The following is a 108,856-nucleotide window of genomic DNA, read 5'->3' as shown; positions in this document are numbered from 1 at the left end:
CAACTAAAGCCTAAAATGTAGATTTTCACTCGTATGTACTGTTAATGTTAATCACATTATTATAACGAGTTATAACAAGTTTAATTTGGCCCACAAATTAGGAAAAGTCGCTTAGTTTGAATTATGAATTTGGAATATCATGCATTTCGATGTATATAACATTACAATAATATTATATATATCACTGTATATGTTATGACACAGTTTGTGTGGCCATTGGATATGAGACTGAAATTATAGATAACTTCCATCATTATGGATTTTTTTTATGAGATATCTTAGTCCTAAACAAAATCCTGTGTATCATGTTTTAGGATGTGGAAAGTGCAAAGAGGAACTTAATAAGGAACTTAATAAACATAATTGTATGTTTGTATATTTAGACATTTATTATTAGAATTATTATTATTGAAGTTGCAGTTCGTATAGAAATAAAAACATTTATTTATTTATTTATTTATTTATTTATTTATTTATTTATTTATTTATTTATGCATGGATTTATTACACAACACCAACCAGATGGCCTCGCCTATCCTAAGAGTCTTAACATCCTCTTTTGTCTTCATTATGATTCCGGTGACTGATGGAATGGTACGGGACAGTATTCGGTGTTATACGGTAAACTTCTACACCCCCACGTGCGCTTCCACATATTTGACATTACCGAATTCCACACTGGTCTGGTCTGGTCCACCGTGGACTTCGCAGCGACGGAATGACATGCTTTCTGTTACGAGCACTTAGGGACTAACGTGTTAATAAGCAAGATTGACTGAATCCGAGGTAAGCAGACGAGTTTTGTTCAAAATATTAACGCCGTGATGTGATTTTCCGAAGGGCTCTGATAGACCGTTTCGCAAAGTTTGAAGCTGAAGAAAAGCGCGAGCCGGCTGACTCTCTGATGGGAAAGGGAAGTCTTGAATAGAATGAAAAACGAAACGAAACCTAAACGAAACTTAGTTCGTTTAGGAGCTTGTTTAATTTACTTTTACCTTTGTCTGCTTTGACAGCAGTGTTTCACTAGTGAATTCTTCAATTGTTAGGTTATGTGCATCCTGAATAGCCTTCTTTTTATGCAGGAAAAAATCATTCGTAATCATTATTAACGCTGCTTTATCAAAATTCAATGACTGGATAAACAGAGGCTTTTATAACATAGTTATTCGCCATTGTGATTATGTCCACTGCAAAATTCTGGAATTCGAACCCGATTCGATTCATTATAAACTTTTTTTATCAACACTTTTTTTTGTATCAACATATTGCATTCATATGGCTTTACCTATATAAACTTTGGGAAATGACACGTCAATTCCCAGCAACAAGTTGTTTGCTTAAGCGTCACACGAATAATTTCGTAATGGCTGGATTGTTAAGTTACATCACTGAAATGAGCTTGACGTATGTTGTCTATTGTATAGATAAAATTCAGTTTCGTTCTCCTCACTATCAAAATAACATACACTTGTCTTCAGAGAAGCGTTCTAATAGGAAACTGTGAACTTGCATTGTAGAAAAGCGTTCTTTTGAATCGAATCGTTTAAATGATTCAATTGAACCGGTTCACAAAAATGATTCGTTCTTTAATGGGACTGGATCAGTCCGTGCGGTTCTTTATAAAAACTCACTAACTTACTGAACCCAAGAAACTATATAGAGCGTATACAGTACGCTCTATATACATTAGCGTGTTTGAATTATACTGAGGATTTGACTTGTGGGACGAAAGTTACTTTAATAAGAGATATGTTTGATATGTGTACAATACAAACACACTCACACAGATATATAAGATTTGTATTACAAGTAACACGTATTGGAATTGTTTACAGATTAATTGTATCACCGTTTTTCAACACACAGGCGAAGCAGAAGCCTCACGTGATGACAGAATTATGTCACGACCGAAAGACTCATTGAATCTTTTTATTGAATCGAATCTTAACGATTTGGACTTTCTATGGGAGCATTTAAATGTTGTTTCCTGTTTTCTTTCAGGATGATAGTGTTAAAATGTATATAAAGAATACAGACGCTAACAAAATATGATTAAGGAAAACACATTCAGCTGGTGTCGCGGATCATTTCGTGGACCGGATCTTTTAGCCAGAGGGAACCCGATCCCAAATACATGACGTCACATGACATTCCAGAGCGAATCTTGAGGTGCAGAAAGCAGACTTGTACACTTCAGAGACTTCAACCTTTGCATCAAGCAAATCATGATTTCTCCCCTTTAAGTCACCGTTGTAATATTCATAGAGTTGGAAAGAGTTGGAAAGTGGAAAATGTTCTGTAATTTTAAAGTTTAATCAGCTGTGCAAAACATCTCTTTTAGTATGTCATACACAGGGTTTTGCAGATTAATATTGTATGCACTTAAGTTTTCTTGTAAGTGATGCTTTAAATGATGTCCTGTGGAAGAAATGCACATTTCTGTGGTGGTAACCTGACCACAGGGTCAGCACTGATTTATCAGCATCTCACACCCCCATTAAAACATACAGGCATACCCTGACCCCTCCCAGTCCTACAGCCCTTTGGCCCCTAACTCAAACGTTAAAAGAATGTGGTGCTTGTGGGTATTTTCTAGAGTCCCATTCCATTCTTTGGCTGAGTCTCCAGTTCTTGTGATAACGCCAGGCTATATTTAGCTGTTTATACACTCTCCTTAACATTTAATGCAAATGGACACTGTAGATAAGTTTTTACAGATTGCCCACTTTTTTCCACCACGCATTCTCATGCTGTACCGTCATCTGTTGTATACCTGGTTTGCTCTGTGGGTTCTCCACTGTCCACCACCTCCCTTTGATGGGTGTTTGTGCTTAGTGCATTTAAAAATCAGATGTTTTGATCTGCCTCCATCATTTCCTGAGAGAGATTGTAATGATCTGTTGAGCAGTTATTGTTGTCATTATTATTATTACTGTTGTTACCCTGAGGGTAGTAGAGATGATCTTATGTGAAACTCATGGTACATTTGTGAAACATTTAGGCAAGTCTTTTAGCACTGGGAAGGGTGGTGGTAGTGGTTAAAGATCTTGTTTAGGAATGGGTGATTCGTGGAGAATTACTGTGAACCCTGATCACCATCATACCATTGAGCTAAAAACCCACGTTTCCCTCCTTCAGTGTTGTTCTGTCCCCACTGTTTTCGGTTATGGTTAAGGATTCAAACAAACCCATTAGTATGAGCAAGTAGTTCCAGTTCTCGAATTTGATTGGTCTAGCAGTGTTCAAAAAGTGATGTTGTAGGGCTGTGCAAAAAATCAAATGCGATTTTCATCTGTATCTCGTCAGTAAAGGCAGATCTGTGATTAGAAGTACATCTCCAGCACGTGCGTTCAGATCAGGATTGCCAGGTTTTCAAAACAAATCCTGCCCACTTGCTTCTCAAAACTAGCCCAATCGCGTTTCCAGGAGGTTCCCCGTTAAAAATTGTGTATCGGAGTTAAAATACACGTATTTTGGCAGGGTTGCCTTGTAGGGCTGGGACAACGCGTCGAGGTCATCGATGACGTCGATGCAAAAAATACGTCGACGCAAAATATGCGCATCGATTCGTCGACCTGTTTTTATTTCTCTAAAAAACGTTTGCAAAACGTTTACCTTATGTGCACTGAATATACGCGATGGCCGGATCAACATTCTGTCCAACGTTATATAACCAATCCAGGGGTTTTTCTGCATTGATCTTTTTTTTTGGCGGGTGTCAAAGCCTTATTTGATCGGTGAGTGACAGTGACAGAGCGCGTACGAGAGAGAGCCCCGGCTGCGCGCGCACTCACAGTCTTCAAACAACACAAGCGCTTCTTGCTCTCTCTCTCTCCCTTGTGCAAAATCAAAATCATTAAACACGATAGAAAAATGGCGAAACACCAAAGTTTCACGCGCAGTTTCACTCACAGTCTTCAAACTACACGAGCGCTCTCTCTCTCTCTCTTCCCCCACCCCTTGTGAATATTAACCAAAATCATTAGACACGATAGAAAAAGGGCGGAACGCCAAAGTTTCACGTGGAGCAATCGGAGATTTTTTTTTCTCCATGACAGGCTGCTGGCTCCCACTGTTAAATTTTTTATTTTTATTTTGGAAAAGCACTCTCTGTATTAGCTTAAAGCCCTAAAGTTTACATTGGTTACTGTATTCTTTCAATTGCTCTAAACAAGTATATTGGGTGAACTTTTTTATTGAATGCTAGACATCAAGTTGTTGTTATTTTCATCTGAAAGAAGAACTTTTTTTCAGTAAGCTAGGCCCTATGTGTTCAGTAAGCTTGTTTCAGTAAGCTATGTGTTTTCAAGGCTTCAAGGTTTTATTGAATGCTATGCTCTATACAATTGCAAAGTAATGCATTCTTAGTCAGTCTTTTATTTTGTAATTTTAAGAGCAATAAACATATATTGCAATGTTAAGGAATTCATGTTTTTTTCATTCAGATATGTAAATCAACATGTATAAATTGTTAGTAGTCAATTAATGGGGAGATAATCGAAATCGAATCGGCCCGAAAAAATTAATCGTTAGATTAATCGATGCATCGAAAAAAACAATCGCTAGATTAATCGTTTAAAAAATAATCGTTTATCCCAGCCCTATTGCCTTGGAAAAATGTACATTTTAGGGGCTAAGCATCACGTTATTGGTATTGGGATCGCTTCAACCCACGGCCATAAAAAACAACCGCGGACTTGGCAACATTGGTTCAGGTGGAGTGGCATTTACTACACCGGGCCATAGTCCACCGACAAGCTACACAAAATCGCTTTCAAAATCGACAAAGAATCGCCTCCGATTTTGAAATCAATTTTGTGTGGATTTTCTGTGACCTACGGCTCTGTGTAGTAAAGGCCAACCATTGTTGCCAAGTCTGCGCTTGTTTTTCATGTCCGCGGGTCGAAGCGACCCCAATATAAATAACGTGTGAGTCATTCATTCAACCGATTTGTTCAAAATCACTTATTCTTTCTGGAATAAAGAGAACTGACTGTCTTTGAGAATGAGTCATTGAATCAATTATGCAACTGATTTAGGCCATTCTTTAAATATTTTGGTTTGCAGTAACAGTAAAAAATTTTTTAAAAAGGGTCGGTAGGTAGGTCTTTATATTTTTTTTTCAAGTTTCAATGTAAAAAAAAAAAGTAAAATTTTGGTGATTGTGATTACGTAGATATGAATTTAAACAAATTAAAATATTGTGACGTCACTGACTGGGTCTTCAAACTGTGCCTTCGGGCGAATCATTGCAAACCTCATTTTGATGCAGGCTATATAGACCACAAAGAAATTGAAATCTTTGTCAAAAACATGTTTATTGCATGAATTTCAGGTGAGAAGAAAAAAAATGAGGTACTGTTATACTGTTTTACTTGCATCACCCGTTAGGTGTCAATGCAACCTACAAATGAGAGAACATTTACTTTGCTTTCTTGGGTTGTCACTTTGAAAAAAATCCTGTTTGATTTGAGTGACAAGTGTTCATTGAATCGATTGTAAAATTGATTTTGCATGTCTAAATGCATTTTATACAGCCAATAACACCAAATATAGGTAAATCCACGGACAACAGGCAGGACCTTAAAGATAAAGATTCAATATATTGGTAAAGACCAATATTTCTGATGATTTATTGGCGTGAAGTTACGTGGACAATGACAAACAGGAGTGCAAAATTCTCGAAAACCAATAAGCAGAGTGGACTGCCATAACAATGCAAAACATTTACTGCAGGCTTCAACATGGCTGTGTTTACGATTAGAAATGTCAACAACAACAAAAAATTGCATAGGCGATTCTAGCCCGAATCTGCATCTGTATGCATGAGACTGTCTGAATACCGTCAAAATTCACATTTCGGTTGTAAAAAGAGAAACACTGTGCAGAAGTATTATTTGCTGTTGTGCGTGTGTGTCCAAAGCTGCAGTTGCTGTGTGACGTGTGTTCCAAAAAATAAAAAAATAAAGAAAAGAAAACTGGACGCGCTCTGAGAGAAGGCCGTTAAAATCAATTTTGTGTTGGTTGGTCAAATCAATTCGTGCAAAAGATTTTCGAAGTTTTAGACTAGACGGGAGAAGGGATGGGAAAAGATCTGGGCACAGTTTTTCCAGAACTTCATGCCAAGTTAAAGCAGTGTCGATCTGGCCATAGTGTGACATCCGTGTAAACATAGATGACGTCACAGGTTTTTTTTAAAGAAAGAACGTTGTCTTTGTTTGAATGTAGGCCTAGGCAATTTATATATGTACAATACTTACTAAAATATAATCAATATTATTTTATTGCTTTTGTATTAGTTGTTTGAAGAGTAAAAAGATAAATAATTGGTCGGTCTTAACGCAAATGTACAACCGGCAAGTCGGTCGGACTAAAAGCAAAAAAAAATACAAAATTGAGTCGGTCCTAATTGACAGGGTCGGTCAGGTTACGGCAAATAAGAATATTTTTAAGGATGGCCTTATTGTACTGACTTTTGCTATTTGTAAAAACATTCGTTTTCTTCTTAGGGAAATTAAAGAAAACATAAGAGCAAACCAAATGTGAGCTATGAGATTTTTTAATTCTAATGTATGCTTTTATTGAAGCCATCAAGACACATTATTTTGAACTTGTTTTTGAAAGAATTGTTTTTTAATTCCTGGTTTTGCATGGGCAAGAAATCTCCACCAGTTAAAATAAACATCTAAATGATGTTTTATAGTTATCCCTTGTTAATTTGATTGTCAATCGCAATTAATGCTGCATAGTTCTGTCCTCATTTAAGGTGTTAAGTACACACTCTTGTACTTTTGTGTTTTTGTCTGATTCTATAATACAGTTTTTGCTTCAGAACAAAGTTTGTAATGAAGCAATTCACCTTGTAGCTCGTTTGTCTGGTTGATCACTGGTCAATAAGACAAAAAAAAAATCCCAATTTGAAAACTGAAAGGGAAGATACTTTCAGAACCATGTGACATATTAATATGGTAGAAACTGTAAAATTAGTGTGTGGCTCCAAATTTAGCATATCTTTAAAAGTGAGTCATTGAGCCATTCATTCAGTTAATTTGTTCAAAAACACTGATTCTGTATCACCACTACTGAATATAGGCCAAAAAAATTCAATGGTTAATTATATTTTTACTTTGTTAGGATTTTTTTTTTTTTTTTTTGTGAAGCAAAAATGGAGTTGAGGAATTTTTCCACTCAGACGCTGTGCATGGTTTATCTCCGAGCTGGTACATAATTTTGTTTTTCCTTCCTTCCTGATCCTGACCTGTTTGAGCATAGGTGCAACAGAATGCACATGAATGGATAGTTAAGTGCTGAGACCAAACTTTTCCCACACTTTTATCTCTTCAGCCATCAATTGCTAAAGACAGGATTGAGGAGTGGGCATTGGTCCTGCTCTCTTCTGCTGAGCATCACAGCGATGTTTGATCATAAGAACCAGATCTAGCAATGCTTTGCATCAGATGTTTCATGACTTGGGTGATCTACCTCCTACTAATCATAACATGTTTGGTACAGATGTCCGAAACCCCGAATGTAAACCTACCTAGCTTGCCTGTTTGTAGCTGAAGCCCAAATAAAGATAAGGTATGTGATCTATTGACCTTTAGAAGAAGAGGGAGGGAAAGTGGCTATGGTGAAGAGCGCTGCCTGTTCATTCTATACATACATGAACATGTTTATTCCAACACTTGCCTGTTCAGAGGTCTATAGATTGAGATTTTTGAAATATGGTTAAGTCTAAATTGGCTGACTAGCTGTAATATTAAAACATCAGTATGGATGTTATGACAAGAACATGAGGCTCATTGACTTGATGGAAATGTTTATGAAGGTTAGGTGAGAATTTCAGTGATAAATCGATTTAAAATGATTCTACTATGACTAAAACTATGTATCTTTAAACAACTCATTGTTATGATAACTAGACAGTGATGACTCTGATTTAACTAACTGGTTTGATTCATTTATTTGTGATTCAGATTAGACTTTTCATGTTTTATGTTTTGATTCTCTAAAAAGAACTAGTTCAAAAGAGTTGTTTGTTTGGGATTAAACTATATTGTTATATATGATTCGTTAAAAAAGAACCTGTTCATAAGAGTCATTCTTTTATGATTCAAACCACCATTTTCCTGATGTATGTTTTGATTCACTGAAAGAAGCAGCTCTGTAGAGTCATTTGTCCAGGACTACACTGTTTGCACTGTTGATTCACAAAAAAAAAAAAAAGAACTGGCAATTAAGAATCGTTCAGATATTAATACCGAGCTATTTCACTTCATAGATAGACTATAACTTCCTTTCTCAATCTGTATTCCATTTTTAGCTCCATTTTTATTCCGTCCCTGTACAATTAGGATGTTAAGGGTGTGAGACTGTTTAATTTTCTCTGATGTGACCCTGCGCAACTGGAGAATATGATTCACTCAGCCTGACCCAGTTAAGATGCTACCCTGCTCCTTCTCAGCGCTCAGAGGCTGGATCAGGTTTCATATTGGGGTTACGCAACATTGAATTTGGATCCTGGGAATCACTTTTCTGTCTTCTTTCTCTGCACTGTCCCTGATTTTTTTGTCCCCTCGCTCCTAGTGTCTTTCACTGTAAGTTCTGTAAGGTGAGAGTGGATGAAGTTTCAGTACGGGCAGAAACAGGGTCAGCTTTTTGAGCTCAGCTGGGTGTGTAACTGCATTATTGTGCCTTCAGGGAGGAACCAGATCGTGCTCTGGAGCCTGTGGTGTCAGTATTGCGTAACACCTTTATCTGTTAAACAGGACAGAGGAACTGAGATGGGTCCTGATGCTATTATATAGACCAAAGGAAGAAAAAAAAGTATCATGACAAATTCTTTTCTTATATGGAAATGAGATTTATTGGAGAACATATTTTGCTCTTGAGAAACAGACTTTAGTAATCTCTCGAGTTTCAGAAATGATCTCAACGATCAGATTTTGCAAGATACTATAAAGTCTGAAATTAAATGTAAAAGATCAAAATTATCTGGGCTGTGCTATCCTCGTTTATTTTAGAGCTCTATGCTCATACTGTTTTTAAACTAATCTGAAACACATCTGAGAACTCAATTTAAGGAGTAGTTCACCCAAAAATAAAACTTCATCAGTCATCGTTTACTCATCCTCATTGTTGTTTCAGATTTGCATGATTTTTGGTCTTACGTGATTAGTGGCTTCTACTATAATATCATAACTGTTGTTTTAATGATGTGCGAGCGGACATGATCAAATATGCCACTGTTAGTATGTCGCAATTTTTTTCTCATAACTTTATTTATGCAATTTTAATTGCAGTGTCAATGCTTGCATGCCACCTCTAATCAAGAGCATTAATCAAAATATCTAAATGCCACTTTAGATGCCGCATCTGTGCCACATCTGCAATGCAAATATGGATTTTTTTATACTGATTTCAGTTGATTAGTAGCACCTTTTTTAATCTAATTCAGTTTATTAATTAAATGTAAGAGTTTGCCATTAAAGATGATACATACATCTAATAAGGTTAGAAAAATGCCACTGGAAATCACTTTAAAGGAGCAAATATTACTCCTTAATTGAACTGTAAAAATATTGTCTAATCATCACTATTGATGATATCCCAAAAATGTGGAAATATTATTTTTATAATTTTTTTTTGTCGTTAATGCCCCCTCTACATATGATACATTTTGAACAGATTGAAATGTATGATGCTGTTCATTAATAATATGAATATGTGCATAAACAAATGAGATTTCAGTTTTCAGGCTTGTGTGGTTAATTTAGACCTAAGGGCTGTTAACACCAAGGACGATAACCAAAAATGTAATAATATTAGCATTGACACCAACAAATGGTAACATTCTGTTTATTATAAGTGTCTTCTGCCACATTACATGCACAGTCCTTTCAAAGTAGTGTGGATTCTGAACAATATGAATGTTTTATTGTTCATCAGAAAGTGATTCCAATGATATTGTTGCTCTGTGACATTATCTTCATAGCTGTGGTGTGTAAATTTGTCAAAACTTTATTAATTGTTGTTAATGGGCCTTTACACTTTAACTTTGTAGCACTAGCCTGATAGGCAAGCAAGATTTTAGGCCAGAAACCTCATATACTAGACCAGACGCAAATAAAGGCCAGTCATTATTCTGCCACACTCCTGTAATGTGTCCTTGATTTCCTGCCTGTTCCTTGTCTGGACTGTTATCGCTTCAGTTCCATTGTGGCCGAGGTTGTTGAGATATTTTTAAAGAGGTGATGTCATCTGGCTGTAAATGCTGATCAGAGTCACAGACGTGAGTCAACGTCGGGGAGATGGAAATCCTGAGCTCTCCGAGGTGAGAGGGAGTTACTTTGCAGGCAAAAAATGTGACATTTAGATTGTTTCTCATTCTCTGGGAATGTGTGTGTGCAAGCCTGAGCATGTGTTTTGTGTATATGTGTGTGTGTGTTTCAGCTGATCAGGGCTGAGGGAAGGGATGGAATGAGAGAATAAAGAAATAAGGGGGAGATGGAGAGGAAAAAGTGATGGTTTTCTTGGTTTCCCAGCTTCCTCAGTGTTATTATGTGCCATTAGCTTGATTATAGGCCCATGCCAGACTGGGTCCACATCTGGAACTGCCAGATGCAAGAACAGATTTCTAAAAATAATTAAATCTATCTTATGGTGGTGTGTGTGGCAGGTTGCTGTTTTTAGTGCTTGTTTGCTGTTGTGAAGCAGATCTTTAAAGCTGAAGTGTGTACTTTTTTCTAAAGTATGTGTAGTTAAGGTTGATTCCTTGTAAACACTGTGGGGCTATCAAAACATTGTCTTGTTGATTTGAGCGTCCTGACTGGCCTTTACACAGCAACATTGGTGTGAATTTGAGGTGGGACTATCTGTTGTATCAACTAATGGTTAATTAGTATTAAGGAAACCTGTTTGAATATAATCATTATGTTTTCAAAAATGACACCTTTCACTTTTAAATTTTACTGCGAATTTGCATTGTTGCAATGCTTCTGCTGCCAAATGTTACTGTACATAGTAGATGTGTCTTTTTAATGTGTTTAGGGAGGTTTAAGAAAGTTGAGTATGTAAAAATCTTGTGGTTTAAATGTCATCTATGTTCGAATTAGGTTAAGTTGAAGTCCCTAGTTCCCTAGATCATATCCCATAGTTATCTGTAAATTCATACCAAAGTTGAATTGTCTTTTTTTTAATGCTTATAGCGGCACAAAATAAAAAATTCGATAAAATTTTGTGTGTGTACATGTGTGTCTGTGTGTGTATTAGTACTGTCAAAGGTTTAATCGTGATCCAAAAATCGCATCCAAAAAAAATCCAAAAGTTTTTGTTTGCATAATATATGTGTGTGTACTGTTTATATTTATCATTTTTTTTCTCAGATATTTTGTGTCATTTAAGATCTCTGAAACTCCAGAGGACAAATATTGGTGTGTATTTTAGATCTAATAGTTTCTTTCTTCCGTGTTTGGCGAAACACAACATACCTGTCCAGTTGCACTCTGATCCATGTTCTCTGTGATCATCAAACATCCAGGTCCCGAGGAGGATCTGAGATGATGTCATCAAGGAAATGATTGTTTCACTGGTGTTGTTTTGGTTGTATGAAAGGCGTGCTGTTTGACTGTGTGAAGGGGTGTGAGGGCGACGGGGAAGTGGTCTAGGGAATACCCCACATCGCTAGAACATAAACCATGCCATGAAAGGACTCTCTGTGACGTGGTCACAACAACATGACCCGTGAAGGTAGGGGGTCCAGCTTCTTTGTATGACACCCCCCTCTCCGCTCCCCTCGTCTCTGACATCGTATGAATCTTCTCAACTTTTCTCTCAGGGGATTTAGCCCTTAAATGCCCCCCTCAACCCTACAGACGTTCAGACTCCAGCCATCCTCAGGAATGAGGGGAATGAGGAGAGCAGAAAGAAAAGAAAGAATGGATTGAGAGCCTGAGGGCTCAAGAGAGAGGAGGGGGAACAGGAGAAGAGAGAAGGTTTTTGGACCCCGGAGGCTTTGGCGTGTTAAGCTGTAGTGTTAATGATTTTATTTGGTCAGTAATTACAGGCTGTGGTGTAAAGCATAGAGAAAAGGAAAACAAGCATGCTCAGAATCAGAAAGATTGCAGGATACTTCAGCAGCACATGAAGTGAGGTTAATGTAGAGCTTCTGTCAATTTGACAGTTGATTTTTTTTAATTAGTTTCGTTTATTTCGTTTATTTTAAATTATTTTATTTTAATTTTTTTAATTATTAAAATTGTATCAAATATTTAATGTAATGAGTTGTTCCACCTATTTTGTTTTTTCTAAATTGGAATATTGATGCATGTTAGTAAAAAAAAATAATGGTCTGAAATTTTGTTTGTGTGTCTGTTTTTTTGTTTGTTTGTTTTTTTGTTTTTGTTAAATTGTTTAGTTTTTTAATTTATTTTTTGTTGGATTTTTGTGTATGTGTGTTTTGTTTTTGTATTTCATTTTATTTATTTATTTATTTATTTATTTATTTTAGTTTAGTTTCTTGGTTCTGTTTTTTTGTTGTTGTTTTTTTATTAAAAAATGTAGTTGTTCCGCCTTTCTTTACAGCTGATATCACAGAGACTTCTTATTTTTCAGTCTCATTTCATTCTTATTTTTCAGTCTCTAGTCCTCTAGAGAACTCGTAAAGTAACTGTACCAAGTGAAGTTAATATACTGTTTAATCTGAATACACTGTATATATGTCACATTGTGGAGATTGTGGGCTGTGAATCATTTCATGTTAACTTTCAAGAAACAGGTTGGCTGTGGGTGGTGTTTGTGTTTAGCAGTGGAAGTGAAGGCATTTATGAGCCAATAAAAAGCCCCCGACCTCTATTCTCGCGTCTTCCTCTCTCCTGGAGATCAGAGGACATATGTACACGGTAGGTTGATTTTTGTGGTTTTTAACAACCGACTGAAATTATTCTAACAAAAAAGAACCACAAAATGCCACAACATTTTATGAACATCCTGCCATAGTTAAGAAACAATGTATGGACCTGAAGGTACAACCACAGTACTTTTTTGTAGCTTAAGGCTTCTGTCTGTAATCTCTGTAGCTGTTGTTTTTTCTGCACTATTTCAGAGCATCAGATGAATGGTTTTGTTGCTCTTGGTTTGACCCCTGGGGGTGACGTTTGTGTTTGGAGTTAAATTGGACAGGTTATTGCTTTTGCAGAGGAAAATGGCACCAGTCAGCTGAGAAGACATTATCATTGCTGTGCTGATCTTTCCCCCCCACCTGAACTTTGGCTGTTTTTATAGAGTTTTAAGAGTGTCATGTGAAGCAATTCTGTGAGGTGTTCATCCAGTGTGACAAGCAATATTGTGTTTGTATTGAAGACAGAAGTGCAATCTTTCTACATCAATCTAAATGATACAGTAATGACTTGTGTTGACTTCTGTGCTGGTCTGTTGTGCAAGTGTTTTATGCTTTAAAGGCTGCAGTCTACACCCTTGTTTTCTGTATTACGCAAAAGTCGAATTAGTTCATTTCAAATCATAATATGTTGAAAATAGTGCACTTGGAAGTTGGAACAGAAGGAGTTTGTGTTGTTTTTTCAACACAAAGTGGAAACTGCCACATTGATTTTTAAATGTGCCAATCTAAATGTAAAAAATTTGTTTTACAAATGCAGTGAACATGCTAATTGTACATTTGAATTGAAAACTGTCATTCACATTTATATTGCTGTAATTGTTTTCAAGTTATATGGTCAATAAATGGCAGTAAATAAAATTCAGTGTTTATTACATATTAAATATATTTAAGAATTGTAATACGTGTTAAATGTTATCTAATAAAACAAAAAACACTCAAATTAATCCTTTTAATAATTCTTTTGTGAATTTAAAAATCACAATGTTATCATTTACAGTACGGAATATGGATAACGATTCATTTAGAAATCTGCTGAAGACAAAATCAGTTTCACCTGATTTAATTGAGCCTTTATTGTAGTAAATGACTCTTCTGGAAATAGTTCTTGTGGTTCAACTAAGAAAGACATATGTACATTTTCAGCAAAAAGTGCAAATGATTATCTATGCATTAAATATATATATATTTTATAGGCACAGGTTTGCTGCAAGGCAAAATTTCCTGTTTTTTTTCTCCCTTTTTTAGATGCACACATTTGCTGCAAGACAAAGATTCTTGTTTTGTTGTTTTTTCCTTTTTTTTTCTCTCTCTCAGTCTGGTCTCCTTGCTGTGGTGGAGAGACTGTCGCCCTATAACTGCATTTTATATACAGATTACATCATCATATAAACATTGGTGACATCATAATGATTTCATCCCGTTCTATAACCCACCAGTAGCCATTCAGTGTGTATTTGCATTGTGTGTGTGTGTGTGTTTGTGTGTCTGAATGGGGTAGCAGATGAGGATCTGCTTTAGTCTTCATCATTAGCTGATTTCAAATTAGGCTAATTGCTCATTTAAGAGCGGCCTGGCTTTTAGGCCTGGCTTTTTACTGTGTAATTAGGTATTATTTTAACAAATTGTCTCTCTCTCTCTCTCTCTCTCTCTCTCTTTCTCTCAAGCTGTTGTAGGGAGGGCTCCATGAATGTTCGTCACCATGATGATGATGGACCAAATGCTGGACCTCCCGCCTCCATTGAGCAACGAGGTTCCCATGATGCACCACGTGATCAATGGCGATGCACCACAGCAGGTGAGTTTGTAAAGTCAGACCTCATTTATTGACAGCAACAGTCTCAACAGCCTCTCATATTAAAAGCCAGAAATATTCTACAGCAACTCTTTAGCTAAGACTAAAGACCTAGAATTGTTCCCTTGTTCGACAAAATGAACATCTGCTCTTGTTTTACAGGTGATCCTGGTCCAGGTGAACCCAGGTGAGACGTTCACCATCCGCACGGAAGACGGGGCTTTGCAATGCATCCAAGGTTTGTCCAATGAAGATCTTCATATTGCTTTTGCTAAATGTTACTGTTCAAATCTGTGAGTGAATCAGACCCGTTTGGAAAGGAATCAAGGGGTTTTCTCTACAGTTTATGATGCCAATTTAAGTCTATTTTACATTTAGTTTGTTTGTTTGGTATGAAGACATGAAGGTGTTTGTTTGGCATGTTTTCTGAAGACTGTTTCTGAACTCAAGCACACTAAGAAACATAGCCTGGAGTATGATTTGCATTGTTGGCAATTGGTATGAATCCAGAAATCTGCATTCTGGCATAACATGTTAAGTATAATTAATCTTTTATTGCATTATTTTTGCTCGTCTTTGCTGATATTCTCCGCTATTTGCAAATTCGCATCTCTAGAAATCTAGAAATGTGCATACATTTTGCAACTGTTCTAAAACAAATAAAACCAACATTTACTATATATATATATATATTTTTTTTTTTATCTAGTTACAATTTTAATAATAATATTTTGTAGTTATATTAGGTTACACTTGATTTTAAGGTGAACATGTAATTATGTATTTAAGTAATGAGTAACATTTATTAACAACATACTTGGGTTAATAAAGGGTTCGGATTAGCAATAGGCTTCAGAGTTAGTAGTAGTTAGTATTACAGTAAGGGCATGTAACAAGTAAGCTAGACAAATACTTATGGAATAATTTTGGTGTTCTCCTAACAAGAACAGTGTAATGATAAAACCTTTCATATTCATCCGGAAGAAGGAGGCGGGAACCGGCGGACAATCAAACAACATTTTAATAAAGCAAAATAAACACAAAACAGCGCACCAGCCCCTCACGGACGACTGGTGCGCGCAAAATAAAACCAAAACACAACTAAAAGCCCAGGCCTGGTCCTCTCTCGTTCTTCACTGTCGTCGCTCCAGTTTTATATCCTTCCATCTCCTCCGTGGGCCTCGAGACCGGTGGGTCGAACAGGTGTAGCTCATCTCCAATCACTCCACCAGCCTCGCTCCCATGTCCCTCGGCCCCGCCCCACTCGTCACAAACAGCAAACCAGAAGATTCTTTTTAACCCCATTTTAAATCACAATTTCAATTTCTAGCTGACAAGTCACAAGGAATTTTTTTCCCTCGACATTTTGCAACCCTAAAATGTTCTACATAATAACTATTTGTAAACCTCTAAGGAATCTAGGTCATGTGACGGTGCTACAAAACCATTTCTTACCCACTTGTGTGTTTGGCCAGTGGAAAGGCGTTCGGTCACTGAATCCCTACACTAAATTACATCTGACCTCATAATGTCTTTTTAACTTCATAAAGGCCACCGAATTCCCTCAGTAAAAGTTTTGCAAGTATATGTAAGAGATTTGAAGTGGACAGTCACAGTAGCCTAGACCACAGGATACTGGATCTGACTGTCTGGGTGCTCACATCACTGTTTACACAGCTAAGAGGAGCTGCGATGACTGTTTAATTCAATTTGTCCAATGAGAATAGCATAGCAGAATCAGCAGCGGAGGGCTGTTTAGTTTATGCTAGAGACACAGCTGGCAGCTGTAGACCGAGAAAGAGAGTCTGTACCTCACAGGTGTGGAGAAGATGCAGCTGAAGGTCACAGTAATGTTCCGGGCATGTTCGGGATAAGAACTTTGTTTAATTTTCTAACGTTTAACTTTGTACGATCTTTGGCAGCTGCACTGGATAAGCTAAGTCCCCTGTTATTCTCTGATGTTGACTTTGCATTTGAATTGCAAACAATTTGCTGATAAATGTTTTCCCAGGGCTGGGCAGTGTACCGTTGGCTTATCTTTATTAAAACAGTCCTGTAAAGAGGTGCTACAGTACATACTATGTCTGTAATTCAGAGCCCCTTTAGCATTTGAGAGTGTCTAAAAGTGCTAAATGAAGCTCTGTGGACATTCTTCGAGCAGGATCTGTTTCTGTAAATCACAGTAATTGCCTTATATTTTTTTGGTGTGACATTTTCAGACTGCTTACTGTTGCTAGCTGTTAGGTTGTCTGAATGACAAGTCGACAAATTGGACTTAAGAAAGCTCTGCGTACTGTAATTAGGCCAGATTTAAAGGAACAGTTCACCAAAAGAAATGACAACTGTCCTTATTTTCTCACATTTATGTACGGAAACTTTTTTCCGCCACTGAATAAAAAAAAAAAAAAAAGGTAATTGTGGCTTATTTCAAAAATCTGAGTTTTTCTCTCAGAATTGCGTTTTAGTGTCTCACAATTCGGACTTTTCTCGCAATTGTGAGTTTATATACCGCAATTATGAATTATAACTTGCAATTCTGACTTTATCACTCTTAACTGCGAGGTTATATCTCACATTTCTGAGAAAAAATATCAGAATTGTGTAATATCTTTAAACATGTTATTTATTCATTCTAATATGCTGATTTGATGCGTTTAAAAGTAGCATGAAAATACAATATTTATAAGTATAATAATTGTATTTTAGTGGCCAATTACACAAAGTGTCTGGAGAGTCAGTGTCGACTGTGGTGATTAAAATATGAGTAATCCAGTTTTATGAGATCTAGCTTTTATGTTGTTTCTTTGCGAAGCTGTTTGTGTGGTAAGAACCCGAGTTTTTCGGTGGAAATGTACAGGCATTTGGGGTTTGCTTTCCAGTCCTGCTGAGGTTTATGAAGCAGAAAAACATCTGAATTCTACTTCCTCCTCCTCTGAAACACCTTTCCTGCCAGACGCAGGGCTTCTGATGGATGTCTGCAGGATTGACTCTGATGCAATCCTTCCGAGCGACGGTCAATAGAATTGTGCGGTGTTATAAAAATATGTTCTGGTGCGTCACTGTGCATTAGTCCGTATTCTAACAGACATACTGTCGACTCACTCTCATCAGGAGGCCTGTAAAATACACACACACACACACACACACACACATGCATGCATGCATTCCAGACTAATGAACCTTTAGATATTATTTATTGGCATTTTGAGTAAGTTCACCTGCTTTTCTTTGTAAAATGCTCTCTGTGTCCCTATATTCCAGCGCTATCTCTTCCTTTCACTCCTTTTCTCTGGACTGAGTTAAATATGTTTCCTGTTGATGTGGCTCGGAGGCCCCCCCCCAGTGGCCCCCCAATCCCTCACCCCTTTCCTCCAGCTCCGAGAATCAGAACTCCAAAAGGCAGATGTCTAATATTAGTGGCCACGGTTTGAAAAGCTGTGTGTAAAAAAATGTGTCTCCCTTCTGACAGTTGAGAGTGCAAGAGGCCTTGGGCAGACGTTTAGAAGTGAAGGAAAACTTCTAAAAGAATGTGTACATGTGGAGATCAGGCACCGCTAACACATCACACCTGGCCCAGCACTCTTTCCAGGTTAACCCTGTGCAGACAGCAGTCGCCTGTGGCCTCAAGGGAGACAAAATCTGGCGCAGTCATGGGGGGCGCGAGTTGTGCTGAGCTTTTGATCTCGCTGTGGGACATGCTGGTCTTGATGAACGTCGCATTGCTTGCTTATGTTAAAGCATCATAAAACACTGTGTCTGGCTCATCTCTGTTTTGGAGTTTTGGAATATCCAGAGTTCCCTTCATGTAACGAATGACCAAACTGTGGAACGTCTTTTATTAAACTGATCAAAAGTGACAGTAAAGACATTTATAATATTTCAAATGATGTTTCAAATAAATGCTGTTCTTTTCAACTTTATATTCATCAAAGAGCCCTGAAGCAAAAGTAGCATGGTTTTCCACAAAATAGAAATCGGCACAACTGTTTTCAACATTGGTAATAAGAAATGTTTCTTGAGCAGCAAATCAGCATATTAAAATGATTTCTGAATGATCATATTACATTGGTTACTGGAGTAATTGCTGCTGAAAATTAAGCTTTGCCACAAAAATAAAATGGTTTTACCATGGTACCATGTCAAAGAAGTTGGATAAACTTCTACAGCGGCAAACGGAAATTACAACAAATGTAATTTTGATTTCTCATTGGCTCTAATAGCAACAACAACAACAACAAAAAATCCATGGTAGTGTTTTTGACTTTCCAAAAGAGGAAAAAATGTTGAGAGATTGATTATATTGGTCATGCTAGAGAAAGTTGTCGTTTTAGAAACACTTATGCAGCAGCGTGAACTTGTTTTTTGTCATTTAAGTTTTTTTTTTTTTAAATATAAAAACTTTGATAGTTTTACAATGTTCATCATAGTCTGTGAAAAGGTCCATTATAATAGTATCATAATAGTAGTAATAATAATGTCAATAATCAGAGCAACAGAATACTCACAATTTTCTACACTTGCACTCCAACCGAGAGTCACACACACAGATTGAGTTCTATACGAGCAGAGATGCATATACATGCTAACAGAGGTTGACGCCTCCCACAGAAGCCTGAGCAACTACAAACAGTAAAGAGCAGGAGTTCCTGGAACAGATGGTGGTTAGTTTTATAAAATAAAATAAAAATATAGTTTATTTCAAACTCACTAACTCAAGTTCAGGTTATTTGCTGCTTCTCCTTCTTGCTCTTTGTTGTTCCTGTTTTCCTTTTTATGGCATTTTGGTGTTTTTTTCTTTCCCTCGTTTAGTGTGTGACTGTTCTCATCCAGTCTGCACTCTTTCCTGGTGGAGGAAACCCCCTCTGCCGCACAGATGATCATAGCAGAGCTTCAATTCCATTCCTCTGACTCACTCCGCTGAGGAACAGTAGATTTTTGTGTGCATCATGGAACAGGCAGAGAGAGCGGTCTGAGGAAAAAGGCAGCGTTGTGTCTCAGTCACGTCCTTTTGGTGGTGTGCTCTCCGTGCTTGTGTCCATGAATGTGCCAATCTTTTCTAAATCTATTGGCACCCTTGATCATTTTTTTGAAAAACCTTTTTGAACGAAAGCTCTGAGGAAAAATTATTCCTCAGAGGTTGCTCTTTCATAGCTTGGGAGACATAAAGTCAGTGTGGAAATAAAATTGATCCTGTATATTTTTCTTATAAATGTCTTTTTGTGCATGAATCGTTAGTGCATGTTATTTCAAAGGAAAAAATCTTTGTAACCTTTCTTCAAAACATCCTCTGCTTCTGACATCATCAAGCCCTCTTATATTTATAACCCGATCATGACCGATCAGTTCCTGATGGATAAAAAATCAAGTCCCACCCTACATTTTCTTCCTGATTAAATATCCTGTTTAATTCAGAAATGAGTCACATTATTAAATTAGAATGGTTTGCGAAATTCTCTTTTGAAGTTTAAGCTTATGGATATTTCACTTTAAATTACTTAGTATGCAAATAGAAACAAACAAGGATTTTAATAGATTAGGAAGGCTGTGATTCATTTGAATAATTATATGCACTGCAGGTTTTAGAGTGAAGCATGATATTGTGTTCAGTTGTACGCGTACAGCTCATGATTCAGTGTTTCAGCATCTCAGTGCATTCATTGAACTCATTTATTGAAACCCACAGCACATATTTTGAAAAAAAAAAAAATAATAACATTTGTAGGGATGTAACAATGCACCCCGAGCCGGTTGAAAATAGATACAAATATGTTGTGACTCAAATCGGTTGAGATGTTAAACAAATTGCGATACAGTTGAGGGTGAGAGTTTTTGTGAATGTATCTCTGAGGAGAACTGACTGGCCGTCCTTAGAAAAGTTGAGATGGTATTTTCTTTTCATCTTGCCTCTGTATAACGCATATTAAAGCGTTGTTTGAGCACAGCACTTCTTTGTTTACCACGGTAGCAAAGGAAATGCTATATTTACTGCTTTTCCATAAATACCACCTAACTGTCAGAGAGTGAATTAAGAGTGAATTTATTACTTTTACATAAGTCTTGATTCACACTCCTTTTAGTCTTTAAGTTGGTATATTGGACAAACTATTGAGCTAATAAAAAGGAGATCTCAATTGTGCTTCTGCTGCTTGTTTTGTTTAAAAAAAATTGTATCCTAATTCCCTGGTTTTCAACCTACTGCCGCCACTTTCTCCAGAACATTTTACAGTGGAACATTCCACCAGTTTTTTTTCTCTTCCTCCTCTCTCTCTTTCTCATTTCTCTGGCTCTTTCTCCGTTCTTTTTTGCTGACCTACTATTTTCAGCTACCGCTGTGTCCTGCAGCAGATTTCTGCCTGCCTTCATGGGGCAGTGGTTTGGTAATCGTAGTCTCAAATTTCAGGATAACAAGGGCACGCATAAAAACAAACCCGGCAGATTGACACCTTCGCTCCCTGCCAGCTCTCTGGCACAGTTTGCAGTTCCCGGCCTGAACAGAATGAGTGTGCACTTCATGAGAGTGAACTCCATAACCCTCCTCTGGTTTACTAACCTGTGCAAACCCACATCACAGATTTAATCTGAGTGTTCTTAAAGAGACAGTTCATCCAAAAATGAAAGTTCTGTTATTATTTACTCACCCTCATGACTAAAACAAAAAAGGAACATTTTTGAAAAAAAAAATTCTTCAAAAGCTTTCAAAAACTTTGCATAAGTCATAGATCACTTTAATGATACTTATACAGTGCTTTTGTGTACTTTTTGAAGCTTGACCACACCAGTCTCCAGTTACTTTCATTATATTGCAAACAGTGGGCAGAGCATTTCCAGAAATTACATTTTTGTGCTCCACAGAAGAAAGAAACTCAAACAGTTTTGGAATTACATCTTCTAATTTTTGGGTAGACTGGCCCTTTAAATGCAACTCTTTGTGTCGGTTTGTATCAGCTAAATTTGATCCTGGGATATATTTAAATTAAGGAGCCACGCTGAGTCTGATCTCCATCTGAAGTAATGTCAGCACAGTTTGGACTTTTTAAGGAATTTTTAAGATAGACAATGGCACCATTTATGAACGTGACAGGCTTCATCGAGACAGGGCTGATCCAAGAGTCTTTCTCTCCCTCTGTCTGTCTTCCTCAGTTGCCCTCTCAATCTCTGTTGAGTCTGAACTGTAGATCATGTCAGAGCAAAGGAAACTCCTTTCTGAGCACAGAGCATGTCAGAGCAGGTCTGCCATGGTAGTCTGCCCTTTTACCTCTTTTTTTCCCCTCTTGCTCTACAGTATTTTTTCTGAACCTTTATATATGTGTATACCTAGTGTGTAATCAACATGACGTCAAACTTAAAGCACATTCCTGGTCATCAGTGCACAATCTTCCAAAGAACATGAACTAAAACTTTTTTTTTGTTTTTGTTATTTAATTTAAATGAAGCTGAAATAAAATTATAAATATTAGATGAGATGTGTTCATGTAGCTCAAGTGGTAGAGCATTGCATTATCAAGCGCAATGTTGGGTATAAAAAATAACAAAAGCACATGATTTAAATAAAATTAACTTAAATAGAAATAGATTAAATTAAATAAATCTTAAAGAAAGTAAACTTTTTCTATCAGTTCTGATTTTCATTTATTTCCATTGAAGCTGAAGTACTAAAATTACTGAAATTAAAAGAAGAAAAGAGAGCTAAATAAAAAAAACTAATATAAATAACAAAGCACATGACTGACATAAAATTAAACTTAAAAATTTAAATAAATAAATTAAAATAAAATTCTTGAACTTAAAGGGTTAGTTCACAAAAAAAAGAAAGTGATGTCATTAATAACTCACCATAACTCATGTCGTTCCAAACCCGTAAGACCTCCGTTTATCTTCGGAACACAGTTTAAGATATTTTAGATTTAGTCCGAGAGCTCTCAGTCCCTCCATTGAAGCTGTGTGTACGGTATACTGTCCATGTCCAGAAAGGTAAGAAAAACATCATCAAAGTAGTCCATGTGATATCAGAGGGTCAGTTAGAATTTGTTGAAGCATGGAAAATACATTTTGGTCCAAAAATAACAAAAACTACGACTTTATTCATCATTGTCTTCTCTTCCGTGTCTGTTGTGAGAGAGAGTTCAAAACATAGCAGTTTGTCATATCCGGTTCGCAAACGAATCATTCGATGTAACCGGATCTTTATGAACCAGTTCACCAAATTGAACTGAATTGTTTAAAATGGTTCACGTCTCCAATACGCATTAATCCACAAATGACTTAAGCTGTTAACTTGTTTAATGTGGCTGACACTCTGAGTTCAAACAAACCAATATCCGGAGTAATTCATTTACTCTAACAGTACACTGACTGAACTGCTGTGAAGAGAGAACTGAAGATGAACACCGAGCCGAGCCAGATAACGAACGAACGAGTGACTCGTTCACGAGTCAAGAACCGGTTCCATTGGTTTTTGGATATGTAAATAGTAATAATAATAATAATAATAAAATAACACTGTCAAAGACAAAAACACTATTTTTAATTATAAATGAATGTTGTTTACTAATTGAATTTACATCTTAGATTACTCACTAGTATGTACCCGAGTCAACTAACTTTAGCATCAAACGGTACCAGAAGCTCTAATGTTAAAATTCACTGAGAAACCCCCATGTTGAGAATGGCAGAGCTGCGGCATTCACTGATCCGGCGTGCAGGGCTGGAGAGGAGCTGGAGGTCAGGTCTGCCTCCTACATAATTTTTCTTTCCCATTCACAAGGAAATCACCCTACACAAGAGTCCCTTCAGCCCCAGCGAGGTCAAAGCAGGTCTCTGAGCCAGCTACTGAAACCATTGGCCAATAGCTATAAATCAGAGGCACGTCTTTATCATTGTGTGATTCACTCAAATGTCTGTTGCTTTTGGGTTTTTTCACGGATGTTGGGTGGGGAGAGGGTAAAGTTCTCACCCTGTTAACTCAGGATGGGAAGTATGGAAATGAAAACAATGCCTTGAAACACCAGAGATGGCCTGGCATGATAGTGACACCCTGGTCTAATTCTCTGAATGGGCTTTTATCAGTGACACTGGGAGTAATTGAGGTCATTCCTCGGACTAATCAGCTGCAGAGTGGGGGAGCGTCTGGAGGGTAGCCGTGAAGTAGTCTTGTTTTCCTGGAGGGCTGTTTGCGTAACGCTCTCCACGCAAGAGCTGAATGAGTCCACGGACGATTTTTATTGCACATCCTGAAAGCCCATACCCTCCCACCCCAAACATGCTGGGAATTCACAACCAAGCGCTACATATCCACAGACCTCACCGCTCTTAAGGCAGGGTGGATCTCTAGACAGACTGTTTGGAATATTGCCGTTTTTGGGCCATTTTGTTTTAGCTTTGAAAGGTGGGCTTTGTCTTAGGTTCAGTTGAATCGTCATCTCGCAGCCAAATCCCATACTCCATTCCTCTGTGGCCAGTATCGTTTAATGGCTTTCATCTGCTTTCTACATCTTTTCTTGCATCTTTTAAGTCTTTTCTTATTATCTAATATTTGAAAATATGTAAAAAAAAATAATAATAATTCTTTCATTCTTTCTAGCACTTGCATTTCAGTAAAACATTAGTAAACAATTTTTTATCATGTAAATTTAAAAAAAAAGTATAAAAAATATAATAAAATATAAAATATATTGTCAATTTTGAATTTATTTTATTTATTTATTTTTTTCTAGCACTTGCTTTTCAGTAAAACATTTGAAATGATTTATGTGGAAAAAATATATATTTTATCTTATTTCCTGCCAGCAGTTACATTTTTTCAGTTTTTTATCTTTTAAAAGATATTATGGCAATTTTGAATTAATTTATTTGTTCTATTTCTTTCTATTTGTTTATTGTCAGCACTCAGTATGCCGTTTGAAATCAACCATGTTTTTATGTATAAAATATGTTATATTTTATTATTTATTTATTATTATTATTATTTTTAACTGTTTAACAAGCAAAATATGACAGTTTGCCTTTTGCCGAATAGCAGAATGACTCAGCAAATTAATTAGTCTGACTTTTACCAATGTAAAGACTAATTGCTTCAGATCACAGTAATTGCTTCAATAATTGCTTCAGATCACACATAATATTTTTATTTTTATTTAGTTTTATGAACATTCAGTCAGTTATGCAGTTCAGATTTGTACAGGTGAAATCCGTTTTACATCAGATGATCTGGAGCACCATAAGTTCAAAATGAATACCAAGATAGAGTTGAGTGTGTGAGCTTGAAACAAATATTTAAGAACGTACAGATTTCTCTATTTGTGTGAATAAATTGTATTAATTAAGTGTGAAAGGGATTTCACAGGTCTGAACCAGCATTTCTGACTGAGATCTTTACTTGTGGGACTCGTATTTGGACCTTTCAATAAAGTGTGTTTGTCCACCTGTCCGAAAGAGTGTGTCTCAAGGCAGTCCGCCAAGAATACTGCCATAACTTTCATTAATGCGAATACAAACATCTTATAGTAAATATTTGAGCCTGGTATACATCTCCCCCTATGATTTGAGCCTGTGTAAATGCAGAGAGGAAAGCATAGCTCTACTGTCTAATATTTAACAGTGTTTGGAGTTCACCAGAGGGGAGTTATAACTAAATGACCTTTGCATTATATTTTGTTATGATTATGCCTCAAGATGCCTTTTTTTGTATCAGAGTTTAGCTGAGGGACTATATAATGGTCCCTGAATTAGGATAGATTGTGTGTAGGGAAATAATTGAATGCCTCCAGGGTCTGCGAAACACAAATACGTCCCCTTGATCAGCGGGTCTGTTGGATAAACACTTCGGCTCCCTGGGCTGCAAATTTTCCTCGTTAGATGGAGAGAAACAGATAGTGTTTACAGCAAGAACAATGGGCCGTGCAATCACAGAAACATGAAAACACACACTCACACACACTATGTACTGAGAGACACAGAAAATTACCATCTCCTATATACATAATCAGATCGACTGCAGGTCTGGAAATCTGCTGTTTAATCTGGTTGAAAGGAAACAGAAGGAATTCTGAAGAATGGGTCACATAATAGTGTGTCTTTCAACGTTTGTCCAACCTTTGGATGTTTTTCTCTCATTTCTGAAGATGAATTGGTACAGTTGGTGCAGCTGAATGCTGTGTTCTTCATATCGGTTGTTTTTTTTGTGCTTGAATGTTGCTCAACAGCTAAGGAGATCTCTGTTGGTATTATTTTTGGGTTTGGAATTTGTTCTGAAGCACCTTTTAGAAGCTTTTAAACTAGGAATTTTTGTCCTGTAGTGGTGGAGGGAAAAAACTTGCCAGAAAAACTACTAGATTTATATTGAGGGAAGGACTAGAATATCATAAAGACTGTCCTTTACTGTCCCTCATGTCATTCCAATCTCTGTGATGATTAGATGTTATGAGAATGTTACCAAACCGTTGTGGTTCCCATTGACTTCCATTGATTTTTTTATTTTCAATAAGAACCAAAACCAACTTTCTTCAAAATATCTACTTTTGTTGTCTGCAGAATAAATGAAGTCATGCAAGTTGACAATCGCATGAGAATGAGTAAATAATGATAGATTCATTTTTTGGGTGGACTGTCACTTTAAAGTCAGGCTCTTTTGTCTTAGAGCCACAACCCTAGCAACAGCCTAGCAACCATCTAAAACACCCAAGTTTTGCGCTGGCCTTACACATATTCACCGCACAAAAATAAATGAGTTGAAATGTCAATGTTTTCTCCCTTGCTTCACAACTTGTTTGTGTAATTCTTGACTACAGAGATATTATTATTATTCAACTTTTATTTAGATTTTTTTTTCTATTTTATTATTTATTAATAATTGTATTAATTGATAGTTGTTTAATTAGTTAACTTTTTTTTGTTCATTATTTAATTTGTAAAAATGTATTGTGTATTCACATTTGTTATTAATATCTTTTTTTTAGGATTTAACAAAGTGCAGCTGCAGAACTATTAAAATAAACATGGAGAGCATAAAATAATTATTTTGAATTTTTGATTTTTTAATGCATGTTTTGTCTTGTTTTCATTTTTTTACTGCTGCCTTTAAAGTTTTCATTTTACTTTGTTTGATTATTTATTAATTGTATTTATTAATATTTATTAAGAACTGAATACAGTTATTTTAGTTAATTATTTTAAATGTGATTTTTATTATTTTATTTATTTATATTTGTAATACATATTATCTTAATTTTGAAACTTTTCTCTTTTTTATTTTCAGTTTTTATAAAAGTTTGAATTTTGAAGTTTGAAAGTTATTTGTTGTATTTTCTTAAAAAATATCTTTGTTAATCTTATAAAATAATTTTATAAAGTTAAAATAAAGTTTATTTAGTTGCAAAAGCAACATTTCTCTCTTTTTTTTTATAAAAATTTACATTTAAAGTTGACGTTTTTCATCCAATATTTATATTTTATTTTATTTCAGCATTATTTTAATTAACAAAACTGTATTATATAGTTTTTTAATGTAATTTTTCTTTTACTTTATTTGATTATTTATTGCAGCTTTTATTAATATTTGTACATTATTATTTTACATTTACATTGTTTTAATTATTTGAATTTAATTATTTCATGTCTTCATATTTAGTATTAATTTTCTTTTTTTTTGCTATTTTTTCTTTTCTTTTTTATAGTGTTTTTATAGACTTTTTTTGACAAAGGTCAGAACTCCTGTTATGATGTAGGTTTTTGAGGTGCACTCTTGCCATAAATTAATCTGTTACTTTTCCTACATATTTTTTTTAACAAAAATGATTGGTAAAATATCTATTTAGGAGTCTTAGACCTTTCCAACGGTATATAGTTTGTCATGATTAGATTAGGAATTAATTTTAATATAGTGTAGTAAACTCGGACGTCCCACCGAGGGGATGGGTGACAGTTAAAATCTCTACTGAGGAACAGCAGGCTGTTTTCTCAGATTGAGGAGTATAAGACCTCATTAAAAGACTCCATCTGCTATCCATGTATTTTTATTGTTGTCTAGGAGAAACATAGATGTTAAAGTGATCTCAACTGTGATTTTTCTCTCCTACAGTGTCCTTCACGCGCACACACACACCCTCCCAAACTCTCTCGCTTGCTCAAAAACACAGATCAGATTTGCAACCCATTGCAGAAAAAGCATTTCTTTTCTTTGCCCAGTTGCCCTCAGATTGATGCAAGACATTCTTTCCAGAAACATCCCTTTCTCTCGCTCTTTTCTGCTTGTCGTCTCCCTGTCTGGCCAAGCTAGCCCTCTGAAGTGAATCAGTGGATCTTGCTCAGGAACTGACAGCTTGCGGAAGTTTGTTCCTCTGCAACACTGTCACTCACAGCTTCTCTTAAAAGTACGAAACTGAAAATGCTACTTGGCAGGTTTTCCTCAATAGTGGAGTAAAAGCAAAAAAAATCCGCATGCATGAGGACGTGCACTCGCACACACTTTGGTGGTGTGTCAGCGGCCCCCAGCAGGACTGAGTGGACTTTATGAAGTACCCAGCAGGCCCTGCAGTGGGGGAGAGAGCTTCTCTCTGAAGCACAAAGAGGGGTTTGTTCTGCTGAAGAGGCTCTGTGCCTCGACAGCCTCCTCAGACGCTTGGCAATCCAGCAGTTTTACCCCCGTTTCCTACATCCACCTCTTTCTATCTTCAGACATTGCTCATTGCTTCTGCTTAGCGGATGATAAATGGACAAAAAATTATTTTAGACCAGAGACTTTAGGTTGTACTCTTTTTACTTAAAGCCATTAAGCTTCCATGCTTAATGTGGCATTATAGCACTCTCTCATGACACTCCAGCACAGGGGTGCCCAATCCTGCTCCTGGAGGGCCAATTGCTCCAACCCCAATTAAACACTCCTGAGGCAGCTAATTAAGGTCTTGCTAGGTAAACTAGAAACATCCAAGTAGGTGTGTTGAGGCAAGTTGGAGCTGAACGCTTTAGGATGGTGGCCCTCAAGGACCGAGATTGGAAACCCCTGAGTTTGCATCAATCACATATTTTCTTCAGATAATTAGAAATGAGGTCTGTCATTTTATGAGGTCATAATTTATTGTAAATATAAATGGGCGATGTGGGAACATTGTAATTATTTTCCCAATATATTTTTATCCTAACACCCTAAGCACAGACAGGCTCTGTTGGTAAATGAACTGCTTAGGACTGTAGCCCAGTTACTGTATGTACAGTGATATGGAGATAAAACAAACAATATATGTATCTGCATATATTTGCATGACTTTTCAATGCTCTACAAGTCCACCCCAATTATTTAATGTCTTTGAATTAACCTCATTTGGGGAATTTTGTCATCAAAATTAATCTGTTATTACCGTTATTTTACTAATAAAAATAATAAAAGTTTTTTGAATTTTTATTTTAGTTTCACTTTTAGTGATTTGTAGTATTTAAAAAAAATCTTTATATTTAGCTCATAATATATATATATAAATGAAGTTTTTATTTGAGTTAGTCGCCAAGGTGAAATTTCTTATTTTATTTGAGCTTTTTTATTTTTATTTCAGATTTATTTTATTTTAGCTTTATTTGTATTTATTTTTATAGATTTAGTTAATTTGAACAACACTAATCTTATGTTAACTTTCATTGCATTCTTTGAAATTTTTATAGCTATATTAAAAATCCTTTTATCCTTTCTTTGTTTTTAAAACCTGTTTTTCTTTTCATTAGCCTTCACGCCATCCATTCCTTCAACCCCTTTAATCGAGGTAGAGGAATGTTTGTGTTGAGTTCTCTCTCTCTTCTTTCTATCCTTTTCTCTCATGCTCTCTCTCTCTCTCTCTCTTTGTGGGTCAAGGATGAAAGGGCCCTTCATATTACGAGGCTGTGATACAATCCTGTCACTCAGTCATCTCAAAGCTCCCCCCAAACCTCAAACTCAGCTCCTCAACTTTCACAGGAGCGAGAGAGAGGGGGGCGAGAGAGCCCCGCATACCGGCGCGAGACCCTTTCCAAACACACGGGACAATCTCAATGGATTTTGTTGTGCTCTGTACACGTCGCTCTGTGAAAAGGGTATTTTAAGCTGCCATGCGTATACACTCACGTCCCGGTGAAACGACCCACACACATCGCTGTGTACACACACCCCTCCCCTGTCCCCGCCACTCAAAAAACTCCTGTGAAGCCCCTTCAATACAAGAACAAACAGGGTCTTATTCAAACCCAGCAACGGCTAGCTGGAGATACTGACCCTGGTATTGACTGATGGGGGAGAAAGCGAGGAGGAACTGTAAAATTCATCAGGGTGATTTGTTGATTTACTGCACCGGAGGCTGTCACGCCACGGTTCCTGCAGGGTCTGGAGGAGACGCCGATGTCTAAAACAGCTGGTGGCCCTCAGCTACACGAGCCCGGGATGAGGGTCCTCATTTGAGATGCATCTCTGAGCTTTATGTTCTGACAACAAGCCGTTGGTGTGCTGGGTGGAGGGGTTTCATTCACCAGCGTCTCATGAGAGCCATAACAGAGAGGGTCTGTGTGCTGGCGGTGGCCCTTTCTTCCTGCAGTGCACCAGTTGGACCTGATGGCTCTATTTCTACCGCGTTGACTGCGGTGAAGCCATAAGCAATGCCTTAAATTGTTTGTTTAACCCAGTGTCACGGTACAAAATATAGGCCTGCGGGATGGTGGGTCAAAAATCAAGTCAAGCTGCTTTTATTTGTATAGTGCATTTCACAGTACACATTGTTTAAAACGTGTTTTTAAATGTTTTAAAAAGCTCTACAGCTACAGAAATCGTACTGACAGTGTTTATAATATCTTATCTTACATTTTAAATGTAAAATCTAATACAGTGTTCTACCTACATGCGACTACATGCCACGACATGCAATGAAAGGTATCTTTTCCATGTTAATTGGAGTTTTCGTCCTAACTACATGTGAATGTGACACGTAAAATGTCTGTTTTAGAAACAGTTTCTATTTCCGCAATGTCAAAAAAACTGGAACAGCAACATACAAACTAGATGACCGTAGATAATTCTCAGCTGATTATGTGCATTATTCAAAGTTAAACATGTCAAATGTAAGTTTAAATATCATATTGTGTGGCCTTATAGCCATACCAAAAGCAACAACAGATACTTCAGATCTTGAAAATAAATCAAAGCAAAGATGTACGTTAAAACAATGCAAACCAACATGCGTAAAGATGGTATCAGTCACTCAGTATGTACATTTAATCATGTTAAAAAGGTTTAAAATTCCAGAGAGACTTCGCCCACACATGCTTCTGATTGGCTGTGATATTTGATTGATTCCTTCGCAGCATCGCGTAGCGTCTAGTGTGGACACTCAAACTACTTGTCGCAGAAATCTTGTCATGTCGTGTGTAGTTAGGACACGGTGTAACAGTCATTTTCTGCTGAGTTACCGAAAAAAAAATTTGTTTTGTGACTTTAAAATATACTGACAACTAGGGATGGCGAAAACTAAAAAATTTCTTGACCGACCACCGAGCCTCATTAGCCGGTTGAAACCGGTTAACCGATTAGTTTAAAATATGGTACGCTATTTGAAATAACAGCCATTTCGAGCCGCGCCTGCAATTTCGCAACTCTGTCGCATCTCTCTGCCGCTCTGCCTCCCGCACACACACACACAGCCACTCACGTCACTTTTTTAAAATCCCCTACAGCGCGAAACATGAGTCCCGCAAACGCGGCGCCGAAGAGCTTGTTGTATGTAATCGTAGGACAAATGGCTCCTTAGTTTCAAATGGTTTGGGTACAAGGTGATCGCTTTGAAAATAAAGGCGTTTGTCTAAGCTCTAGAAAGCCCTCACCGCTTACAAAGTCAAGGAGCAGCATGTCTTTTTCAACCATTCCGCATATCTTTTGGGTAATAGTCTCTGAGCGCTGTTTGTCACATTTCCTACCTGCTAGCATAGATGACACGGTAGGTTGGCTTTGGCTACCTTTCTCACCCGAAGAGGCTTGCGGTGTCGCGTTTTCAGGTGATACATCATAGATGATGTGCTGCTACTATATTTAAGCACTGTATCACACAAGTTGCAACTTACATCTGTCTCATTCTTTTTGGTGAAATGGTCCCACACACTACTTTTCTTTTGCACGCTTCATCCTGTCGTCTGCCCTGGCTCTAACTTTGAGTGTTTTAGCCTGTTGCCTTTACTTTTCGCAAACCTTGTGATCGCGCGAACCCAAACGCTGTGACCTCGCGCCAAATGTTTTTATTGGTTTATTAAGTACAAACAGGCGAGTTATGAAAAATTGAGTGTGAGGGATAATTTGTTCACTTAACACAAAAATATGAGGAATGAGATGGCTAACTGTAGTAGCGTATAGTCCACTGTCTATAATAGCCTAATTTAGATATCACTTTTTTTTTTAACCGACTACCGAAAACTTTGACTGGTTAACGTTGATAACGTTAAACGGTCATCGGTTAACATCCCTACTGACAACCAGTACACTGATGGAAAAAAGTAAGCCACATGATGATTCAAAGGTAACCACAAGTAGCTTTTCCACAAACTGAGGTAAATACTAATATGTAGAAGGTGCACAGTGTCATGCGCACAAATGCAAAACACCACTGTAGTACCACTCAGCTCGCATTAAAACAAACAAATGAACATGTTTTAAACAAAACGAGCTGCGACAAAACCCCAGTATACATAACTAATAACAAACATTATTAGGAAGCTCAATTATTTAACAAAATACCATAAAATCTGAGCTTTCAAATGGAATTATTTTCACTGTAAATTGCAATGAGATGAATTGTTGATGGTTTTCACGTCCACAGACTGTACATTGAACAGGATTTTAGTGTAAAATTACATCAAATGTAAGGTTAGATCTATTTGTTTTTCCTTGTGTATAGTAAGAAAATTTATATATATATATATATATATATATATATATATAGCTTTAAGTGAGAGTACTGTATATACCCGGATAAAGATGGATGTACTATATCCGATAATATACGATATATGATGTAAACAATTGCGCAGTTAAGATTAGCTATGTATATAGTATATATCGTTTGAATAGAATGCAATGAAGAAAATGCAATTGGTAGCTTTGCGATTAACTAGTGCAATTCCATCTCGTATGCATATACGTGTCTTATTACCAATGCATTCCTGTTTTTCTGCTGCTTTCTTGTAGCCCCTGGAATTTTCTTTGCTTAGGCTTGCATTACGTGATGGAATGAGGGGGCGGAGTCAGCATTGTGTTACTGTTTGATTGACAGCTTTTTTTTCTGCTTCAGGGCCTGCTGAAGTTCCCATGATGTCACTGAATGGTTCCATTCCACCAATCCACGTTCCTCCTGGCTACGTCTCCCAGGTAACCAGCAGGAATGGGTCAGGGCCATGTGTCAGGGTGGCCAAACCCCTCTCACACAATGAGGATGTGATTTCACCCCTCATAGGCGAATATCCCTTTCTTGGATACACGTTTACAAAGTGTGATTCTAGTATGCAGCAGCCAAACAAACAACAGAAGAACAGGCATAAGTTGTTCATTTTTACAGAACGATGTCAGGCCAGAGTTTGCTAAAGGTCGACGGCAGTGACATTTCAGAAGAAAGGTCAAAAACTCTTGCAGAGAGGGCAGGAAAAAGGGTCTGAGTTGTGGGTGTAATAAATCAGTGGGAGGGTTATAATGGCACAAAGGTCACTCGTGTAAATATGATTCATTAGCGCATTCCACCCGAATGTGAAGGGCAGGACCCGCTCACCACTTTCCCTCTTTGAACTTCCCAAAAAGATGGAAGCTTTTTAGCTCAAGTGCATCAAAATGAAGTGATAATAATGCTCATTATGTGTGTAATTGTTGCTCTGCTGCCTCAGAAAATTATGGGAAATGCCGTTTTATTGCACAAGCATGGGGCCTCGTAAATGGCAGTTTTTAATATCCATATAAAATCCATATGAACTATATGTACAGTGAACATACAATATCATTCAAAAGTTTGTGGTCAGTAAGTTTTTTTTAAAGATTAATTTATGCTAATTAAAAACATCTTCTATTCTCTCCCAGGCTTCATTTATTTCATTAAAATGACAGTAAAAACGTTAATATAGTAAAATATTATTTACAAATTAAAAATTATTAACTATTTAAGTTATTGTAAGTGTCTTTACTGTCACTTTTGATTAATTGAATGCATCTATATACTGCATAAATGTATTATTTACTTAAAAATAAATAAATAAATAAAAACCACATTTTTAAATTGTATTTAAGCATATTACATAATAAATAATAATGTGCCATACCTTGATACAATTTTTATCATGCTTGAGTTGTATAGAATCATATTTTCACCGTCTTGACTTTACAATTTAATATTTATATTTAATGTTAGTGAATAAATCCAGAAATTGAGTTTGTAGACCTCTAAGATTAATGAAAAAAAAATATTTGATAAAAATACTACTTAATACTAAAATGAACATATTAACAATTTCACATCAACAGTTAGAACTGAAGTTGATACAATTATTTAAAAAATTTGTTGATGTGAGCAATTGTTGGTTCTCCTGTAATCACTGTAATGTTCTTTTTTTTTTTTTTGGCTTAATTTATGAGCACAAATAAACATTTGACATAATCTGTCTTTGCATGTGCCAGAATATGCAAACTCTAACATAAATCTATGCTTGTTTTCCCCACATGTCAGCATTTATCTCTAGACAAAGGTTTCTGTCCGTTTAAAATGGAAAAGCTCATTGGTATTGGCCATCATATTTAATTATAAATATGAAGTGAACACAGTTTTGTGTACTGTTTGCCAGAAAACAACCCTCATCACTGTATCTTCAATCACTTACATGCACATTACATCAGTTACGAACTAGAAAATAAGGTACATGCTGTATAAGTGTTTTAATAGCTCTCTGCATGAATCAAGAACATTCTTGTTTTTCTGCAGTAAAAGCATTTTTGGTAACGAACAGTTTTCTGCTGTCGTCAGTAACCTCCCCCTTTAACCTTGGGTGACCAAGCTGGTCAGCATGGGACAGTGAGTTGATTCTCCCATGTGAACTGTTCCAGCAGATCTGTGATTCCTGTAAGCATCTTCCATGCATGCATTCCTCCAGTGGAATGTACTTGTAGCTGTTCCATTAGAAGGCCTTGTTTACTTTTGCATTCCTGCCCTTTGTTTAAAGTGGCACTGAACATCTGTGGTTGCCTCGTAACTGCTGGCATGTTAGATCCGGTGTTGTTTGTCGGGTGGGGCACTAATAGCTGACATCAGAGGGCCTGTGAGGTTGGGGATTGTTTGGCTTGACGTCTGTGGATGTTGTTTTTTCAGGTTCTGGAAGACAACACAGGCTTGCGGAGGGTTGTGGTCACGCCTCATTCTGAATGTTATCCTCCAAGTTACTCTCCGGCTCTGTCCCCAAGCCACCACATTCACCCGCAGTACCTGACGCACCCACACTTTATTCCAGCTTCACATACGTCATATTATCCCCCAGTCAGGCCCAGTGACGTGCCCCCACACCAGTTCTATCAGCACCGTCTGCCACCCTTCTATTCGGAAGGTAAGCTTCATAGTCCACTGTAGACTAAAGGTCCTGGATTTTTCACTTATTTAAACACATACCTCAGTGAGGATGGGCAACCGTCTCTTTGTACTGAATCATAACACTGTCCTAACCAAGCTCAACTTGAAAGCGAAATACCACACAAAGCTATGAAAACACAACACAACCAATCTGAGCATTCATTAACAGTGAAAAGATGGGACATGCTTGACTGAATATTTCTTTGTGGTTTTAAGGAACTATTTTCTTATTCTTGAATGATTGAAATCATTTTTGTAGAATAATATATATTTTAAACTAAATATGAAATTTTATATATATATATATATATATATATATATATATATATATATATATATACACACACATATGTAGAGAGAGAGAGAGTTTTTTTTGTAAAATATTTTAAAGTACTGTATAAGATATGCATTTCTTTAATAAACATAATTTTATTAAACTTATACTATAATTGTGTTTTTGTTGTGTTTAAGTTTCTTTTGGTCATGTGTATACAATGGAACACAACATTTGTTTTGTAGAATAGAAATAAATATATAATCTGTGAATTGCGTTTAGTTTTCATTTATTTTTATTTGTGTGGTCACATACAGTTCTGAATAAAATAACTTTTGTGGACAAATATAAATTGTATGTTGAATATAAAAAATTTAGTAATATTAGATATATACTGTATTTTAAAATGTTATTTATGTAAATGTAATTTGATTTATTTGACATGTTTGTCGTCATGTGTATACTGAATATGAACTGAATTTTAAATATATAATTAAATTAAATGATTCTTAATATATGGATTTCTTTGCTGTACTAAAGGTTTAAATCATATGCATGCACATTGCTGCACAAAATTAGATTTGTAGACAAATAAAAAATGTTTGGTGAATATAAAAATATGCTAAATTTTATATATTATAACATTTAAGATTTTTTTACATATTACATATTTTTTATATATATATTATAACATTTAAGACTTTTACTTATTGCATATTTTTATATATTTTAACATTTTTATTTTTTTCAATATCTAAAAATATTTTAAGAGTTTTTTTTTAAAACATTAAGAAAGCTTAGCTTAATTTCAAGAAAATTAAGCTAAACTATTTTTAATAATATAATAAGAGTTTAAAGAGGATTTATTTAACATTATTGTGCTTATGTATACACAACGCTGCTTAAACACTTGTAGACTAGAATATAAATTGTGTATATTGAATTTTGTAAACAAAATTTGAAAATAAATACAATACAAAGTATACCAGTAATTATGTTTTACATAAATATTATGTTGCTTTATTTAACATTTTTGTGTATGCAACACATTTGCTTTCTACTTTCCATAGTGTAATTGCAATCTTTGTCTTATCTCAGAGATCATCCCGCTGTATAACATCTCCACTTTCATGGGTCATGAGGAGTACTGTAAACCTCCACCCAAGAAGCTCAAACAGCCGGTGGAGCGTACAAGTCTAAGGCAGGTGACCAGCCCGCTGTCCAACAGCTACAAGAACACCACGGCCTGCACCACCACCACTAACGGCTACGGCAAGAGCCACAGCAGCCCTGGAGGAGGAGGAGGAGGAAGCCCTGGCAACAAGAGGCCAGATCGAAGAGCCAGAGGAAGCCCCAAACACTCAGACACCGAGCCACAGGGTGAGCCAAGTCAAATTTATAAAACACCTCTAATTTAAGAGACATCTTGCTGATTTTGTTCATACATGTGGCAACAGCTGAGAGCAAAAACAAAGAATACTTCCAGTGTCAGCTGGTCTCTGTTGAGATGAGTCAACAAAATTGTTCACTTATGTTGACTTTAAAGTCTCATTTCCATGAAGCTTTATGGGTCCTTATCTCAAGCCTTTATTTTTGAGCTGTTATATCAGTGTCAGCACTTACTCTAAGTGTGACACACATACACATTTGATAAACAGTTTACAGTGTGAGTGTGAATGTAGAAGAGTGCCCTCTATTGGTGCAATACAGTCAGTCGCTTGAATGAAATGAGCTGGGAAAAATCATTGGAGAACTATTACTGCTGCTTTTGAACTAATCAATGATTCATCAATGAATCCTGCAAAAAAAAAAAAAAATCGGTTTCCACAAAAATATTAAGAAGCACAACTGTTCCCAACAATGATAATAATAAAAAAAAAGTTACTTGAGCACCAAATCATAATATAAGAATTATTTTACCATATGCGTTTCTCAAAAAAATATTATTTCTCCTTATTTAATTATTTAAATAATTATTTACAGAACTTAATTTATCAACAATAATTAATAAAAATAATGATTTATTTCCAAAATGGGTCATTTCATGTATATTTTTTTCTATTTTGGTCAAATATTGAAATGAAATGTATTTGAAAAATGGGTGTTGGATTTAATCGATACCTCAGAGCTTTTTGATTTAGAGCTGGAAGAACCAGAACTTGATGAGGCAAGCTTGAGCATATCTAATGACCGAGCAAAGCTGCAGAAAGATGATGCCACATTGGCAGAATGCTTTGGAAAAGTCTGTAAAGAAACTGCTGTTGTTTTATTGTGTGATGAGATGTTTTTTATAAAGCGAGGTCTCCTTTACAGGCAGTCGAAACAAGACGGTACACAGTTGGTGGTACTAAAGCTTTATCGCAAACAAGTGGTAGAACTTGGTCATTCAATACCCACACACTAAATTCACCTCCACTGGAATTTCCTGTCAGCGTGGTCTTATTATGCCTCCGATCGCAAGTGCAATCTCTAACAGATTCCAATAAAGGATGTAGCTATACTGGGATCAGATGGTGGATGAATGTGGAACACATGTTGCATGAGATCTAGTAGATTTCATAATTCTCTGTATCATCCTTTCCTTTTCTTTCATCATTCCTTTGAAAAGGGCTCACTCTGTCTCGCTGTTTTCCTCTTTGTTCTTTAATGTCTTATCTTTAATGGTCTTTGTTCTTGTGAACCTTCGGTTCCCATGCCTCTGTGTCTGTGTGTGGTAAAGAGACAGAGAGAGAGAGAGTGTGTGTCTGAGGCGAAAGCACGGTGCATAATGAGACACAGATCTCTTCCTGTCTGAAGTGACGGCACAAGTCTGGTCCCTGTTAAAATGCACAGGGAAAAGGCACGGCAAATTAAATCAAGAGACGAGAAGACGAGCTGTTCCTGTGGAGAATGTCTGAGAAGATGCTCAGATCTGGGTGAAATGCATGACATCAGACGTTTAGTCTTGGTCTTCAGTCTTCAGGACTTTGCTGTAGCTCGTCAACAAACTACTCAAGATTTAAAACCAGTGAAGGCAAGTCCAGCTATTCTTTAGAAACGTTAGCTAGTTACACTACAGGGCAAAATTTTTTTGTTGTCTGTGAGATATTTGTTTTATATGAGAAGTCTCTTATGCTCAATGAGGCTGCATTTATTTGATTAAAAATACAGTAAAAACAGTATTACTGTGAAATATTATTCAAATTTAACATAACTATTTTTCTATTTTAATATATTTAAAATCTAATTGAATTATGTGATGGCAAAGCTGAATTTTCAGCATAATTGTGCAAAATAGGATTCCTTGATTAATGAATACATTTATTTGAATAATTGCAACATTATATAGATGCTCACTGTCAGTTTTTATTAGTTTAAAGCATGCCTGCTTAATAAATTATTTTCTTTCTGAATTATTTTAAGGAGTCTGTTTACATTTCATACCACTGATGAAACAATATAACACTGTAATTTATTGCATTTCGCAAAAATATTTGTAATAAATATTGAGAATATATCATTACAATTTAAAAGGAAAAACATGCTTTTTTTTTGTTAAATATTCAATAAAATAATCAATTTTGAAATAATTCCAATTATGAGAAAAGGTTAGCAGAATTACTTTTTTATTTTTGTATTTGTTTTAACAGGCTTCCACTGGTAAACGTGAAGTACTGTATTACAAAAAAAAAATAAAAAATAGCGATGTTTTTCAGTTTTCTGATGAAATGTAGTTTGTAAGATCAATTTACTTCTCAAAATTGTTTTTTCAACACTGGTGGGACTCCTTTGAATCCAACGAGTAATTCAAGATCACTTAAACTGTTTTTAATCCATACATGGAGTGGAATCTCTAATTTTTCCCACTCTTTTCCCTCTTCCTCTAATAAAATAAAGAACCCACTGAAAACATCTTCAATCTCTCAATCCCAACAACATCTTATTAGGGGAAAACCATGGAGGTCAGTGTGGGGTGATGTTGCCATGACTTCATCGCAGTGATGACTCATTGCAGGAGCCCCTCGGGCCCCATAAGAGCCAGACCTATGAACCTCACTCCCCGACAGACATTTTCCGACCCAGCACAGGCCCAATCCGACAGCCCCATCAGTCAGGACGTCTCTATTGCCTCAGATCTGTGTCTCTGTCTGGAGATACTCAATTTATGTTCTCTGTATTTCTTTCTCTATGCAAACAAGCATGAAGATGTTACAGACACACACACACTCTGATTTATGACTGATAGGAGACGGATGGCTACATTTAATGTGTTTTTTGTGCAGATCACGATGTGGACACGAGGCGAGTTCAGGCTGTGCCATCAGGAATGGACAAGCCGCAGGTGAGTGATTTTAAATCATGCCATTTCACAAATCTCCTTTCCACAGACAGTTCACAGAATCAAGAACCACCAATGTTGCCAGTTTTTGTTTTATTTGTCCTGCAGGACTATTGCTCCACTATTAATAATCTAGAATTTTTCGAAAGCATTATATTACTCTTTTTTTCTTTTTTCTTTTTTTGCATAAGGGATATAAACAAACACCAAACGCTAAGTTTGAAACTATTTTAAACCTTGTTTGATTGACACCTCAAATCCCGCAGGCTTGTTAAGGAGAGTTATTATTTCCTCTCTAAACAGATGTGTGATTTTTATTTTTTTTTTGCATGGTGGACGATAAAATTGGTTAGGGAAATCATATAAACTTGAGTCTAGGGATCAGATTATCGTAGAGTAGGTCGACCATACATTCTTTTTTCATATTTGTGAAAGACAATGACTGGAAAGTAGTTTGACCAATAGCGTGCAGGTATTATACATAATCGACCAATCGTGGATTGGGAAGAGAAAGTGGGATCTACAGCGAATGATCAAAGCAATGCAAATGCACACACATAAAGTATAATGTATGAGTAGTGTAGAATTTAATTTAATTTTTCTTCCAAGATATGGCCTGGAAAAAAAGGGTGCATTATCATAGATGATTTGGCAACCCTCTAGCAACCATCTAGAACACCCTAGAAACCTCGTAATAATGTGTTAAACCCACTCTGCGCATAGCAACCACGTAAGGACACGTAAGGATTGTTATTGTTTAGAGATGATCAGAATGAAGCATTTCCGTTTTCGTTCACGAGGGGGCAGCATCTGTTAATGAATTGCTTAATGGTTCATTGATTGGTCACATCAATATGTTTTTCTCATCTCTGCTGCCGATTTCATAATCTTTGTCTCTTGCTTTGAATGGGAATGCATATTATATATGCATTTAAGGTTTAAAATGTGATATTAATATACAGGAGACCAAAAAAAAAGAATGCATTGATTATAAAAAAAAAATAATAATTGAAATATCTTATCATTAGATTGCTTTAGATGTGGTATTTAATTAAAGCACACAAAAAGAAGGCTTTGTTCAATTTCAAATTGTTAAACAATACATGCACCATACGTGCAGTTAATTCTGATATAAGGTCTGACATCATTGGTGTAGATGCCATGTGAGTTAATGTTCTGCTACCCGGTACATTTTCGTTTATATATTTTAACTCCCTTTTTGTGTAAAGATAATAGTTACGATTGCCTTTAATTGTCATGTTCCTCTGACCTAATCAGATACCAGCAACAGCACTTTGAACTTTTAACCCTCTGTTCTATCACAAAGTAGGCACACACTGGTTCTTCAGTATAGTAATGTTGTTTCTTTTCAAGGTCAATTCGACCCTGGCAGAAATGCACTGTAGAAAATATAATAAAGCAAACTGAAGTAAACAACAGTCAGAAGTGTGCCACTACAATGAGTACAGCAGAGAATGTAATGTTAAAAAGAAAATGTTTTATATTTGAGGTCTCCGAGAGCCAAATGTAAGTAATGTTTTTCATGAAGAATGTTTGATATAAAGTTTTTTTTTATATATCTTTTATGAGAATTATTATATTATATTTTATATTATATTATATTATATTATATTATATAGTAATATTACAGAACATTTTTTATTATTTTTGTATATTTTTGAGATAATAAATTATAAAAAAAAATTAGATATGTGTTTATTTTAATCTATTTGAAACATTTTATATTATATATTTTGTGTAGATTGAGTAACTGGACATAAACTTTTTCTTTCACACCCTTTTTTGTGTGTATTATCAAGATGATAACCAGTTTTCCTGCTTTGTTGTGCTTCTTTCTGTTATCTCACCCTAGAAAACTAATTTATATTCTACACAAGAAGCTGTTTCTGCTTTCCCGATTGGTGCTGTGGCATTACAGTTTTATAAATAAAGCATTTTTCAGTGTCTTTCGTCATGATCAGTTCCTTTAACATTTACTAATGCAGCCGACATTTAGATGTTTGTGAAAATACTCCTTATAGCTCTTGCTTTCATTCTTTACTAATACAAAATCACTTGGTTTGAATGCAAAACAGCAAGTGTCGGAGAAATAGTGTGGTTTGCTGTGGCCGAAGCCAATTCAGACACAGATGTTTTTGTTTTGTGAATGAGCAGTCGCTCTCCGCTTTGAGCAACTGTGGAGGACGTCAGCTGCAGGGTGCTCGGACTGATGCTTCACTCACTAAAGGCGAGCCTGCAGTAGCCTTGACACCCGAATTAAGTGCTATTTACAGCTGCCTAGATTTATTGATGTACCAGACATCATAAATAACTGGGAATTGCAATTCAAATGGGCCTGGCTTTCAGGCGTTTTCCTTTTTTTGAACTTTTAGTCTTCTCCCAGACTCTTCTCTGTAATTTGTTTTGGATTGTCATTCTTGTTGTACAGCCTTTTATATATTTACATTTATGCATTTAGCAGACACTTTTATCCAAAGCGACTTACAGTGCATTCAGGCTAACAGTTTTTACCTAACATGTGTTCCCTGGGAATCGAACCCACAACCTTTTGCGCTGCAAACGCAATTCTCTACCACTGAGCACAGGAACACTATATATATTATATATATGCTAATTGAAAATAAATAAATTTATAAATTAAATACAATTAGCAAAAAATATATTGCATAATATATGATGTGTTTTATATTTATATATAATGTTTTATTTATTTATTATTATTTTTTTTTTAAGAGGTCAAATTTCAGGCTGTTATGTTTTATGATAAAGCTTAAATCTGTCTGTATTTTGGCCCTTAGGTGTCTAACGTACAGTCCCGCTCCGCGCTTGTGTCATGGACATCTGTTTCTGTATCGGGATCATCTGGACGGGTCACTTCCTGTGGTTACGAGCTCCAGCTCAAGGACAAGGGCAGAGACGGGAAATACAAGGTTGTGTATAGGTAAGGCCCACTGTTTAGATGCATAATTTTATTGATGCATGTGTTCTGAATCACTAAAGCTATTTTTTTTTATTCGTTAGTATAGTTATATAACATTCTTCCCCATGCGGTTAGGAAAAAATCCTCATGTAGGTCTGCAGCTTTGCCTTTTATTAATTTTTTTGGTCCCTGGAGCAAAGCATACAGGCTATTATGAATTGATTGGAAAGCTGAAGGAGGTTTTAAAGAATGCTTCACCCATCTACTCCCACAAACAGACTTTCACTCTCAGTCCGTCTCTGTTTCAGTGGTGAGGAGCTCCAGTGCACCCTCACTGACCTCAGACCGGCCACAGACTATCACGTCAGGTAAGAGCAGTTTCACATTTGCATTTATTCATTTAGCGCACACTTTTAACCAAAGCGACTCACAAATGAGGTGAAGCGCTCCATTAGCTGACCACTTTGAATTTCATTTGAGTGCTGAAAAGAGATGAATGCCCTGAAATACTATTAAAGATGATATATGCTAAAAAACGGATTTGTACTCAAATTTTCTGCATCTGAACACTTACATTAAACAGCACAGTACTGACACAGAGTGTTCTTCTTATAACTACAGGGGATACAGCATTCAAATACATTGTAATTGAGAAATTCTCACCATGTGTGTTTTACAGAGTAAACACAGTGTGTAACTCAGTAAAGGGTCCCAGTTCGGATGCGAGGGCCTTCACTACCCACAGCGCCCCTCCTGATACCCCTCTACCCCCCAGACTGTCCCATCGCACCAAGAGCTCCCTCACATTACAGTGGAAGGTATGTATGACTTAATTGCATTTAATTTTCTATTATTGTGCAGAGTTTCTACAACCATTTATATATCTTAGGGTCAAACTGTATTAGTAAAATTAGTTTATGGTGATTTGCTAATTATTAATGCTATTATTATTTGAACATTCTGCATTTCTTCATGCCAAGAAAAAACCCTTAACTGTAGTAAAATCATTGTAATGCATCACCTCCTGGCAGTAGTCACACATTGTATAATAATTAATTATAAAAAATATTTATTTTGTTTAGTGTCCTTAGTAATGAGGGATTTACGTTTTATATGAGGGATTTAAACAAATATATTAATTTATTTATTGAGCAAGGAAGCATACAATTTTTTTTAAATATATTAAAATGCAAAACAGATTTTTTAAATTGTAACACTATTTCACAGTATTACTGTTTATAGTGTTCCTGTGCTCAGTGGTAGAGAATTGCGTTTGCAGCGCAAGGTTGTGGGTTCGATTCCCAGGGAACACATGTTAGGTAAAAACTGTTAGCCTGCATGCACTGTAAGTCGCTTTGGATAAAAGCGTCTGCTAAATGCATAAATTTAATTACATTTTATACTATAATAAATAAATGTAGCACTGGTGAGCACAAAAGTCTTCTTTCAAAAACATAAAAAACCTTCATGGCAACAAACTTTTGATTGGAAGTGTATATATTAATGTATATATTTTTCAATTTCTCATTTTAATTTCAGCCCCCTGGGGACAATGGCTCAAAAATCACCAGTTATGTTCTAGAATGGGATGAGGTATGTATCACCTCTCTAAATAAATGTGGTTATGTGTTATGTGTGTGCCATCTACTCGTACTATTCAGTTGATTTTTCTTTCTCTCTCATTTCCTCTCTATTATTTGCCTTCTTTCTTTGGCTGTGGTGTTTTTTCCCCGTCTCCATGGCATGAGATGTTGGTCCTGTGGTGACTGAGGCTTTAACTCACTGTTCCGCTTTACGCCATAGTGTGTCTGCTTCAGTTATTTTCATTTACCCAAAGCTTTTCTGACTCATTAAGAGTTCATTAAAACTCCTCATCTGTGGCTATGCGGCTCCAGAAGTGTCAGAAGATGCTGGCATCCGTTCTTCCCCACCAAATCCATTCAGAATACCTCTGCATTTAACCTTAATTAAATACTGTTTCCTGTTGTTGTGACAATTAGCACAGCTTCCAGCAGCAATTTTATTCTTATTGTTGTTGTTCTTTTCATTTAAAAACTGAGTGTTCTATCCTGCCACAGCGTGACTGTCGATGTCCTTTTCTCCTTGTTTTTGGATGTTTGTGTTGTTCTTGTCATCCTATTTGTCATTGACTGTGTCGCTTTATTCTTGTTTCTTTTTCAGGGGAAGAAAAACAGCATTTTCCGTGAATATTATGTTGGACACCAGCGACACTGCAAACTAATGAGGTTGTGCCCTGCTGTTGGCTACACGTTTCGAGTGGCAGCACTAAATGATATTGGCACCAGGTTAGTTTATTTGTCTGTTTCCTACAAAATGTTAAATTAAATTATAACCAGTAATACCCAGTGCTGGGAAAGTTACTTTGGAAATGTAATAGGTTACTGATTACAAGTTACCCTATTTAAAATGTAATAAGCAGTGTAACTGTTACTTTATTAATGTAACTGATTACTTTTTGGTTACTTTTCTACATGTCGTCTGGATGTTTTCAGCTGTAAATCAGTTAATCAATTCTCAGACAGCTTGTGTTCGAAGGTTTTCAGCAGCAATGTGGATTGATGTAATAGGCAGATTCAATCAAGAGAACCAAACAAGAGCATCAGAATAGCATCGCTTTACTAAGAAGTCTTTAAATTGCAGGAGGCATCATGCACATAAAAATCAAAGCAACAGATTAATATTCTTCATCTAATCCTAGATTTTTACAGAAAACATTCAGATGTGACCCCTTTTAATCATACATAAGTAACTGTCATTACACAATTTTTTTCTCAATAACTGTTAATGGATTACAGTTACATTTATTTTGTATTACAATTTAAAGCCGTTACATGTATGTAGTTACTTCCCAACACTGATAATACCATATGTTAATTTAATTTTTATTTAATTTAATTTTATTTTATTTTGCTATTTATTTTATTTTATTTCATTATTTCATTTTTTTTATTATTATTATTATTTTTATTTTTCTTTTATTAATTTTATTTTATTTAATTATTTATTTGAACTCTTTGTTTTATGGTGAAATAGTTACATGTGTTTACTATAATAATAACTGTAAAGTATGCATAATTACAAGCAACTAACCCTAAAACCAAACCCAGACCCTAACCCTACAGAAAATACATGTGGTTAATTAATATTACAAAGTACTTATTTGTGCTATTGCAGTGTAACAGTTTCAACTTCAAAAAATGTAACCTATTACTTTATTTTATTTATTTTATTACCTATACATAATTCTGTTATTTTGGAACCTTGGTACCTTGGATTACCATCAAAACATCATAGGAAATAAAAATGATATTTATTTTAGTTATACCATTTTAAGATACCAAGATAAGTTAACCATTTCAAGATACGGCATATTTTTGAGGTGTTGGTGAAATAATTCTGTTTTAAATTGTTTTATGATTTACTGCAAAAAAGTCAATATTTATAAATATAACCCAGCAGCCTATGTGCTTTTAGTTGTTTGCAATTTAATAGAATTTTGACCCTGTGGTGTCTTAGTGTTTAATGGTGCGGTAAATGAGAAAATTCTCCTCACTGCTCACTGTGAGTGCTGGGGGAGAAAGTCCAAACAATTTATAAGTTTGTGCTTCTCACACGCTTTGATGATACACAGATATGTCGTATAATCCATATAGAATGGGAAAGGATGAGATTTATTAGTGTTAATGAATATAATGTTTTTTTCTGCAGTGGATTCAGCACAGAAGTCCTCTTCTACACCACAGGAAGTCTCCCGCAGACGTCCTTACCTCCACGGCTGGTACAGGCAGGTCCGTCCTGGCTTACACTGGAGTGGACGCGACCAAACAGCTGCAGCACCGAGGAGGTCGTCACATACACCCTGGAGATGCAGGATGAGACCAAGGTGTTGAATTCTCTCCTATTGCTCCATCCCATAATTCCCCTGAGCCCTTGTGCAGGGGTTATTATGGCTTTCTGTTGTCATAATATCTATCAAAACTAGATGTTCTCAGTGTTGAACACTGGATGTCATGTCTCTTAGCTGTTTTCTCTGGTTTTTAGTTAATTGCCCTTGCCCACAGTTGTCAGAGTAAATGGGCTCTTCTGGATCCATTACTAATGCCTGTGTGTTTCACACCTCAGGCTGATGCGCCATCCAAATATATTGAAGATATTTCATCCACATCATTTTTCATCTTGCTCATTGAGTAATTGTATGTGTGTGTACATACAGTATATATGTGCATGTTTATATACATACGTGTATACATGTGTGTGTGTGTGTCTGTGTGTGTGTATATATATATATATATATATATATATATATATATATATATATATATATATATATATATATATATATTTATATATAGACCAAAAGTTGGGAAACATTACTATTTTGAATGTTTTTGAAAGAAGTTTCTTCTGCTCATCAAGCCTGCATTTATTTGATCAAAAATACAGAAAAAACAGTAATATTGTGAAATATTATTACAACTTAAAATAATAGTTTTCTATTTGAATATACTTTAAAAAAATAATTTATTCCTGTGATGCAAAGCTGAATTTTCAGCAACATTACTCCAGCCTTCAGTGTCACATGTAACATCCAGTCTATCACATGATCATTTAGAAATCATTCTAATATTCTGATTTATTATGAGTGTTGGAAACAGTTCTGCTGTCTAATATATTGGATAAATAAAATGTTAAAAAGAACTGCATTTATTCAAAATAAAAAAACATTTCTAATAATATTTTTTCTTTACTATCTCTTTTTATCAATTTAACACATCCTTGCTAAATAAAAGTATTGATTTTATTAAAAAAAAGAAAGAAAAAAAATTACTGACCCCAAATTACTGACCAGTAGTGTATATTGTTATTACAAAATATTTATATTTTAAAAACATAGCTTCTTCTTTTCTTTTTTTTTTACTTTTTATTCATCAAAGTATGAGTTAAAAAGTAAAAAAATCATTTTATTAGAATGATTTCTAAAGGATCATGTGTTATATAGCAGATTTTTGTTATTATGTCATATAATATAATTTTTATACATTTTCCCACTTTAAAATCATGCAACATTGTCAACTTTCTATTTTGCATCTGCAATAGGGCACATTACTGAGTGTAAAATGGTATTAATAAGAAAAATTAGGACTCTTAATCATTAATCTTAAACGTAATTGTATTCATCTGCAAATGGTTGGATCATTAAAAACAGTGTTAATTGCCAGATTGTAGCAAAAGTATTGAAAAATAAAAGGCTTTGCTGATGTCAACCAACAAAAAAAGTTGTTTCAGAGGTGGAGCAAATTCAAGTTTAGGACTGGACTAGCATTTGTCCAAACAATTGCGTATTATTCTTTTTGATTTTCGCTTGTGGCACAGAACTGACACAATTCCTCACTTAGATCCATTTGTCAGCCTCAGTGAAGTATTTACAAGTGCAAGACAATGATGTAGACAGCCTCTAAAGCAAAACTGGGAGGGAGTAAATATTCCATCCTCCATTTCCTGACACCTAATGGACGATGTGTTTTTGGCAGGGACTGGACTTCCAGGCAGTTTACAGCGGTTTGGAGCTGAACCGTAAGGTGGAGTCCCTAAGAAGGAACACACAGTACAAATTCAGGGTGAGTGAAGCTCAGATTCAGAATGTTAATGGTCTGACAGCTCATAGCCAAAAAGCCTAAGGATTTTATTTATTATATTTATGTATTGCATTATTTTGGTTCACAGTTGCTGCTTTCTTTCATTCTCATACACAAACAAACCATCCGTACTAGTGTTTAACTAGAGCTCTAGAAAAGCACATGTTCCCAAAGCACCTTTGCTTTTTTCATTTCCTTCTTCACTAATTAGGCAATTAGTGATAATCTAATGAACTTCAGTTTCTCTGCCAACCTGAAGCTGTTTCTCAGATCCAGCAGTTGTTGGGGGAAGGTGACTTGATTTCCCGTGGTGGTGTGTGTTAAAGGCTTTTAGTCTAATCTCTGAGTAGGCCGGGAACACTGCGTTAGCATTATCAGGGGAGAAAGATGCTTCTGAGAAGATTTGAATGTCACTCTCTGTGATGCTGCAGGTGATTGGGACGCAAAAGTCATCATGAGACAAAAAAAAAATTTTTTTTTTTACTTCTAGTTTAATTAATCACACTGGAAAAGGAAAAAGAAAGAAAAGCATTTGATTGTAGGATACAGTATTGCATGCAGTAATATTTTTGTTTTGTTTTTAAAGAAAATTATAAGTATATGGGTACAATACTGCAGAAGTAGTTGCATGGTAGAATGGTCTTCTAACATCTCTCTTAACTGTCGCCTCCTACAGCTCATCACCTGTAGTGGCGAGTGTTGCAGTGCTCCAAGCTCTTTGTTCCTGTGTAAGACGACCCCAGACAGACCCGGACCCCCTGTGAATCCTGCAGTAAACACTGTCACATATCACAGCTTCTGTGTGACGTGGGGTAGGAAAATCTTTAAGTCAGCATTTTACATTTCAAAAAGTCCATCATATTCTAATCTTTACTGTTTTTTTTTTTTTACAACTAAATCAGAACCTCCACAGGATGATGGTGGATCCGGAGACTTGACGTATGTCTTGGAGATATCAGAAGGGGATTCGGAAGGTGTTTATTTGCCTTTATTTGATTACAAATGGGTAAATCTGACTAGAACAAGTCCAGATCAGATTTCACCCCGAAAAGTAAATAAGTGGTGGGGGAAAGTATTTTGTAGAACTATTCTAGGACCATTATTATTTATTTTATTTTTTTATAATTTAGGACCGTTATTATTTATCATAATTTTTTTTTTGTTTGTTGGGACATACCAAAACAAAACATAACTATGTATAAATATAGACTTTTATATATTTTATTTTCCATTTTAATGTTTTCTTTTCTTTATGGTTATGACAAAATTAGGGGGAAATGTGCTTAATTATAATGAAAATAATGCATAAATTATCAACATTATGTAAGAATCTCTTATGCTCAAAAGGCTGCATTTATTTAATAAAAAACACATTCAAAAATAGTAATATTGTGAAATATTATTACAGTTTAAAATATCTATTTTCTATTTTAATGTTGGAAAATGTCATTTATTCATGTGATGGCAAAACTGAATTTTCTGCATCCATTACTAGTCTGTAGTGTCACATGATCTGATATACTGATTTTCTGCTCAAGAAGCATATATTTTTCATTTTAAAATCCGTTATACTGCTTAATATTTTTGTGGAAACTGGTAGAAAGCCAAAAAACAGTATTTGTTTGAATTAGAATTTTATGTGGCAATATAGATGTCTTTAATGTCAGTTAATCTGTGTCTGTAATCAGAGAGGAAGTGGACAACTCTCTATAGAGGACCAGAGAGGAAACATCTGTGTGAGGATCGAAAACCAGCAACAAGCTACTCCCTGAGACTCAGCTGTGTGAATGTGGGCGGCCAAAGCCAGGTAGAAGAACTTTCCATGTTCATTTCCTGATTCTCAAGCTGATTCATGTAATGAAGTCTCAGTGTACTTATTGTGTTTACTCAATGCAGTGCTCAGATGACTTGACGGTGTGCACTCATATCCCGCCCCCTGGCCGCTGTCAACCCCCAAGAACCGTGGGTAATGTCAAACACAAAGAGATGACCTTGCAGTGGGGTGAGGCTGTTATTTTTCTTTATACCCTTTTATTCTCTTTTGTCTCTTAGAGAGAACTGTATGTCTAAAAATGGTTTTGCATTTGTGGCACAAGATTTTTGATTTATTTATCGACTGACTATGACCTTTCTATTCAACAAATCACTCAATTCGAAGTGCAGTTCAAAGGAAGCTGAAAGACACTTGTCTGCTTTTAGATTATTTATGTTTGGTACCAGCTCAACAGGTGAAGTATTCAAAGGATTTATAGTTATGGAACTCTACTGAAGTCTAAAGTTCAGTTTACCCAGAATGCACCTGGACCAACTAAAAGCTTTGCACATAAATTTTTTTGAGCCGTCAATGCATTACATCACCCTGTTTAGTGTGTGGGTTTGTTGTGTGCATGTGTTTGAGGGAACCAGAGGTAAAATGCACTTGTTTGTTAACGATTATACTCCTGACTCAATGTTTTTGAGTGAAGGTGGGCTCATTTAAGAGGCTGAATCCGGTCTATAAATAACTGTGAAATAGCAGTGCTGATTTCAGCCGTCCACGCTTTACTCTCAGAGGTTTGTGCCGCTCGGACAGCAGGCGTGAGCTTCCCTGCATGTTCTCCATCACTGCAATTGATCGGTTCCTTCCTGTAGCCAGTTAGTCGCAGGGTTGTAGAGAGGACTGAGAATGTGTTTTGGTTTGGAGAGGTTGGTGGCAGATGGATGTCTTCTGAGGTCATCGTAAAGTCTTTGTCTGGGGAGCAAGAGCGTGACTGCGACAGGAGAAGTGCATTGTGGGTTCACACCGACAGTGCTGTTGTGACAAAAAGTGGCTCTGTTTTGCTAAATAGGCTTCTTGGAAATAATTAATAAAATGCTTCTTTTCAGCTCACATCCCTTGTCAAATTTTTTTTTAAGTATTATTATGAGCCATTTTTATATTCATATATAATTGAACTGTTATACAATTTAAATAATAATAATTATTATTATTGCAAAATACAGTTTTAGCAATTAATCATAATAATAAATTGTTAAATTATTATAATCCTTTGGCTAACTCACCTCCTAGATCACAACTGTTTGAATGAAGAGAAATAATAATTATCGTTAATATTACACTTACCCCTCTCTTAACTCACCTCCCTATGGAACCATGTTTCTCACATTTTAGACTTTTCATCTCAGAATTGCATGCTTATATCTCTCAACTCCAAATTTACATCTCACAAATGTAAAAAAAAATTACATTTGAATTACAATTACAGTTGAAATTACATTTGTTCTGAGGTGGAAACAAGCACCAGAATTGCGAGATGTAAACTCAGAATTCATAGGAAGAAAGTTACAATTGCCACTCAGGATGTGTGAAACGGTTCTTATTGTGTGATCGTGTATACTGGACTGGAGTGATGGATTATGCTTTGACTTTTTCACTTTTAAATGATTGCTTATTGTTCCATCTCCGTCTCTGTTTCTCCCATTTACCCATCATTCTTTGTTTCTCCAGATGGTCCTTTGTGTGGTGAAGAGAGTGAAAATGTGGAGTTTAGCTTGGAAATGTGTGCAATGGAGGAGGGTTCGGAGCCAGCAGAGGTATACCGTGGATGCAAAGCAGAGTGCACTGCGGGTAATTTGCTCCCTGGCACCACCTACATGTTCCAAGTTCGTGCAGCCAACAGTGCTGGGGTAAGTAATCCTGCATGCATGATCCAGCTATTTATACATGTTCTGGCTCTTTAATATATGAAACAGAGAACAAACTACTTGAAATCCAATTAATAAAAAATTTTTTTTTAATAAAATCTCAAGCCAAAATTATGTTCTTTGGATTGCATTTAAACATGTATTGTTTTTGATTTTAGTTATTTCCTGTTCATGCTACAACAAACTAAGCGACAGATTAGTGTCATTATCAGTAACAAAATCTATTAAAATTGTTAATGGCTATAATAAAAAATAAAATAAACATTTAAAATTTTCCTTTAAAAAAAAAAAAAAAAGTAAATACTTGGCAACTAAATGAAATAAAATAAGTGTATGTTATTCAATTACTAAAACTGAAATAAAAATAGTTTTATGGAAATATAAAAAAAAATAAAATGACAGAAGCACATAACTAAAAATAAAAGCTAATGTGGAATATTTATAAATTAGTTCTATCAAACGATTAGTCGAGATTAATCGCATCCAAAGTGTATATTTATTATGTATATATAAATACACACTCATACTGTCACGATCGGTGTTACAGAAAACACAGGAGAGGGAACCAATCGCAGGTAAGTCATTTATTAAAGGGTAATCCAAAAAGGGTAAACAGTCCAGGCAGGGTCAAAACTAGAATATCCAAATCCAAACATAAACAAAACACGAAGACAAGGCAAGGCAAGGCAAGGCAAGATGACGGACATGAATTAACATTAACATTAAACAAGGACTCCGTAACACAGACTCAGACAGACCGGGTATAAAAACACAGAAGGATAATGAGGGAACAGGAGACAGGTGGGGAACAATCAATTACTCAAGGAGGAAGGTGACCAAATAAGGGAACAGGAAGTGATAAGGTGACAGACACCGTGAGAAAGGGGGACATCTAGTGGAAACCCAGGGACATAACCCAGACACTGTGACAGTACCCCCCCTGTACGGAGCGGCTCCCAGACGCTCCACGACAGACACAAAACAGAGACCAGGAGGGAGGCAGACAGGTGGAGGCTCAGGGGGAGGGACGGAGGGCCAGAAAAGAAAAACATGGGGAACAGACACGGGAAGTGTGAACACCAAACAGGGAGACCAGGAGGGAGGAGGACCGGAGGAGGTTCAGGGGGAGGGACGGAGGGCCAGACTGACAGAGAGGAACAGGGACAGGAGTGAACACAAGAACAAAAAACAACATGAAGCCCCCCAGGGCGGAGCAGAAGACCACCACGTCCTTGTGGTCGAGGCCAGAGTCCTCCAGGGCGGGGCAGAAGACCACCACAACCGTGTAGTCAGGGCGAGAGCCCCCCAGGGCGGAGCAGAAGACCACCACGTCCTTGTGGTCGAAGCCAAAGTCCTCCAGGGCGGAGCGGAAGACCACCACAACCGTGTGGTCAGGGCGGAAGGCCCCCAGGGCGGAGCAGAAGACCACCACAGCCATGTGGTCAGGACCAGAGCCCCCAAGGCGGAGCAGTCCTCCGTGCGGCTGGACCAACAGGACGACGAAACTCTGCTAATACCATGTTGTCCTTACTGGACTCCAGAAGATTGGTGCTGGCCTGACACTGCTCATGAAGATCAATGGTGACTTGCCTTTGTTCATGAAGATCAGAGGTGACTTGCCTTTGTTCATGAAGATCAGAGGTGACTTGACTCAGTCCATGAAGATCAGAGGTGACTTGACTCAGTCCATGAAGATCAGAGGTGACTTGACACCTGACTCGACTCTGGAGAGTTCACTGGCACCTGACTCGACTCCACTGGCACCTGACTCGACTCCACTGGCACCTGACTCGACTCCACTGGCACCTGACTCGACTCTGGAGGGTCAACTGGAACCTGACTCGACTCTGGAGGGTCAACTGGAACCTGACTCGACTCCGGAGGGTCAGCTGAGACTCTCATCCTGTGCAGCGGCGCTGGGCAAACAGCCATCTTGGGCCATGACTCTGGACAGGTGGCCATCTTGTACTGTGGTGCTGGGCTGGCGGCCATCTTGTACTGTGGTGCTGGGTTGGCGGCCATCTGGGGTTGTGGTGCTGGACTGGTGGCCATCTTGTACTGTGGCGCTGGACCGGTGGCCAATTTGGGCATTGGCGCTGGGCTGGCGGCCATCTTGTACTGTGGCGCTGGACCGGTGGCCAATCTGGGCATTGGCGCTGGGTTAGCGGCCATCTTGTGCTGTGGCGCTGGACTGACGGCCATCTTGTGCTGTGGCGCTAGGCTGACGGCCATCTTGGGCTGTGGCGCTGAACCGGTGGCCAATTTGGGCATTGGTGCTGGGCTGGCGGCCATCTTGGGCTGTGGCGCTGGAACGGTGGCCAATTTGGGCATTGGCGATGGGTTAGCGGCCATCTTGTGCTGTGGCGCTTGGCTGGTAGCCATCCTGGGCAGTGGTGCTGGACTGGCGGCCATCTTGGGTTGTGGCGCTTGGCTGGTAGCCATCCTGGGCAGTGGTGCTGGACTGGCGGCCATCTTGGGTTGTGGCGCTTGGCTGGTTGCCATCCTGGGCAGTGGTGCTGGGCTGACGACCACCCCGCCGGAAGAGACAGAAGTGGCTGGGGCATCCCACCGAAGCCGATGCTGCAGGTAGCGCACGAATTCCCAGAATTCCAGTGTCTCTAACTGCGCCATCTCCTCCTCTTGGCAGAGGGCGATCAACCGAAGGTATTTGATTCGCCGCTCCGCCATCTTGGCTGGGGAACGGAAAAATGACATACCGCTGGTTCCTACTGTGACGGAGTCCTTCTGTCACGATCGGTGTTACAGAAAACACAGGAGAGGGAACCAATCGCAGGTAAGTCATTTATTAAAGGGTAATCCAAAAAGGGTAAACAGTCCAGGCAGGGTCAAAACCAGAATATCCAAATCCAAACATAAACAAAACATGAAGGCAAGGCAAGGCAAGGCAAGGCAAGGCAAGCCAAGGCAAGCCAAGGCAAGGCAAGGCAAGGCAAGGCAAGGCAAGGCAAGGCAAGGCAAGGCAAGCCAAGCCAAGGCAAGATGACGGACATTAATTAACATTAACATTAAACAAGGACTCCGTAACACAGACTCAGACAGACCGGGTATAAAAACACAGAAGGATAATGAGGGAACAGGAGACAGGTGGGGAACAATCAATTACTCAAGGAGGAAGGTGACCAAATAAGGGAACAGGAAGTGATAAGGTGACAGACACCGTGAGAAAGGGGGACATCTAGTGGAAACCCAGGGACACAACCCAGACACTGTGACACATACAGTATATATTTAGAAAAATGCACATGTATTTACATGTATATATTTATATAATTTATATTATATATAAATATATTTAATATAAAAAAGTAACATATTTTTCTTAAATATATACATGCATGTGTGTGTATTTATATATACATAATAAATATACACAGTAAACTATATTATGTGTACAAAAACTTATTTTGGATGCGATTGATCGCAATTAATCATTTGACAGCACTATTATAAATATTATAGTATAAAGATAATAATACAATTACAGAAAAGGTTTAATTTTTGCTTTTGAAATCATACAAAATACTGTTTCATTGCCCTTAGGAAATATTTTAGATTTTAAATTTTAAATTTTTTGTTTTAAGTGTACTCTAAATTAAATGCTAATTCATTACACCAATCCAAAAGCAAAAAAAAAAACATTAAGACAGGTGGTTAATTTTCACCAATTAATATTTTGTGTTCAATATAAATTGTATATATTTTAGTGAAGGGAACTAGGCAAGTATTTTAGACATTTTGGCTTTTATTCCCTTTCATAAGCAATGAGTCTGTGTTTAAAACAGCTATAATATTGTCCCCCTCAGATAGAAATACAGCACTACAGTTGTTTTTCCCACTCTTACATGAAATCCACGTTTTCTAACAAACCCTCAACATTGCTTCAGGGCTATAAAGAGACCTGCTGTCTGCCTCGGCAAGGATATTAAGAAGCTAATTCAGCCATCTCCAGAGATGGAACACAGTGTAGCACTTTGGGTTTACCTGCCACAGAAATAACAGATTTCCCTCCTGATGGTCAAACCCTGGCCGTTCATTACCTTTGAGACAGCTCAGAAAGCCGGTTTCTCTCTCTCCTGTTTTCCAGTATGGACCATTCTCCGAATCAGTGGAAATAAGCACTGCCGCCGGCCCCCCAGGACAATGCAGTCCACCTGCCATCAATGTGACGTCACACACCTGTGCAGATGTGACCTGGGAGGTGAGTCTGCGAGAGGCATTCACACAGTATACAGGCAGTAAATTATGAATCATGCGGTTATCTGATGAAATTGTCAGCGATTTTCTGCTGCATTGGGAGAGTAGTCAATTTGCAGAAGCAAACCCTGGCTTTGGGACTCATAGAAAGACACAATTACTAGAATAGACTCTCAACACAGCTACAGAAACTCCATTAATGAAAATACAGCATATTTCTTTCATCGATCATCCAGAAAATGCCAAAGACCCATTCTCTGCAGTGAAGGTGGCAGATTGTGTCCACGCAAAACCTTTTCTTCTCCAATTGCTCCTTCAGTCTCTTCTTCTCAATAGGTGACAAATGGCCTCCTGTGTTTTATCCACAATGTGATTTTAATCCTTGATGTCTCCTGAATGTCAAATATCAAGATTTCAATGATTTGCATTCTGTTTTGAGAGGTTGTTTCATTTATTAGCAGTGCGTATGATGTGTTAGCTCTCTTGTGTTTGTCCTGATGAAACCGTGTCAGGCAGGTAATTGGTCACGTACTGCTGGGAATATGCGTTTTGTGCTCTTGTTTCCTGGAGCTTAACACTTTCTCTGATCTCAATCCCCAGAACAAAGAGAGCTCTGGGATAGACATTTCTGAGTACCGGCTGGACTGGGGACATGATTTGGACTCTCTTGAACTGGTCTACAGTGGAACGGAAACCTACTTCCAAATCTGCAACCTGGAGGCATCTACGGACTACTGCTGCAGGCTACAGGTAATTCATGATGTGTCCAACATCACACACTTCTTCAAATATAATACACTGTTATAAATGAGTTATACATTTATTTTATGTCATTTATTGTTTTTTTTACAAATTGATATTTTACCAAGACAAAAGCCTAGTTTGTTTAGTTCATTTTCATTTTAACTTTATCCATTTTTTTCAGATGAAAAATTTGTAAGTCTTTGTTGAATTATTATCCACTTCAAGATATTTAATGCTATGGAACAGAGCTATTAAATAAGCTTTGTCTTGTAGCTATAATTATAGTGCTTGACTATTTTTTTTTTATTATGTGAATTTAAATTAAATGATCATATTCATTTTAAAGGATTATAATAAAATAATAATTGCAGTGTGTTAATTGTATATATTTAATGTTAACGTGCAGTATTCACAAAATTGCTGAATTTAAATGAATTGCTAAATTATTTCGTAAAAAAAAAACATTTCATTTACCCCCCCCCCCCCAAAGTATGAATTAGTTTTAGTATTTGATGAATTAGTAATTTATAGTAAAATTAGTTAAATTATATATGAGAATAAATTATCATTCTAATTTCCAAGTTAAGAAAACACATTATTCCAATAGTTGCTGAAAATAATTTAGCTCACATAATTGCTTTGAGCATAATCACATTGAAATGCATGCATTACCGGTAGCTTGCGTTTTAATTAAACAAAAAGAGTGTAAAACCTTAATCACACAGTGTGTGATTTACAATGAATTTATAAGAATGAAGTATTATATGAAACACAGCCTTGCATGCATTGGTATGCATATTATCATTGTCTTTTTGCAAACTGGTTTTAATGCACCAAAAATAAACCTGCAGATTGTGCAGAGCAGACATTATAAGCATTAATATAGTTCAAGCATTAGATTGTAGCAGCAACATGTATGGAAATGTTCTGATCTTTGGAAGCTCCTCTTCACATTTAAGTGGCTTTGATTCGCTGTGTCTGTTATGAACTAAAGGCAAAACAATATCAGCAGCCGAATGAAGAGAAGTCATTTCTCTTTGTACTCTCCAAAATGCTCAGTGTGAAGCATCAACTTATTATTAGAGGGATAGGTGACCTGAAAGTGAAAAATCTGTCATCACCTTTTGAGCACAAAAAAGATATCCTGAAGAATGTTGGTAACCAAACAGATGACAGAAGCCGCTGAATTCCACAACATGAAGACAATACTGTGGAAGTCAATGGCTACCATCAAGTTTGTATTTATTTATTTACTGTATGTATTTTAACAGTGACATGTTTATTCTTTTGTTTGTATCCGGTTCACAGGCAGTGAACCAGGCAGGGGCGGGCCCCTACAGTGATCTGGTGACGTGTCGGACCCCTGCGGCGGCCCCTGATGTTGTATCCGGATTTCGCCTTGTTGACCACCCTCTGAACCCAACAGAAAGTGACCCCTTCTCCCACTCCACCTGTCTGGCCCTCACCTGGGACGAGCCTCGCTGTAATGGGGCAGAAATTACCTCCTACAGCATCTCAATGGGCGACAGCATCATCACCGCGGGAAATGTAACCTGTCATATTATCAGGGACCTGCTGCCGGACAGCGAGTACAGGTGAGTCGAGATGTTTTTTAACACTCTATATCTCTTTTTCTACCCCCGTGCATCATCAGCTCTTCGGTTGAGGTCAATGTTTGTGCATTAGTGATGACCGGGGACTTATTTTCCCATGGTCCCTGTAATATACAGATGAGTGCTGGTGAATCTCGAGCAGGGCCCTGAGTGAGTGTGTCAGTGCTATTAGCTCTGCAAATGGACTCCACTTACATCTGGCTCAAGATGTTTTTAGCAAAATGGTGCTTTCTGGGTAGATTCAAGAGTATTTATGTAACTTTGCTGTTAGCGGGGTATTTTTTTTAAAACAAGGTATACTTTTGCAGGGTTTCTATGAGTAGGGCTGTCAAACGATTAATCGTCACTGATCGGATCTATTATGTGTTTACATAATATATGTGTGTACTGTGTATATTTATGTATATATAAATACAAAAACACATGCATGTATATATTTAAAAAAAAAAAATTTGTACACACAAACTTATTTTGGATGCAATTAATCGCGGTTAATCGTTTGACACGCATATTGTGTAAATACAAACTTTTATTTTGGATGGAATTAGTAGCTCACAATTAATCATTTGACAGCCCTATCTGTGAATCTTAAAAATATCTCAAGTCTTAATTCCTAGTTATGAAATTATGGCCTTCAAAATTATTATTTTTTAATGTTCATAAAATTGTCTTAAAAGTCTTAAACTTATCCTCATAAAACTGTAATAACCTACAAAACACTTATAACTGTAGAAGGTCATGTTCATATTTACATATTGTACTAAAGTGCAATTCCCCTTAAGTAAATATGGATTTATATTAAAAGGAGGAGCTTATTAGAACATTTGCATGAGGGAGGGACTCTTTTATTTGGTCTGCCTGCTGGGTTTCCAGAAACAAGTCTGTTAAATGTTATGAAAAAGTGAAATGAAAATGTTATATTATAAAAGACTGTAATTTGTGATGAATAACAACATTAAATGGATCTCTCCATTGAGGTAATGGACAATAAAACACATCTACAATTAAGATGCCAAATGCACTCATAATTATCATAAGAACGCATAATGTCTCTAATGGAACTAGAGGTTTCAATATCTTTCTTGAGCTGTCCAAAAAATAACAGGTTCCAGCTCACCTTAGTGACCCAATGTTACCAAAATCTATCTGCACACCTTAATTATGTGAATATTAAAGCGTTGAGTTGAACTAAATATCAAGCCTCTGAAAATGAATTATGCTCAACCTTTTTTTTAATTTAATTTTTAATTTTTTTGTTACAAGTGTCAAGGTGATTTTTAATGGATGCATGAATTCATTTGTCCTCAAGTTCTCACACTGTGTCCTAGCAGTATCACATTAGTTATAAACATAATCACTAATGTTTGACAAGCACAAAGTGTTCTAATAATTTTGCCTTTGTAAACAGTCTATCTATATCTATTTATTTGTAATTATAAATACTAACAAACTTCTTTTTGTGGAATGTTTTTTTTATTTTATTTTTAAGTGAGGCTTAGGCTCTATTTCTTTAAAGAAAAATGCTGTGCTGTTCACCTTTCTTTTTATAAAAAATAATTCAAAATTTTAGATTAAATCCAGCCTTAGTGAACATAAGAGACACCATCTTACCTCTCTATTTCCCCTTGATTTTTAAGGGTTGTGTAGCATTCAGATACTTCTGTGTTCCTCCATGTTTTTCTAAATTCATTCAGTGTTTCCAGAGAACCATGCCCTTAAAAATATTTGTTCCCAAACTTTTATTTTAGTCATTAAATGCTTTAAAACATGAGTTTTAAACATTGTGCAAGACTTTTTAATAGAAACAAAAAAAACTTCAACTTTTTGTAAATAAGCTTTAACAGAAATTCCATTGAGACCACAAGTAGTCCTCATGGTCTCATGAGCTTATGTACAAATCTGCACACAAGATCTGCTGCTTCCATTAGTCCCAGAATGTAGTATGTTAGGATGAACTCATGCAAAACAACTTTTTTAGGGATAATTTACTCAAAAAAGACATTCATGTTTTTTTATCTTCGGGCAAAGCTGCAGGAACTAGTTTGATCATTCTGCTTCAGCTGTTGTCTCATGATGTTGATGGATGGAGCTTCATTTTTTTGTGTGAACATTTCCCTTGAAGAGTGCAAAAATTAATTACTAACAACGATTTTCCTTAGAATAGTTTGTAGAAACATTCAGGTGAAGAGAGATCATTTGAAAAGAATCAAGAAATTGAAGTTACTAAGGACTGAACAAGACTGACAGTTTGTTTAAACACTCTATTTCCTCTTTTTCTCAGCCTGCAGATTAGAGCAGAAAATGAAATGGGCCCCGGGCCCTTCAGTCAGACTCTGACGGTGAGGACCAGACCTCTTCCTCCATCTCCTCCACGTCTGGAGTGTGCAGCGGTCGGACCTCAGAGTCTCAAACTACGCTGGGGTTTCAGCAGCCGAAGTCAACTCACAGACGACACGAACTACGTCCTGCAGATGGAGGACAGGAACCAGAGGTTAGCACTGATAGAGAGATAGTTGAGAGGTTGTCTGAATGACTCATTTTTTTTTTTTTTTGGAAAGATGTTTTATATAGTTAGGCTAATTTAGAGGCATTTAAGTTTTTAAAACAAATGTTTATTTTCAAATAAAAATTGCATTGGATCAATGTTTCCAATGAAATTGCTATGTACTCACCATCAAACCATAATTTTATTCGTAGTGAAGCGTCTGTGTGTGTGTGTGTGTGTGTGTGTGTGTGTGTGTGTGTGTGTGTGTGTGTGTGTGTGTGTGTGTGTGCATGTGTGTGTGTGTGTGTGTGTGTGTGTATGCATGCACTTTCCTCACTTTAATTTTTTCCCTCAGGCACCCATAGGGCAAGTTCTTCTCTCTGATGTAAGCAGATAATCTGAAAAGCACATTTTGTGTTTGTGGTCCATTAAGGTGGAGTCGACTAATGAAAAGGCTTGATCTCAAAGCGCTGTTGGGAATTAGATTAGGAGACTCAGGGTTATCAAGACCACCTGCCTTAATGCTTTCTCAGAGTCGCTCGTCACTGACCCACCAATGGCTCATTTAGAAGCAAATGAAGGCCTGTGTTCTCCCCGGTTTAGAGCTTTCAGCCTCAGTTCCACTTCTGAAAAATTCAAACCATATAAACAGTAAAGTCTGGACTCTTGAATGGAGTTAATGAAGGCCTGCTTCTGCCTCGCATTCTTTCCAGTCTTCATGCTATTTAATAAAATTGCGTGAAGGGAACAATGATCTCAAGCAATCATCCAATTTTTATTTCCTTTGCACTCAAGTTCTTAAAGAAATACTAGGCTGTAAAATAAATTAATAATTAATAAATTATACTTAATTAATTTGTGTGTATGTTTGTAACAAGCTTTCACCATCTTCTTAGGTTTGTGGTGGTTTACCGAGGTCCAAGCCACACTTTTAAGCTGCAGAGACTGAGCGAATCAAGCCGGTACCGTTTCCGGATCCAGGCAGTGAGCGAAGCAGGCGAGGGGCCGTTTTCTGAGACGTACACCTTCTGCACCACCAAATCTCTGCCACAGACACTGAAAGGTACCACATTTATTTATACTCACACTTGTACAGGAACAAAAATTTGGGATCACTATGATTCCTTTTTCCTTCTGTTCTTTTTTGGAAAAAGAAAGTATATTTTTATTCTACAAGGATGGAATAATTGGATCAGAAGTACTAGTAAAGGCATTTATAATGTTAAGAAGTATCCATATTTTAAATAAATTAATCAAAAAATATTTAAACAAGTATCATGATGTCATGAAAAATACAAAGCAGCAAACATTGATAATAAGAAATGGTTCTTGAGCAGCAGATTAGAATGATTTCTGAAAGATCATGTGACACTGAAGACTGGAGTAATGATGCTGAAAATTCAGTGTTGCCATGAAAAGAATATATAACATTTTAAAATATATTAAACCATTATTTTATATTTTAATACTGTTTTTATTGTATTTTTTGAAATCAATAAATGCAAAATGATCTAGTATAAAAAGTATGAAAAAAAAGAACTTTTTTTTGTGTATGTTCTCAGCCCCAAGAGTTATTCAGCTAGAGGGAAATGCCTGTGAGGTCACATGGGAGAGTATTCCACCAATGAGAGGAGACAGAATCAGCTATGTGCTACAGATGCTTGGAGGCAGAGATGCTGATTATAAACAGGTAAAATCCCAATTCCTCATTATACCTCCTTTGACTTTTACTTTGAGTTTAAAACGACTGTTCCACTCAAATTGTTTCCAAGAACTTTGGCTTGTTGGAGCTGTTTAAGAATATGATGTGGTTTTTTTACTTCGTTTCACAGAAGAAATACCATGTTAGATTCACACATGGCCAGAGTCACAGCAGAAGTGCTGCTGATGAATAGAATTCATTCTGAACAGGAAATGGAAAACGGGCTTAAAGCTATTTGCAACATTTGCTCTCCGTTCCATTTTAACTCGTCACAATCAGCATTTGAATGAAATTGAGTGCTTCCGAACACACAGTCCCACGGGATTCATTAAATTGTAATGTGGGGTTGGAAAGAGACACAGAAAGTGATTATCATGATTAGGGTCCATTCAGGTGTGCAGTAGCTTATTGTTTTGAAATCATTTCTGGTACACCACTTCCATGGTGCGATAAATTGAATGGAAGTTCCCAAAATTTGAAATTATGTGTGAATTTGTTTATTCATCAAAATGAGAAAACGCTCCTTTCCCCATCACATCAGCCATCCCTTTTTTCATGAATATCATTTGATGACTCTCACAAAGAAACATAAAAAAGTTATATTCCACCCCAAAATCAAAAGAAAAATGAAAAGTTATGTATTTTGAAGTATTTTTTAAGTATTTTGTGATAATTGTGATTATTTAAGGGCAATTTGTCACAAAATAAACACCCATAAATAATAATGTAAAAAAAAAAGACGTAAACATAATATTTCTGTTTCAATCACTAGGTTTTTTTCTTGATTTCTACAGTATTTATGTGTTTACACACTGGCTAGCTCCGCCCATCATAAAATCTCATTGGTCCAAATCCTCGCTCTATTTAACTGTGCATGAAATATTAAATACATTAAATATTAAACATTTCTTTTAATTCACCTTTACAGTCATTAATTTATTCTACTTAATTCAACCTCACTAATTCCTTGCTGGTGCTATATTAATTGAAAAACAAAAACAGAAATCCCTGTTAATGAAGGAGTGGAGTTCCCCATGGCTCTATATTAGCCTAATTAACAATTTTACTGTGCAGCCATTTCCCTGTTCATGCAAATTCCACTAGAAGGTGATTAGAATTAACTTCCATTATTTATTCTTTTTTTCTGTTATTAGTGCTTGAGTAGCAGTATTCAAGATTATGTCAATATTTTAATTGAATTTAAATGGAATTAGTACAAAAACTAATTAAACACACATAATTGGTCTGTCATGGCAATAATATCAAGACTTCACCAAAATTGAGCCACTGGTGGTTGAGAGGCTTAAAAACCTCTTGTGTTGCCATGGAGACATAAACTGTGGTCCTTTTGAGAGCTGCATGTGACAGGTGGAACAAAGTCGCCTCAATATGTTTATCTTCAACAATGTTTACTGGTTATAAAAGCCCATATAAACAAGCTGTTTTTATTTTTCATTTGCTCAGGGGTCTTTTTTTTTGTGCATGTTCCCAAAAATGGCTTATGCTTTTAGGTCAACTGCCATTGTCATATTTACTTAGTTTTGGCAGTTAAAGACAAAATAATTTGTTTCGGTTGATTTGTGAAGCACTGGCCATTACTGCAGTGAATTGATGATATAAATAATCTTTTCTGTGTTGAATTTGTGGCACATAGGCTACTAAATATTAGGTCATGTTTTTATGGTTATTAATGCAGTTTCCTGTTTCGTGCAGACATCCTTGCGAAAGGCACACTAATTCCCAAAGGTTTTTTTTTTTTTCTAATCTTCCAGCTTCTTTCATTTTTCACTTCATTTTTCTTGAGCTTGAAAGAGTCTGCCATAATGTGTTTTTTTTTTTTTTTATACACTACAGAGAAAACAGGTTTGTATTTCAAGCGAGTAAGAACATTTATGTAACTCTGTCATCATCAGTGTTTTATGAGCAAACAGAAGTACAGCCTACAGTGGCATTCTTTTATTATATTATATTGATCCTGGCGGTGTTGCAACACTCCAGATGAAAGGATTACGGTGACTTGCTGGGATTCTCTTTGAGGAGACTGAAGTCCTTTATTAGTCAAGCTCTGAAGATTCGTCTTTTGTAATATGTGGGTCAGAGATGGAGTGCAAAAGATTGTTTGGCCTTCTTTTTGGCATCTTGGATGTTTTTGCTTTGATGACCAGTGAATCTAAAATCTAGCAGTGTCCTGTGGTTAATTTTTTTATTTTTATTATTTGTTCATTTGCAGTACTGTAGCTACCTTAATCAGTATATTTATTGTTATTTGTTTTCATCATTAGGGAAAGAATATAATTTTGCGTTATTGACAGAGCTCCTTTCTTATTCTTTCATTCCTTCCTTTTTTTGTAATTAATAAATTTATTTGTTTATTTAGAATGGATTTTATTATTTGCATCTGTACATTAGCATTTATTTTGTAATACTTAATATTTATGCATAAATAATAATAATAATAATAATAATATAAAGATTATTTTCTATATTCCATCTCAGTCATGCTGTTGTTATATCAATAATGATAATAATATGCATAGTGACTGTGATGAAATATAAAAAATTTATGTGTACAAAATATAAATGTAGTTATTGTTATCATTTTTGTTGTTGTTGTTATATAAAATGCTAATATATAATAAATATCCAAATATAATACAACCAAACCAAAATTTATTCAGACACCTTTAACATTTCTCACAGTTTATTAGCTATAGTTTAGAAAATGGTAATAAAATATGACAAGAACTCAGAGTTAAACTGTGTCAGAACAAATTCATCTTGATATCAGATATTCATCTTTGATATTCAAGATATTTCTCTTTCATGTCAGATAGCTTTGAAAGAAAGGTATGTAATGAATTCGGTTAAATAGCTGGCAGCCGTTAAATTTAAGAACACAATTAGATAATACCATATTTATATATTTATATAGTTTAAGTAATTAAACACTTAAGCAAAACATGGTCAGGTCAAAGTATCTGAATAATTTTTGGACCCAAATTCTTTTCAGTTCTACTGTTAGTCCACTGTATGAAAACTTTTTGGGTATAATATATCACAGTTCACTTTATTTTTCTATCCTTACTTATGTAAATGAATTATAGTATCCTGCACCCACTAATAAAAACAATATCAAAAATTATATCTGGTTTCTGAATAATTTTTGGTTTGACTCTATATACAAAATTTATTACAAATAAACTGTAAATGCATACATATAATAAATAATACAATATACTGCTACTGCTTTACATCTACTACTACAGCTCAATTGGTAGAGCATTACACTATGAAACGCAAGGTTGGGGGTTCAATTCCCCGGGAACACATGATAGGTAAAAATTGATAGCCAGAATGCACTGTAAGTCACTTTGGATAAAAGCGTCTGCTAAATGCATAAATTAATTAATTAATTTATTTACTATTACTAGTTAATATGGATGTAACGATTCACTCAACTCTCGATTCGATGCACGATTTCGATTTCACGATTCGATTCGATTCCCAATTTATTTATTTTTTGCAAAATGAGATTTAAGACAAATTATAAATTAAATGTGTCCTTTTATTATCGCTTGTACAAAATGCTGTACGTTTCTTTGTGAAACAGAAATATAACACTATTATAATATACTAATATAGCACTCGCATATTATTGCTCTTTTGTTGGTTTTGATTGCTTCTATTTGGATAAAAGTGACTGCTAAATAACAAAATTTGAAAATAATGTGAATGTAAATACCAAACTAAATTGAATTTTTAAAACAAGCTCCAAATCAAATAAGTACCACAAATAAATATCTTCACTGCATTTTAATCATGATCCAAATAAAGATGCTGCATAGTGTAACGACTGGGTGAAGGAGTGGCAGGAAGCAAGTGCGAGATTAATGAGATTTAATGAAGACAATGAGACAATACAAAACTGAGAGACAAATAACGCTGGGAGGAATGCACAGTCCAAGATGGTGGTGAGGAATGACGAATCCGGAAGGCGGAGGTGAGTTGGCAGCAGGAGAGGGTGACACAGGAACTGCGGTGAAGCGAGCCGAAGGTAAGTGGTGTTGCTTGGTGGTGGGTTGCGTAGAGTGGACGGGGTTCCGGGGAGACACGGACATCTAACGCAGAAACACACTAGAAAGCAAGGCATAGGTTACAAACATGAAACAACGCTCTCACGAACACAAGACGCTAGACAAGCCAATATATAGGGATGAGTAATGAGTGACAGCTGTTGCTGATGACAATTAGCGGAGACGCCCACAAACTAATCAGTGCTGACGCATAACACACAGACTTCACCCACAAAGTGCAAAACCCAGAAATCACGGTTTACCAACCATGACAGTACCCCCCCTCTAAGAACACCTCCTGGAGTTCCCAGAAGGGCCTACCTGCTGATTTTAATCATCAATAAGGGAGTGATCCAGTATGTCCCTAGCAGGTACCCAACTCCTCTCCTCCGGACCGTAACCTTCCCAGTCCACCAAGTACTGGAATCCTCGTCCCCTCCGTCTCGAGTCCAGAATACAATTAACCGAATAGGTCGGTTCCCCATCTACGAGACGCGGCGGAGGGGGAACCGGGGGAAGGCGGATTAATACGTGAATAAAACACGGGTTTAATTTTGGACACATGGAAGGCGGGATGTATCCTCCTGTACGCTAGAGGTAGTTTGAGGCGGACTGTCACCGGACTAATGATCTTGGTGATGGTAAACGGGCTAATGAATTTGGGAGCTAATTTGTTAGAAAGGGAACGGAGAGGAATATTGTTCATAGAAAGCCACACCTTTTGACCCACGACGTAAAGGGGAGGCTTTGACCGGTGGCGATCGGCCTTGGCCTTAGTGCGCTCCCTCATCCGGAGCAGAGTCTCACAGGCTCTGGTCCAGGTGCGGTGGCACCTCTGGACAAATGCGTGAGCGGAGGGGACCGCGACTTCAGATTCCAGACTAGGAAAAGCTGGTGGCTGGTAACCTAAGCAGCACTGAAACGGAGAGAGGCCCGTGGCTGACATTGGTAACGAATTGTGAGCGTACTCCACCATAGAGAGTTGTTGGCTCCAGGAAGAAGGATTCTTGGAGACCAAACATCGCAACGTTCTCTCTAAATCTTGGTTGGCTCGCTCAGACTGCCCGTTACTCTGGGGATGATAACCCGAAGACAGGCTAACCGTCGCTCCTAGCAACTTACAAAATTCTTTCCAAAATTTGGATATGAATTGGGATCCCCTGTCAGAAACCACGTCTACCGGGAGGCCATGTAACCGAAAGACGTGATCTAGGACAGTGACCGCTGTCTCCTTGGCTGTTGGTAATTTGGGCAAGGGAATGAAATGTTCCGCCTTCGAGAACCGGTCCACTACGGTCAAAACGACCGTCATGCCATTAGAGGGCGGGAGGGCGGTAACAAAATCTAGTGCGATATGTGACCAGGGTCTCAAAGGGACAGACAGCAGTTGAAGAAGCCCATTAGGAGGCCGGTTAGACGACTTACCACTGGCGCAAACTGAGCGAGCCAAAACAAAATTGTGGACGTCACGAGCCATAAGTGGCCACCAGAATCGTTGTTTAACTAACCCCTTGGTTCGGCTTATCCTTGGATGACAAGCAACGTTAGAGCAGTGACCCCACTGAATAACTTCGGACCATTACTCTTCCGGCACAAATAAACGATTCAGTGGGCAACCGGGCGGAGGCGTTACCCTTTCTAAGGCCATCTTGACCTTCAATTCGACCTCCCATACGAGTGCTGAGATGACTATTTTCTCAGGTAAAATACACTCGGGAGTCACCGGGCGGGCGGAGGGATCAAAAAGACGTGACAAAGAATCGGGTTTGACATTTTTGGAACCCGGGCGGTACGACAGAGTAAAATCAAAACGATTGAAAAAACGTGCCCATCGAGCCTGCCTGGAATTGAGTCTTTTGACAGTTCTAATGTACTCTAAATTCTTGTGATCGGTCCAAACAATGAAAGGTACCCCTGAACCTTCCAACCAGTGACGCCACTCCTCTAAAGCTAATTTGACGGCCAACAATTCTCTGTTACCAATGTCATAATTGCGTTCAGCAGGAGATAACCGATGAGAGAAAAACGCGCAGGGATGCATCTTATCGTCCGAGGCAGCACGTTGGGAAAGAACTGCTCCTACCCCCACCTCTGATGTGTCGACCTCCACCACGAACTGCCGTGTGGGATCAGGGGCTACAAGGATGGGAGCCGAAACAAAGCGGCTCTTGAGGTTGGTAAATGCAGTTTCGGCTGCATCCGACCACCTGAACGGAGTACTGGGGGAGGTCAAGGTCGTCAGAGGTGAGACTAGTTGGCTGAAATTATGAATGAAACTTCGATAGAAATTGGCGAACCCCAGAAACCGCTGTAGGGCCTTACGGGAATCTGGAGATGGCCAATCTATCACAGCCTTAACTTTGTCAGGATCCATACGTATTCCCTCGGACGAGACGATATACCCTAGGAAGGGAACAGACTGTGCATGGAATACGCATTTCTCCGCCTTGACAAAAAGCCCATTCTCGAGTAATCTCTGGAGCACTCGTCTGATGTGTTGAACATGTTCCTGGAGAGATGAAGAAAAAATCAGTATGTCATCCAGGTAAACATATATAAACTGATCTACCATATCTGGCGAGTTGGAGAGCCCGAACGGCATCACCAAATATTCAAACTGCCCTCTAGGGGTGTTAAAGGCGGTTTTCCATTCATCCCCCTTCCTGATGCGGACTAAATGATAAGCGTTACGTAAATCCAATTTTGTGAAAACGGATGCTCCCTGTAACCTCTCGAAAGCTGAAGACATCAACGGTAACGGATAGGTGTTCTTTATTGTGATGTTGTTCAGCTCTTGGTAGTCAATACAGGGTTGCAGAGAACCATCCTTCTTACCCACAAAAAAGAATCCCGCCCCCACTGGAGAAGAGAAAGGGCAGATGAACCTCGATGCCAAGGAATCAGAAATGTATTTCTCCATGGCCTCCCTCTCCGGAATAGAAAGAGAGTAAAGTTTGCCTTTAGGCGGAGACTTACCTGGCACTAAATCTATAGCACAGTCGTAGGGACGATGCGGAGGAAGAGAAGCAGCACGGGACTTACTGAACACCTCCTTCAGGTCCAAGTACTCTGTGGGCACGTTTGATAACACCATGGTCTCTTTCTGAAAGACAGAAACAGGCACAACAGGACAAGCAGAAACCAGACAAGACTCATGACAACTTTCACTCCACAAGGTGACAGTGTTGAAACCCCAATCCACTCGTGGATTATGTTTGATTAACCAGGGGTGACCTAAAACAATGGGAGCTACAGGGGAGTCCATGAGGTAAAAGGATATGGTTTCACTGTGGTTGCCTGAGGTGAGCAGAGTGATGGGTTCAGTGTAGTGGGTGGCGTGTGGCAGTTCCTGGCCATTGAGTGCGGTGACATGGATGGGATGAGACACAGGAAGGACAGGAAGGTTCAAGTGACGTGCAAGAAGAGAGTCAATGAAATTACCTTCGGCCCCAGAGTCCAGAAGGGCGTGACAGTTGTGAGTGTGGTTCTCCCACCGCAGTTTCACCGGAAGGAGAGTCGATGATGTGGTTGAGGACTTCCCGGCGGAGATTCCACCCGATAGTAGCCTCAAACTTACTACCGGGCTGGCTCTTTTACCGGGCATGAATGGATGGAATGCTCCGAGCCACCGCAATATAAACACAGTCCTTGGGACCTCCGCCGCTCTCTCCCTCCGGGAAAGCCGAGCTCTACCCACCTGCATGGGTTCGTGATCGTAGACAGGACCGACCATGTTCTCTCGACTCGAGCGGCCCCTTTCCGGTGAGACGTAATGGCATGTAGGACTGACTTGTCTACCCAGGCGGTTAATCCAAACGTCCACCCGAAGGGCCAGGTCGATTAGGCCGTTGAGCGTTGGGGGCAGCTCGAGGAGGTAGATCTCCTTCTGAACACGGTCGGCCAGCCCATGCAGGAATCAATCCCACTGGCACGCGGCCGCCAGGGTGCGGAACTGAATGGAATAGTCCGCCACTGATGATTTTCCTTGTTTCAGGTCCGAGAGCTGGTGAGCGGCCTCCCTGCCGGCCGCGGCTCAATCGAAGACCCGTTTTATCTCTTCGGAGAGGGAGTGGAACGAGGCGCAACACAGATGTTGATTCTCCCACACCGCCGTCCCCCATAAGGTGGCCCTGCCAGAGAGTAGGGTAAGAGCAAATGCAACCTTGGACTCCTCTGTCGCGAAGGTGCGGGGCTGCAATGCAAAATGCATGGAACATTTGTTAAGGAAATTCTTGCAAAAGTTTGGCTCACCGGAGTAACTCTCTGGCGCCGGAAGTCGCGGCTCTGGCCGGAAGTGGTCCTGGGAGGTCTCCCGGGGGACGGGCGACACAGGCGGTGCGGTGGGCGCAGTTGGAGAGGTGAGTTGATGAATCTGCTGGGTGAGCTCGGACACCTGCGTCCCCAGCGCTTGTTGATCACGCGTCCGGTGTTCACGATGCTCTCCTGCTGCTGATCCATGCGGTTGACGCTGTGGTGAATGAATTCAGACAGTGAAGTGGTGCTCGCTGCTTCCATGGTTGGTGAGAGCGTTCTGTAACGACTGGGTGAAGGAGTGGCAGCAAGCAAGTGCGAGATTAATGAGATTTAATGAAGACAATGAGACAATACAAAACTGAGACACAAATAACGCTGGGAGGAATGCACAGTCCAAGATGGTGGTGAGGAATGACGAATCCGGAAGGCGGAGGTGAGTTGGCAGCAGGAGAGGGTGACACAGGAACTGCGGTGAAGCAAGCCGAAGGTAAGTGGTGTTGCTTGGTGGTGGGTTGCGTAGAGTGGACGGGGTTCCGGGGAGACACGAACATCCAATGCAGAAACACACAAGAAAGCAAGGCATAGGTTACAAACATGAAACAATGCTCTCACGAACACAAGACGTTAGACAAGCCAATATATAGGGATGAGTAATGAGTGACAGCTGTTGCTGATGACAATTAGTGGAGACGCCCACAAACTAATCAGTGCTGATGCGTAACACGCAGACTTCACCCACAAAGTGCAAAACCCAGAGACACATAGATGCAACATGAACCATTTTAAATCTAAATTATATTGTATAATTTCGAAATTTGAAGCAAAAACATAATGGTTTGACTTCAGTTTTGTGAAGCTATGCATAAAAAATATCTGCATGAAACAGAAACAGCAGACGAGCTGAACGAGATGCAGATTCCCTCTTTGCCAGCAGGTGGCGCCTAAAGCGTTTCCTTGCTTTTGCTGTAAACAAAGCAGCGTTGCACTTATGCACTTTAATGTGCATTATACAGAGATAAGATGAAAATTTTAAAATACCATCTAAACTTTTCTAAAGACAGTAAGTTTCCCTCAGACATACATTCATATTAACTCCAACCCCAATTGAATCACGATTTGTTTAGCATCTCAACTGATTTGAATTTTGAATTTTTTTATATTTGAATCATTTCAAATATTAATTTGAATCATTTGAATTTTCAACCGGCTTGTGGTTAATCTTTACATCACTACTTGTGAATTTATTTCTTTATGTATATATATTTTTGTACAAATTATTTATATGTAGGTTAAATTTTATATTTATATAATATTTTCTATATAAATTTTTTATTCCATCCCAGTCCCCATGTATAGTATAATTTATTATTATTATTATTATTATCATTGTTTTATATTTTCATAATATATACATTATTATTATTATTATATAATTTATTGTTTATATTATTATTATATTGTTATAAATATATATAATAATAACAATTATTATTATTATTATTATTAACAATACATTTATAATTGATCAAAAGTACGCACAGTGAAGGAGAAACTTTAACTGTCTGGGCTAATGCATTACTTTCTGTCCTTCAGGTGTATAAGGGACATGAGACGTCCTTCCAGCTCTCCGGGCTGCAGTGGAACACAGACTACCGCGTGCGAGTGTTTGCATGCAGGCGCTGCACAGACACCCTCCAGGAGCTGTGCGGGTCCTTCAGCCCATCCGCCCACTTCAACCTGCGGCGGACTGATGCCACACTGGCTGTGGAAGCGGACATAACCAGGGTGCCCATGGGCAACACCCTCACCGATGAACAGTTTGCCGGCCTCATGGTATTCGGGGTGGCCTCTCTCTCTGTCCTAATGGCATTTCTGCTTCAGCTTCTGATTTAGAGCCATTCTCGTCTGTCCCTTCAGTTTTTAAACTACAACTCGCAAAACAATTAATGCAAGTACTGTTCGGTCATTGACCAAATTACACCTTTTACACTTAAAATTTCATGTATTTTTTTACAGGTTTTTCTATAAGATGAGTTACAGCTTTAACAAATCAGTAATGATGAAATGTACTGTTTGGGCACCTGTGCCTGTTTTTTTTTTAGGTTGATAATGCTGTGCATATTTTTATATTTAGTATTTAGGAGATTTTAACACTAAAGTAATAAGTGGCCTTCCAGATCTCAAGTTGGACTCTCAGATGAATATCTGAGGTGGGGTTGTTTTAATGGTTTTTCCTATTTATCTTTAAATCAGTGTCTAGACAGCTAAGCGGCATCAGTACTCTCGCTCCCATATCTGTGCCCCAGGAAAGTCTGTCTAAAAGCTTCTTAAAAGCTTTATTCATTCTCTCCTCTTTCATTTGTCTTAAAAAAAAAGAACAAGAAAAATCAAAAGACACCTGCATCTGTCTGGCCAAAGAGAGTCAAATGACAGTTTTTGCAATCAATCATCAATGTACAGTGTTGTGAAGTCTGGAGTGTTTGTACCTCAGGGACTTGGGAGGGCCTTGAAATCCACAGATCCAAACTTTCATGACAAATCATTTCAGATCTGCTGCTTACAGTATTTCATTAACACTTTACCCTGGTCATATTCTACAGCACATGATCGTGTTTACTAGCACAATAAGCCCTTAACCAAAGTTAGTCAGCATTCAAGATATAACCGTTTTGTTAGATTTATTTATGCTATATTCTTGTACTTTATAATGCAAATCACAGTGCAATCTACATTTATTTATTACAAGATTCAGAACTGTCATATTCAATATTTCCTTCATGTAGCATGTCTTTTTATAAGGGGGTTATGAAAAATCTTTATTATTTTTTTCAAATATAGAACATCATGTTAACATCATTAACCTGTCTTATTAAAGATATAATAGTATTGTTTATATTCTGTTTTTAATGGCTTTTTTTATTTTAATTCAGATTTTTTTAATGGCTTTAGTTCAGAAAATGTTGATGTCTTATACATTTTTTGATTTTACCACAAATATTTTATCTTTTTTATATATATATATATATGTTTTTCTTTCTACTTCTTTTAATCATCTACTCTTCATTTAGTAGAATATATATGTATTGTTGAAGTTTTTAGACAAACATTCCATTGCTTTCTGATTGAAAGAAGTTGAAATGACTTGACACTAGAAAACTTGAAGTGGAAACACTTGAAGAAATCATTTTAAGAACTTCAGACCCTGAATATTTTTAAGTGGAAAACCGAAATACTTTTTTTGTTTGTTTTGAATTTTTTTAGTTGCATTTAGCTGGATATCAGGTAATAAGTGGCCTGGACGTAGATTTCCATTCTTGCATATCGTATCATGAAAATCAATCCATATTACCATTTTTTTAAACGGAACTGTCACATTTATTGATGTAAATTATAATCGTAGACAATATATTTAAAAAAAAACTACCATATCAATTGAAATGTATAGATATTGAAAATACTACCCTTTGTATTTAAGATGATTATGTATCTGTAGTATATATGTAATATATTTATACACAATAAATTTTTAAACATTTCTGAAATGAGGTGTTTGCATTTCATTTACATACTGTATATATATATATATATATATATATATATATATGTTGAAGGCAAATAGACACAATATATCAAATATATTTCATAAATGTTAAAACATTTCTTCACTCAAATATTCTCAATTTTTTACAAGTATCTCAAGAATTAGTTTTACATTTTAATTAGACTGTCATTGGCGACAAGCAACACAGGCTGTATTCAAACACAAAGCTTACACAAAACTTTCACAAACCTGCAGTAAGTGCACTTTTTATGGCTGCTACACATTTATGTAACATAATCTGATAACACAAGCTTGGTGAGAGCTTTTTATGGCATGAAATTTTATCATTCAGCACCATTGTATTTCTCCCATATAGGGTACAATGTTAGAGTGCTTACATCTACAGTGCTCTGTCGTCCAGTACTTCACACAGTTTAAGGCATTTTTGGGTTAGTGTGCATATGTACAGTTTGCATGAATACCAGTGTAAAGGGAATCATTACACTGCTGGTGTCTTGCTGCTGATGGCAATACATCTGCGTAAACATTTTCATAAAATACAATAATATTTGGTGTATGCACTAGGTATGTTGTGCCTAAAATGCAACCATCCAAAAAAATAATAAAGGAAAAATATATATATATATATTATATTATTTTAATACCAAAAAGTTTCAGTCTGCATTAGATTACTTTACTGTAGGCCTATCATTTAATAGTGTAATTTTCAGGGCTCTGCAGATTGACAAAGTTATTTTACTGCTATATACAGGCTAAACTGAAAATATGCAATATCTTTTATGATGTTTGAAATTAAAAAATGATGTGAAGATATTTTTAGTCTGTTAAAAAGTGCACATTTATTAATCTAGGCGTTTCCTCTGTCACGTGCTCCAGCTGTATTCGTTCCACACCGAAAAGCTCTCAGCGTTCTTCACGATGCTCTGCACCGATCGTCCGGGAGCGCGCTTCACTCCGAACAGTTTGCACGCCGCGCTCCTGTACTTCTTTGACATGAGGTTGTAGAGGATGGGGTTGATCGCGGCGCTGAGGTAAAACAGCACGAATGAGACCAGGTTGCAGTATTCGCTGATTTGGGAGATGAGAGGAGATTTGGCCTCGGATGACTTGGAGAAGAGATAACGACCCACGTGGAACGGCAACCAGCAGAGAACAAACGCTAGAACCACCACAGCTGACACACAGAGAGAAAGAGAGTTCATTTCTGTAATATTTTAAACAGGATTAAAGTTTTATTATATCATTTAGAAGTAGGCCTATATTTAATACGACATTCTTGCAAAAAGTGCGTTTAGGAAAATGAATTGTAACTCAGTAACAATTATTTCGAGTAGGACAGTTTGAGAAAGAAAGTGAATCCGAATCAGTAACGGATGTGACTGAAGTGTTTCTGATTCACTTAACCACAACCGACTCATAAGATTCAATCGTTCGGGAATTACGATTCACTTGTCCCCGTATGGTTTTGAATCCATAGAATCACTCAAAAGAACCGTCTAATAAGACTGACTCGTTCGGGAAACTGGAAAATGGTCACTAAATAAAGGTAGAACATTCGTTCTAAAATGATTCTAAACACTGTATGTCTTCTTTAAATAATTATATTTAACTTTAAAAATTTTAATTTTATAAATGAAAGTAGGCTAGAAGTTGCATTTCTAGTAAAGTAGGCTAGAAGTTGCATATATAATCCATAAAGCTAGGCTATTATGTCGAATTTCCGAAAAGCATTATTTATGCATAGTAGAATGTATTTTATTTTAAGTTTAGACCATAAAAATAATGATGAAGACTTATAGTCCCCGCTATTTATGACTGGATGATCCGAGTTTGAAACGTTGAAGTTGCTGCGTTCCTTAGCAACTGTAAACAGTCAACGGCTAATTGAACGAAACGTTCATTTTGATTAGTGTCCATAAACATTTAAAAAAAAAAATCTGACAATAATTTCTTATTATTATATATATATTTAACTCATTTTATTTTGCACATTGGAGTTTAATTAGCAGGTGTGTCCTGTTAAATGTAAATAAATGTTTTTGAATAATTAAGCTATACAAAAATAGGCTATACAAATGTTTATTAAACAGTTGTGCGATTTTCCGTACAGACTAACTACCCGCTGTAAAGTTAATGATTCTGAAATATAAAAAATAAATATATATTTTTGACTTTTCAGGGCATCGTTGAGCTCACCCAGCATTTTGACCGTTTGTTTATTGTTCTTTTCCCGACTAGAAATGGGTCCGACAGGATTCTCCTTTCTTCTCCACAGTCTTCTGCCTATGAGGCTGTATAACACTGTCAAACAGAGCACCGGGAGGAAGAAGAACACGCTGGAGACCCACACCATCATAGTAAGCAGTCCGGAGCGGATGGCGTATTCGGTGGCTTTACACTCATTGGTCTCCCAGGGGTTCGTGCCGTTCTCGTGCTCGACCCCAACCAGAATGAATATGGGTCCCGCGCTGCACAGAGCCACAGTCCAGAGGAGGAAAATCACCCCTTTTACCCGACCCCGCGTGACGACGACTTTTGCCCTGAAGGGAAAACAGATGGCGAAGTATCTCTCCACGCTGAGGGCGGTGATGTTGAGGATGGAGGAGTACGTGCAGCTTTCGCTCACGAACTGAAAGAGTTTGCAGAGCTCGTCGCCAAAGTTCCACGGTCGGTACCGCCAGACCCGGTACAGGTCGAGGGGCATGCAGAGGAAAATCAGCAGGTCTGAGAGTGCCATGCTGCAGAGGTAAAGGTTGGTGGTGGTTCGCATGTCTTTGTATTTGGTGACCACCAGGATGGTCAACAGGTTCCCGGCAATTCCGAGGAGGAACAGGAAAGAGCATGTCACTGTGATGCCAGTCAGGATAGGGACTGGGAAGAGATGGACCGGGTACTCAAAGTCCTCAGCAGTTGAATTGCTATCCATAATGTCCTCAGCGCATAAAGTGATGCTGAACGGGCAGTTGGACACGTTTGTCCAATTAGTCATTGTGATGAGATTTTAGAAGGTTTGCATGGACTTAATGGCACCTCGTGATTTCCACCCAGCTGTTGTTTTCATGCACATCTTACAGGTGTTCAATGCACAGTATAAGAATTGTGCGCGAGTAACCTGTCAATGGTGCGTCCAGAGCTGCGCGCAGCGGGTACACGATCTACTCCACGCATGCGCACTGGATGCCTGGACTAATTGTACTGTTAAATGCGGATTTGTTTCAAAGGTTTCTTTATTTGCGATGTTTGTGTGCTTGCAACTTTTCTTATCGTTTAGAGCATTACTAACAAATAAGAGAGAAAAAAACGCTCTTACAGCGACTGAAAGTTGCTTTACAAGGTGAAGGGAATTTTTGTTCTTTTTATGCCACCTGGCGGTATGACCACACCAACTTGTACAAAAGAAAATGGAAGTGAAAAAAATACTTTCTCGTGCTTTTCTCGAGTAAACAGTGAGCTGCTGCTGTCCAGGGTTCTGAAAGCTGTTTGACGACTGCTGTTTGTTTGGCCATATTTTTATTTTTTATTTTTTTACGTAAAAAGCTATCCCCTGACTTTATATTACATTAACCATTTTTAATACTTTTGCCATTCATAACTGTTTTTACATAAATGGAAGAAGCACACTGTAACTCTAAACTCATTTGTGTATTTTAGATGCTTTCATACCCAACAACATCACCTAAATAAAACTTTTTATGTAAAACCGAGTGAAAAAGGTAATTTATAACAGCATAAGGCCCTATAAAGATATTTTAATGGAATCTTATTAAAAAAAAAAAAAAACTTAGCACCAAAAAGTATTTTCTTTCAAGCCAAAGAACTCTAATTTGGCACTGTTTAGAACCTTTCTTCTTAAGAGTGTAAGACAGATTTTACAAAGGTTTTATTTGTTTTAAGAAATTCAAAAGTGAAATTTCAAAAGTGTTTGTTTTAAATATAGGAATATTATTATTATTATTTTTAAATAAATCAGATCATTTTCATTTTATTTATTTTTTTATCATAAAATATATTAGGTTAAATGTATTACGTCTTCTATAATTGTTTAAGTGGATAAGGATTTTGACCACATGATGGCAGCATTGCCTCTTAGAAGACATCAGTTTTGGCGTCTGCATCTATCCCAAATTGCTAGCACAAAATATGTCAAATTGTTGAAAACGTTTTATTTATTTATTATTATTATTTAGAACCTTAAGTACATAATTAATTGTACCAGTTTAGAGAACAACGCTGTGTTTCATTGTGAATATATATTCAATTTTAAAGCCCCTTTCCTGCATTTCCATCATACTGGGTTTCAATGTGAAGACTGTAAGAACAGCCCTGACAAACCTTTAGGGTTTATTCATGCACACACACAATCTTCAAATGCCTGAAACATGATTTAACAATTATCATTCTTGAAGCCAGACATTTAGGGTACTAAAAAAGAAAGAAAAAAATACCTCTAAAGAATGACCATACTCATAATAAATAAAGAATTGTTTTTAAATAAAAAAAATGTTGTAATGAAAGCTAACACATTGAGTAAAATGGGATCATTTGAAGCATGTTTTTATTTATTTTTATTTAGATACATTTTATTTATTCTGTTTTTAATTGTTAGGATAAATTGTCTGTCTCATTTAGATCTGTCAATTTTCTGTAATGCCTAAACTTTAGTACATAAAGTGTACATTGTACTAAAAGTCTGACCTTTATATCGTCCCAGTGGTAGCTATCTCTCTCTCTCTGATAGTGTGTTCCAAGATATGTTAAAAATATCTCTCCCTGCTATGTAGCCTATAAGAGGCTTCTTCTGTCCATTAGATGTCTCAGAAACTTTTAATTGTTTAAATGCAAAAGATTATATATATATATATTTATTTATTTATTTATTTATTTATTTTTATTTTTTAATACTTCATGTGTGATTAAAAAAAGTGATATACTGTCATTGTATGAATGTTTGGCTTTTCATTTGTGAAGGGGCCTTAGGTCAGTGACTATCATTTCTGGATAAGAAGCCTGTGATGCAAGCTGTAAAGAGATAAACGTCGAAACTGTTTGAACTGATACCCATAATTAAAAGCATTATCAGAAAATCCTAAAAGGAGTGCAGAGGAGAACCTCTACATTTCTGTGAAGTAAATTAACTTTGTTTATTGATGGTAACACAAATATTTGGATTAAAGCCTAATTATCTACAGAGCAATTTGTATTTGTTATCAGGGCGTGTGTGTGGACGCAGGATGGGCACCTCACAGGGCTTTGAGACAGCCGGAGGTTTCAGCTGCTCCTGCAGTCGGTCTGGATATTAGCGCTTACAGGGTCTTTCGCAGGCTGATTCTGTCTTAAAAGCATTGATTTCACATTGTATTTGGACTGACAAATGTAACTGAGGAATAGTTTGATGATAAGCTAGTAGTGAGTGATTCAGATCACACGCATACACTACACAAATGTGCGCATAACTTTGCTCTTCTAAATGAGGATGTTTTTAGACCCATATCAAGATAAATTAGTTATACTGATTAACCCTTGCCAAGCCCCTTAGCCTATGCCTAAAAATGAAATAATTTATGGAGTGTTTAGCAGTGGTTATTCTTAAGTTGTAACATTTTCATTATGTATGATTGAAGAATGTATTTTTCAGACAAAAATGGACTAGTTTGTTTTTTTCTAAAAAGGGTTGTGGCTAGAAGGGATACAGCTAAAACCGGAAACTAACAATTAATTAAAATTTGTACATATTACATTGTGTTTTATTTACCTCTACACCTACCCCAATCCTAAACCTACCCCTTACAATAACGCAAAAAATATAATGTTAAACATAAACATTTGTTAACACTTTATCAACAAACATTTATCAAGGCTTCTTGGCAAATGAAATTTGGGTGGCCTATCTTTAGGCTACACCTAGACCCATAAACGGTTGAATAAAAATACAGTGTAAGTTTTACTTCCTTAATATATTTCAAAACCAGATTAATAACAAATATAAGCATGTGAACATTCTTAGTGATATTTTTAAGAATGTTAATAACGTCTCTGGGGGAGTGGACGTCCATGCATAAATTTAAATGGGCGGGTCCGACAGTGCCGATCGCAGAAGAGGAAGCGCGAGCCAGATTACCGCGTTCGCTTCTAGCGTTGACTTTATACTTGAGGAACGTTAGCAGATTCACAACAGCGCGGACCTGCCTTCAGTTCTTTAGCAGGTATGTTAACGTTACTTTATATGACTGGGTGGAAATTATCTGAGTAAGTTTAATTAAACACGCGGAGAAGTAATGACATCTTGGCTGAGTACAAGGCTAGATGTACTGTAGATTGACAGCTGTAAAACACATGGCTACAGAATGTTGCAGCCTTATATTGCATCTGGACTGCATCACATCAGATTAATGTACAAAAGAAACGCATTGGGATTTAATGTGTGTAGATTAGCTACAGTAAGAACTTGAGTGTGAAATAATGCAGTTATGTTTCGATTGCCAACACCCACTGATTTTGCAAGGCAAACAATCAGCTGTACCTGCAGGGTAACTTCGGAGACTAGAACTGACTCTTAGTTACAATAGCTGCTACAATTGACTGACAGGTTTAAGAGAAATGCTAATAGACGGAGGAGATGAAGCTGTGTGTGCTTCATTGTACTTTAATATTTTCTTGGAACCCAATTTCCAAGGACCTTCATCCTTTGGACCTTTTCTCAATAAGAACAATTGAACAGTTTGTACAATTGAAAGGTTCCATGGATGCTAAACGTTCTTTATTGAACTACATTGGTGCCAATATAGAATGCTTTTTGTTTATGTGTGTGTGTATATATATATATAATATTGGAGATGTGAATTATTTATTTTATAGAAGTCGTGGCCTAATCGGGGCCTAATGGTTAGAGAGTCGGACTCCCAATTGAAAGGTTGTGAGTTCGAGTCCCGGGCCGGCAGGAATTGTGGGTGGGGGGAGTGCATGTACAGTTCTCTCTCCACCTTCAATACCACGACCTAGGTGCCCTTGAGCAAGGCATTGAACCCCCAACTGCTCCCCGGGCGCCGCAGCATAAATGGCTGCCCACTGCTCCGGGTGTGTGTGTGTGTGTGTGTGTGTGTGTGTTCACTGCTCTGTGTGTGTGCATTTCGGATGGGTTAAATGCAGAGCACAAATTCTGAGTATGGGTCACCATACTTGGCTGAATGTCACTTCTTTGTTTTTTTTTTTTGTTTTTTTTTATTTCTTTTTCCCATTTGATTTGGCTGTGGATTGTGGTCTGGACAATTTCTGGCTGATTTTGTGAGATTTAGCCAAAAATGTGTGATGAGTATACTTAATTTCCCAGATTAATGTCTGCTACAAAATCTAGTTTAGGATTGGTAAATTAACTTTTACATAGACATGGATTTCATTATAATCATTTTGTATTGCATACTCCTGTAAAGTGTGTGTGTGTGTGTGTTGTCCATATTGTTTCTTGTCATATCAGTAGGATCCCCTCAAGGATCTCGGAACAGAAAGGGAGTGTCTGGTTGACTTAGTGGGAAGGTGTTTGATGTGTGTTTCACATTGTATTTTACCCTTTGTACCCTAATGAGGCTAACTCCCACTTCTGACAACGACACGCTTACAAATTAGATTGTGTGTATGTATTGGGTAGAGACCATAATTATGTACTAGTGCACATTCCTTGGCCCGCGGGTGTGGTTTCTGAGTACTACAGCCGGGGATCATGAGATATGACAGGTCCAGTGATTACAGCAGAGCTGTCAGATGAGTGTGCTGCAGGAGGTGACGCCTTATCTACATGTCACATCTGCTCTACGTTACATCGATAAAAGTGTTGCAAAGCTACAAGAGTTGCTTAACTGCCTTTTCCCCTGTAGCAACATCACCCTTTCTCCTCTTTTATTAAACACAGGGGGCTGTACGAGATAACCACTTTTGCATGTTGTCTACATGAGCAAGTTCAGAGAAAACGGTCTTTTGGTGGCACTAGTGGTGTCGTGCTCTCATTGTGGTTCATTTGCATCATCATGCTTTGGATCCTCTTTGCAGTGCACATGAAACCATTAGGCCCCTAGTTGTATATCTGTTAACCTTTTTTTCTGGTCAATCCTTAGAGAGGATTTTTTTTGTTTTAACTCTTACTATTATTATTATTTTTTTTATGAGTAAAATATTGTTATGACCAGGCATGTGCATTTGGCTTGAGGAAAGAGGAAATTGAGCTTGTGGTCTATGTGTAATTGTATTATTATTATTTTTTTCTCGAGGGACAGGAAGTTGAGTTCAAGTGAGCAATAAATCCTTAGACACACCATGTTTTGTTTAATTTAGAATTGTTATTAAGAATAAAATATACAACATATGGATGGGGATGTGGTGATTCAGTGTACTGACTGTACAGAGCTTAAGAGCTCATGAGGTTTTGTTAGTTTTGTAGTTGTACCCAAGTGTTTGTTAATATGCATTTGTGAGCCACTTTCAATAAGACAGGAATGACTGCCAGTTTAATGAAAGTCCTGTGACCAGATGCACACTCAGTCGCTCTGTCTTCAGTTTAGCTTAATAAACCGATGCTGTCGTGCATCACGAGTAAACCAGAATAGTCGTTTAAAGGAATAGTTTACCCAAAAATTAAGATTTGCTGAATATTTACTTGCCCTCAAACCATCCAGTCAAGATGTTGATCGGAACAGATTTTGGAGAAATTTAGCATTACATCCTTTGATCACCACTGGATCCTCTGCAGTGAATGGGTGCCGTCAGAATGAGAGTCTAAACAGCTGATGAAAACAACAACACAATGATTCCACATGACTATAATCCATCCAAACTGTGTTTGTATAATAATATATTAACTGATGGACTGGAGTTGTGTGGATTACTTGTGGATTATTGTTATGTTTTTATCAGCTGTTTGGACTGTCATTCTGGTGGCACCCATTCACTTCAGAGAATCCATTGGTGAGCATGTGATGTAATGATACAGTTCTCTAAACCTTTTTTTTTCCCTTAAAGGAGAAGTTTAGTTTGCACAACAGCAACAGCCAACAGATACTGAGCAGCGTAGCAGTGTTTATTAAGAATGACAGAATTGTAGTTAGCAGAACTGGTGTTAAATTAAATCACTAGCAGTGTTTAATCAAATCACTCTTAGTTTAACAATATTAAAGTCCCTTGCCTTTAGGCTGAGGAAATAAAAAATGCAATACATGTCAGTGACAACTAGAGGGCGCATATTCCAAAGATTTACGTTTGATCATGTCTGCAGTGTTTTGTAATGCAGGGTAGCAATGGTTCTGTGTGGATTCAGTGCTTGTTTGCGGATGTGCTCAGCAGTGTCAGTCTGCACTCTGAGCATTAGCTGCTAACATGCCTTCATTATGCATTGATGTTCAATAAAAATGTAAATGAATAAGTAATGAAATTCCTTAGCCTTCCTCTGTAACTCTTTATATAAAATTATATAAATTATATATTTATTATTATAAATTATATATTATATATTTTCCATTAGAAAAACTGTAGGCAGGATGCCTTCTATTGGACATGCAGTTAATGTATCACCAGCAAACAGTGCCCGGATAGCAACATGGTTATGAATCCATCTAATGTTGTTCAAGGGCGCGAATGACTAATTTTTGAGTTGAACTATGCCTTTAATAATCAAAACATATAAAAAATTTAATTAATGACAGTAACTGTCAAATTAACACATTAAACTCACAGCAATGTACATTATCATTCAAACATTTGGACAGTAATATATTTATTTTTTAATTATTTAAATTCATTATTTTTTTGCATATATTATGTCAGAAATACAATAAAAAGTGACATTCTTAAATATTTTTACAATTTACAACAATATGTTTTAATGTTTTATAATGTCATTTATTCCTGTGATGGGAAGTTGTATTACTGCAACAGAAAAAATTGAACAATTTCAGTATGTTGATTTCATATTCAAGTAGCATTTCTTATTATTATCAATGCTTATCAATGTTTTCATGAAAACTGGAATACATTATTTTTTAAAGATTATTTCATGAATAGAAAAAAACACTTATTTGAAACAGAAATCATGTCAAATAAAAAATATATTTCGGCTCTAAACATTGAATAATAGTGTATCTATATTATTCAATTTGAATGCTTGTTTACTTTTTTGCAATGTAGGCATCGCACATCACAAAAAGCTTGTAAATACAATAATACGGTTCTAGACGATTATTATTATTAGGTCAGGATCAAAATGCAACAATATTTTACAACAATTTTAATAACATTTATAAATTGTACAACATTTTACACAACATATAACTACATATCCCTTAAATATGGTTTTGAAAAAAAAAAAGTTAAAGACCCTTTATTTAGGGGTTGTTGATGACTAAATATGACACTTGGTTAGGGATGTAAATAAGGCTTGTGTTGTCTCATCCAATGTAATATGAGTTGCTCAACAGCTACTGGTTATGTTTGTGTAAAGAAACATCACAGTTATGTCCTTTATCACAGTTAACCATCTATGGCGGCTGTTTTTGTTACTTTACAGTATCTCAGGTTTCCATCACCACTGAAAGAACCTCAAGTGTTGCGTTTCAAACACGTGCGGCACACTCTCTTTCTGTGTGAATGTGCAGCGTGTGGGTGTGTATGGACTGTCATCTCATCTGCCATGCAGTCCTTCCAGGAGATGAGCATTTAATAACAACTTTCTCCAGGAGAACAACAAGCACTGTGGCCTCAAACGCTGCTTTGCTGCTTTGTTTTTTTGTTTTAGGAGCTGGTGTGCATCCATTAGATTGATGGGTTTAAAAATAAATGAAGGCGCTGATGAATATGATGTTTGTGTATAGACTCGATCCACTTAGCGATAAGAAAGGGAGATAAGTGTAATATAAGATGATGGCACTGAATCATCTGGCAAATATTAACTTAAATGGCACTTTTGAGCATGAAATGTCAAAGAGATACAAAAAGCACATCCCACACAAAACATACGACATAAGAAGCATGTTGGTGCATCTCTTGTAAGGCTGCTAAGGCTCCTCCCCATCTTGGCATGTGACTCCTGTGTCAGACCTCATTATTCTTGAACATATACTCGGACACACTGCTGTTTGCCTGTGAGCGCCGTATCAGTGTTTGACTGTATTACACGCTTCTATTTAGTTTGACTTTTCTGGAGAGAAGAAGAAGCTGAGGATAAAAGAAACGATGGGGGCATCTCTGCCTGTGTGTGGGCAGGTTAGTGAACATTCTTTAACATCAATCAGATTTGCTGTCATACCAGATTAAATGGACATTTAATGCTCTTTATGAATGGTCAAAATTATATTTTCTGATCTCCCGTGCTGTCTTTTGAAAGAGAGAGATGCATTTCAAGCAGGCAGAAATAAGGAAGGAACTCTTCTGCTCTGGGTCACTTGTGTGTTTTACTACATGTGTGACTGCTAGTCTAAAAATGTGTGTAATGTGTGCACACTGAAGCATCAGAAATATCTGCGTTTGCACAGAGGGTGTGATTTTTGAGATGTTTGCACACGTATGTGAGAGAGCGTGAGTCACTGCGGTATGTCACGGTGTTATATAGGCAGACTTTATATTTATTAAAAAATATTTTTATTTAATATAAATTAAAGCGGCTCTCTTTATAGAGAGCAGCGTATTCCTCCTACTGTGCATGATGTCCACCTACCTGATTTGTGTCTGATGGCTTATGTTTCACACCAATGGCTTATGCAATATAGCTACATGGAAAAAAATGGCTTGTATTTGCATTTCGTTAGAATGTGGCTTGATGGAGCATTTTTTTTTCTGTGCAGAACACTGAATGTGTGATGTAACTTCTGGATTAGATCAACTAGATAAACAGTTTTCAGTTTGCTTTATTTTGACACTTGAAGCAGCATGAGGTTGGGCGTTGAGAGCTTGAGGGTGTTTCTATTGTAGTGGTGAGAAGGTGCCTTTGAAGTTGCTCTGCGCTCCAGCTCCTTTATTTTAAGGAGTAGTTTATTGAACGATCTATCACTGTCCGCCTTCACAGATACAGGTGCATCAGTAAAAAAAACACAGGAGGTTTCCAAACCTGTTGGAATGTGTGTTTGAGCTCCTCATCTTATCAGAAAGCTGAAATTTTCTTAGTAGAAGTGAGTGGCAGTACGAGAAGCGTGAATTAGTGTTTTGCTGATTATTGAAGCTGTCCTTTGTTCCTCAAACGTGAGAAATGTATATATGTGCACTGGAACTCGAGGTTATTTGACTGTCTGATTTACATAAACGAGGAATATTTGAATAAAGTCTTTGACCTCCACATATCCGCGTGTCTGCGGCTTTTACGAGGATTTTTAGGGAAAACTTTGTCTAATGTTTGTCATCTTACTGCTTTAGAACATTATTCATGGTGCTGATCCTATGTGATTTGTTACCGAGGTAAACATGCCGTTAGGGATGGGACGGTATGAAAATTTAATATCACGATTATAGTGACTAAAATTATCACGATTATCAATATTATCACGGTTTTGTTGAAACGAGATGAAAGTGTTCAAAAATAGTTGATGCTCACACTGAAAACATTTCAGCAAGTTTTATATTTAATAATCAACAAACAACTAATAAAACAAGCAACTCTATGCACTTAATTTAAAGAAAGATTAAATTCTGTGGCATTTCCTTCCTTACAATGAAAAGTGTAGAAGCATAGAAAAGCATAGAAAAGTCACTGACTCGCCATTCCTTCTCGAAAAAAAACAAAAAAACATTGTGCGCTGCGCTTGCGTCAGACTGTTGCTGGCTGGACATGATTTAATAGCGAGTTATTAAAACCGCGATAATCAAACACGGTTTTAATGATAATTCATTTTTAAACGATATTACTAACCTTCAGCACATTTTATCACTGTTATCGATAAAACCGGTTATCGTCCCATCCCTACATGCCGTTTTAACTCTCGTTCCCACAGCAACCAACTGTTTATAGTAGGTTCCGTTCATCACTGTAATATGAGCCTACATTTACCAAATTGAGCTTCTCTTTTTGCATTACCTGGATGTGTATTGGTGGACGAGAGCTGATAATTCAGTGATAATGCTGCAAGATCTCTCAAACAGCTGAAAGCCTCTGATCTGTCACTTCAAAGTCTCCTTGAAACAAATGTAGTCCACAGATACACTTGTGTTTTTCAGAATTTGAGATTTAGTATGAGTGCTCAATATCAACCAGTTTTACAGATCATGTATTGATCGATCTATACAGTATCGGTTGAAGGTTGAAATATATTTGGTATTTAATTGTGCATGCTCATTTCCCCTATTCTTACAATTAGATCATCCTTGCTGTCATCTAATGCTTAATAGTTCAAAAAAGAAATTTAAATAACTTAATGTTACATGAATATGTAACCTTTAGCGAATCTCTAAATGAATATCCTTTTTATAATGTGAATTTTTTCTGAAAGTCAGCTAATAGCTCATTCAGTGTCTGAACTATTTCTGAAGATGTGATTATTAATGGGCTTTAATGGCTCCAGGTCACATCCATGGAAACAAGAGTTATTCTTCAACAGGACTTCACTCAGAGTGTTTCCATCATAGACAAGCGAAACACTCACCTGGATGACACATAACACATTCACAGCGTGTAGTGTTAAAGGAATCATAATGTTGTTCAATACGAGGTCAATAAGAGATCATTGCGAATTAGTGAATGATTTTAATTTAGTGCTGACCTATGCTTTCATTTTACAGAGAGGTGTGTGACGTGCCATTTCTTAGAACGGCAAATGTGGCATCTCCAACAGAGTTTCCTGATGAATTTCTTATGAATCAAACATGATATGAGAATATGAAAATGGAAGATCTGCTCAATATGAAATTACAATATATACAATATATTCACTACTGTTGAAAAGTCTGTTATGCTCCTAAAGGCTGCATTTATTTGATCAGAAATGCAGTAAAACAGTAATATTGTTAAACCATTTTACAATTTATACATTTTTTTAAATGTAATTTATTTCTGTGATGGAAAAGCTACATTTTTAACATCATTACTCAAATCTTCAGTGTCAAAAGGGCCTTCTGAAATCATTCTAAAATGCTGAATTTGGTGCTCAAGAAACATTTCTTATTATCAATTTCGCTTATGCTGCTTAATATTTTTGAGGAAAATTTGCTAATGAGTAGAAAAAAAACATGTATTATAAATAGATATTTCATAATAGGCCTACGTCTTTACTGAATGAAAGTATTCATTTATTTAAAAAAAAAAAATCTTACTGACCCCAGACTTTTGAATGATGGTGGTTATGGACAAAAATGTATTTTCAATAGGCAATAAGTTATCTTCAAACTAAAAAAATGCAAATTTTTGTCTCTTTCATTGGAAAGTGCAAAGCAAATGTGCACAGGCCAAAGGTGAGGTTTGTTGTGACATTAATGAATGGCGATGATTTAGCACATGCAGCATCTGGACAAAAGGTGGATTTTTGGTTTTGTATGTGATGCCTTTATGCTTCTCAAACCTTTTTGTGAGCAGTTAGAAGGAAAGAGGAACAGGATGCAGACTGCAGTGTGTTGTCCCTAATGTAGTTCTCATCTTTCTATGGACAGGAGGGATTTGTCTCCTGTTCAGGTCTAAATGAGTTACTCTAATCCTCATTCCACCTCCTCCAAAAACAAGTCACACCATACATGCTCACATGCACGTTTGTTCAACATTCCCTAATGTGAAGGCAAAATTCATACAATTATATCTCATACCATTCCATGAATGTTTGAAGGATTTATGGCTTATTCTCAAACGCGAAACATTTTAATAATAATAATGTTAATACTTAACATTTTAAACAAAGCGTTGTGTGTCTTAAAGGAGTGCCCTGGCCGGCAGGCCGATTGTTAGCCATGCTGCGGCAGCAAGAACCCACGGTCAGCACCCTGCATCTGGTGGCCAATGATATGACGGATATCATGGAGAACTTGGACACACGAGAACTCGACATTGGCGATGGGGAAGAGGACTTTGACGGCCGGGACCCCAATAGTGCAGGTAAATAAAAAATAACAGCATAAATTCACAAAAAAATATATTTGTAAATAATCTTTATAGATTGTATCAATAATATATTATGTACATATGTGTTTTAATATATATATATATATATATATACTGTATAAAAAATTAAATTAATTAAAAACATGGTTTTCAGAAAAATGTTAAGCAGCACAACTCTTTTCAAAAGTTATAATAATAAAATAAATGTTTCTTGAGAAGCAATTCAGTAGTTTAGAATTTCTAAAGGGTTATGTGACACTAAAGACATTTAGTGTTAAAAGTTAGCTTTGCCATCACATGAATAAATAACATTTTTATATACTGTATGTTCAAATAAAATCATATTTGTTTTGTTGTAATAATATTTCACTTCATCATATTACTGTTTTCACTGTAGTTTTGATTAATAAACACATCCCTTATGAGCATAAGAGACAGCTTTTAAAAACATGAAAAGGTTACCAACCCCAAACATTTGAACAGTAGTGTAAATAACTGTCGGAAATGAATTAGAAATATTTTTTTTCCACAGAAAACCGCATCCCCTTCTCAGCTGTGTATAAAACAGTAGGCTTTAAAGAGACCGGGGCACGTGTATTTCTTACTGCGCTTCCCATCACCGCCAAAATCCTGGAGGTGGAACGCTTCACTTCCTCACAGGATCGCTTCAACATCACCTACCAGAGAAGCGTCTCTAAGGTGAGATCTCCCACTCCCGCTCCCCTTCATCAACTGTTAGTATGTGGGCTGAGGAGGTCATATTTGTTGCCCGGGAGATTTAGAGGTTGCCAAGGCAATTTACATGTTTCCCTGGAGATTTGGACACATTGAGACGAAATTACTTGGCACATGCAAATAAAATAGTTTTCAGAAGAATTCTGACAAAAGACCCTGTTAATGAATCTAATCTCTTTTTCTGTTGGCTGTTCGTGTATCCAGGTGCTTCCTGCAGTGTTTAAGATAGAGATGAGACACGGAAACTTCACCTGGTTGATAAAAAGGAAGGAGAAACATTTTATGGAGCTTCACAGGGAACTACGCACCTACAAGACCCTCCTCAGAATTCCACTGCCGTCCCGCAGGTGACTAATATAAATTTATATAATATTATATTGTTGACTCTAATACTCATAATTGATTCCTGTGATGCAAAGCTGAATTTTCAGCACCATTACTCCAGTCTTTAGTCTCACATGATTCTTCAGAAATCATTCTAATCAGCTGATTTCATGCTCGAGATACATTTCTTATTATTAACAATATTCAGCAGCATTTATTGAATATAGAAGTATGTTGTAACTTTACAAATGTCACTTTCAGTCAATTTAAAGCATCCTTGCTGTGTTTGTTGTCTTGTGGCAATCTTAAGATCTCTTCCTTTGCCATCTTTTTTTTATTCGGATGATAGTCACGCAGAGCGGAGGCACACTATAAACAGGAACCTTGAAAGAAACATGCCAAGTCTACCCCGGGGAGGAGGTGAAGAACTGGCCAGGGAAGAGCAAGTGTCTAGTCGAAAAGTCAGTTTCCTGTTTCACTGACACACTGCTGACAGTGTCACATGATTGGTGTCTGACCAATGTGATTTCCTTTACAGAGACAACTTGAAGACTACTTGAATAAGCTGCTAAAAATGCCAATGTATAGAAACTACCATGCAACAGTATGTGCATATAGTAGATCGATTCTGTACAATATTTTAGTCCGTATGTTGTTTCTTGAATTGCATGCATTAACAACCTGTCCTGTTTTGTACTATAGATGGAATTCATTGATGTGAGTCAGCTGTCCTTCATTCATGATTTGGGACCAAAAGGCTTGTAAGAGTCTTCATTTAATGGCTAAAATGAAGTTTTCATACCGTAATTATTTATAGATAATTATTGCATTTTGTGTCAATTTCTGACCATGTTTCCATCCCAGGGAGGGCATGGTTCTCAAAAGGTCGGGGGGTCACCGTATTCCTGGACTGAACTGCTGTGGCCACAGTAAAATGTGCTACCGCTGGTCTAAACGGTCAGTGTGGTGTCATTCATATTCAAATTATGCAAAACAATCACCATGCCACTCACCCACAGTAAGATGATTTTCAAGTAAAGACCCTTTTTGTCTTACTGTCGGTCTTTACAGGTGGATGGTGGTGAAGGACTCTTTCCTTGTCCTCATGAAGCCAGACTCAGGTGCCATCTCTTTCGTCCTGCTGGTGGATAAGGTGTTCGACATTAAAATGGAAACTAAAGACACCGAGACGAAGCATGGTGTCCGCATAGACTGTCTGTCCAGGTCAGTGAACACACATGGTCATTGAGGCAGAATGTTGACTTTTTTTGATTGAGTGAAAGAGCTTTTTGTTTTGTAAAGGACTCTTGTGCTGAAGTTCACGAGCTACCGTCACGCTCGCTGGTGGGGGCAGGCCGTCGATGATTTTGTGCGCAAATATGGCAGCAATTTCCTTAAGGATCACCGCTTTGGATCCTTCGCCAATGAACAGAAGAATATCCCATCTAAATGGTAAATACTGCTTTGTGCATGCATCCAATCGCGAAAAAGTTCATACCATGGATGCTTTGGGGTAGGTACTTTTGACTTGGGCCAATAAGCAACCACCTAGCAACATCTAGACAACGTCCCACTAAACCTTTTACACTAGCAAGAAAATGTCAAATACTAGCTAGCATTTAGTTTTCAATTATATATTATTATTTATTTAATGCTAAAAATTAATTTGAAGCCCACTAAAGCTAACTTTTAGCTTATTAAGACCGAAATGATTAAAACTTTTTGTATAAAAGTTAGTTTATATATATATATATATATATATATATATATATATATATATACATACGTATGTGTGTGTGTGTGTGTGTATGTAATATTACTGATTATCATTAATTATTTATTGAAAAAATAATAATTTGGGTTTACAAAGCACACTAAAGCTAACTAATAGCTTATTAAAACTTTTAGTTTATTTAAACTTAAATGATTAAACCTGCATTATTAAAATTCATTATAAAATTATAACATATATTATCCATTTTTCATTAAGTAAATAATAAAAATTAATATGACATATATATAAATGATGATTCAAGTTTACTTTTAGCTTTAGTTTTATATGCAATTATAATTTATTAGCCAATATTATATTGTATTATATTATTATTATTATTATTATTATTTTCTAGAAAAGAATTACCATTTATATTATTATATTACTCATTACTTTTATTATATTAAAGTACATTTAGCTTCAGTTTCATATTTTATTACAATATAGTAGCTATTGCATTGTTATATGATATTATGGTATATCATACCACTGATTATATTATTTGTTTTGTAAAAATATTCTCTTTCTACCTTTAGCCTTAGTTTTAAATTAAATTATATTAGCTAGATTAACTGATTATATTATTATTTGTTTTCAGCTACAGTAATACGTTTCAAAACCATGCAGAGTAAATCAATAGCGCATCTAGCAGAAGCAGGTCTCCAAAGGTTTCCCAGAACAGATAAACATGTGAAAGCTTCAGCCGTCTGCCGCTGTGTCTTCGGGTGAAGCCTGTTTCGCACGAGTAACTTGAGAGAAAGAGAGAGAAAGTGTAACCATAGACTCCATCCTCTTTTGACCCCATGGAGGAGTGAGATTGTATCTAGGTGCAGCTACACTGCTGGTCTGGGCAGATGATTTGTTGTTCATTGTTGCAGCATTAAGCCCTATTATTTGTGCTTGTTCTCTGAATAATGAAAATGATGTAATTAAGATTGAGAAACAGCGAGAGTGTGAGCTTGACACTATCAGCCTTACCCCTTTGATTTGACTGGCTGGGTGTGTGTTTCAGGTATGTGAATGGGAAGCAGTACATGGAGGACGTGGCGAATGCACTGGAGGAGGCAGAGGAGGAGATCTTTATCACCGACTGGTGGTATGTTGACATAAAACCACTCCCATACATTCAGCTTTCCTTTGGGTAATATTGATTTATTTTAGAAGTAACGCACAGATTAGATGAACTGCATCGGTTCATATATCCACAGTAACACTTCCCCTAAAATCAATGCAATGCAATGCAACAGGATATTGAGTTCATTTCTTAAAGGGTTTCTAGAAAACAGAACGGAGACCATACTGGACATACTGACTTCAGGATATCAGTGTCCTAGCCAGTCTGCACACAACAGCTGTGTTTTGGTTCCAAATAGAAAACAACGTGCTTATAGAAGTGTGTGCATGTGGAGCACACTTTAAAAATGAAATAGATGAGCAACATGCAGAGGATGGAAAAAAGTTCTTACAAAGTAATTGGAAAATGTCTACACTAATATAATATAATGTTTATGCCCAACTCCTTTTACTTTTTATTTTATTAATTATTAATAATTTATTGATTTTTAATTTTAATTTGTATTTATTTGTAATTGTTAATGTAATTAAAATATAATTTTATTAAAATGTAATTAAAATAATTAACACATTTATTAGTTATTGAATTTATACATTTTTTGTTTTCATTTATATTTTTTATTTTGTATTAAATTAATACCATTTATTCTTTTATATAGAATTTTGTAACAAATATATCCCTTAATTGAATTTTTATTTTTTTTATTTATTTAAAAAGTATCTTTATCCAGTAACAATATATGACTGCAAAAGTGTATTGTTCCAAAGTTTGTGAACTTTGAAAATAGAAAAAAATGACTTTCACAGTATACTGTTGCTTGTCGCGTTCGCAAAAACTCAGATGGAAGAGATGTATTGCTTATTGCTTTTTCCTGTCATAAAAGTTAGGTCATGAACTGAGAGAAAAGCTTAAAGGAAAGTAGTAGAAAGAAAAAGAGGGAAAGAAAAATAGTTTTATACTTTGTACGCACCCTCTCAGAGGGCACCTCCAGCTGGGAGCAATGGCCAAACGGATCCGTTACCTTCATCAGACAGATGCCCGGTGCTGTGTTACAACATCACTCAATCATCGCAGCAGACATCCTGCAAGTGTGAGATTTGAGTGTGTGTGTGTGTGTGTGTGCACTTTTTCCCCTTAGCCTAATACATTGGAATTTATGTAGGCGACAGTGAGATGTGAGGCTAGACGTTGATGCATATTTGATGTTACAAATGCCTCCCCTGCTGATGAGGTCACCTCTGTGTGTCACGGCAGGCTGAGCCCTGAGATCTTCCTCAAGAGGCCTGTCGTTGAGGGCAACCGCTGGAGACTCGATTCCATTCTGAAACGGCAAGCGGTGAGTTAATCCAACACATAGCTGTGACTTTAGTGCACCAGCAATAAAACTTCCCATTCAGTGTACTCGTGCAATAATTTACACTCCTGGGTGTTTTCCTGGTAGTATATTTATATGGAATGGTGGGTTTGCTGTACTGATTATCAAGAACTGTTTGTTCTTGCAGCAAAAAGGTGTGCGGATCTTTGTGATGTTGTACAAGGAGGTGGAATTGGCTCTTGGCATAAACAGCGAATACAGCAAACGGACACTACTACAACTTCACCCAAATATCAAGGTGAGATGTGACAGTCAGTTCATGAATTGGCTCACGTGAAGCTGTGATTATGAACAAGTTATCAGTTACTGCAAAGCCAATAATTACTGAAATAAAACCTATTTTTAAGTTGACAAATTACAGAATTAAACTAAGTAAAAAGCTGTTTTATGGATGGTAACTATAATGTTATTACTGGAATCTTGGGTAACGCTTTATTTTAAGGTGTCCTTGATATACGTTACATGTACTTCCTATAATTATAATTAATTAATTATGCGTACTTTCATGCAAGTAACCCTAAGCCAAACACTAATCATAACCCTAACAATATAGTAAGGACATTAATATTACGTCATACCTAAATATATAATTACTCTATAACAAGACACTAAATGTTACAATAAAATGTAACCAAATCAGTTTCATAATTAGTTGCACTACTAGTTACTGTAAAAGGTTATATTATTACTATAACTATTTACTCTATTTAACTATTATTACTATTGACTCATTAAAAGTACTTCTTTGTAAGAATAATTTGTTCACAGATCGGGCATCTGGCACATACTCTAAGTCTGACTGAACTGCATATGGACTCAAAGTTTTCTTGACTGTGACCAACTATGTTGACTTGTGTTTTTGTTTTGCATATTGTGATTTCGCAATCTTTAACCACTGTGCTACATCAGAGAGTGCTAACAAATGTATTTTCTCAGGTAATGAGGCATCCTGACCATGTCTCCTCTTCCGTGTACCTGTGGGCGCATCATGAGAAGATTGTAGTGATTGACCAATCGGTGGCTTTCGTGGGAGGCATTGACTTGGCGTACGGACGCTGGGATGATGTGGAGCATCGGCTGACTGACATAGGAAGTGTTACTAGGACTCTTCCCGTGTCTGCAGAGGTTTGAGAGATCTCGTATTTTAGAAATTTTAGTTCCTAAACTAATTTCAGTTAGTTGCCAATAATAATAATAATAAATAATGTAATTATTTATTTAATGTGTGTGTGTGTATATATATATATATATATATATATATATATATATACACACTTATATATATATATATATATATATATATATATAAGAAAAAAATTTTTTTTTTTTTTATTTCAATTAAAATCTATTTTTGTGACTTATGAATAGACAATCAAATTTAGAAAATACTTATTTGATGTCCTTCTGTGTGTCACAGATCACTTCTGAAGGCTCTCCCGCTATGGCCTCTCAATCAAACGGTTCCAGCACGGAGCACACTAACGGCAAAAGTTTGCCTGTTGACACAGTGGACCAGCCGAAACTAAAAGGACAGGGCAAGACAAAGAAGACCCGATTCAGCATCCGCAGGCACCTGCAGAAACACGGGCTGGCTCCTGCAGACAGCGTGAGCAGCGTCGAGAGCTCTGAAGAAAGTGAGTACGCCTCCGTCTCTGGAGTGCTGGCGAATGCAGACTAGTGGCATGTTACTGACCTAAACTCCCACGTTCAACACGGCTGATTCTCTAAAGCCTGCTGGCAGCACTTTAATATCACTGAGCAGCTTATGCAGTGATTTACAGTGTTTACCCCAAGTGCAGAAAAACATGAATCATTAAGGTTTTAGTTGAGGCTTGTGATATTAAAATGTGTTTTTATAAAATACGCTTACGAATATTTTAGTGTAAAATCTATATTCATGTTCAAATCGTCTCTGTTTTTCACTCACGTTTTCCATGCCATGCTTTTTAAGAGGGTTGTCTCGGTTGTAAAGATACCCCTTTTCTTTAGGTTATTCTAACAGTATTTGCAGCCACCAAAATTTGATCCCTCTTAAATGGATTGAGCTGAGGGTGTCCATGCCCTCCTGCTTGTGCCCAAGTGGTGAGTAAGAATCAGGCTTGGGTGAGACATTTCAGGTGCGGACTCTGTCAGAGGCTGCCGCTAATTCTGATCCTGAAAGGTTTCGGTGTAAAGAGCTATTTTATGGGTCAATAGAGCAACCTTTCAAAGCACTGTGTGGTTTGCTGTGTTTCAACATTCATCTGGAGGAGTCTGCAAAAATAACCTGACTAAGATGCAGTATTCAAAGCTGGCAGATTTTATGCATGTGTGTTAGTTTGGACTGACATGGCAGTCACTCAACAGTGTGAAAGCATGGATTTCTGAAAAAAGTAGAAGTTTTGTGTGTTTTGTATTGATGCATGGTTTTGGTTGTGTTTTTTTGTTGATGTTTTTTTTTTTTTGGTCTTAATTTGTTTCTTTTTTCTGTGACTCTTCTCAGAGACTGAAGCGGCACAGGATCTGCAAGCAGATGTGATTGGCCTGATGGGAAACACGCGGTTCTGGCATGGCAAAGATTACTGTAACTTTGTTCATAAGGACTGGGTCCAGTTGGATAAACCTTTTGATGGTGAATTATTGCATTTAAAGTTTGCATTTTTTTGGCATTACAATTATTTTGTGCATATAAATATATTCATAAAATGAATAAATATAAAAGCTTTTATATATATATATATATATATATATTCATATTATGTACATTTGTAAAAGAATATAACAATATTCAAATGTTACAGTTTTGGCCTTTTAACATGCTTTTAAATGCTATTTTGAATCTGTTCTTTTTGCAGATTTCATTGACAGGCACATAACTCCCAGAATGCCTTGGCATGACATTGCTTCGGTGGTTCATGGGAAAGCAGCCAGAGATGTTGCACGTCACTTCATTCAGCGCTGGAATTTCACAAAGGTGAGAAAGCCAACATTGGCATCATTGTGGATAGCTGACACATAATATGTTTTGAACTATTGTTGAACTGGTCAGCATTTATTTTTACTTTTCAATTTCCAATGATCCTGCCGTGTTAGAAATTAATTTTTAAAGTACAGATATTCCACACAGTCTTTTTATTAATATTTTGTAAAACATGTATGCATAATAATTCAAATAAAATTAGTTTTTACAAGTTTTACATAGTAAGACATTTCATCTTCCTAAATGTATTTCATGTCACCCCCACCCCATGCTGTTGACTCATATCATAAACATTGTTTTGAATATATGTTTGTATTTGCATTGCCACCTTGTTTCAGATCATGAAGCCCAAATACAGATCCCTGTCGTACCCATACCTCCTTCCTAAATCTCACACTACTGCGAATGAGATCAAGTATCAGGTCCCTGGCTGCACCCAGACTAATGTCCAGGTACATACAATTTTATGTACACATCCGTATTCCCATCAGATCCTCTACAGACAAATACCACATACATCTTTAATAATGCTCTCTTGAATTAGGTGTTACGATCTGCCTCGGACTGGTCAGCGGGTATAAAATACCACGAGGAGTCGATTCATACAGCTTACGTCAACGCAATTGAAAACAGCAAACACTATATTTACATAGAGGTGTGTGTCACAAAGGACATATACTCACTTCTCTAAATGTGTTCATATTATCCCCGTCTAATAGCCTCACTGTTGACGTATTGGCTGCTAACCACAGAGACTGTTGCTTTCCTGTCTATAGAATATACAGTATGTCCTATATTAGTCTTTCAATGGGCTAATGTGTTGCGTTTCCTCTTTCAGAACCAGTTCTTCATAAGCTGCGCAGACAACAAAGTCGTTCACAATAAAATCGGAGATGCCATTGCCAAGAGGATCATTAAAGCATATCGGTGAGCTGCATTCAATAAGTTGCTTCTTTTGTTCAGTCTCCAACATATTAAACTAATCTCTGATACACAAAGGCACTCAACTTCTTTAATGAAACACTTGTAAATCAATAAGACTTAGTCTAAAGACAAAAAGGTATTCTTTATTGGTAAAACAATAGCCAGCCATGAATGAATAGACTGTATAAGGCCATACTTACACAAACTGTCTTTGACAGTCATGTTATGTCCTTTCTGTGTGGTTCACAGGGATGGTAAAAAGTACCGCGTGTATGTGGTCACACCACTGCTTCCTGGGTTTGAGGGGAACATCAACACTGGAGGAGGCAGTGCCATACAGGCAGTCATGCACTTCAATTACAGGTAACACTAAATAATAGGATCTGAGTATTGAGTAGAAAGAAATTTCCTTAGTATATACATACTACTGTTTAAACTTCATTCTGTAAAGGATGTGAATGCATGAAATATGTCACAAAAGATTCTGAACTTTATATTCATCAAAGAATCATGAAAAAAAGATCATAGTTTCCAAAAAATAATTTTTAGGGATAAATTAAAGGGATAGTTTACCCAACAGTGTCCTGACCTTCCTTCATCTTTGGCACTCAAAATTAAGATATTTTTGATGAAATCCGAGAGCTTTCTGACCCTGCATAGACAGCAACACAACTTACACCGAATAGTAAGGACATCGTTTAAATTTTATGAAGCTAAAAGAATACTTTTTTGCACAAAGGAAACAAAAATAATTACTTTATTCAGCAATTTCTTCTCTTCTTTATTTTTGTTTTCTTTGTGCACAAAAAGTATTCTCATAGCTTTATAAAATTAAGGTTTAACTACTGATGTTAGATGGACTTTTTTAATGATGTCCTTACTACCTTTCTGGGCCTTGAATGTGTCAGTTGCATTGCTGTCTATGCAGGGCTAGAGAGCTCTCGGATTTCATCAAAAATATCTTAAGTTGTGTTCCAAAGATGAACAAAGGTCTTATAGGTTTGGAACAAAATAATGACAGACTAATTAATGACAGAATTCTCGTTTTTGGGTGAACTATCCCTTTAAGCAGAACAACTGTTTACAACATTGCTAGTATTAACAGGTTTTTCTTGAGTACCAAATCAGCAGATGGAATGATTTCCGATGGGTTTTGTGACAATAAACACTGGCTTCTGAAAATTAAGCCATGCCAACACAGTAATAAATCATGAAATATTATAGATGTAAATTATCAGATAATTGAAAGGAATATTCCATCTTCAGTAGTACATCTTTTTTTTAATAAAGCCAATTACCACAGAAAATACATTGTCAGTGCTAGTAAAAGTGAAACACTGAATATAATATACAGCTTAGTAAGTGACTGTAGAGCAGCTCATGTCTAATTGTTTTTATTATGGAAGTATACTATACTGTACTTGTAACTATAAATAGTGTTTTAATCTTCCATTCTGTAAATAATGTGTTTGACCTCCAGTGTACTGTAAGTGCTTCACTGAAGTGTTATATTTATTTGTGGTAACTGACCACAGAATGCTGCAAATGTGTTTATAGAGCGTCGCATGTATTGAAGACAGCACATTACTTACATCTAGCCATAAAAGTTCAAATATTATTCTGCTGCATTAAAGAGTTATCATTTATCTTATAAATAGGGACAGTTTCATTGGAGGGATTTGTTTGCGAATGTTTTTACTGAATTTGTTCTGTCTTTTTTAATGCAGGACAATGAATAGAGGAGACTGCTCCATTATCTCTCAGCTGAGGAAAGAAAGTGAGTGCAGAGATATATAAATACCTGTAAATGTTTCCTCTGTGAAGGGTGTGTCTGTAATTCTTCAGATGTTCTTCATAGAGTTTCAGTGAAGTTTCTGTGGTTGACCCATGCAGTGCAGGCACTCAAAGATCTATGTGGTTTTCTGTATCCACCACTTTGAAAAATTGATGGGTCAGACAAGAACAAGAAAACAAGTTTGCTGCAGTTGTATCTAAGCGACAACTGTACTATCCTATGAAGTGACTTATAATGCAGCTTTAATAATACTAGATCTTAAAGAAGCCTTCAGAACTTTAAAACACAACAGTGCCCTCTTGTGGTTCTTAATTTATAGTGAAAGACAAAATCAAAGTGGTTAGTTGTGAAAGACCTAGTGGAAAAGTATGCAGTGTGTGTTTTGTATTGTGCACCATCTACTTGCAGTCAAACACACTGCTGCAGTGGTGCAGTGGTGAAGAGCGGTCAGTCTGTACCAATTATCCCCGCCATGAGAAAGGAAGGAGTGAAGTTTCTCTGTTTGAATAATCCAATACGTTGTTGGTGTTCTGTTGCAGCTTCACTGGATCTGAGCGTTCCCACAGTTTCCCAAATACAGATACAGATACATATCGCTGGTTGCTGAAAATGCTTTGATTGTGGGTGCATCATTGGTCTGGTGCAGTTATAAATATAGCTGTGGAACTGCACAGCCTTCTGCTCGAATCAAATAATAAAAAATGCTAAAATATACAAAAAATGTAGTTACATTTAAAAGAAACATTCTGAAGTATGAGATTAAGCTGTATGTATGATACAAATTTTTTAAGTTACACTGTACAACTTTAACACCAGAAGATGAAGTATCAGAAGTAGGAAACGGAAACTCTATTGAGCTCCTCGTGGGGCGTGAACTTGAGGGGTGTCGAAATACATGCAAAAAAAGTCCAAAGATCAAATGGATCAAACAGAATAATTACAGAGCAAACTACTAAATCCCAGTAGACGACTTCTAATTTAAATGAACTGAATCTGAAAATCATTTAATTCTAACCTCTGTGACTGATATCATCATGTTTTTGATATGTGATGATTTATGCTCCAAAAATATAGTGGGCTTATAATAATTATTTACATGTTATGCATTTGGCACACACTTTCCTTTTCTGTCTTTACTTTTTAGGTACTTTTTATTCAAATTAATTATTGCATTTAATCAGGTTTATTTATATAGTGCTTTATACAGTACAGATTGTTTCAAAGCAGCTTCAAAGGAAAATAATGGTCTTAATGTTGCAAAATTCATCAGTTATTAAATAATTTCAATTTTTCTCTATAAAGCAGCTCTATAGAAGAAAAATAGTTTTCATTATTCAGCTCAGTTTATTTTAATATTGATTCAGTTCAGTGACTTGTTGCAGAGTTTATTATCATTGTAGTTACCGCTTCAAAAACAGTGTGAAATAGTTTGACAAAGGTGTAAAAGTTAAAAGAGAATTTTATTGGACTTTTAAACAATGTAAATCAGTATTTCTCAATACAAGCATACAGAAAAATTAAAATGTCAAAAAATTATAAACATTATTTTATTATATGAAGTAAACTAAGTTATGCTATACAGAGGAATAAGTTATATTGGTAAATGACACAATGTTTATTTTTGGCTGAACTATTTCTGTAAACATCAAATGAAACCGGAACATGAATGTATAAAAACCCTATTAACATCATTTGCTGTCTCTCTCTCTCTCTATCTGTGTGTCTGCAGTGGGTGATCAGTGGATGAACTACATCTCATTTGGGGGTCTGAGGACCCACGCTGAGCTGGAGGGAAAGTTGGTGACTGAACTGATATATGTGCACAGCAAGATGCTTATTGCCGATGACAACACCGTCATCATTGGTGAGTAAATATAGAAATCTGCAGACAGGAAAAACACATGAGTGTGTATCATCTATACACATGTGTTTATAGAAATGATGTGGCAATCATGAAACTGCTGCTGTGGTAATTTGTGGTAATGTGAAGTAAACTGTTTAAGGGTTAGTTCACCCAGATAGCAAAATTATGTAATTAATAACTCACCCTCATGTCGTTCCAAACTTGTGAGACCTCCGTTCATCTTCGGAACACAGTTTAAGATATTTTAGATTTAGTCCGAGAGCTCTCAGTCCCTCCATTAAAACTGTGTGTACGGTATACTGTCCATGTCCAGAAAGGTAAGAAAAACATCATCAAAGTAGTCCATGTAACATCAGAGGGTCAGTTAGAATTTTTTGAAGCATCGAAAATACATTTTGGTCCAAAAATAGCAAAAACTATGACTTTATTCAGCATTGTCTTCTCTTCCGTGTCTGTTGTGAGAGAGTTTGAAACAAAGCAGTTTGTGATATCCGGTTCGCGAACAAATCATTCGATGTAACCGGATCTTCTTGAACCAGTTCACCAGAGTAATTCATTTACTCAAACAGTACACTGACTGAACTGCTGTGAAGAGAGAACTGAAGATGAACACCGAGCCGAGCCAGATATCGAACAAAAGATTAACTCATTCTCGAGACAAGAACTGGTTGCATCGGTTTTCGGCTCACCAGTAGTTCTTTCTGACAATTCGATTCAATAAACCGGTTGAAGAAAACGGTTCACCGGTTCTTTTGCGCTCAACCTAATGACTTCATTTGCGATGATTGCCCTTGATTCAAGCCTTCGGTTTACCCACGCTCATAACATTAGCACAGAATCAGTTCAGAATCAATCACCAAAAGAATCAGTTCGGTTCAGACGCTCTGTGTGTCAGTCTGCTTCACGCTGAATCACACATGTACAGTATCATCAGCTCCTCGGTTCTCGAATCGGACGAGTCCGACAGAAACGGTTCTTGACTCGTGAACGAGTCAGTCTTTTGTTCGTTATCTGGCTCGGCTCGGTGTTCATCTTCAGTTCTCTCTTCACAGCAGTTCAGTCAGTGTTTGTTTGAGTAAATGAATTACTCTGGGATATTGGTTTGTTTGAACTCAGAGGGAGTGTCAGCCACATTAAACAAGTTAACAGCTTAAGTCATTTGTGGATTAATGCGTATTGGAGACGTGAACCATTTTAAACGATTCAGTTCAATTTGGTGAACTGGTTCAAGAAGATCCGGTTACATCGAATGATTCGTTCGCGAACCAGATATCACTACACTGCAGTGTTTTGAACTCACTCACAACAGACACGGAAGAGAAGACAATGATGAATAAAGTCGTAGTTTTTGCCATTTAACTGACCCTCTGATGTCACATGGACTACTTTGATGATGTTTTTCTTACCTTTCTGGACATGGACAGTATACCGTACACACAGCTTCAATGGAGGGACTGAGAGCTCTCGGACTAAATCTAAAATATCTTAAACTGTGTTCCGAAGATGAACGGAAGTCTTACGGGTTTGGAACGACATGAGGGTGAGTTATTAATGACATAATTTAGATTATTGGGTGAACTAACCCTTTAATATCAGAGAATGACAGAAATGAAATGCCTCTTCCTGCTGTTAAGATGTAGTATTGTAGTCTATTATTTAAAACTTTCATCATAAATGTACAATGTATATGCCAGGTTCTGCTAATATCAATGACCGGAGCATGCTGGGTAAGAGAGACAGTGAGGTGGCCGTCATCTTTGAGGATATCCACACTGTGAAGTCAGTGATGGATGGTCAGGAGTATCAGGCCGGACGCTTTGGATTGAGCCTGCGGCTGGAGTGTTTCAGGTTCAGGACTCATTCAAGTCTGTTTCTTAACATAAACAAGCAAATAAGGTTTAAAGATGTTTTCTACTTTCTTTAAAATCAATAGGATGATTCTTGGCGCCAACACTGACCCCAGCATTGATGTGACGGACCCTCTAAGTGACCAGTTTTACAAGGAGGTGTGGATGACCACCGCTGCCCGCAATGCAACTATTTACCAGAAGGTCAGCTTAAAGTTTTCATACAAAATATCTATCTATCTATAAGTTTCTCTTTTTCATATAACCTGACTGAAACTTCTTCTCGTGCTCCAGGTTTTCCGCTGCTTGCCGTCCAGTGACGTTCGGTCAATTTTAGAGTTGGATGGCTTCCTCTCTAAGCCTGGTTTGGAGAAGGAGGACCCTGCACGTGCTCAAGAGGAGCTGAAGAAGATTCGAGGCTTCCTGGTGCAGTTCCCTCTCCAGTTCCTCAGCGAGCAGAACCTTCTGCCACCCATCGGATCGAAAGAAGCCATGGTGCCCATGGACGTGTGGACATGAGAGAACCTTCCCACATCACCCGAATAAAAACTGAAACTGCAAATCTAGCAGATGTACCAGGAACGACCTAAGCTTTCTTATCATATAATATATCTATTATATGATATATAAACACATCTGAGACTGAAAATGAGATCTGAAGGAGCTTCAGTTATAAGTTGTTTACCAGATTGGTTTGTTTCATCCCTGTTTGATGCTTGATTGTTTATATATTCTAACACTATGCAACTAATATTATTTTTATGGACTACTCATAAATCTTATAAAATGGTGATATGGATCCTTTTGTGGTGTCCTGATTGGATGCTGTATGTTGGTTTTTGTTGGTTTTGTGCCCTGTAACATGCACTGAATAGGTATTATTCTCTGCAATTAAGTGCCAACTATGTATGTGAAATTATATATTTTCTCAATATAAAGTGCAAACATTTCTCATGTTCTATATCTCAAGGTAATTTATGGTTATGTGATAGTGGACGTGGTCCATTAAATGTTGCTTTCCTATGGTATGAATTGCCATGTTTTGGTGGCCTTATTTCTTAACTGTGTTCTTGATGCTGGTTATGAACTAAAACCCACCAAAGCGTTTGTCTATGTTGTTATGACCAAACCAAGTTGTTTTCATAAGACTAGTATTTAGTCTTCTCCCCATTACTTGTCCATATTGTACATAAACTGTAAAAACATGCCTGGAGCTTTAAAGAAGTTTACTGTCCGTTCTTGAAGTAATGAAATCATTGCTCATGACATTCCATTTAAAAGTACTGAATCGGCTACAACTGCTACCATTTAAATAAACTGTTCAGGATTTTCATATCACTGTAAAGACCGCAGCATGTGTGTCCTGCATTCTGAGTATCTAGCAAGTATCTTCTAACATTTGTTAGTCAAACACTTAAATGTCTGCACTTTTGACTGTGTATCTGCACTTTTACTTCAGAAACCAATTCCTGTTCTGTTCTTTGTCACCTTTTCCTCATGTATTTTCCCCATTAATTGCATTTTTGCACACAATGTGTATCATTAAAAACACAAATGATCTGTGTTGGGATGTATATGAAATATGTGAATTGATGTTATACAGATGATTAAACCATAATTTTCACACTACTGAGTCTGTCTGGAGGTCTGTCTATCTATCTATCTGTTATCAATGCGTTACAAATGGTTGATTGGAACATCATGTCTGTTCTGCGGCTGTGTGTGTGTGTGTCTCTAGGGTGTCTGGTAATACTGAATGTGTGAACACTGTCTTACTGTCTCAGTGGTCTGTGTGGGGGTGTGTGGTGTGTACATGTGTTTTTCTGGGATATGTACAGCTGTCATGTTCCCTGCAGACGGCAGTCTGTGAGCTACAGCTGAGCAACAGTCCCTGATACAATCTCCTGACCTTTGACCTCCGCTCACATAGTGCAGATATCTCGTCATTGGGCATTACAAACTCACCAGTTCAATTATAAAGCTATAAAACCTGATGAGTGAGTTTGGAATCTTTATTAATCTCACATGCAGGTATTGCGTTTCACTTTTAAAATTGATATTCAATTATCTGCCATTTCAGTGTTTAAATGTTATATTATTATAATGATGGTCTCATAACTGGCCAAAAGTTTGCCTCGAGCAGGTCTCTGTTATTGTAGACAACAAGCCCATACAGAAAGTGTCATTTCTGTCTGACTGGAAAGAAATGAGAGATGGATAAAGACCAGGATTACTACAAAAGCATCCTGTGCTCAAGCTCATGCATGTCTGAACATTGTTTCTAAAATCCTCAGATATGTGTGCCTGTGAGCCTTTTTGTTACAATAAAAAAGCGAAATCACTTTTTTTTATCAGGTTTAAAATGTGACCAGGTGTGTTAATATATTTATTTGTGTGCATAACCACGGGTTTCACTCCTAATAGACATCTCAGAACATACGCCTGTCAGACGGCAGAATCATTATAGCAAAGTCTTTAATGATATGTGTACTAGTGTGAACGATTTTGTTCTGCTAACACTATTAGCTAGTTCACTGTCCATTAAACAGGGGAGGAAAGATATTCGCACTTTACCTCAAATCTCCAGAGAAAATAGAAACAACAGTGACGAAGATGAATGGAAGCAAATCTGGTTTGAAGGCATGTAATTTGATCAGGCTAAGTCACACAAATACAAAGGATCTTATCGTAAAGGCAGCTATTGCACAAACCACTGCAATGTGACTGCATTGTCAGCTCAAAACATTTTCTCACAGGCAATGCTAATGCTAATGATGGTGTTGTTGCAACAGATAGAGCCCAATCAGGTTTTCAAGTACACATAACGGCCTGTTTTTACAGGCAAAAGTCACTGAGGAACAAAGCTGTCTTGTGGCAAAAAGCGGAGAGGAATGAGAGAAGTGTAGCACACACATAGCAGAGTCTGTGCTGATAAGATGAAAGCTATTGCGCAAGGGAAGCTTCACACTAGCTGAATGCTTGACAGGGATTCACTCTCGGGAAACATGGATTTTTACAAACAAGATGTTGTGGGAAAAGCTTTAAAAAGGCACAGAGTATGATTTTAAGACTCCTGTAAGGCACATTTATGTGTATTTTTCATAATCTTCAAGAAGACCTTCTGTTCTATCAGAATAATTTGTTTTATACTCTGAGCTCCCCAATTTCAGCACAAAATTCCTCCAGAATAATTAATATCCCCGATTAAATTTCATATGTGACTGAATGATTCCACCACTAGATGGAGCACTATTCACTGCAGTACTGTGTCATTCTTTAGATAGATAGATAGATAGATAGATAGATAGATAGATAGATAGATAGATAGATAGATAGATAGATAGATAGATAGATAGATAGATAGATGGATGGATGGATGGACGGATGGATGATAGATGGATGGACGGACGGACGGATGGATGGACGGATGATAGATAGATAGATAGATAGATAGATAGATAGATAGATAGATAGATAGATAGATAGATAGATAGAAAAACAGACATATATTGTAAATGGTTCATTGCCACAGTTTCAGTCTAACAAAACCAATTGTGAAATGTAGCCGAGCTCATGGCATTGAATGGGACTGCCATTATGACAGACTGAGTGTGTCAGAAAGGATGTTTTCTTCCAAGGCGAATGCGAGAGGAAGGTGGTGTGTGTGTGTGGGGGGGGGGGGGGGGGGTTGTATAAATTGCACCGCTTACATAAACGGAAGGTGAGAGGAAGTGTGCTGTTTGTGGCTCACTGTCTCCCTCACTGTCTGAAGTGCGGCTTCCTGTTTCTGACTGCTTTTACACATATTATAAGCTGCTCAATACATGTGCATAATCACAACAATAGCTGTACATTTTCTGCAGCAAATTTAAGTAGTGGCTTTCCATTCACAGCTCGCTGTCACAATTCAAGGGAGTTGCTGTGTGGTTTCTAAGGTGTTCTGAGAGGTTGTAACATTCTTATTTTGGTTGCTAGGGTGTCTTAACTGGAAGACCAGCTGACCAATCAGCTAAAACCAGTTTGGAGAGGCTCGGAGGCCAGCTTAAAAAATCTACTTCCAGTTTAAACTTTAGACTCCAATTTAGTCTGGTTTAGGCGGGGGTTTTTTTTCTTACTTTTGTTTTTTTGATTAGCAGGTTATAGTAGTAATTTATGTAATTACACTTAGCTACTTTAAGAAATTTAAAAAATGTAAAAAATTCAAAAATAAAACACAATCTGCTGGAAAAAAACACAGCTAAAACCAGCCTAAACTGGTTGGCTAGTTTAAAATGGAATTAGCTGATTTTAGCTGGTCTCCCAGCTTGGCTAAGCTGTTCAAGCTGGGTTCCC

General features: G+C 37.0%; 3 protein-coding genes across 7 annotated transcripts; 2 read left to right on the top strand and 1 right to left on the bottom strand.

Annotated features, from left to right (window-relative positions):
* The first annotated feature begins 586 nt into the window (after positions 1-586).
* fndc3bb (fibronectin type III domain containing 3Bb) lies at positions 587-74,783 on the top strand. Of its 2 annotated transcripts, none has more exons than XM_059524875.1 (26): positions 587-621; positions 14,563-14,693; positions 14,853-14,928; positions 32,975-33,051; positions 35,027-35,258; positions 36,654-36,935; positions 39,818-39,876; positions 42,693-42,835; positions 43,123-43,182; positions 43,494-43,632; positions 44,354-44,407; positions 44,996-45,120; positions 46,544-46,718; positions 48,367-48,453; positions 49,148-49,283; positions 49,374-49,445; positions 50,160-50,278; positions 50,368-50,473; positions 51,959-52,137; positions 56,261-56,374; positions 56,971-57,120; positions 58,423-58,709; positions 61,009-61,218; positions 62,109-62,275; positions 62,775-62,902; positions 72,835-74,783. In XM_059524875.1, the coding sequence occupies exons 2-26, from the start codon at positions 14,586-14,588 to the stop codon at positions 73,132-73,134; spliced, it is 3,585 nt and encodes a 1,194-aa protein (XP_059380858.1). In that variant the 5' UTR covers positions 587-621; positions 14,563-14,585; the 3' UTR covers positions 73,135-74,783. The 2 variants fall into 2 exon arrangements, with proteins under 2 accessions (XP_059380858.1, XP_059380857.1); XM_059524874.1 differs by lacking the exon at positions 587-621 and adding an exon at positions 633-786.
* A 68-nt stretch (positions 74,784-74,851) lies between these two features.
* LOC132116193 (growth hormone secretagogue receptor type 1-like) lies at positions 74,852-78,097 on the bottom strand. Its single transcript, XM_059524873.1, has 2 exons — positions 77,000-78,097; positions 74,852-75,977 (listed from the first exon to the last, which is right to left on the bottom strand). Exons 1-2 carry the CDS (start codon positions 77,790-77,792, stop codon positions 75,667-75,669), a joined length of 1,104 nt encoding a protein of 367 aa, XP_059380856.1. The 5' UTR covers positions 77,793-78,097; the 3' UTR covers positions 74,852-75,666.
* Positions 77,440-106,153, top strand: pld1b (phospholipase D1b). Of its 4 annotated transcripts, XM_059524872.1 has the most exons (27): positions 80,877-81,006; positions 89,670-89,846; positions 90,385-90,551; positions 90,792-90,934; positions 91,261-91,372; positions 91,450-91,515; positions 91,614-91,672; positions 91,776-91,868; positions 91,983-92,135; positions 92,214-92,363; positions 93,698-93,781; positions 95,015-95,096; positions 95,263-95,373; positions 96,072-96,260; positions 96,553-96,769; positions 97,125-97,217; positions 97,618-97,746; positions 97,970-98,088; positions 98,433-98,546; positions 98,639-98,749; positions 98,933-99,021; positions 99,268-99,381; positions 100,746-100,795; positions 102,543-102,677; positions 104,372-104,525; positions 104,611-104,728; positions 104,819-106,153. In XM_059524872.1, the coding sequence occupies exons 2-27, from the start codon at positions 89,702-89,704 to the stop codon at positions 105,041-105,043; spliced, it is 3,222 nt and encodes a 1,073-aa protein (XP_059380855.1). In that variant the 5' UTR covers positions 80,877-81,006; positions 89,670-89,701; the 3' UTR covers positions 105,044-106,153. The 4 variants fall into 4 exon arrangements, with proteins under 4 accessions (XP_059380854.1, XP_059380855.1, XP_059380853.1 ...); XM_059524871.1 differs by lacking the exons at positions 80,877-81,006; positions 97,125-97,217 and adding an exon at positions 77,440-77,549; XM_059524870.1 differs by lacking the exon at positions 97,125-97,217.
* The last annotated feature ends 2,703 nt before the right edge of the window (positions 106,154-108,856 follow it).

This window comes from Carassius carassius, chromosome 35 (genome assembly GCF_963082965.1).
Source record: "Carassius carassius chromosome 35, fCarCar2.1, whole genome shotgun sequence".
Classification (NCBI taxonomy): Eukaryota; Metazoa; Chordata; class Actinopteri; order Cypriniformes; family Cyprinidae; genus Carassius; species Carassius carassius.
The sequence above is the reverse complement of the archived record's forward strand: the minus strand, read 5'-3'. Positions and strand labels throughout refer to the sequence as shown.

Coding starts and splice junctions, on each gene's coding strand:
- pld1b (XM_059524872.1), top strand. CDS start 89,702: ATGCTGCGGCAGCAAGAACCCACGGTCAGCACCCTGCATCTGGTGGCC. Junction 104,526..104,610: donor CTGCGGCTGGAGTGTTTCAG/GTTCAGGACTCA, acceptor TAAAATCAATAG/GATGATTCTTGGCGCCAACA. Junction 104,729..104,818: donor ATGCAACTATTTACCAGAAG/GTCAGCTTAAAG, acceptor CTCGTGCTCCAG/GTTTTCCGCTGCTTGCCGTC.
- fndc3bb (XM_059524875.1), top strand. CDS start 14,586: ATGTTCGTCACCATGATGATGATGGACCAAATGCTGGACCTCCCGCCT. Junction 50,474..51,958: donor AGAGATGACCTTGCAGTGGG/GTGAGGCTGTTA, acceptor TTGTTTCTCCAG/ATGGTCCTTTGTGTGGTGAA. Junction 52,138..56,260: donor GTGCAGCCAACAGTGCTGGG/GTAAGTAATCCT, acceptor CCTGTTTTCCAG/TATGGACCATTCTCCGAATC.
- LOC132116193 (XM_059524873.1), bottom strand. CDS start 77,792: ATGACTAATTGGACAAACGTGTCCAACTGCCCGTTCAGCATCACTTTA. Junction 75,978..76,999: donor ACAAACGGTCAAAATGCTGG/GTGAGCTCAACG, acceptor TCTGTGTGTCAG/CTGTGGTGGTTCTAGCGTTT.